This window comes from Chrysemys picta, chromosome 20 (assembly GCF_011386835.1).
Source record: "Chrysemys picta bellii isolate R12L10 chromosome 20, ASM1138683v2, whole genome shotgun sequence".
NCBI lineage: Eukaryota > Metazoa > Chordata > Testudines > Emydidae > Chrysemys > Chrysemys picta.
In genome coordinates, this window is record NC_088810.1 from 9,212,425 (window position 1) to 9,335,965 (window position 123,541).

Genomic DNA, 123,541 nt, shown 5'->3' on the forward strand with positions numbered 1-123,541 from the left:
TCTGCTCTGTGCAGTGCAGTTGGAATCAGACGTTGTAGCTCATTTCGGGGGGGACGTCACCCTGAGCTGCCTCTTCCCATCTCAGCCCGGCATGAACCTCCAGGACTTGACTCTCACCTGGCAGAAGGAGCAGGCGGGGGCAGAGGCCCTGGTGGTTCATTGTCACTATTACGGGAGGGAGCAGCTGGAGAAACAGGATGAGGCTTATAGGAACCGGACCCGGCTGGATCCAGAGGGGCTGGCCTGGGGCAATGCGTCCCTGACACTGAGGGGCGTCCGCACCCAGGACAAGGGCGTCTATCTCTGCCACGTCACCTCGGAGCCGGGCTGGACGGCTGAACGCAGGGAGCTGAGAGTGGAAGGTGAGTGCTGGGAATGCTGCATCCCGAGAAGGGTCTGGCTAACATGGTGTGGCTGACTGCTTGACTTATCTTATTTAGTACAATGTCCTGGTCTCTGCCTGATAAGTCATTTGCCTCCCTAATCCTGTCTTCCAAAGAATGAGCTGCCTCTGCTCCTGTATTAATTACTCATGTCAGGCCAGGTCTTAGCCACACTAACACCGCTGTGTTACTGCGGCTGGTTCTTTAGCTCAGCCAGCTGCAGTGCAGGGGGTTAGATCTCCCGACCGTGGGTTCAAGCACCAGAGAGAGCCTGACGTGGTCGTCATTGAATACCTTCCCCACTGGCAAGGGAGGGCTCATTGCCAACCTGTGATGTCCTGCAGCTGGGTCTATCAGGTTAATCCCATGTGCTTGGAGGGTGAATCCCAGAGCTGGGGCCCTCAGAGCCAGGCTGGAATCTCGCTGCCCTGAGGCTGCCTTGCGTGTCCCAGCTGCCAATTCCCAAAGGCACCTTCAGTGAGCCCTGCTCCAGAGCGGACTCAATCTGGATTCAGGACCCAGGTCAGGACCCAGCCCAATTCTGAGACCCCTCCCTAAATCGCCCCCATGTTCCTTCCCCCCAGCCCTGTCCAGCAATTGAAGGTGAAAAACTCCACAGACATGGGAAGTATTTTTCCTTTCAGCACCCTACAGTGAGCCTCATCTGACCCTTGACCTCTCGTTTCGGCTGGGCCACACCCTCTTGACCTTCAGCTCAGGGGGCGGGTACCCCCGGGCGAGCGTGGCGTGGAGGGACGGGAACCAACCTGACAGAGCTCAGCACTACCACAGAGTCCGTGGACGCCCGGGGCCTTTACACCCTGTTCAGCGAGCTGGCCGTGCCCGTGGGGCAGAGCACCAACCTCACCGTGCTCCTGGTGACAGCGCCCGGGTGGGAGACCCACATGCTGCACATCACAGTGGCAGCAGGACCCGGTGAGTGGGGGAAGGAGGATGGGAATTGTCCAGCCAGTGCAGGGCTCTGCCCCACAGCGGGACGTGGGGAGGGGATTAGTGGCTGAGCAGAGTTATTTAACCCATTGTCGCCCCCTAGTGGCAGAGTGGGGTATTGCTGCTCGGCAGCCCCGAGTTTGGGCTTTGCCGCGTTGGCCCAGGCGGGAGGGCGACACGCTGAGCCTGGGGAGCTCGCTCCGGCTCTCAGGCCCTGTTCACAGGAAGCTCTGGGCTCTCTCTTGTAGGGCAGAGATGGAGCCACGTCTGGCTGCTGGTGGCCTGTCTGGGCGCCGTGATCCTGTCTGTGATAGTGGCTGTGTGGATCCTTCGCCCTCCTGTCCATGGGACTTGTGGACGCTGCTCAGAGAATCGCTTTGCCAGGACAATGGATGTGGAGGATCCCTCACCCCAGAGCCCGCCGGGCCCTGGCATCTGCCCAGCCCTGGGTACACCCACCACTGTCCTCAGGGCTGATCTCCCAGCGGCTCCCTCACCTTCACGCCAAGGCTCTGTAGCTGGGAGCCAGGGGTCTCTAGAATCGATGGCCGCACTTCATAGCAAGGACAGCGCAGTTCTATGGGCAGCACAGAGCCACTGCACCAGGGCTTGCTCTTGTCCCTGACCCCTGCGATGGGAGAGCCCCTTGCGAGGCGGGGACTGACCCATGTCAATACAACGGGGCTCATACACTACGGCCCCCACAGGGGAACCTAACCCCGCTTACGCAGGGCAGCTCTTTGTCCCCCTCTAATCACTGCCCCACATCAGAGCATTTATTGAGATCCCTGTGGGGCTAGGGCCAGAGCCTCAAAGGTATTTATAGAGCCCCAGAGATGTGGGGCTGGGAGGGACCTTGGAGGGCAGCTAGTCCAGCCCCCTGAGGCAGGTCCAAGTAACCCTAGAACAGCTCTGATAGGGGTTTGTCCAGCCTGGGCTTAGACATCTCCCGTGGCAGGGATCCCACAACCTCCCTTGGACACCGAGTCCAGAGCTGAACTCCCCTGGGAGCTAGCAAGGTGTTCCTGATATCTACCCTCACTCTCCCTTGCTGCAGGTTAAGCCCATTGCTGCTTCTCCTCCCTCCTGCGGAGATGGGGAACAATTTATCACCGGGGGCAGGAGGGAGACCAAGGGGGAGCAGGGGATTGTGTGTGGGGGAGGGGTGGGAGGTGGACTGGGGAGTATAGTACTAAGGGTGGGATGGAGAGCAATAGGATAGCAGCTCCCCCACCCCAGGCTTAACAGAAGGACATGACTCCCCCACCACCTCCGAGCTGTCCCCAGAAATCCTCTCTGTGTGTTCAGTTCCAGCTGGCTGGAGCACCCCCAACCCTCATGCATGGGGCACCGGCAGCCTCCCCTGGTGGCCCAAAGGGCAGATTTGACTATTTATTTATGATGTTTTGAAATCTCATGATTTCGAAGCCCATCTCGTGATGGAGGACCTGCCTCGTGGATTTCAGAGGCCTGGGATCGGCTGGGGTGGGTGACAGGAGCTCACAGGATTTGGGGACAGTCAAGAAGTTATTGTGCATAATGTGCAGCTATTGGTGTCACTCACTTATTTCTGCTGGTAGACAGAGCGATTTTCTTCAAAAGAAACAAGACTTTCAAAAATGTGTATTTTATACTAAATCTATTGGGTATTCTTTAAAAGAAACAAAGAGAAACGTATTTGAAACCTGTGACGTTATTGACATAAACTGTAACCGTATAGATCATTGTTGCAACCACTGTTATATATTTGCAGCAAATATTGTACAAAGGCTGTTGTGTGAGGTGTCTATGAAGAGGTTATTATTTGCTGGGTATGATTATGCTAGCTGAATGTGTGTCATTTGTGTAGCTGAAGTTATGAATATTGGCTATGTACGTGTATATCAGTGTGTTTTGATTCTAAGTAGCCTCAGTGAAGCATTTGGGCAGCTTCTTGACAAGGGACTACTCTCAATAAGTGCCCGATCAAGAAACACTTAACTGACAATGGACTTTGGGAGACGCCAATCCACATCTGAGCTTTCTTGGGAACCTTCAAACGAACATGTAAACAATGGCGTTGGCCTGCAAATTGAGCCATGCATGGACATGTGACTTGCCCATGTGACTCCAAGCTCCATCTTGCTGCTGTAATTTTCCACAGTAAGAACAAAGGGGTGTCCTTCCACCTGGAAGAGACTATAAAAGGCAGCTGCCTCATCTCTATTTTGTCTTCAATCCTGCTTCATACCTCTGGAGGAACCTTGCTGCAAACTGAAGCTTTGAACAAAGGACTGAGGACCCATCCCAGCGGGGGATGTATTCCAGAGACTTGATTTGAACCTGCAGTTTATTCTATCGCTGCTGCAAGCCTGAACCAAGAACTTTGCCATTACTGTATGTAATTGATTCCATTTAACCAATTCTAACTCTCTTCTCTCTCTTTTTCCTTTTATGAATAAACCTTTAGATTTTAGATTCTAAAGGATTGGCAACAGCGTGATTTGTGAGTAAGATCTGATTTGTATATTGACCTGGGTCTGGGGCTTGGTCCTTTGGGATCAGGAGAACCTTTTTCTTTTACTGGGGTATTGGTTTTCATAACCATTTGTCCCCATAACGAGTGGCACTGGTGGTAATACTGGGAAACTGGAGTGTCTAGGAGATTGCTTGTGAGACTTGCGGTTAGCCAGTGGGGTGAGATCGAAGTCCTCTTAGTCTGGCTGGTTTGGTTTGCCTTAGAGGTGGAAAAACCCCCAGCCTTGAGCTATAACTGCCCTGTTTGAGCAATTTGTCCTGAGTTGGCTCTCTCAGTTGGGTTCCACCAGAACCGCATTGTCACACTCCCATCACTGAATGCAATTAGAAATACACAGATACCAATGTGATTGTTTAGTGTTTTTATTACTGCTTTAAAAAACAATCAGTTCTGTATTAGGTATCTAAGGGAAGCTTTCATTGGTTATCAAAAAGAACAGGAGTACTTGTGGCACCTTAGAGACTAACACATTTATTAGAGCATAAGCTTTCTTGGGCTACAACCCACTTCTTCGGATGCATATGATATAGCATTGTAGCCCACGAAAGCTTATGCTCTAATAAATGTGTTAGTCTCTAAGGTGCCACAAGTACTCCTGTTCTTTTTGCGGATACAGACTAACACGGCTGCTACCCTGAAATCTTTCATTGGTTATGTGATGTATAGACCAATGTGTTACTATCAATACTTAGCTTCAATAAATTGGTTAGGCTACTTGGGGGCTAGTTTTTCAGTGACTATTAATATAGTACAAATCTAGCAACACGCCCCTGGCTGGGCAGATGTGGGGCTGGGGAAGGGCAGATGTGGGGTTGGGGATGCAGAATTAACTGGAATTTGGGGGAGCTGAGGGAAGCGCTGGACCCCAAGTGCCCCCTGGCAGCCAGCAGGGCACCCACAGGACCAGAGTGGGGGAGGGATAGCTCAGTGGTTTGAGTATTGGCCTGCTAAACCCAGGGTTGTGAGTTCAGTCCTTGAGGGGGCCATTTAGGGATTTGGGGCACAAATCTGTCTGGGGATTGGTCCTGCTTTGAGCAGGGGGTTGGACTAGATACCTCCTGAGGTCCCTTCCAATCCTGTGATATTCTATGAGTCATCTCGCTCTGGGAGAGAGATGTGGCTGCAGCAGGCTGGGATGGGCTATAAATAGACTTCACCCACTTTCAGTTTTCTTTCTGTAAGTGGCTCCATGCTGGGGACACGTGCGATCGCGGCCAGGCTGAGAAGGTACAGTCAGTGATTCCTTCCTTCCTTCCTTCTGCTTCTGCTCTGCCCCAGGCTGTAACCGCTCCCCTGCTCCCTACCCCGGGGCCAAGTCCAGAGCCGGGACGGGTCGGGCTCTCAGGGCCGGGGTCACAGCTCCCAGGTCGGAGAGGGGCCCGGTGCCGGGCACTAGGGGCTGAGCTGTGGCTCTAAAGCAGCGCTGGGGGGTCTGGGGGGGGGGGGGTTCAAGCGCCTCTGAGAAGCAGGCGAGGGAGGTTTGGATTTTCATCAGTGAATGTCAGATTTCACCATCCCCGTGTGTGAACGGGGGACAAAATATTTCCAATTCCAGTGATAACAATCACCCTTTCCAGAGGGGCCAAGTAAGGAAAACGCTGCTGGAGTCCCCCTGTCCGGTGTATCAAACACATCGCGGGTGTTAGTCGAGCTAGAGCAAGGGGGCCTTGGTTTCGATCGCTTTAACTCTGAATCTCAGCATCTGCTGTCACGACATGATTCTTGTCGGGCCCCTCAATTTCCCACCGCTGTGAACATCTACGTCAGTGGTGTACTGGTGACCCCTTTCACATAGCAAGTCTCTGAGTGCGACCCCCCCCTTATAAATTAAAAACATCTTTTTATATATTTAACACCATTATAAATGCTGGATGCAAAGCAGGGTTTGGGGTGGAGGCTGACAGCTCGCGACCCCCCATGTAATAACCTCATGACCCCCTGAGAGGTCCCAACTGTTGTACTTAAAGTACTGCACAGGATCTTTTTAGGGGGAATAAGACAAAACGCCACATTTATTAGTAATACATGTATTCATTAACACTGTATTATATGCATATAATATATTACACTTACACACACACACAAACACACTCCGTCTTGTTGTTACCAATTAGTTGCTCCCCTTAACTTCACTGGCCAGGTGAGTTAGATGGAGGAGGGGGTGGAGCCGGGCTTCTGCTGATCCGGATCGATGCTCCCATGTTGACAAGACGAGACCCGGGGTCCTCTGCAAGACACCTCACTTTTATAGCAGCTTCCCTCTTATGCAAATCTATACCAGATTCAAACTCTGTGTCTGTCCCCATTGGTCCTTTGTGCTGCTTTCTTTTGAGTGTTGTCCCAATGCTGCAAAGAGGGTGTTTCCAAAAGAAGGTGCTTGCTTCTAACCCCCGAGGCCGTCGGTATGTCTGCTTGTTTTTAATGAGCCCACTTGACACGTTTTATTGTCCTTGGGTCTGGCTCCCAGCCCCTCTCCAACAGTTGAGGCTGTCTGGAGGTGCTGCCTTCCATGCCTTCCTCATCCACACCTCATTCATTCAACAGGGCAATTGATTAAGAGTGGGGGGTGGGGGGAGAGCTCTTGTTCTACTGCTAGCAAACAGAAATTTTTCTTCTATCTTATTCTATCCTTAGGGGCTATAATATTATACCAAGGGCAATGCAAAGTTTCTAAATGAGGCTTTGATACAAAGTCCCATGAAAACAGAGGTCACACGTGGGTAGACCCACCACAAGGTTATATGAAGAGGCACAATGTAAAGTCATATGAAAATTATCAGAGATTTATCTACACAACCCCCAGTTTGAGAACCCTGATCTACATGGATACAAATCTAAAAAAAATGCTTAAAAATACACCGCTATTACTCGTCGAAATTATAAAAACTGAATTCTGCCAAGCCTAGTGAAAAGTAAAACACAAGCAAGCCACAAGTGTGTGTGTGTGTGTGTGTGTGTGTGTGAGAGAGAGAGAGAGAGAGAGAGAGAGAGAGAGAGATATGCTACATCCACACTGGGGTGCATTTCCCTAGACAAACAATTTCTTTTTATCCTAGCATCCTTCCTCTTCCCCGTCAGAACATGCTCCTCTAGCCAGGAAAGGTCACTTCCCTTGTTGAATGAATGAACCAGTGATAAACTTCTTACCCTCTGTCACACAGCTCACCCCCACATGGCCAACCATGGTGCAACAGGCGAGTCCTGCCTCAGTTTCCCCTGCTGTTCCCAGGGCTGACTGAGTTGCCCATCCATTCTACCGTGGGTCAGACCGATGGTCCACTCTGCCCAGAAGAGGAGTGTTGTCGCATTCAAGTCTCTTCTGGGCATAATTTACTTATACAATTCCAGGCTTTGGTTGATCTCTTGAAATAAGGCAATTCACAACCCCCAAAGTAAGACAGATGAAAAGGCAGTAGTTCTCCATCCCCGCTCCAGGGACGGTCACACAGGCATTCTACAAGGGTCTTCCCACAGTGTTGCACTCCCGAGGCACCTGCGAGCCCTAACCCTGTGGAGTGTGGTGTATTGAAAACTGTGTTAAAACTGGATCTGTCACTTTAAATTCTAGGGGTGTTCCTGGCCCTACTGGCAGGCTGGGGGCTCTGTAGGGAAGAGTCTGATCAGAGTCTGCAGAGAGCCAGCCTAGAACAAGGTGGGTGAGTTTAGCCCCTGGACTGTGAGGTGCAGCCTGTTTCGTCTGTTGAGAAACAGCCAAATGAAAGAGTCCCATTCAATTACATCACATAATGGCAGACAGCTAAAAAGGGACAATTTTAAAGTGCTTATATACACATGCTAGACGTCTAAATAATAAGTTGGGTGAATTTGAGTGCCTCATATTAAGTGAGGATATTGATGTAATAGGCATTGCAGAAACTTGGTGGAATGAGAATAATCAGTGGGACAGTAATACCAGGGTACAAAATATATTGGAAGGATAGAACAGGTGGTGCTGGTGGGGGAGTGGCACTAGATGTGAAAGAAAGCGTAGAGGGAAATAAAGTAAAAATCTTAAATGAATCAAACTGCACCATAAAATCTCTATGGATAGAAATTCCATGCTTGAATGATACGACTATAGCAGTAGGGATATACTACTGACCACCTGACCAGGAGGGAGACAGTGACTGTGAAATGCTCGGAGATTAGAGAGGGTATAAAAATAAAAAAATCTGTTATAATGGGGGATTTCAACTATCCCCATATTGAGTGGGTACATGTCACCTCAGAACGGGGTGAAGAGATGAAGTTTCTTGACACCTTAAATGAAGCTTCTTGGAGCAGCTGGTCCTAGAATCCACCAGAGGAGAGGCAATTCTTGATTTAGTCCTAAGTGGAGCACAGGATCTGGTCCAAGAGGTGAATAGAGCTGAACTGCTTGTTAATAATGACAATAACATCATCAAATTTAACATTCGGGTGGGTGGGAGGGGAGGACACAAACCACAACAGCCCACCATGGTAGCATTTAATTTCAGAAAGTGGAACTACACAGAAATGAGCAAGTTAGTTAGAAATTAAAAGGCAAACTGCAAGGAAACTTTTTAAAGACATCATAATAGAGGCTCAATTTAAATGTGTACCCCAAATAAAAAAACACAGTAAGAGAATCAAACAAATGCCACCATGGCTAGACAACAAAGTAAAAGAGGGAGTTAGAGGCAAAAAGGCATCCTTTAAAAAGTGGAAGTTAAATCCTATTGAGGAAAATAGAAAGGAGCATAAACTCTGGCAAGTGAAGTGTAAAAATATCATTAGGAAGGTCAGAAAAGAATTTGAAGAACCGCTAGCCAAAGTCTTAAAAAGTAATAGTTTTTTTTTTAGTACACCGGAAGCAGGAAGCTGCTAAACAACCAGTGGAGTCACTGGATGATTGAGATGATAAGGGAGCACTCAAAGACGATAAGGCCATTGCGGAGAAACTCAGTGAATTCTTTGCATTGGTCTTCATGGCTGAGGGGATATGAGGGAAATTCCCAAACCTGAGCCATTCTTTTTAGGTGACAAATCTGAGGATGTCCCAGATTGAGGTGTCATTAGAAGAGGTTTTGGAACAAATTGATAAATTAAACAGTAATAAGTCACCAGGATCAGATGGTATTCACCCAAGAGTTCTGAAGGAACATAAATGTGAAATTGCAAAACTATTAACTGCAGTCTGTAACCTATCATTTAAATCAGCTTCTGTACAAGATGACTGGATAATGTGACACAATTTTTTTTAAAAGGCTCCAGAGGTGATCAGACACATAGATGAACACGATTTATTGGGGAAGAGTCCAAATGTTTTTTCTAAAGGGAAATCATGCCTCACCAATCTACTAGAATTCTTTGAGGGGGTCAACAAGCATGTGGACAAGGGTGATCCAGTGGATATAGTGTACTTAGATTTTCAGAAAGCCTTTGACAAGTTCCCTCACCAAAGGCTCTTACACAAAGTAAGCTGTCATGGGATATGAGGGAAGGTCCTCTCATGGATTGGTAACTGGTTAAAAGATAGGAAACAAAAGGTAGGAATAAATGGTCAGTTTTCAGAATGGAGAGAGGTAAATAGCGGGGTCCCTCAGGGATCTGTACTGGGACTTGTGCTGTTCAATATATTCAGAAATGATCTAGAAAAAGGGGTAAACAGTGAGGTGGCAACATTTGCAGATGATACAAAATTACTCAAGATAGTTAAGTCCTAAGCAGAACTACCAAGAGCTACAAAAGGGATCTCACAAAACTGGGTGACAGGGCAACAAAATGGCAGATGAAATTCAAAATGGCAGATGAAATTAAATGTTGATAAATGCAAAGTAATGCACATTGGAAAACATAATCCCAACTATACATATAAAATGATGGGGTCTAAATTAGCTGTTACTGCTCAAGGAAGAGATTTTGGCGTCACTGTGGATAGTTCTCTGAAAACGTCCACTCAATGTGCAACAGCAGCCAAAAAAGCGAACAGAACGGTGGGAATCATTAAGAAAGGGATAAATAATAAGGCAGAAAATATCATATTGCCGCTATATAAATCCATGGTACACCTACATCTTCAATACTGTGTAAAGATGTGGTTGCCCATCTCAAAAAAGATATATTGGAATTGGAAAAGGTACAGAGAAGGGCAAGAAAAATGATTAGGGGTATGGAACAACTTCTATATGACGAGATTAAAAAGACTGGGATATTTCAGCTTGGAAAAGACAACCAAGGAGGGATATGATAGAGGTCTATAAGATCATGACTGGTGTGGAGAAAGTAAATAGGGAAGTGTTATTTACTCCTTCTCATAACACAAAAACTAGGGGGCACTAAATAAAATTAGTCAGCAGGTTTATAATAAATATAGGGAAGTATTTCTTCACACAACGCACAGTCAACCTGTGGAACCCGTTGCCAGGGGATGTGGTGAAGGCCAAGACTATAACATGATTCCAAAAAGAACTAGATAAGTTCATGGAGGATAGGTCAATCAATGGCTATTAGCCAGGATGGGCAGGGATGGTGTCCCTAGCCTCTGTTTGCCAGAAACTGGGAATGGATGACAGGGGATGGATCCCTCAGTAATTGGTCTGTTCTGTTCCTTCTCTCTGGGGCACCTGGCACTGGCCACTGTCAGAAGACAGGATACTGGGCTAGATAGACCTTTGGTTTGACCCAGTCTGGCTGTTCTTATGCTCTCTCCCTGGATTTGGTTCTTGCATGTGAAAGTTCTGGAGTCTAAGAATTAAACAGTGGGATGCTGCAATCTCCCAGTGAGATCTGACCGGTCTCGGTGTATGCCAGGAATGTAACACTGAGCTCCTGGCATTTGGCCTGCCCCTGGGCTGAGCCGATTCTTCCCCTTTACCTAGGGGCCCTTGCCTGAGTCTTTCCCCAGCGGGGTTCCCTGTCTCTGGCCAGCCCCATCCCATCAACTTCGTTCTCTGCCTCTGCTCTTCTCCAAGCAGCTCCCAATTCCTGCCCTGTCTCCAGCCTCGTGTGACACCCCCAGGAATGCTCTGTTCCTGCTTCCCATTCTTTGTCCTTCCCAGCTGCTGCCTGGCTCTTGGCAGAGCCCAGGTGCCCTCTCTCAGGCCCCACTGGAGGCAGCTAATGAGTCACAGGGGATCTGGACCCATTCCCTCTTAGTGGGGCCCCCTGTGACATCCTCCCTCGTGGGAGGAGCTCCCTGTAAAAATCCGCAAGCCTACCTGTACAGGGGTCCACTCACCACAGCTGCGCTTCCTTGTGGCTGGGTCTGGGAACTGGCTTTTGGCCGGCCTCCCCTTTCCCTCGGTTGCTTGCGCAGAGGCCCCTCTCTCTCCGTGACTCAGGGTGCTCCCTCTTCATGACTCAGGCCACTTTGCCGGTGGCCAGACGGGAAACCCAGGCCCTCCCTCTACACTGCTGGAAGCCCAGGGACCCTGTACCCAGCAGCCCAGGTCGGCACAGTCACACCCCTTGCTGCTGTTTCCCTGGGCTACTTCCTACCTACCTAGCAGGCTCTCTTGGGCTTTCTTCCCCATAACGTCTCTGGGCTGACGCTTCTTTCAGGGCTAGGATCCCAGGGCTCATTCTCCCTGGGTTCCCTCTACACGACCTCTCTGCTCCCAGAGCGTGGCTGCCCTGCAGCCCTCCTGTTTTTTGATGCAGCAGCCTCATCCCACGAGGCTATGACCGCCCCTTTCTACATTCAGTTTTAGCCAGGAGCTTGGGTTTTTTTATATCCTTTCACTCAGCCTAGTAATTTCCCTGACATTCTTGCCAGTCCCTTTAAGAAAAACCTTTGGATTTCCGGTGTGACACTCTGTACCTCAAAGTAGTATCCTGGCTGGTGGGTTTGGAGGGCTCAGTGGTCACACAGTCCAGGTTGCACCCCAGGACCCCCATCACACTTGGCCGACTCAGTTTTTCACAAAGCGACTTTCTTTCCATCGACTATGGCCCCCCAATGCCATAGAATGTGATCAACTGTTTCTTTGGTTCTGGGCACGTTACTCAGCCTGTTTTTTTGTCGTTTTCATCAGTTTAGCTTCTCATTTAAGGCACAATGGCCTGTTGATGCCCTAAAAATGGCAACTTCACTTTTTCGGTCAAGACTGCGGAGTGTAGCATTATCTGCCATTTTTCTGTGCACCCATCGTAGACCCTGTGGCTCCACCCTGGCATGTAAGGGGTTAATAGAGGCCTCGGGAATCTATCTCCGCACATGCAGATTTGTGGCAAAACTTCAGTGCTCTGGTCAGATCCCAGCTGGGGTCAATTGGCCTTCGCTCCATTGGGGTCAATGGGGAGCTTCCAATCTGAAAGTCAGGAAACAGGCTCCACAGCTTTTAATCTGGCCAGACAACAAGGGGACCCTGAAGGGACACGAATCCTACTGCAGGGCTCACCCCAGGCACGGCTGAGCACCCCGACCACCGGTGAAATCGGGGGGAGATGCGGGAGCCCATCTCCCACCTGGAGACGTTGGGAGCCCTCAGAACGGTTAGGCCAGCTGGTGTCGGTGCACTGGCTGGTCTCATTCATGCCCGGGTCTAGCCCACGAGTCTGGTGTTTGTCTTGCAGATGAACGTTGGTTCGCTCCTCTTCCCAGTCCATGCTGCTTCCCCTCTTGATTCTCCACTTTGCCGTGGCAGGTGAGTGACGTCGGGGCCCCAGTAATGGGGGGAGAGTGGCGTGTTTATACAGAGAGAGATTGTGGAGCTTGGGGAATGGGACAGTCTCTCGCTGTGTCTGTGCAGTGCCTGGCAAGATGGGGCCCAGATCTCACTTAATAAATTACATCCATAATGCTACATTAGAGAACATGGTTAAGTTTGCAAAGTCGCACTCAAGGGGTATGAAATGCCAGAGTTAAGGTCACCCCGTGCAGCCATATCTCTGCCCCTTTGTGCATCTGAATCATGACACAGCCTTTAATGGCAGGATAAAGCACTGACACCGGCCCCCTGCCTCATTCCACGCACACGGTGACATGCTCACTTAATGGGCAGCTATTCAATACTTGGTTTAATCTTCCCTGGGCCAGGTGTGGCCCCAGGCCCGTTCCACTGCCGGCGACGCAAACCGTGCTCTGGAGACAGGATTGTTTACTTCCTCGTGGGCTTTTCTGTGGCGTTTCCTCACTGTAGCATCTCATTCCTTCGTTCACTGCATCTTCCCAACACCCCAGCAAGGTGCGGGGGTGGTGTCATTATCTGCATTTTACAGCTCAGGCCCTGGGAGATCAAGGTGCACCGCTTTGGGGCCCTCGTGTGAGACGCGGGGAGCTGAGCTTGCAGAGTACTTTGCATTGCCGTTTTGGCCTGAGTGGCAAAAGGCAGAACTGCAGCACTTCTCAGGCAGAATGTATGTTTTTTTGGGGGGGGGGGGGGGGAATTCTGTACGTGTGCAGTGGTGTAGAATTCCCCCAGGACTAACCATAGCAGGGTTTGATTGCTCCTTCCACTGAGCCTGAAGTAGGGAGCTTGGGGCAGCCACTGGCTTTAACCAGTGATTATCTTTGGATCAAATATTCCACTGAGAGCAGCTGTCAGCACGTTCCACATAACAATATGTTCAAAGCACAGGTCCTGTTGACTTCAATTGCAGCTGTGAGCTCTCAGCCCTTCTACAGATCAGGCCCCAGGCTCTCAAGTCAGGCATACAGAAAATCAGGAATGTGCAGTTATTTTCCAGCTGTGAAAATTTTGGTATAAGTGACATGCCCAGCATCACAGAGGAACTCGGTGGCAGAGGCAGGGATAGACTGCAGCTCTCTAGGGCAGCAACCAAACCATGAGACCCTCTTCCTGCAGTCTCCTACCCTGTTCATTAAACACCTCCCAAATTCTTCAAAAAAATGAGGCAGGGGTGCTAGAGGTGAGTCTCCTTCACTACACACCTGATTGATCCCCAGAGCAGGTCTCTCCCATGCATTGAATGAGGGGCAGCCAGCACCGCAGACCTTCCATTGCTTTGTGTTCCAGCCCCGTACTCGGAGGCCTGACTGGAGGTTAGTGTGAACAGCTGGGTGACCCTGACCTGCTCCGCCAGGGGCGGGTACCCTGAGGCCTCCATGCTCTGGCTGGGCGGAGCTGGGAACAACATGCTGGTGGAGAGCGACACCAGCCTGTGGAGAGACCCCAGGGGTCTCTGTGATGTGAGCAGACGAATCCTCCTGCCCAGGGCAGGGGGCAACAACTACACCTGGGGCTCTGGGGAAAAAACAGCATGTGATTAAAGATTATCTAATAAAAGGACAGAGTTAAGGTTACACGGGCAACCTTAATGCAGGCATTTCCTAACTTCTGAGTGCTGAACTTTGCATCCGTAACATCTTTGAATGTAGCTGTTTTGTGTGTAATAATAGTCACTGGTGAAAAAAGCACAAGGAGGTTTGGAAGGGGTCTAGCAGTTCAGCTTCACGGCATCTCACCAGCCACTCACAGATTGGGGTCAGGAAGGAAATTCCTCCTCTGAGCAAGTAATAACCGCCCACTGCAGAGTCATATGCCTCCTCTGAAGCATGGGTTTGGGATGTCGGTCTATATGGCCCTTGGGTCTGCACCAATCCAGGCTTCTCATCATGCAGCGCCCCCTGCTGCGAGAGGCCAGGATTGGAGTAACTTGTATTTGTCACACACACACACAAGGAACCCACTGACTCCTGTGCTTTTTGCTCTGCACAGAAACCTCAGCACCAGATGTTGTAGCTCAGTTTGGGGGGGACGTCACCCTGAGCTGCCTCTTCCCGTCCCCGCCTGGGATGAACCTCCAGCGCCTGACCCTCACCTGGCAGAAGGAACGGGCGGGGGCAGAGGACCTGGTAGTTCATAGTTACTATTACGGGAAGGAGCAGCTGGAGAGACAGGACGAGGCTTATAGGAACCGGACTCGGCTGGATCCAGAGGGGCTGGCCCAGGGGAATGCATCCGTGACACTGAGGGGCGTCCGCATCCAGGACGAGGGCGTCTATCTCTGCCACATCACCGCGGAGCAGGGCAAGATTTCAGAAAGGAGACAGGTTAAAGTGATGGGTAAGCAGGCCCCTCCTGGGGAGTGTGAGGCGCCATCCTGGCCCTGTTAAAATCAGTGGCCAAACTGCTGTGACTCCCCTGGGGCCGGGCAGCCAGCGCCACAGACCTTCCATTGCTTTGTGTTCCAGCCCCGTACTCGGAGGCCCGACTGGAGGTTAGCGTGAGCAGCCAGTTGACCCTGACCTGCTGTGCGGAGGGCGGGTACCCCGAGGCCTCCGTGCTGTGGCTGGACGGAGCCGGGAACAACGTGACGGCGGAGAGCGACACCAGGCTGCAGAGAGACCCCAGGGGGCTCTGTGATGTGAGCAGCCGAATCCTCCTGCCCAGGGGAGAAAGCGGCAACTACACCTGCCTCCTGGAGAGCCCCGGACAGCCCCACATCATCCGACACCTGAGCGTCTCCTGCAGCCCAGGTACCCGGGCCGGAGAGGGCCCCGGTGCACGCGCCGATGGGTTCGCTCAGACCTGCTGACTGCCTGTCATGTGTGGCTTTTTGGCCCCTCCTCCAGGGGATCCTCCCTCCCCTGTGCTCTATGGCGAAATCCCCATCTGATTGGCCGCCTTCCTCACTCCTCCCCCCCTTGGGGGGGAAGGGCAGCCAATCGGAGCTGCCTGATCCCTCCACATATTCTTAGGCCAGAAGGGATCCTGTGAGCACCTAGTGCGACCCCTGCAGTCCCCCGGCCATGGGACTGCCCTGAATTAATTCCTGTTTGAACCAGGGCAGCAGGCAGAGGTGGGGTGGGGGGCAGTGGGTGGGCCCAAAGCAGAGGTGGGGGGGAGCACAAGCCACAGATCTCCCAGCTCATCCGCATGTTCTCTTTCTACAGATAACTGTACTAACAACCCGTGCCTGCTTATCGCCCTGCCCCTGACAGTGCTGCTGGGTGTACTGGGAACTGCCTGGTGCTTCCTAAGGCGTCGGTTCTCGCGGTGTTCGGCTGCAAACATAGTGTGACCCACGTAATGTGAGCTGCTTCTCTGTGTCTCTGTCCCCTCTCTGTCCGGGTGTACGTCCTTTGAGGCAGGGCCTGTCTCTCGTAACAGGACGCTTGTGCGAGGCTGTAGAGAAACAACAGTCCTTAATAGAGACCGAGGCTCTGGTTCAGTGTGTGTTAGGTGTCATCTAGTGATAGTCCCTATAATAACCTACTACAGCTGCGGAGTGACTGCCTTATTTTCTTACATGGACTGAAGTGCTAATTGGACTGACTGCTTTAGCGCCACACACAGGAAAACAGCCTTCTACCGTTGCCAGCTAGTGGAGTGACTCCTTTAGCTCCACCTAGAATATAAGCATGCTAGCTAGACGTCAGTGAGCCCCTCTGAAATCCCGGGTGCCTTTGTCTCTTTGAAAGACGCATTTTCTTTCTGCTCAGATAAATCCAGAGCTGCTAAAATCCATCTGCGGGGAGCGCTCAGGTTTTGCTCCGTGTGTTGGGCGGCTGTATGACTTGATGAGCCTGCACACATCCCAGCAGCCACAGTTCTTTGGCAAGTGTCCTGTTCATGTCGGACGTCTTCCAGGATAGTCCTGGCTTCCTAACTCCCAGCAAGGCGGGTACGATGCCTCCCATGTAACAAGGGTCACGCACACACGCACACACACACACACACACACACGCAAGTGCGCAAAACGTTTCAGCCAAAACTTTTTTTCCAGTGAAACCCGCGGCTTCAGCAGCTGTCCGAGGTTTTGTGAACTCCGGCCGGTTTTGCTGACTTGTTTGTTTCAGGAAGAAACATAAAAAAATGGAAATGTCCCCGTCTTTTTGGTTCACAACAACTTTCCCTTTCAAACCTTCCTTGTAGAAAACCCAGGTCCAAAACCAGCCCCAAGGAAACACTTTGAGTTTGTCTGAAGGTTTTAGATGCCAACACTATTTTTTTTTTTTACTTGTTGCAGAAAATTTCAAAACTGTTCGGTTCCCCCCCAAACTTGTCGAAATCGCCAAAGAACCAAAAAACCCGTTATTTGTCCAGCTCTGCCTCTGTATGGGCCGCTTAACCCTTAGCGCACCGGGGAATATTGTACCAAGCCCTGGTGAGCTGCACTGAGGACCGGAAGCCAGCTGGCCCTGTGCTGCGCTCTCGATCTCTCTTAGCGATGGAGCAGGGCTGTCTGTTAGGAAGGAGATTGCGTGGGTCCCGTCTGCAGTTGCTCTGCAGCCATTTTATGCAAGCTGAGCTGCTGCCCGTGTCCGCTCCCCTGGGGACTACCCTGATCTGCACCAGCCGTGCACCCTCCACCGGTGTAGGGAGCAAGGGGATATGAGGGGCTTTGCATGGCAGGGCAGAGGCGGGAAGGGGTGTGACCAGGGTGATTCTGCTCCCCTGCAAAGCCTCATAGGACCTGCTGAAGTAGGGAAGGGCAACTTAGAGCAGACTTCGCGGTTGCTGTAGTCTGCAACAGGGTTACCCCTGCTCTGGGGCCCTGCAGTGGGGTGAAGCTGGTGTCCCTAGAGGCGTCAGAGTGGATGTGATGGTGGTGACGCTGGAGGTAGGATTAGAAATTCAACCCTCTCTGCTAAATGGGACTGAGCCCCCCATCTTGGCCCAAAGAGACACTTTGCCCCCCGGCTATTCCCTTCACATCACTTTAATACCTAGATCTTTTGTGGTTTCTCTTGAACAGGGTCGTTTCTGTGCCCCGGAGCTGTTTTGATCCCTGCGGGTGCCCCCAGCGACGTGGCAGCTAATGGAAACTAAAGTGCAGGGACGTTACAATAAATGGACGTGTTTTCAGTGTAAAGCGACGTCTCTTCTTCACTGTGTGCGCTGACACAAATCCACAACCCCAGGCAGGCTCGACGTTGGGCCGCTGTAAATCTGCACGGCCCACCCGGCTGCAGCGAGTGACGGCAGCTGGGGATCTGCCCCCATTGGCTCCAGGGGAACGATGGCCGATCGAGGCCCACTGGGATCTGGCTCTGTTGAGTATATAAATCACACACGCAGGAGGAGGTGGGACTAGTACTTGGTCCTTCAGCTTCATATGCTAAGGATTCTTGCCGGCAAGTTAAAGGAGTATGGGCTGGATGAATGGACTGTAAGGTGGATAGAAAGCTGGCTAGTTCGTCGGGCTCAATGGGTAGTGATCAATGGCTCCATGTCTAGTTGGCAGCCGGTTTCAAGCAGAGTGCCCCAAGGGTCGGTCCTGGGGCCGGTTTTGTTCAATATCTTCATTAATGATCTGGAGAATAGCGTGGACTGCACTCTCAGCAGGTTTGCAGATGACATTAAACTAGGAGGAGTGGTAGATATGCTGGAGGGTAGGGATAGGATACAGAGGGACCTAGACAAATTAGAGGATTGGGACAAACGAAACCTGATGCGCTTCAACAAGGACAACTGCACTGAGGACGGAAGAATCCCATGCACTGCTACAGACTAGGGACCGAATGGCTAGGGAGCAGTTTTGTAGAAAAGGACCTAGGGGTTACAGTGGATGAGAAGCTGGATATGAGTCGATAGTGTGCCCTTGTTGCCAAGAAGGCTAATGGCATTTTGGGCTGTATAAGTAGGGGCATTGCCAGCAGAGCGAGGGACGTGATCGTTCTCCTCTATTTGACATTGGTGAGGCTTCATCTGGAGTACTGTGTCCAGTTTTGGGCCCCACATTACAAGAAGGATGTGGAAAAATTGGAAAGAGTCCAGCGGAGGGCAACAAAAGTGATTAGGGGGCTGGAGCACATGACTTATGAGGAGAGGCTGAGGGAACTGGGATTGTTTAGTCTGCAGAAGAGAAGAATGAGGGGGGATTTGATAGCTGCTTTCAACTACCTGAAAGGGGGTTCCAAAGAGGATGGATCTAGACTGTTCTCAGTGGTACCAGATGACAGAACAAGGAGCAATGGTCTCAAGTTGCAATGGGGGAGGTTTAGGTTGTATATTAGGAAAAACTTGTTCACTAGGTGGGTGGTGAAGCATTGGAATGGGTTACCTAGGGAGGTGGTGGAATCTCCTTCCTTAGAGATTTTTAAGGTCAGGGTTGACAAAGCCCTGGCTGGGATGATTTAATTGGTGTTGGTCCTGCTTTGAGCAGGGGGTTGGACTAGATACCTCCTGAGGTCCCTTCCAACCCTGGTATTCTATGATTCGACCTCGGGAGCTGACAGGGAACTCCCTCAGCTGGTACTAGTAGTAGTACACTTATAGTCTCTGAGGAGCAGCCAGTGGAGGTCAGTATGGTCACTACACACAGAGCAGCTCTGACCAGAGAGCACTGGGTGTGTGTCTGTGTCACAGACACGGGGTTATGTAGGGTGGAGCCATTGGGTCTCTGAGACACCTCCCATAGGATCAGGGATTCACCTGCCCGTCTCGCAGCTGGGCCTGCTGGGGAGCTGGGTGATGCCTGATTGTCACGGTTCTGGGCAACTGCCCCCGTATCTCCCCTCACTGATCCAGCAGGGCCCCTCCCCACTCAGCTCCCAGCTCCCGCCTTTCTGCCTGGAGACCCGCGTCTCTCTCCCTTCGGAGTGGGGGAGTCCTGGGCTGTACCATTTCCCAGCACAGACAGGCTGCCTGGGGCAGGATTCTTGGGGGACTCGACCCCCAACCTTGTCATGGTCACGTAGGACAGGGACTAGGGTGTCCCCATTCCAGGGTGCTCTCTCTGCTCTGACACTTCCCTGACCCATTGATCGTTACGTACAGTTCAAAGCAAATACAATTTATGAAACAGCAACCAATTAAAAAATTAAGGAAAAAATGGGAAGGTGAAAGGAAAACCCGTCACCCTGCTCTGTGGCATGGGGACATCACAATCAGCATCTCTGGGATGTAAGGAAAGTTCCCAGGCCACGTCCCAGGCCTCCTGCCCAGGCCCTGGCTGTGCTGATGCTGTGAGCCAGACACTTGCTCTGGCAGTGGCCACACGCCCTCAAGCTCTCGGTGGTAGGACCCTTCTGTCCAGTGTCGCCCCCCCATCGGGGTTATGATCCCCCTCCAAGTCTGACCTGCCAGACCCCTTGGCTGGGGCAGCTCCCTGTGCTGGGCCCACTGCCCAGGGTCCCCCCTCGCTCTCGCCAACTGCTTACTGCACCCGGCTCTGGACTGCTCCAGCCCCAGCCCCAGCCCCACCCTGCCTCCAGCCCGGCTCGCTGGGCTGATCCTCTGTCCCTCTGGCTGCTGTTCTCCTTAGCTCAGCCCCTCTCGCCAGGCACCTCAGGCTCACAGGCTGGCCTGGAGCATTGGCCTCTCCCCATTGGCCCCGGGGACTGTCACTCTCAGGGTCCTGATTTCTCATTCCCCTTTCTTTTGGTGCTGGGAGAGGGCCAACCAATTCCCCACCCCTCCACCCCCAAGGGTCAGTGAAGAGCCAACAGCCCCCTGACACCTGTAGGATTCTTCAGGTAAAAGCCTCCCAGAGAGAACATGAAACCCAGTGACAGAACCCACCCGCCGGCTAACAAGCTCCCTGGATCACCCCCCCTGTTCACCCCCCCACAGCGGCTGCTTTGGGGCTTCGAGTTCGTCCCAGCTGCAGCTCAGAACCAGCTCCAGCCTGATGGGACCTTCGCGGGCTCCATCCTTCCCCCTCCCCAGGAGCAGGGCCCTCCCTGGGGCAGTGGCCCTGGCGGCTTCTCAGGTCAGCAGGAGGTCCCGAGCCAGGCTAAACCCAGGGCTTTTAGCCAAAAGCAGTTTCTTTGTCTTGGTCTCTGGAGATCCCAGTTGGACCCGGCACTGCCATCTCTGCTGGCTTCGAAGGGTAGATACCATAGGAGGGACATTGCCCCCCCCCCCGCTCTGCTGGAGGAGGTGCACACGCTGCCCCAACAACCCTGCACAATTGCCATTTTTAACACAATGGACCCCAAAGCAATTCCCTGAGGCAGAGCTCAATGCAGCAAAGCCTCTCGCACTTCCATAAGGTTTGTTCAAGATCCTGTCAGCCTGGGCGGGGACCCCAGCCCAGGCCCTGCGGCTCTGGTTGCCCTGTGGCCGCCCACTCAGCTCTGGCAAAGGCTGACGAATGGCTCACGTGGGGCCGGGAAACGGCTACCTGAAATAGTCCACTCCCCTTTCGTAACAAAAAATGTTTCTAGCCCCGTGTTACAGAGAAAAGCCAGAGCCCTGGCCCTGAGTGTGACCCTGACGGCTCTGAAACCAGAAAGTAAAGTTTTAAAAAAAAATCTCCGGATTCTTAAGCCAATCTTATGATTTTTTGAGCTGGACTCATGATTTCTGAGCTGCGTTGGCAGCGCTGAGCTACGTCAGCCTGTGATCTACAGGAGATCAGATTAGATAATCTAATATTCCCCTGAAACCATAAACTCTATGAAGGGGCAGAGTTAAGGGCCCACACACAAAGGGGAGGGGTTAAGGGTACTTACAGAAGGGGTGGGGTTAATAACATACACAAGAGGGGTGGAGTTAAGGATGTACACAAAAGGACAGGGTTAAGGGTGCTCTAGCTCAACCCCCAGATCTGGGCTGAGGGAGGGTCCCTGGCCTGGGCTATGCAGTGGTGGACTCGTCCTGAGCTGAAGTCACAAACAGATGTTGGGAAGGGGGGTGCCAGCCTTTAAACAGGGCAGTGGGGTCAGGGGCACAGCTGGTCAGGGGATCCCAGGAGAGGTCACCAGCCAGGCAGGTCCAGCTGCAGAGCAATCCAGTGTGGGAGATCGGAGGTGAGGGACAGGACGACCCGGAGCGGAGATGCAGCAAGTGCAGATCAGGGTCTCACTGCAGCTGGGCCCAGCCTAAAGCTCCTTGGGAAATGCGGGGACGCTGTTGCCTTTGACAACAGGTTTCAAGACCCACGTCAATAACGACCCATAAAACATTTAATTCCAGACGTTGCTTTTCTCCCATTTGCAAAGTGTCCTGGCTGGGAGGGTGATGTTCTCCCCCCCACTGCCTACATCCTTGCACTGACCTGCGGGTTCGTTTTGTCGGGGATACGCCGATGAAACAGGGCTCCCGCAGTGGCATTCGGGGCCTTGGTGTAGGGTGCCTGGGGAAATCTGGCTGCTTGCCTACATGGGGGCTGAACTCTGGGAGATCCAGCATACCACGTGCCTCAGTTTCCTCACCTGCAGGGCGGGGATAATAATCCTGTCTGATGCTTTCAGACTGTAACACTGCATGTTGGACACGGGGCCGGCTGGGTTAATTGTATGTGACTGTGTTGCTGGCTAAAGGGCAGCCGTCTTTTTGTGGTGTCTGTCCAGTGCCCGGCCCCACGGGACCTGGTCTGTGGCTGGAGCCCTTAGGTTATAGACAAGACCAATGCTAAGGAAGGAGTTCAGTCAGTCTGAGCTAAATTCGGCTGCTGGAACCCAGCCCTGGGCCGTACAGCGGTTCCGGTGCCGGCACTCGCACAAGGGGGCGTTAATTCCTTTGGACGGTGCCGCCACACCTGTGGGCTGGGGGATTGCTGGGGGTGGGGAAGGAAAGTCCCCAGCTGGGGATCCCGGCGGCTTTCAAACAAGGGCCTTGGGAGCAGTTGGAAAGTGGCGTCTCTGAGAATGGAGCGACGCTGGATGGGGGAACTGGACTGAGGGGTAGAAGGCTGCAGGGAGCAGACCGCTTTGCCTATCCAAACTAGGGTTGCCAGGTGCCCAGTTTTCAACTGGAAAGTCTGGTAGAAAAGGAGACCGGGCCATGTCCAGTCAGATATACTGACTGGACACCAAAAGTTCGGTTATCACGGGGCACGGGGAGGTGCCGGGTCATTGACCTCCACCAGCCCCTGCTCAGCCAGGGGGCTGCCTCGAGAGTGACCAGATAGCAAGTGTGAAATATTGGGATGAGGGTGGGGGGTAAAGGTGCCTATATAGAACAAAGCACCCCCTAGAACTGCATGCAGCTTATGATAGAAGCGGCATGTCTGGGGGTCTGACCTGGAGCGGCCGTTTGCCTCTTTGGTAGGCTTGACTCCGCGCCTTAAGTTTCACACGACACTGCTGCGGGTCCTTGTTATAGCCTCTGTGCTTCAGGCCCTTGGAGATTTTTTCAAATATTTTGGCATTCTGTCTTTTGGAGCGGAGTTCTGATAGCACGGATTTGTCTCCTCATGCAGCGATCAGATCCAGTACCTCCCGTTCGGTCCATGCTGGAGCCCTTTTGCGATTCTGGGACTCCATGGTCACCTCTGCTGATGAGCTCTGCATGGTCACCTGTACTGATCAGCTTGCCACGCTGGCCAAACAGGAAATGAAATTCAAAAATTCGTGGGGCTTTTCCTGTCTACCCGGCCAGTGCATCTGAGTTGAGAGTGCTGTCCAGAGTGGTCACAAGGGAGCACTCTGGGACAGCTCCCAGAGGCCAATACCGTTGAATTACGTCCACACGACCCCAAATTCGACCCGGCGATGTCGATTTCAGCACTAATCCCCTTGTTGGAGAGAAGTAGAGAAACTGATTTTAAGAGCTCTCATAGTGTAGACCAGGCCCCAGTTGACAAAATGGCTTCGTCGTGTGGACGGGTGCAGGGTTAAATCGCTCTTACGCTGATAAAATTCGATCTAAACTCGTAGTGTAGACCAGGGCTGAGTTTAAGAAAACAATGGATCTCTAATCCCCAAATAAAACTTTTCATTTGAATAAGCAGTTTACTGTTGTAGACTTAGAACTATTAGCCTATAAATATTTACATTTAATAATTGGGCCCCACCCTGTGCAGTGCATACGCCTAACTTCATCCTTTTCTCCTGTTTTGTATTTATAAAACTTGAATATTTCCTTGTGTTCTGAACCGTACTCTGAGACAGATTTTCGTTTTCTTCCCCTTTTAGTGTGTCAGATCTTTAAACCGTTATCTGATAACAGCTTGAAATGTGTACAGTACATGGTGGGCATGAGATTCATCAGTACGTTCAGATGCTCATGAACGTCAGAGCTTGTGTGTGTGACTTTTTGTATTGTGTGTATCTTCTAGAGCAGTGGCTCTCAACCTTTCCAGACAACTGTACCCTTTTCAGGAGTCTGATTTGTCTTGCCTACCCCCAAGTTTCACCTCACTTAAGAACTACTTGCTTGCAAACTCAGACATAAAAATACAAAAGTGTCACCGCCTCTTATTATTGAAAAATTGCTGACTCATTTTTACCATATAATTATAAAATAAAGCAATTGGAATATAAATATTGTACTTACAGTTTAGTATATAACATAAAGAGCCGTATAAACAAGTCATTGTCTGCATGAAATTTTAGTTTGTACTGACTTCGCCAGTGCTTTTTATGTAGCATGTTGTAAAACTAGGCAAATATGCTGTACCCCCTGGTGGAGAACCGCTGTTCTAGACTAATACATACCCTTACTTCAACAGGCAGTTTTGCATATACACACAGACTAAGGTATAATCGTAATACATATCTCATGCCGCGGATTGTATTTTCCTAATAAAACAAGTTATTTTTTATATATTTGAATGATACAAAAGTAGGGTGAAAATCAGAAAAAAAAATGAATACTTTTTGTAAAACCTGGGAATTTTTCAATTAAAAAAAAATCGGTTTAAACTGAATACAAAGGGGCTTAACTATAGTTTCAACCAATTTGCCCGATACTGAAGTTAGGCTTACTAGCCTGCAATTGCCAGGATCACCTCTGGAGCCCTTTTTTTAAAAATAGGTGTCTTATTAGCTCTCCTCCAATCATCTGGTACAGAATCAGAGGGGTAGCAGTGTTAGTCTGAATCTGTAAAAAGCAACAGAGTACTTCTGTTAGTCTTAAAGGTGCCACAGGACCCTCTGTTGCCTGGTACAGAAGTTGATTTAAATGATAGGTTACAAACCACACTTCGTAGTTCTGCAATTTCATATTTGAGTTCCTTCAGAACTTGGGGGAATACTTCCCCATCTGATCCTGGTTAAATTAACTTTTTAATTTATCAATTTGTTCCCAAACCTCCTCTAATGACACCTCAATCTGGGACATTAGGTTTGGCTCAGGTGTGGGAATCTCCCTCACATCCTCTGCAGTGAAGTCCAACGCAAAGAGTTCATTTAGTTTCTCCAAAATGGCCTTGTCTTTGAGTGCTCCTTTAGCACCTCGATTGTCTGGTGTCCAACTGATGGTTTGACAGGCTTTCTGCTTCTGAGATAATTTAAAAAAGTTTTTGCTGTTAGTTTTTGAGTTATTCGTTAATTGCTCTTCAAATTATTTTTTGCCCTGCCTAATTATGCTTTTACACTTGACTTGTCAGAGTTTATGCTCCTTTCTATTTTCCTCGGTAGGATTTAACTTCTAATTTTTAAAGGATGGCTTTTTTGCCTCTAACTGTCTCTTTTACTTTGTTGTCTAGCCACGGTGGAACTTTTTTGATCCTCTTACTATGTTTTTTAATTTGGGGTATACATTTAATTTAAGCGTCTATTATGATATTATTAAACGTTTCTATGCGGTTTGCAGCATTTCACTTTTGGCACTGTACCTTTCCGTTTAACTAAGTTCCTCATTTTTGTAGGTTTCCTTTCTGAAGTTAAATGCAACTGTGGTGGGCTTCTGTGATGTCTCCCCTGCGCCTCCATTTCCACCCCCATAGGGATGTTAAATTTTTATTATGGTTGTTATTACCAAGCAGTTCAGCTGTATTCACCTCTTGGACCAGATCCTGTGCTCCACTGAGGACTAAATCAAGAATTGCCTCCTCCTCTGTGTGTTCCAGGACTAGCTGCTCCAAGAAGCTTCATTTATGGTGTCAAGAAACTTCATCTCTGCATCCCGTCCTATTGAGTTTTTTATAGCCTCTCTAATCTCCCTGAGCATCTCACAGTCATTAGCACCAATCTGGTCAGGTGGTCGGTAGCATATCCCTACTGCTATATTCTTATTAGAACTGTCAAGCAATTAAAAAAAAATGAATCACGATTAATCACGCAATTAAAAAAAGCCCTGTTAAACAACAATAGAATACTATTTATTTTAAATATTGTTGAATGTTTACATTTTCAAATATATTAATTTCAATTACAACACAGAATACAAAGTGTACAGTGGTCACTTTATATTTATTTTTGCACTGTACAAAAATAGTATTTTTCAATTCACCTCATACAAGTACTGTAGTGCAATCTCTTTATCATGAAAGTTGAACTTACAAATGTAGAATTATGTAAAAAAAAACAAAAAAAAAAACCACACCCTAAAACCCTGCATTCAAAGTTAAAACAGTGTAAAACTTAGAGCCTACCAGTCCACTCAGTCCTACTTCTTGGTCAGCCAATCACTCAGACAAATAAGGTTGGTTACAATTTGCAGGAGATAATGCTGCCTGCTTCTTGTTAACAATGTCACCTGAAAGTGAGAACAGGTGTTCACATGGCACTGTTGTAGCTGGCGTTGCAAAATATTTACGTGCCAGATGCGCAAAAGATTCATATGTCCCTTCCTGCTTCAACCACCAATTCCAATCCCAGCTCAGAACAAGCCGGCCACAAGCAGCCAACTGGGGCCGAGTCCTTGGGGCTCAGCTGGGGCAGAGCTGGAGCCACCATGAGCAATATCTCGTGCCATCTCCTGGCGACTGACCCCCTGGAGGAGCTAGGACAAACCCGCTGGCCCGGATCTACCAACCAGCCATGCCCCTTTCCCTGGTGCCCTTAACCAAGACCTGGAAAGACTCACCTCATCCTCTAGCAGCATCACCGAGGGGTCTCTGAGCTTGTCCCCACCTCCATCATGAGAACCTGGCTCCTTTCATGGCCTGGTACATTCCCAGCGAGTGCCCGCAGAGATGTTCGATTGAAACAGCTGGGAGGCTGCCATGTCCCATGACTTTATTGCTTAGACTCCAGGACCCTGACACACAAGAACCCAGTCCAGCGAGAGACAAAGCAGGCTGCTCCCAAGGGAGTGAGATACAACTCCCCCACCTTGCTTTAAGCTGACTCAAACGGGCTTCAGAGCCCCCTATTCTGCCAGCAGGGCAGGAACACCCCCCACCCCTTCCCTAGGGTTACCATATTTTGTGCCTCCCAAAGGAGGACACTCCACGGGGCCCCGGCCCCGCCCCAACTCCGCCCCCTCCCCAAAGTCTCCGCCCACTCCCCTGCTTCCCACGAATATTTGAGTCCCGGGAAGCCTGAAGCAGGTAAGGGGGAGTGTGGGGGGAGGAGGCGCGGCCCAGGCTGGCCCCCGGGCCCAGCACCCCCGGCCCCCAGCACCGCACCGCCGGTCCACAGCCCGGCCCCCGGCACCGCCGTCCCGTCCCCCGAGCCCGCGGCCCGGCACCCCGAGTCCCCGGCCCGGCCCCGCCGGCCTGGCCCTAGGGCCCCCAGCCAGGCACCGCTCCGCCGTCCCGTCCCAGCCCCCAAGCCCCCGGCCCGGCCCCGAGCACCCGCACGGCCGGCCCGGCATGTCCCGATTTTCCCGGACATGTCCGGCTTTTTGGGCTTTCCCCCGGACGGGGATTTGGAGCCCCAAAAGCCGGACATGTCCGGGAAAATCCGGACGTATGGTAACCCTACCTTCCCAGACTGGGAATGTGCCAGGTGAGGCCCGCATTTGCCCCCCCATGTGCTTGTGCCACCTGGGACCTGGGCCTGCTGGCTCCTACTGTATCCACACTCCTACCTCTGGTGAAGAAGGGAACAGCAGCCTGGGAGCCCTGTCTCTTCAAGCACCATGGCACGTCCTGCCCACGGATGTCCTGACTGGTGGAGCTGTTGTACTTAAAGTACTGCACAGGATCTTTTCAGGGGGAAAAAGGCAAAACGCCACATTTATTAGTAATACATGTATTTATTAACACTGTATTATATGCATATAATATATTACACTTACACACACACAAACACACTCCGTCTTGTTGTTACCAATTAGTTGCTCCCCTTAACTTCACTGGCAAGGTGAGTTAGATGGGGGAGGGGGTGGAGCCGGGCTTCTGCCGATCCGGATCGATGCTCCCATGTTGACAAGACGAGACCCGGGGTCCTCTGCAAGACACCTCACTTTTATAGCAGCTTTCCTCTTATGCAAATCTATACCAGATTCAAACTCTGTGTCTGTGTCCATTGGTCCTTTGTGCTGCTTTCTTTTGAGTGTTGTCCCAATGCTGCAAAGAGGGTGTTTCCAAAAGAAGGTGCTTGCTTCTAACCCCCGAGGCCGTCGGTATGTCTGCTTGTCTTTAATGAGCCCACTTGACACGTTTTATTGTCCTTGGGTCTGGCTCCCAGCCCCTCTCCAACAGTTGAGGCTGTCTGGAGGTGCTGCCTTCCATGCCTTGTTCATCCACACCTCATTCATTCAACAGGGCAATTGATTAAGAGGGTGGGGGGGGGGAGAGCTCTTGTTCTACTGCTAGCAAAAAGAAATTTTTCTTCTATCTTATTCTATCCTTAGGGGCTATAATATTATACCAAGGGCAATGCAAAGTTTTTAAATGAGGCTTTGATACAAAGTCCCATGAAAACAGAGGTCACACGTGGGTAGACCCACCACAAGGTTATATGAAGAGGCACAATGTAAAGTCATATGAAAATTATCAGAGATTGATCTACATTGTCCCCCTTTTGACCTCTCAAGAACAATTCTTGAGTGGTCACCATATAAATCTTTTGTATTTGTTGCAAACAAACCAAACAATTATAACCAGGTGAATATAACTAAAACCATTACAATTGATTAAACACCAGATATAACATAAACACAAATGCAAACAATTATAATTATAATAATTGGAAATACAACAAAACCATTACCATTACAATAATTGGGTACATTGACAAACAAAATGAGGCCCAAGTTTGATGCTGCAATAGCCATCAAACAATAAAAGTCACTGAGGTCAGGACCTTCTTAAGCACACACAACAAATAAGATTTTGTAGGAGTACCACAGTTGTTATGCAAGGTTAAGCTGATTTGGACTTAAACTAACATTTAGTTGCCAAAATTTTGCAGAATTTCCTATTTTTAACAGTTGTTTTTAAGAGGTTTCTGTGGACCTGAAAGATGGGGCCATACAATTATGGGCCAAGGTCTTACAGGTTATGGGGGCCCAAGAACTACCCTTTAGGGCTTGGGGAAATAGAACCAGAGTGCATAGAGGAAAGTGTGGAATTAACAATAATACAAGCAAATGTAACTAACAATACAAATGTATTAATAACAAAAATTAACAACAAAATGACTATTAGAGAACCTAACAACAAATAAACCTGATGCATTGGGGACCAAAGTTTTTTGGACACAAGGGGTGATTGATAAATTGGATGGACATGGGGGAAGTAGAGAGAGGAAAAGACATTTGCCCTGTCTAGTGTAGTATCCCCTCTTTTTCTGGACCCAATGCTAACACAGGACACCACCAGAGACAGACACAGAACATGCAACACAGAACACTGAACACAGACTTTGTCATGACACTATAACCATGGTATTTTATAACTCTTCAGCTGGTACCAGCTCTCCTGATGTTCCGGTTCAGAGCCTGAAAGATAGAAGCTTGGAAACAAATTAGCACAGTGCTTTCACCCTGGCAGAACCTGCTTAGTCTCTGCCACAGTGTGTTTGGTACTTGGGGCTGCACAAATGCTAATTAAATGGTGCATTTCTTGTGAGTGTAAATCCTCCCTTTCTCTCAGGCCTGGTCTACACTACGGGTTTAGGTCGACTTTAGCGGCGTTAAACCGAATTAAGCCTGGACACGTCCACACAACGAAGCCCTTTCTTTCGACTTAAAGGGTCCTTTAAACCGGTTTCTTTACACCACCTCTGACGAGGGGATTAGCGATAAAACCGGTCTTTGCGGGTCGGAATTGGGGTAGTGTGGACGGAATTCGACGTTATTGGCCTCCGGGAGCTATCCCACAGTGCTTCATTGTGACCGCTCTGGACAGCACTCTCAACTCAGATGCACTGACCAGGTAGACAGGAAAAGACCCGCGAAGGTTTGAATTTCATTTCCTGTTTGCCCAGCGTGGAGAGCACAGGTGACCCCGCAGAGCTCATCAGCACAGGTAACCGTGATGGAGTCCTCCCAGGATCGCAAAAGAGCTCCAGCATGGACCGAACGGGAGGTACGAGATCTGCTCGCCATATGGGGAGATGAAGCAGTGATAGCTGAACTCCGTAGCAGTAAAAGAAATGGAAAAGTATTAGAAAAGATCTCCAAGGCCATGAAGGACCGAGGCCATAACAGGGACACACAGCAGTGCCGCGTGAAAATTAAGGAGCTACGGCAAGCTTACCACAAAGCCAGAGAAGCAAACGGAAGGTCCGGGGCAGAGCCGCAAACTTGCCGCTACTACGCGGAGCTGCATGCGATCCTAGGGGGTGCAGCCACCACTACCCCAACCGTGTGCTATGACTCTCTCACTGGAGAAACACACAGGGAAGACGGTTCGGGGAACGAGGAGGATGATGACGATGGAGGTACTGTAGGTAGCTCACAGCAGCAAGGAAGCGGAGAAACCGGTTTCCCCAACAGCCAGGATATGTTTGTGACCCTGGACCTGGAACCAGTAACCCCCGAACTCACCCAAGACCCTCAGGGCACACAGGAGACCTCTGGTGAGTGTAACTTTGTAACTATTTGTAAACATTACAAAAAAAAAGCAAGCGTGTTTAATGATTACTTTGCCCTGGCAATCGCGGCCAGTACATCTACTGGAAAAGTCTGTTAACGTGTATGGGGATGGAGCGGAAATCCTCCAGGGACATCTCCAGAAAGCTCTCCTGGTTGAAATGGGGTGATTTTATTAAGGGGACATTCAGAGGCGCCCGTTCCTGCTCTTCTGACCAGAAATGTTCCCCGCTGTTAACCACGCGGTGGGGGGAGGGGTGAAGTGATCATCCCAGAGAATCGTGTGTGTGTGTGGGGCGGGGGGGTTTACTTGTGTTTGTGCCGCATGTTAACCGGGAAACCGCAGCCACTCCTTTTACATTGAAACCCCATTTTAAATGGACAACCCAATTCATCCTTGATATGGGAAATGCGCTGCTGTTTGCAACCTTTCCCGCATGTTAAGAAGGTTAAAAAAGCCAAAACACTGTGGCCTACGATGGCTGCCTGCAAGCCGAAATATGCGACCTTGTAATGAAAGAGTGTACCCATTGTTCTCTAAAATGTGTCTTTTTTAACCACCTCTCCCTTCTCCTCCGCCAGCTGCAAATGTTTCTCCTTCGCAGAGGCTCGTGAACATTAGAAAGAGAAAACGTAGGACGAGGGACGAGATGTTCACGGAGCTGCAGATGTCCGCCCAGGCTGATAGAGCACAGCAGAATGCGTGGAGGCAGTCAATGACGGAGATGAGAAAAGCCCAATATGAACGAGAGGAGAGGTGGCGGGCTGAATCGCGGGAAGAACAGAGCAAGTGGCGGGCTGAAGACGATAGGTGGCGTCAGCTTGCAGACAGACGGCAAGAGGCAATGCTCCGTCTGCTGGAGCATCAAACTGATATGCTCGAGCGTATGGTTGAGTTGCAGGAAAGGCAGCAGGAGCAGAGACCGCCGCTACAGCCCCTGTGTAACCAACAGCCCTCCTCCCCAAGTTCCATAGCCTCCTCACCCAGACGCCCAAGAACACGGTGGGGGGGCCTCCGTCCACCCAGTCACTCCACCCCAGATGATCGCCCAAGCATCAGAAGGCTGGCCTTCAATAAGAGTTAAAGTTTTAAAATGCAGTGTGTCCTTTTCCATCCCTCCTCCCCCACCCATCCCAGGCTACCTTGGCAATTATCCCCCTACCTCTGTAAGGAACTAATAAAGAATGCATGAATGTTAAAAAAAAATGACTTTATTGCCTCTGCAAGCGGGAGGGGAGGGTGGGGTGGGGTGGTTGGTTTACAGGGAAGTAGAGTGAACCGGGTCGGTGGGGGGGGTTTGGAGGGTTCATCAAGGAGAAACAAACAGAAGTTTCACACAGTAGCCTGGCCAGTCACAAAACTCGTTTTCAAAGCTTCTCTGATGCGCACCGCGCCCTGCTGTGCTCCTCTAACCGCCCTGGTGTCTGGCTGCGCGTAATCAGCGGCCAGGCGAGTTGCCTCAACCTCCCACCCCGCCATAAAGGTCTCCCCCTTACTCTCACAGATATTGTGGAGCGCACAGCAAGTAGCAATAACAATGGGGATATTCTTTTCGCTGAGGTCTGAGCGAGTCAGTAAGCTGCGCCAGCGCGCTTTTAAACGTCCAAATGCACATTCCACCACCATTCGGCACTTGCTCAGCCTGTAGTTGAACAGGTCCTGACTCCTGTCCAGGCTGCCTGTGTACGGCTTCATGAGCCATGGCATTAAGGGGTAGGCTGGGTCCCCAAGGATCACGATAGGCATTTCAACATCCCCAATGGTCACTTTCTGGTCCGGGAAGAAAGTCCCTTCCTCCAGCTTTCGAAACAGAGCAGAGTTCCTGAAGACGCGAGCATCATGTACCTTTCCCGGCCATCCCACGTTGATGTTGGTGAAACGTCCCTTGTGATCCACCAGGGCTTGCAGCAGCATTGAAAAGTACCCCTTGCGGTTTATGTAGTCGGTGGCTTGGTGCTCCGGTGACAAGATAGGGATATGGGTTCCGTCTATGGCCCCGCCACAGTTTGGGAATCCCATTTCAGCAAAACCATCCACTATTGACTGCACGTTGCCCAGAGTCACTACCCTTGCTATCACCAGGTCTTTCATTGCCCTGGCAAATTGGATCACAGCAGCCCCCACTGTAGATTTGCCCACTCCAAATTGATTCCCGACTGACCGGTAGCTGTCTGGCGTTGCAAGCTTCCACAGGGCTATCGCCACTCGCTTCTCAACTGTGAGGGCTGCTCTCATCTTGGTATCCTGGCGTTTCAGGGCAGGGGACAGCAAGTCACAAAGTTCCATGAAAGTGCCCTTACGCATGCGAAAGTTTCGCAGCCACTGGGAATCGTCCCATACCTGCAGCACGATGCGGTCCCACCAGTCTGTGCTTGTTTCCCGGGCCCAGAATCGGCGTTCCACGGCATCAACCTGCCCCAGTGACACCATGATTTCCACATTGCTGGTGCCTGTGCCTTGTGAGAGGTCTATGTCCATGTCAATTTCCTCATCACTCTCGTCGCCGCGCTGCAATCGCCTCCTCGCCTGGTCCGGGTTTCGCCTTGGCATGTCCTGGCTCTGCATATACTCCAGGACAATGCGCGTGGTGTTCATAGTGCTCATAATTGCCGCGGTGATCTGAGCGGGCTCCATGATCCCAGTGCTAGCTATGGCGCCTGGTCAGAAAAAAGGCGCGAAAGTAGTATCTGATGGACCAGGAGAAGGAGGGAGGGCGGGAGGGAGGGAGGGCCGAGTGACGACATGGCGTACAGGTACAGGAACAGGGAGAAACACAAACAACTGTCACACAGAATGGTCCCCCCAAAGATTAAAATGAAAACCCTGGGCTTAGCAGGCCATTGATTTCACGGAGGAAGGGGAAGCATATGAATACAGAACAAATCTATTTTTTACATCTTAAGGTGGCAGCCGACGGTGCAGCATGAGTGACAGCCATACCAGTACGACGATGACGGATACCAATCATAAAATACCATCATCTGCCAAAAGGCAAGGGGCTGCTGCTGTGTAGCAATGCAGCCCCACGTCTGCCAGCCCCACGTCCGCCAGCACCCAGCATCGCCCTCGGCCTCTTCTGGGTGCTTAGCAGACAATACTGGGCAATTGGCAGAAAATAGTATATTACGACTGGTAGCCATCATCATCGAAACAGTAGCATGTCTGCCCAGGTGGCCATGATTGACAGCCACACCAATACGATGACGACGGATACCAGTCATAATATACCATCGCCTGGCAAGGGGCTGGTGCAATGCAGCCCTACGGCTGCCAGCCCCATGGCTATCACTCATGCTACACCGTCTACCGCCAAAAGGCAGTTAGCAGCTGCTGCTGTGTAGCAATGCAGTCCCACGTCTGCCAGCACCCAGAGGACATATGGTGACGGTGAGCTCAGCTGAGCTGAGCGGGCTCCATGCTTGCCGTGATATGTTGTCTGCACAGGTAACCCAGGTAAAAAGGCGCGAATCTATTGTCTGCGTTGCTGTGACGAGGGGGGAGGGGCCTGACGACATGTACCCAGAACCGCCCGCGACACTGTTTTGCATCATCCGGGCATTGGGATCTCAACCCAGAATTCAAAGAAAAGGCGCGAACCGCTTCTCGGCTCTCTGAGCTGTGGCGCAAACGTAGTATCTGACGGACTAGGGGAAGGAGGGAGGGGGGCCGAGTGACGACATGGCGTACAGGCACAGGGAATTAAAATCAAGAACGGTGGCTGTGCATCAGGGAGAAACACAAACAACTGTCACACAGAATGTTCCCCCCAAAGATTAAACTGAAAACCCTGGGCTTAGCAGGCCGTTGATTTGACGGAGGGAGGGGGAAGCAAATGAATACAGAGCAAATCTATTTTTTACATCTTAAGACGACGGTGCAGCGTGACTGATAGCCCTCGGCATCTTTCTGGGTGCTTGGCAGCAAATACGGGGCGGCGTATGACGATGGTCTTCAGGCCTATTGCACAATCGGCTGCTCGGGGAAGACTCTGCTAATGTGCGATGACCCGACTTGTAATAGGACGGCTAATAGTCGTAATACACCATTTACTGCCAAAAGGCAAGCCCCACGGCTGCCAGCACCCAGATCGCCGATGAAGGCTACCAGTCTACTGCACCGTCTACCGCCAAAAGGCAGTTAGCAGCTGCTGCTGTGCAGCAATGCAGTCCCACGTCTGCCGACACCCAGAGGACATATGGTGACGGTGAGCTCAGCTGAGCGGGCTCCATGTTGTCTGCACAGGTAACTCAGGTAACCCAGGTAAAGAGGCGCGAATCTATTGTCTGCCGTTGCTGTGACGGGGGAGGGAGGGGCCTGACGACATGTACCCAGAACCGCCCGCGACACTGTTTTGCATCATCCGGGCATTGGGATCTCAACCCAGAATTCAAAGGGGCGGCGGAGACTGCGGGAACTGTGGGATAGCTGTGGGATAGCTACCCATAGTGCAATGCTCTGGAAGTCGACGCTAGCCTTGTACTGTGGACGCGGTCCGCCGACTAGAGCACCTAGAGCATTTTATTGTGTGGACACACACAATCGGCTGTATACAACCGATTTCAATAAAACCGGCTTCTATAAATTCGAACTAATTTCGTAGTGTAGACGTACCCTCAGTAAAAAGGCGTTAACACTTTATTTAGAAAAAAATTTCTGTTTTAAAATCTCCAGCCATTTTGCCATGGCCTGGAGATCTGAGGCAGAAGCAGGCACTGTTGTTAACTGTTTCAATGGCATTTTGGCCCTGGGAGGAGGAATTTACCCAAATATCCCCCTTCCCAATCTCCAGAGGGGGCCCAAAGGTCTGCCCCCTTCTGGGGTGTTAAATGTTTCTTCTTCTGATGTTACTGCTGCTGTAAGATTTGAGAGTGCTGTTTTAACTCTCTGTACCCAACCTGCTTTTCAGTTTTTTTATTTATTGCTTGCCTGGGCCCGATTCTGCTTTTTTCAATAGACAGTTTCTTTTCATGGGCACAAGCCTTGTTCCACTACCAATTTAGCAAGGAGGGTGGGCTTTTTAACTAGCCCCCACCCTTCCTGGTTCCGTTTCTTAAACATTTTCTGCAAAATTGTGAAATTACCACAATATTACTTACAAAAAAAAAAAAAAAAAAAAAAAACCCATAAACCACACTACACTGCCCAAACTCCTATATCCTTCAGAGTTTGGTTTAACAGAACAAGATCTGCATCTTATGTTTTTAACCCACTCTGGGCCAGAGGGAGAGACGCTAAGCCTCCCTCTGTATTACTCGGTCTGCTACCACCGAGGGTTCATACACCAATTATACAAATCCTTCCCCGGATTAGATCCTTCCCCGGATCAGAGTGAGAAACACTAAGTTCTCCTCTTTAGCTCAGTCTTGCTACGTCTGAGGGTGTATGTACCTCTACAACACAATTTAAACCTAAACTCCTATATCCTTCAGAGTTTGGTTAATTAACTGAAAGTTTACACTTTTTTTTCCTCTAGTGCCAGGCTTGCTAAAGCTGGCGGTGTGCACACCAGTTTTATAATAACTGTGGATTCTATGCTTGCTCCCCCTTTTGCATTCTCCACCAAAATGTTGTACTTAAAGTACTGCACAGGATCTTTTCAGGGGGAATAAGACAAAACGCCACATTTATTAGTAATACATGTATTCATTAACACTGTATTATATGCATATAATATATTACACTTACACTCACACACACACAAACACACTCCCTCTTGTTGTTACCAATTAGTTGCTCCCCTTAACTTCACTGGCCAGGTGAGTTAGATGGGGGAGGGGGTGGAGCCGGGCTTCTGCCGATCCGGATCGATGCTCCCATGTTGACAAGACGAGACCCGGGGTCCTCTGCAAGACACCTCACTTTTATAGCAGCTTTCCTCTTATGCAAATCTATACCAGATTCAAACTCTGTGTCTGTGTCCATTGGTCCTTTGTGCTGCTTTTTTCTGAGTGTTGTCCCAATGCTGCAAAGAGGGTGTTTCCAAAAGAAGGTGCTTGCTTCTAACCCCTGAGGCCGTGGGTATGTCTGCTTGTCTTTAATGAGCCCACTTGACACGTTTTATTGTCCTTGGGTCTGGCTCCCAGCCCCTCTCCAACAGTTGAGGCTGTCTGGAGGTGCTGCCTTCCATGCCTTCCTCATTCACACCTCATTCATTCAACAGGGCAATTGATTAAGAGTGGGGGGAGAGAGCTCTTGTTCTACTGCTAGCAAAAAGAAATTTTTCTTCTATCTTATTCTATCCTTAGGGGCTATAATATTATACCAAGGGCAATGCAAAGTTTTTAAATGAGGCTTTGATACAAAGTCCCATGAAAACAGAGGTCACACGTGGGTAGACCCACCACAAGGTTATATGAAGAGGCACAATGTAAAGTCATATGAAAATTATCAGAGATTTATCTACAGCTCGAGCCAGCTCTGTGCTGTGTTGTTAAGAGGGACCCCTGGATACGGAACCCGGCCCTTGTTGCTGTCGAACAGAAGGGTTCAGTTATCACAGGATACACTGTGGTTTAACCTCATTTTACTGTTGAGGAGTCTGACAGCTCCATGGCGAGAAGTCAGCAGGTCCCTCAGAGGCTGCCTGTGCGTGTGGGTCAAAAGGAGTGACTGGTATTCTGAGCAGGCTTCAGGAGGCCACACTGCCTGTGCCGGTCCCCCATTTCCTGACTGCGACTCTCTCTGGGATCTCTGTGTGCTGGGCTGCTCTGGTGAGTACATCAGTGACTCGGGTTGCTTGTCTCAGACAATGTCTGCCTGTCTCCAGAGTTGGAATGGCCAGGGCCAGCCTTAGGGAAAAAAAGGTGTCCTGGGCAAACTTGTATTTTTGTGCCTTTTCTTTGAGTTTAAGTATTGTGACATTCTGAACCTCGTGGGAACACCGTACACCCCCATGTTCATCATTGTAATATGATTATATGGTATCTAAAGCAAAGTTTGTCATGTCGGGTGTCTTCAGAAGGCTCATGATGCACTGAGGATTCTTGTTATAGTAATGTTATAGGTTGTAATTTCATGTATATAGTTATGAGGCTGAAAATGCGTCCTCATGGCTCAAAGCAAGCCCAGGCAAAAACTCTCCAAGAGGAGAGGGGCAGTTCGCACCTTATCAGGGTATGTATCGGACAAACCCAGCCCAGCCTCACAGGAACAAAGGACACTGGCCTAGGCAACAACAAAGGATCTGATGGACTGTCCAGTGCGTCACCCCCCTTCCTTTGGGGAGTTTGGGACTGTGATGAGGTAATACTCACCTGACTCTGAAGGGGAGGGGGGGAAAAGTAAAGATGGAAGAAAGGACATGATAAAAGGGAGATACGTTTGCCATGCTCTTCCTCTCTTCCACCTACATCTACAGACACCACCACCAAGCGACTGAAGCGCTGATCAAAGTGGAGAGCCTGGCTGAAGAGCAACCAGCCAGACTGTGGTGAGAAGCCTCTACGTTTGTAAGGGCATTGAAAGTGTTAAGAACAGCTTAGAATGAGTTTTGCTTTTATTTCATTTGACCAAATCCGACTCATTTTGCTTTGACTTATAATCATTTAAAAAAAATCTTTTATAGTTAATAAATTTGTTTATTTTACCTGGAGCCGTGCGTTTGGTTTGCAGTGTCAGACTCTCCTTGGGAGAACAAGCCTGGTACATATCAATTTCTTTGTTAAATTGACTAACTCATATAAACTTGCAGCATCCAGAGGGCATAACTGGACACTGCAAGATGGAGGTTCCTAGGGTTGAGTCTGGGACCGGAGATATTGGCTAGTGTCATTCGGTTGCACAATCCAAGCAGCTGACATGGCAGAGGCTGTGCGTGAACAGCCCAGGAGTGGGGGTTCTCCCAGCAGAGCAGGGTAAGGTTGGCTTCCAGAGTCAAGGATTGGCATGACGTAGCAGATCACCGGTCCAGCTAATACCAGGGGAACGTCACAGTGGCACAGCGAGCAGGGTGTATGTACAGCTTGTTACTCCAAGTGGAGTTCACACTTTAAACACCGATATTTGTGATTTTAAGTGAGTCTTAAGTGCAGTGGCTAAGAACAGTCAAGAGGAGATCACAGTTTTGTTATTTTCTGTTTGCTTATTTTGGGAAAGGGAAGTAAGAACAGGAAAGCAGGAAAATGAGTGAAAGCAGTGAATCTATTGCGAAGTTGGAGCTTTTTAGGCTGCAGCAAAGGAGAGGGAGCACCAGAGATTATTGCAACTGAAAGAACTGGAGATAAAGGAGAGAGAGGAGGCTGCACACAGGAGAGAAAAAGAGAGGGAAGAAAGAGGGAGAGTGAAAACACCAACTGGACCTGCTAGAAAAGCAGAACAAGAACCCCCAGACCCCAACAACTCCCATCACTCCAAAAATCCACAAGTGGGAACACTTATGTCTTGCATAAAGTGAGGACGATGATATTGCTGAATATCTGACCACCTTTGAAAGGCTGAGTGTAATACATGAAATCCCGGATAAGAGAGTTCCTACCCTGATTGCGAAATTAACTGGTAAAGCTCGAAATGTATTCAATGGAATGCCTATTGAAGATGCTTTAGACTATTGTAAATTTAGATACTGTTTTGCGAAGTTTTCAGATTACCTCTGAAACATATAGAGGTAAATTTAGGACTCTTAAGAGGGATATTGGTAGGAGTAATGGGGAATATGTAAACAAAATGAAAGATTGGTTGGGAAAATGGGTGAGGGGTAGAGAGGTGGCAAGAGCATTTCCCAAGCATATGTAAGGCTGATGTAAAGCCGTGTCTATGGGACAAAGATGTAAAGTCTGGGGAAGAGATGGCTTTTTTAGCTGATGCCTTTGAACAGAATCAGGTGTCTATTGAGGGCAGGCCACAGAAAGAGGGGTTTAAAACTGGTGATGATCCCATTTTACCCCTGGGAAGAGAGAAGGGGGTTGGGAGCCTAAACAGTCTCTTACCCAAAAAAACATTCTTCTAACCCTCATCCCAAATCTCCTGTAAAAGCAAAAGAGCCCAAAAGGTGCTATCGGTGTAATTCCACTGATCACCTGAGGAATAAATGTCCTGTGCTAGGAGGAAGCAGGCAAACAACAACTCATGTTAGTTCTGCTGTCCTCAACACAGAAACCCCCCCAAGCAGTTGAAACCGATCATATTGGTTTTCTGAGGTTAGCCTCTGCAGAACCAGATATGGAGCATGTTAAGGCTGTCCAAATTGATGGCAGGGAATACTTGTACAGGGGCCCAGATCTCTCTGGTTAAGCAGAGTGTGGTCCCAAAGGCCACTATGTTGCCTGGCCAAATGGCAGAGATTGTGGGGGTGGGCGAAAGCAGATTCCTCGTACCACTAGCTAAAATCCATGTGGTGTGGGGAGGTTTGGAAAGCGTTTTGACTGGGGGGGTAATGGAACACCTCCTAGTCAACTTGCTTCCTGGTAATGATTTTTTCCGTGTAGCTCACGTTAAAGTATTTGCCTGCAGCAGGAGAGAGTTTTATGCTGGGACCCCCGAGGGAAGGGGTTATGTCCAGGAACTGCTGAGAGAATGAGAGAGAGTCTCCTTGATTCTTCTGCAGCCCGGGGAAGCCACATGTTTCCAGGTGGGAGGGTGGTTGAGACCAACTCCTGCACTGCAGCTGGAGGCAGCACCACATCAGGAAGGGATGGGGGTGTAATGCCTGCCAGGGAGAGAACTGCCCAGGTTGTTAGCTGCCAGCAGGTCATAGCTGAACCAAAGGCAAAACCGGCTCTAGGGAGCATAGAGAAATGTGTCCCAGAGGAGAACCCGGAGAAGGACCAGGGGATTTCAGAAACCACTGGGGTGGGTGAGGATTCCTGTGACTCACACAGGGAAGGAGGGTGCTTCCAAGTATGGGAGGGCCTGAGACTAGCACCTTTCCAGCAGAAGGCATCATGCCCCCAACGAACAGGGGCAGGAGAGGTGTTGTCAGTGATTAAGGAACCCATCCCAGTGGTTAGCTGGCAGAGATTTGCAGCTGAACAAAAGACAAAACCCTTCCTAGGGAGCACAGAGAAACGTGTCTTAGGAGGGGGCCCAGAGGAGGAAACTGGGGAAGGAATAGTGGGGGTTCAGGAATGTCTCCTCACTAGTCACTTGGGGCAGGATGCCCAGGACACTAGGAAAATGGCTGGGTCACCCTCTGTGCACCCAGGCACTTAGCCTGTGACCCAGGTTTTGAGAAGGAACTGTGTACCTGACCTCCTGGAGGGGAGCAGTCACACAGCTGGTTTCTCAGGGACAGAGAAAGGGGTGGCGGAGGGTACCCCAATCCGGGTCCCGTTTTTTCAGGATGCTATTTCTGATAAGTTTGTGGAAAGTAACTGTCTCTCTTTACATCAAGATGCAGCTCCAATGCCTGTGATGGTAGACGAGTTGAGACCAGGAAATTGCCAGGTGGTAGTTTGGGAGAACAGAAATGACCCAATTGACAGAGAAGGGGGGTGTTTTCCCCCAGGCTGGTGAGAGACAGGAACAAGTTATGGGAAAGCTACTGGGAAAAGGTGCATCTGATCAAAGGGTAAACACACCTAGCCCAGAGAGCACAGATCACAGCCCTCTAGGGCATAGACCTCGACTCCGTGGGTGCTCCAGGGCCAAACTCCTCCCCCCCCCCCGAAACGCACCACGTGCCCGCTCCTCCGCCTACCTCCCAGTGTTTCCTGCCTGGCCGCCGCCAAACAGCTCTTTGGCAGCATTAGCACGCTCTGGGAGAGAGGGGGAGGAGTAGGAACGTGAAGCGCTCAGGGAGGAGCCGGGGAAGAGGCGGGGCTGGGGCGGGGATTTGGGGAAGGAGTTGGAATAGGGGCAGGGAGGTGGCAGAGACTTTGGGGAAGGGGTTGGAATGGGGGAAGGGCAGGGGTGGAAAGAGGTGGGGCAGGAGCGGGGCCTCATGTAAGAGGTGGAGTGGTGGTGGGGCTGGGGATTGGGGGGTGGGTTGAGCACCCAAGGGAAGTCAGCATCTATGCTCTAGGGGGCAGAGAAGGACTCAGTGCTGGGAGAGGGAAAACACAGGGTAACCCCAAAAGGGGAGCTGGATTTTCTACATATGTACAGTCCTGGAGTTGGGAGACCGCTCCCCAAAGGGCCAACCAATGTGCAGGCAGGGGCGGCTCCAGGCACCAGCGCAACAAGCGCGTGCCTGGGGCAGCAAGCCGGGGGGAGCGCCCTGCCGGTCACTGTGAGGGCGGCAGTCTGGCTGCATTCGGCAGCGTGCCTGCGGGAGGTCTGCCAATCCCGCGGCTTCGGCGGCAGGGACGCTGAAGGCGTGGCACTGGCGGACCTCCCACAGGCATGCCACTGAATCTGCGTGACCAGCAGACCGTGCACAGGCACGCTGCTGAAAGCCGCGCTTGGGGCAGCAAAAAACAGAGCCACCCCTGTGTGCAGGATCCCCCTGAACCCTTATTTGCTAGACCCTGACATATCAAAATGCCAGAAACATGATTAAATTAAGAGCACACAGGGCACGCAGAGGGGAAACACTGGAGGGAAAGAAAAGCCAGGACAGTCAAAGGACATCATGAGTCATGAACAAACTAACCTCAATCTACACTATCTGAACACAGGGCGTGGTACCATAAAGATACTTCTAATCGCAAATCTGTGATAAAAATTTTGGTATTAATGTTAAGATTTGGGGATAAGAATTTTGACACAGATGTTAAACCTTATGATAATGGTACTTTTCAATTAATAGCTGTAAACAGGTTTAAAGCTGATCACAGCAGAGAAACCATAAAAAAACCTGGTTTGTGGTGTGTGATTGGAGAAACTGAGGCACGCTGCCTCATGGACTTAATGGCTGGATGCCAAGAGAACTAGAACACAAACTGCCTTCAAGCTAGTCAGTAAACTAAGGGGGGGGGTGACGTTCTGTACCTCGTGGGAACACCCTACACCCCCATGTTCATTCTTATAGTATGATTGTGTGGTATCCAGTGCAAAGTGTGTCACATCAGGTGTCTTCAGAAGGCTCATGATACACTGAGCATTGTAGTTATAGTGATGTTATAATAATTGTTGTTATAGTAAGGTTATAGGTTGTAATTTCATGTATATAGTTATGAGGCTGAAAATGTGTCCTCATGGTTTAAAGCAAGCCCAGGCAAAAACTCCCCAAGAGGAGAGGGTCAGTTCACACCTCATCAGGGCATGTATGGGACAAACCCAGCCCAGCCTCATAGGAACAAAGGACACTGGCCTAGGCAACAAAGGATCTGTTGGACTCTCAAGTGAGTCACCCCCGTTCCTTTGGTTAGTTTGGGACTGCTCACCTGACTCTGAAGGGGGGGGGCACAAAGCCAAGAGAGAAGAAAGAACATGATAAAAAGGAGAGACATTTGCCGTGCTAACAAAAACAACAAGGAGTCTGGCGGCACCTTCAAGACTAACAGATTTATGCATGCATCAGAAGAAGTGAGGTTTTTTACCCACGAAAGCTTATGCCCAAATAAATCTGTTAGTCTTGAAGGTGCCACCAGATTCCTTGTTGTTTTTGTGGATACAGACTAACACGGCTACCTCCTGATATTTGCCATGCTCTTCCTCTCTCTTCCATCTCCACCTACAGACACCACCACCAAGCGACTGAAGCGCTGATCAAAGGGGAGAGCCTGGCTGAAGAGCAACCAGCCAGCCTGTGGTGAGAAGCATCTAAGTTTGTAAGGGCACTGAAAGTGTTAAGATCAGCTTAGAATGTGTTTTGCTTTTATTTCATTTGACCAAATCCTACTTATGCTTTGACTTATAATCACTAAAAATCTATCTTTGTAGTTAATAAATCTGTTTATTCTACCTGAAGCCGTGCATTTGGTTTGAAGCTTGTCAGAGACTCCCCTTGGGAGAACAAGCCTGGTACATATCAATTCCTTTGTTAAATTGACTAACTCATATAAGCTTGCAGCATCCAGCAGGCATAACTGGACACTGCAAGACGGAGGTTCCTAGGGTTGTGTCTGGGACCGGAGATATTGGCCAGTGTCATTCGGTTGCACAATCCAAGAAGCAGCTGACATGCCAGAGGCTGTGCGTGAACAGCCCAGGAGTGGGGGTTCTCCCAGCAGAGCAGGGTAAGGCTGGCTCAAAGAGTCAAGGATTGGCGTGACGTAGCAGATCACCGGTCCAGAGAACATCAGAGGGGAAGGTCACACTGTCACCAAAGGCTCTTAAGCAAAGTAAGCCGTCATAGGATACGAGGGAAGGTTCTCTCATGGATTGGTAACTGGTTAAAAGATAGGAAACAAAGGGTAGGAATAAATGGTCAGTTTTCAGAATGGAGAGAGGTAAAAAGAGGTGTCCACCATGGGTCCATAGTGGGACCAGTGCTGTTCAACTTGGTCATAAATGACCTGGAAAAGGGGTAAACAGTGAGGTGGTAAAATTTGCAGATGTTACAAAACTACTCAGGATAGTTAAGTCCAAAACAGACTGCAAAGAGCTACAAAGGAATCTCACAAAACTGGGTGACTGGGCAACAAAGTGACAGATGAAATTCAATGTCCCCATGTGAAGCTATTTAGGAATAGCGCCTCCCACCTGTCGCAATCAGCTGTTTAGCGTTGTGCAGGAGGCACTGGGGGGGATGGGGAGGAGTGGGGGCAGGAAGAGGGAGAGGAGGTGGCGAAACGGGCCAGAAGAGGTGGGGTGGAGTCTTGGGGAAAGGGGTGGGGTGGGGCCGGGCCTGGGGCGAAGTGTGTGTGTGGGGGGTCAAGCACCCCCCAGGAAGAGAGGAAGTCAGTGCCTGTGGTACTGAGGAAAAGAAATGATTGCACTGGTCACTAGTGAGATGTATGACCGCAGCAAGAGCAATCTACTTCCCACGAAGAGCGCGAAGATGAAATGTTGCCTTTTAGAGACTAATAGTAACAAACTAATTCATCACAAACTATGGACATTGACTCCCATCACCGAATGCAACTAACAGACACCAATGTGATTTTTTTTATTAATGCTTTAAAAAATAATAATAATAATCAATTCTGTACTAGGTATCTAAGGGAAGCTTTCATTGGTTATGTGATGTATAGACCAATGTGTTAATAAAAATACTTAGCTTCAATAAATTGTTTCGGCCCCTTTTGAGCTAGTTTAAGGGACTTTGGGCTATTAATACAGTACAAATCTGGCAACCTGACCCTGGCTGGACAGATGTGTGGCTGGGGGTGCCGAATTCACTGGAATTTGGGGGGTTGGGAGAACAGCTGGCGCCCGAGTGCCCCCTGGCAGCCAGCAGGGCACCCGGAGGACCCGAGTCACCGCACTCCAATTGGGAGAGAGGCGTCACTGCAGCTGCCTGCAGGTTGGGGTGGGGGATGAGGTATAAATAGACTTCACCCAGTTTGTTTCCTTTCTGTGTCTTCCCTGCTGGGGACACGTACGAGCGGTGCCCGAGCTGAAGAGGTACAGTCAGTCAGTCCTTCCTTGCTTCTGCTCTGCCCCGACTGCCATGGGCTGTAACAGCTCCCTGTCTCCGGGGCTGCTCCCTACCCCGGGGCCAAGTCCAGAGCCGGGACTTTCACGGGCTCTAAGGGCCGGGGTCACAGCTCCCAGGTCGGAGAGGGGCCCGGTGCCGGGCACTAGGGGCTGAGCTGTGTCTCTAAAGCAGCGCTGGGGTGGGTTAGTGGGAGTTCAAGCCCCTCTGAAAAGCAGGCTTGGGAGGTTTGGATTTTCATCATAGAATCTCAGGGTTGGAAGAGACCTCAGGAGGTATCTAGTCCAACCCCCTGCTCAAAGCAGGACCAATCCCCAACTAAATCATCCCAGCCAGGGCTTTGTCAAGCCGGGCCTTAAAAACCTCTAAGGAAGGAGATTCCATTGCCTCCCTAGGGAACCCATTCCAGTGCTTCACCACCCTCCTGGTGAAATAGTTTTTCCTAATATCCAACCTAAACCTCCCCCACTGCAACTTGAGACCACTGCTCCTTGTTCTATCAGTGAATGTCTGATTTCACCATCCACGTGTGTGAACTGGGGACAAAATATTTGCAATTCCAGTGATAATAATCAACATTTACAGAAGGGCCAAGTAAAGAAACTGCTGCTTGAGAACGCGCTGCTTGAGTCCCACTGTACTGTGTATAAAACACATCATGTGGGTGTTAGCGGAGCTGGAGCAAGGGGGCATTTATTTAAATAGCTTTAACTCTGAATCTCAGCGTCTGCTGTCATTAGATGATTCTTGTTGGCCCTCCTCCCCTCAATTTCACACCGCTGTGAACGTCTACATTGATACAAATCTAAACAAATGGCAAAAATACACCACTATTACTCTCGAAATTATAAAAACTGAATTCTGCCAAGCCTAGTGAAAAGTAAAACACAAGCGCGCACGCGCGTGTGTGTGTAATGCTATATCCACACTGTGTGCGTTTCCCTAGACAAACAATTTCTTTTTATCGTAGCACCTTCCTCTTCCATTCCCCACCAGAACATGCTCCTGGCTGCAGCCGGGTCCCCTCTGTCCAGGAAATGTCACATCCCTTGTTGAATGAATGAACCAGTGATAAACCTCTTACCCTCGGTCACACAGCTCACCCGCACATGGCCAACCATTGCACAACAGGCGAGTCCTGCCTCAGTTTCCTCTGCTGTTCCCAGGGCTGACTGAGTTGCCCACCCATTCTACAGTGGTTCAGACCAATGGTCCACTCTGCCCAGAAGAGGAGTGTTGTCTCATTCAAGCCTCTTCTGGGCATAATTTGCTAATACAATTCCAGGCTTTGGTTGATTCCTTGAAATAAAGCAATTCACAACCCCCAAAGTAAGAGATGAAAAGGCAGCAGTTCTCCATCCCCGCTCCAGGGATGGTCACGTGGGCGTTCTACAAGGGTCTTCCCATAGTGTTGCACTCCCCAGGCACCTGTGAGCCCTACCCCTGTGGAGTGGAGTGTATTGAAAATTGTGTTAAAACAGATCTGTCACTTTAAATTCTAGGGGTGTTCCTGGCCCTGCTGGCAGGCTGGGGGCTCTGTACTGACCGGACCCCGAACGTCCGGTTACCACAGGATACGGGGAGGCGCCAGGTCATTAACCCGCACCAGCCCCTGCTCAGCCAGGGCTGCCTCGAGGGTGACCAGATAGCAAGTGTGAAAAAAATGGGAAGGGGAGGCGGGGGGGGGGGGGGGCGGGGGGGTAATAGGTGCCTGTACAAGACAAAGCCCAGAGTATCGGGACTGTCCCTATAAAAATCGGGACATCTGGTCACCCTACCTGCCTCCCACCTACAGACAGGCTCCTTGTCAGGCTGCAGGAGCTCCCATCCCAGCCCCAGGGCAGAGGAAGCCCAGCTGGGGGAGGGGGAGTAGGGAAAAGCAGCTAGTGTGGCGGGGAGGGGGCGAGGAGGGGGTGGGGGCAGCGTCTTGGGGGAAGAGGTGGATCAAGGGGCAGGGTCTTAGGAATCCAGTTGTTAGCAACCCTAATCCAAATGGGCACAAGGATTGGTTGGTTTTGTTCTTCTTAACCCCTTCCTCTCTGCTTGCGGTGTGGCCCCTGCTTAAACGAATCACACTCTGCCTTGAACACGCTGTGAATCTGGTGGTTTTCACCAGCTGGCTCCCCGCTCCTGGAGAGGATCCCAGAGCACGCACCGAATCCACCTGGACTTGCTGGAGATGAATATGGCAGCTAACGGGGAGTGCTGTGACTTGGCTGTGCCAAGCTCCCCCTGGGATACCACTGAGTCCCCCTGACCCACCAGCCTGGGCTCCCTCTCACACTGAACTGCTTGACCAGCTGCAAAGCCCTCCCTAGCCTGCCCTTTCACCAGCACACAGATGGCAGGGACACACCCAGCTGCAGTGACATGCCGGCTCTCAGACCAGCGTCTGTGTGGGAAGGCTTCAGCAAGGGCACCTCCCACTTCCAAAGGCACGCACCCCCTCTGGAGTATAAACCTAAAATTATACCAGCTTGTACTGCACAAGGAATTGTACAGCGTAAGCTCATAAAATTCACGCCCTCCCTCAGTGTAGAGAGGAATAGACACAGCTTTCTCCCCCTGAGTTCTGATTCTCACACACTGGTTTTAGATAAAGCAAAAACAAGTTTATTAATAACAAAAGATAGATTTTAAGTGATTATAAGTAAGGCGACGTTTTAGTCACGGGTATTTTTGGTAAGAGTCATGGACAGGTCATGGGCCGTAAACAAAAATACATGGCTTGTGACCTGTCCATGACTTCCACTGTATACCCCTGGCTAAATCTTGGGGCGGGGAGGGAGTGCCGCAGGTGCTCGGGGGAGGTGACCCAGGGGGCACCCCCAGGGCCGGCTCTAGGCACCAGTACTCGAAGCATGTGCTTGGGGCGGCACTTTCCAAGGGGCGGCACTCCAGCCCCCCGCTTTTTTTTGCTTGGGGCGCAAAAAGCCGGAGCCAGCCCTGAACCAAGATGTTCCCTGTCAGCTGAGGCTTTCAGGCTGAGCTGGAACTGACGCTGCAGTTCTGGCTTCAGTCACTAGATGGTGCTCACGGCAGCCTGAGTTGCACAGACTGGTTGCAGTCCAGGCTCCCCGGCCGCTGGAGAGCCGGAGTGTCATCCCCGGAGCTGAGCCCAGGGAGAGGGGCTCAGCTCCGGGGGATGATGCTCAGGCTCTCCAGCGGCAGGGCAGCCTGAGTTGCAGTCCAGCCTGTGTGTGAGGAGTAGGGTGACCAGATCACCCAGGTCAAATATCGGGATGGGGGGGAGGGGAGAGCGGAGCAAAAAAAAAAAAAATTTCCCCCCTCCCCCCATTTCTCCTCCCTCCACAAGTGCTGAAGGGAGGCCCGAGAGACGCAGGGGGAGCGCGGGGCCAGGGTGAGTGAGAGTCCGGCCTGGCCCCGAGCAGGCAGGACTCGGTACCTGGAGGGAGAGTAGGGGGGCAGCTGTTCTCCCCACCTGGGCAGCGGGACTCGGGAGCAGCCGCTGCTGCAGCTCCCACCGCCGCCGGGGGAGGAAGCGGCCGATGGCCAAGCACGTGGCGCTTGGCGGCTGCGGCTCTGGCGCCCGCAAACCCCCGAGCCCGGGCCTGCTGCGGGGACCCAGCAGCGCGCACGCTGTGCCCAGCCCCTGGCCAGTCGCGTCTGGACTGGCTGCCCAGCTGGTGCAATCCCGCCGGACTCACACTCACCCCGGCCCCGCGCTCCCCTGCGTCTCCTGGGCATGGCGTGCTTGGGAAGAGGCGGGGATTTGGGGAGGGAGCCAATGGGGGAAGGAGGAGGCGGAGTCAGGGCGGGGCGCGAGCCCTTCCGGGCTCCGCCTGTGCACAGGAGCCTTGCTTGTTTGTCCCGTGTCCCGACTTAACATTGGTCGGGACACGGGACAAACAAGCAAATATCGGGACAGTCCCGATAAAATTGGGACATCTGGTCACCCTAGTGAGGAACCGGGGAGGGAGGGAAGTGGGGCCCGGGATGCAGGGAGGGAGGAGGGGTCCTGCTGCTGCTCAGAGTCTCCCCAGGGCGGCGCGGCATTTCCCCGCCCGAGTGGACTGTGCAGGCTCCGCTGGGCTGGGCCGAGGGCACGGATCCCGGCTCGTGAGCTGATGGGGCGAGTGGCTGGGCAGCCCGAGCTGCCAGGGAGCTGCCGCCTCCTGCCCCCGGACCCAGCCCGCCGCACACCTCCCCCACCTCAGCCCCACGCTGCCTGGCCTGGGCAGGGAGAGGCAGAGCCCAGCTCCGAGCGGGGGATACTGCCCTGTCGGGGAACCCCCGCAGCTCGGGCACCTGGGGGGTCAGTGTCTGTCCTCTCGGCTCTGCCTGCATGGGGCAGGGGAAGCTGCTGTCAGCGCCTGCCCCTCTCAGCCCTTGCACCCCCATCCTGCTCGCTGCCCCTCCACTTGTACCTCCCCCCCTCGCTCCTTCACCCGCACCTCTCCCCTTGTACTCTCCCTTCACCCGCACCTCTCCCCTTGTACTCTTCCCCAGCCCTCTCCTCCCGCACCTCCCCCTTCCCCGGCACCTCTTCTCCCCCAACCCTCCTGATACCCCCTCTTCTCCTCCAACCTTCTCCGTGAGTACATCACACCCCGCTTCTCTGCCAGTGTAGAGCCCCCAAGCACCCCCACACCCGCTCCGCCGCCTGAACCCTCTTTACTAGATCCCCACCCCTTTCCGGGAACAAGGTATGAGGGTTAGTCTCTATGCCTTCCATGTGCATTTGGAGCACTAAAGATGGGGTTGCGGGGGACGGGGGTGTGTGAGATTTATACTAAAGTGAAATAAAAATAGGAGAAATGGTTTGATCCCAACTGCAAATGTAAACGGGGATTGCTGTGGTGAACGAGGTGATCACGTTTGGGGGGGGGAGCCAAGGCTGGGGCGGCAGGGGGGTGCGGATGGGGGGGTGGAAGCGAGAGCCCAGGGCTGGGGCGGCAGGGGGTGGGGGAGGGCACTGTGGTGGTGGGGGGATAGCCCAGGTCTGGGGTGGGGGGCTGCCAACATTTTTTTTGCTTGGGGCGGCAAAAAACCTAGAGCCGGCCCTGGGCACCACGGGTGCTGGAGGGGAGCAGCCCAGGAGTACCGCAGGTGCTGAGGGGGAGGTTGGCGGGGCTGGCAGGCCCCCTACCTGCCTCCATGCCAATCGGATGTGGTGACATTCCCCTCGGTCAGCTCCTAGGCGAGGCGTGGCCAGGCAGCTCTGCGCACTGCTTCCACCCTGATCGCCCGCTCCACAACTCTCATTGGCCAGGAACCACAGCCAATGGGAGCTGCGGGGGCGTGCCTACAGGCGGAGACAGCACACAGAGCTGCTTGGCCATGTTTACACCTAGGAGCTGAGCGAGGAGGATGTTGCTGCTTCCAGGGAGCCCCCTGAAGGAAGCGCCGCCCAGAGCCCATCTCATTCCATCCCATGCCCCAACCCCCTGTCCCCTCCCACACCCAAATTCCTGCTGCTGCCCCCCAGTCGCCTCTTTTCCAAGCTGAAAATTCCCAATTTTTTAAATCTTTCCTCATACAGAAGCTGTTCAATATCCCTAACCAGTTTTGTTGCCCTTCTCCATACCTTTTCCGATTCTAATATAACTTTTTTGAGATGGAGGCAACCAGGTCTGCACACAGTATTCGAGGTGTGGGCGTACCAGGGATTTATAGAGTAGTGTTGCAGGGGACCGGGTCACATTTGGGGTGAAGACGGGAAAAAGAAATAGCAGTTGGTCAGGTCCTCTGTCCATACCCCTGACTACAAACGTGGTAGTACAGCCCAGTGGCACACTTGGGGGGGAAGGGAGGGGGTGGCGCTCAGGGGAGGGGGACTCAGGCCCTCCCTGCTCCTCCGAGCCCCAGCCCAGGGCCCTGGCAGTGGTGGGGGTGTTCACCACCAAGTCAGCAGGGATCCTCCTGAAACACAGTGACCGGTTCCCCCTGTCACTCACCAGAGAAGATTCTAAGTCACCTGGGCTGCTTCCTCTCCTTTCTCCCTCAGTGAAGCTCCACGTTTCCCCTGGGTCTTTGGGGTCCTCCAATTGCCTAGCTCCGCCGGCACAGTCTCTTCCCAGGGCTCATCAGGCATCTGGAGTCAGTCTGGCCCTCTACGCGCTTTGCTCCTGTGGTCGGGGCCGCAGCCTGTGTCTTCTCCAGGCCCAGAGTGAGCTGGGTTGCTTCCTTTTATACTCCACCTCCAGGCTGAGCATGCCAAACAGAGTCTGAGGGGCGGGACTTCCTCAGCCGGCAAAGCACAGTTAACCCTTTCGGGGCTGGTGCGGGATAGGTACTCCCCGTCACAAGTAGCATTATGATACAGTATCTCCTCACTTAAAGTCGTCCTGGTTAACGTTGTTTCACTTGTGATCAATTAAAGAAGATGCTCGTTTAAAGTTGCGCAATGCTCCCTTATAACTTTGTTTGGTAGCCGCCTGCTTTGTCCACTGCTTGCAGGAAGAGCAGCCCGTTGCAGCTGGCTGGTGGGGGCTTGGAACCAGGGTGGACCAGCAGCCCCCTATCAGCTCCCCTGAGTTCCTTGTGCCGCAGCCGCCCAGCAGGCTATCAATTGCCGGGCAGTTCAGCTGTCCCTCCCCCCACTGCCGTGTGCTGCTCCTGCCCTCTGCCTTGGAGCTGCTCCTGGGAGCCTCCTGCTCGCTGTGCAGATGGGGGGGGAAGAGGGGGTGCTAATGTCAGCATGTCCCTCACCCCCCACTCCTGTCCCCAGTCCCGTACCCAGGGCCGGCTCTAACTTTTTTGCTGCCCCAAGCAGCAAAAAAAAGCGCCGCCCCGCCGAGCCCCCCCCCCCACCGCCGAGCGCCACGCCGCTGAACCCCCCCCTGAGCGCCGCGCCCCGCGCCGCCCCTCCGCCGAGCGCCGCGCCGCTGGAACCCCCCCCCGAGCACCGCGCCCCGCGCCGCCCCCCCCGCCGAGCGCCGCGCCGCCGGAGCCCGCCCCCCCCCCCCGCCGAGCCGCTGGAACCCCCCCTGAGCGCCACACCACGCCCCGCGCCGCCCCCCCGCCGAGCGCCACGCCACCGGAGCCCGCTCCCCCCCTTCTCTTAAAGTAGCATTTTTCAGGAACAGAACTACAGCGTTAAGCAAGAAGTTACTGTATTTTCTGTCTTATTTTCTATCCCTTTCTTAATGGTTCCTAACATTCTGTTAGCTTTTTTGACTGCCATTGGATGTTTTTCAGAGACCTATCCACAATGACTCCAAGATCTCTTTCTTGAGTGGTAACAGCTAATTTAGACCTGATCACTTTGTATATATAGTTGGGATTATGTTTTCCAATGTGCATTACTTTGCATTTATCCAGGGCTGGCTCCAGCTTTTTTGCCGCCCCAAGTGGCGAAGAAAAAAAAGAAAAAAAGAAAAAAGAAAAACCCGATTGAGCTGCCACCAAAGTGCTGCCGAAGAGGAAGAGAGGGAGGGAAGGACCCGCCGGCGAAATGCCGCTGAAGACCCGGATGTGCCATCCCAATAACGGACGGAGTGCCACCCAGGGCCGGTGCAAGGAAGTTTCACCTTGCGCCCCCTCCCAAGCCTTGCGGCAGCTCCCCACCCCCTTCCGCCCTGAGGAGTCCCCCCGGCAACAGCTCCCTCCACCCCCAGCCCGGGGAGCCGTGCGGCAGCTCCCCACCCCATCTCACCTCTGCTCTGCCTCCTTCCCGAGCACGCTGCCCTCGCTCTAATTCTCCTCCCTTCCCAGGCTTGCAGCGCCAAACAGCTGATTGGCGCCGCAAGCCTGGGAGGTGGGAGAAGTGGAGCATCGATGGCATGCTCAGAGAGGGGGTGTAGCAGAGGTGAGCTGGGGTGGGGAGTCCTGCGGCAGCTCCTCCCCAGCCCTGTGGCACCCCCCCCGCAGCAGCTCCCCACCCCCCCGGCCCGAGGAGCCGTGCAGCAGCTCCCCACCCCAGCTCACCTCTGCTACGCCCCCTCCCCGAGCACGCCGTTGCTGCTCCACTTCTCCCGCCTCCCAGGCTTGCAACGCCAATCAGCTGTTTGGCTCCTTTAGCACCTGGATTGTCCGGTGCCCAATGGTGGCCGAAGCATGAAGGGGCATACAAATGTTTAGCATATCTGGCATGTAAATACCTTGCAACACCAGCTACAAAAGTGCCATGCGAACACCTGTTCTCACTTTCGGGTGACATTGTAAATAAGAAGCAGGCAGCAATATCTCCCATCAATGTAAACAAACTTGTTTGTCTTAGCAATTGGCAGAATAAGAAGTAGGACTGAGTGGACTTGTAGGCTCTAAAGTTTTACACTGTTTTGCTTTTGAGTGCAGTTATGTAACCAAAAAAAGAAAAAAAGCTGCATTTGCAAGTTACACTTTCAGGATAAAGAGATTGCACTTCTGTACTTGTAAGAGGTGAATTGAAAAATACTATTTCTTTTGTTTGCCATTTTTACAGTGCATATATTTGTAATAAAAATAATAATATAAAGTGGGCACTGTGCACTTTGTATTCTGTGTTGTAATTGAAATCAATATTGAAAATATAGAAAAACACCCAAAATATTTAATAAATTTCCATTGGTATTCTATTGTTATAAGTGCAATTAATCGTGATTAAGTTTTGGAATCGAGATTAATTTTTTTTAGTGAATTATGTGAGTTAACTGCAATTAATTGACAGCCCTAATTCTTATCATTCAAGCATTGGATTACTATCCATAGAGATTCTATGGTACAGTGTAGTTCATTTAAGATTTTTATTATATTTGTCTCTGTGCTTTCTTTCACACATAGTGCCACTCCCCTACCAGCACGACCTACTTGGTCATTCCTATGTATCTTGTACCCTGTTATTACCATTTTGATTATCATCATTCCACCAAGTGTCTGTGATACCTATTGTATCAATATCCTCATGTAATACCAGGCACTCACGTTCACCCATTTTAGTATTTAGACGTCTAGCATTTGTATTTAAGCACTTATAAAATTTGTCCCTTTTTAGCTGTCTGCCATTATGTGATGTAATTGAATGGGACTCTATCATTTCACTGTTTCTCATCAGATCCTACCTGTACATTAGCATCTTCCATCCTCTCCTCCTTACTAGGATATAGCGAATCCCCATGAATAGATCCTCCCTTAAGGGATGTCTCTGTCCAAACCGTGTGGTCCTCAGCCCCTGTCGGCTTTCCCCAGCTCTGAGGCTATGTCTACACGGCACACCTTAAAACTCCTCTGAAACCTCTTTTTCACAGGTGGTTAAGGTGGAGCCCTTCCTTCCTGTCTAGAACCCATAAACAACCAGACTGGGTGCTTTTCTAACCCATCTGTTCTGGGAAATAGTTCAGGGCAGGTCTGTAGCCTGTGTGATGCAGGGGGTCAGACTGGAGGAGCACAATGGTCCCTGCTGGCCTTGGAATCTCTTAAAATAACATCTGGAGCAGAACAGAGAGCCAGGGTGGGGCTGGGGGGAGGGGCTGGGTCCTAGCAGATCTCGGCTTGGACAAAGCAGCTCCACCCCAGCCCAGGCATCCTTTGTAACCTCACACCCCGGCTCGGCTCGGCTCGCTGTCCGGGGGAGAGTCTCTGGCGCGGGGAATCGCCCCAGGAGCAGGTAGGGGAATTAACCCCTTGGTGTCGGGTTGGGCCTCCCCCTCCGCTCCCCCAGCCCGGCCCCTCCTGGGGGGGTGGGAAGTTTATTCCCGTCCCTGGGGAGAGAAGGAAGGAGACAAAGAGATGGAGGCGGAGGGGGAGGATACCAGGGCCGGGGGGCTCCGGAGCTGGAAAAGTCCAGGGGAAAATCAGCCCAGGGCTGGGTAACAATGTAGCCCCCCCACCCTCCCGCTACCCTCTGCTGTTCATCAGCTGTCGGCTAATTAGAAACCCCCGCCCCCAGACCGCCCTCTCCGCTCAGCCCCACCCGGAGTGACTGCGCGCTGCCGGGCAGCCCCCCAGCCGGTGTCAATCGGCCCTTGTGCCATTGCGGTGGGTGGGTACCAGGCTGGGTGGGCCCCGGGTCTGATCCAGGGGGAATGGGGGAGGGGTAGAGGGCTGGTCCCCGGCCAGGTGGGCCCTGGGGTCTGATCTGATCTGGCTTACAGTTAGGGAGTTTTTCCTGTGGTTTAATCTAAATCTGCTCTGCTGTAGTTTGACCCCGTTGCCTCTTGTCCTGCCCTCTGTGGCGAGAGAGAACAACTTCCATGTGAGCACCCCTGGGTCTGGGCAGTAAAACACTCCCCAGAGCCCCCGGGAAAAGGGCTGGAAATAACCGGTCCCCAGGATCCAAAGAACACCTTGGGGTAAAGCCAGCGTGGCCCCTGGAACTCCAGGGGACAGCCGGGCCCGCAGGCTGGGGAGGCGATTGTGGTTTGTCAGTGCCGGGCTAGCGATAACGGGCATGAACCCTTTGGGCACAGGGCCCTCGTGGGCAGGGCTGGGTGCATTGGATCCAGGAGGGGGCAGCACACAGGTGGGGTGATTCTCTCCAGTGTGGGGCAGCAGGGGCAGAAGGCTGGATGGACGGGGACACACACAAAGGGAAGGATTATTTCTCTCTAGCAGGAGGCAGCACTAACAGACATTCTCTATCTCCCTCGCTTGCATGTTCTGGAAAATACAAGTCACAATCTCCCTTCTGTTCTCGCCCGTTCCCATGTTTTACCAGCAGTTCAGAAGAAAGAGCTAATTCCCACGCTCTCTCCCAGCCCTGTTCCCAGCTGCCTGGCTGAGCCCTGCACCACAATCAACTCTGCTTCCCACCCAGGCCCTGTGCCGGAGAATCGGCAGCTCCCGGACCAGCCCCAGTAGGAAGCCTCCGGTGTATTTCTGCAGGTGAGCAGCTTGCCCAGCTGCGTTGGTAGCATTCAGGGTGTGGAACGAATTACCCCCTGGGATAGATTGGTCGGGACTGGGAAGGTTTTTCCCCCTTCCTCTGTGGCGTGGTTCACCTGGGTGTGGCAAAGCAGCACGTTCCCGCCTGGCGTCTGCACGTGTCCACCTCTTTTTGTGACCCAGCCCCCAGTCAGGTCACAATTTCGTCCCACCCCCTTTTAGTCCCCGTGGCCTTAGGAAAAGATCTTCAGCCCTGAGTCTAGGCCCCAGGGTCCTGGCCCTTCTCCGGTTTCACACCACCTCCCCCGTGGCTGGCAGGGGAACCCATTGTCTGCACTGGACTCCAGTCCGGGGACCCTAAAGCCGGCTACCAGAGTTAGGCCACCAGACCTTTTGCTGCTACCTCCCTGGACTTCCTTCCACCCAGCCACCCTCAGCCCTTCTCCCCACAACCTCGCGAGTCTCCCCCTCCTTTCCAGGCCAGGAATCCCCCAGTAAATCTCCACCAACATGTAACACTCAAACCAGAGCCAACGCCCTCCCTGCGCTCTAATCCCGGCCAGCAACCTCAGAGCCCCTTTGCCATCCCACCTTCCGCGGATTATAATCCTCTCCCCAGCTGGGGTCCATCACCGCGGGGCCCATCCTCCAGGTGTGCCCCTCTGGGCACTGGTCTGTGAAGGGTTGGGTGTTTTAACCCTTCAGGCACTGAGCTTCACGTAATTCTTTGTCTGGGAATTTCCTAGGGTTTTTTTTTTTTTTCTTTTCATTATTTAAAAATCCCACCAAGCCTGAGGTTGCTCCCGGGCGACATGTCGACTGATCTGAAGGTCGGCAGGATTAACTTCAAACTGTTTTTTAAAATTAAACATTTCAAGGGCTGTTCCCCGGTGCCCCGGCATAGCAGAAAACCACTAGAGCCCCCCGCCAGATACAGCTGGGCTGATAGCTGCTTTGCGTCTCTAGCTGCCGAATCTGGCCCTCAATGTGCAATTGACTCCCTGGTTTAGGGGGATGTGTTGCAGAGCGGAGCTCTGTAGAGTGGATGTAGGGAGCTGTCCCTGAGTCACCCCATCACTTTGTTTTTAAGGGGGGCTCCTGCCTCAGTTTCCCCAGCAGGGCTGCCTCACCGCACAGGGGAGCCTGGATTTCTGAGAGCAGCGACAGATGGGCCAATATTGGCGTTGGCGCTCAGCCTGAAGAAGCCAGCTGGTGCCCAGGTAACCATGGTTACGATTATGCAGAGACACGTCAGACTTACACTGTTGCTATAGCTGCTTTCTAGTGGCTTCCACATCATTGAGCGTGAGAGGGGACTGAGGTGCAGCCGAGAGCTGGTAACCAAGGGGACGTCGGCAGGGGAGAGGACTCAGCCCCTGGGAAGGGAGTGTCGCAGTTCAAGGTAACTGCACTGTCTCCCCCATCCATGGGCCACGTCTCTCTCCCTCCCGGCTACACAGTCCCCTGGCTACCGGTGCTAAGCCCAGACGGCCTCCCCGGCCCAGCGCCCGCGCTCTGCTTCCTCTCCGGAGGCTGCAGCTGGAGGAATTGCCACAGCCCAAAGTGCCCAGCCAGCTGCTTCTGAACAAGCCCTGTGCGGAGGTAACCTGACAACCCATAAAGGACCCCACGGACCCACATGCCTGGGGAAAGCTCCCTGGAGCGCAGCCCCACTCCAGCCTGGGGGGGGGGGATTGAAATTAGGGGGGTGTTTGAATATTCGGGGGGGAGGGAATGAGGGCCGACGAGGGTTGAGACTGTGAGACAAAACTGAAAAATGTTTCACGACCATTTTATTAGATTTAACTCATCTTTTTAAATCATCACACAAATTAAAGTTGGCTACTGAGGCCTACTATGAAGCACGACATCTACATCCTTCTTGGTTTCTTGGTGTAATTTTGCACTCTTTGGTGTCTTCTTGTGTGTCTGTTACTTCCAGGGACGGTTCCAGGGTTTTGGCCGCCCCAAGCAGCCAAAACAAAAACAAAACAAAACAAAACAAAACAAAAAGCCGCGATCACGATCTGCGGCGGCAATTCGGCAGAAGGTCCTTCGCTCCCAGGCGGAGTGAGGGACCGTCTGCCGAATTGCCGCCGAATACCTGGACGTGCCGCCCCTCTCCGGAGCGGCCGCCCCCAGCACCTGCTTGACAAGCTGGTGCCTGGAGCCGGCCCTGGTTACTTCCAGTCCTTCATGATATGCTCGTGATCAGGCAGAAGGCGACGTCTTTCAGAACACAAAATTCTGTTCAATGAGGAAAAAGAACGCTCCACTGTAGCTATGACTGGGAGCAGCAAGAGATGAATTCCTACTTCTTTCATCTCAGGAAACAGAGCACAAAGATTGGGTCGAACCACTAGTGATGATAAAGAAGAAGTTGAAGTTAAGTCTTCATTTGTTTGTCATATGCTAGTCCACTCTGTGTTCAAATTCTCTATTCTGTCCGGAGCACATGGCAGCCCCATTGCTGGTAGTGCCTCACTCCACTCAACTGTCGGTGTTTTATAAACAGGCATCTGTTAAAGCTATGTAGAGGTTGAGTAGAATCTAGAAGTCGCTGTTGTAGATTTTTAAGAACCAAGTCTGTACTTTTTCAGCTGGCTTAACAAACACTTCTTGTCCTCTTCACTTAAGAAGTCAATATAAGTACCTTCATTAGTCAACTTCTGGATGAAGTCTTTGCTTCTCCCAGTACTTTTTCAATGGATCGCTCTCGGATTGATCCAAGGGTAGACAAAGATCTAACTTAGAGAATTTTTTCACTTCAGGGTCCCAGAAGCAAAGGCAAGGTTTTCATCTCGAGGCCAAAAGACCAAAAACATCAAGACAATTGATCACGGCCTTGGATAGACCAAGAGATTACTGACACTTGATCTTAGCTCATAGAGAGCCGTACTACTGTTGTAGCAGATGCCTGGATGACATTGTTTAATGACCCAAGTGGTTTCAACAGTAGACATGCAGAAGAGAGAACGGTGATAGTCTTCTCTGAACTTAGTAACAAAAGTAGTCCACCAGCCTCACTACTTAGATCTGTCCTATCTTGGTGGATACTTTCCAAAGCCAGTAATAACTGTTGCTGTAATTTTAAGACAACAGCCAAGAATCGCTCACGAGAAAGCCGGCAGGTTCTCCCAGGTTGGACTAATTTGAACTTCAATCCCAGTGTATCTTCTATTTGTTTCCAAGATGTTCAGTCCTTTTGGACTCTTGCTGAAAAAAAGAGTATAAAAAAGCCATTAAATTCATGGCTTTTTAATGTCTTTTGAAGATTCTGCAGCTCGTACTAGCGCTAGTTGGAGTAGATGGCCTGAGCAGTGTGTATAGGAGAGATTAGGGTTACACTTTTCTCTGAGCAAAGCTTTGACTCCACTATGTCTTCCAGAGACGTTTGTAGCTCCATCAAATGCAAAAGCAGCCGTCTGTTTGGGGTCCAATTGACAAGCATTTAACTCTTCTAAGATGTCACAGATGCAGCTGATGTGTCTTCTAATACCTGAACATCTAGAATGCATCTACCGGCCTACCATGGACAACAAGATAACATATGCAATGACTTAATACTTGATGCCTATTTGCATTGGTGCATTCATCAGCCATGTGTGTGTTATGCTTATAAATCTTACTACTACATATGCACATATTTTGAATATGGTGAGAGAGTTCTTCACTTTTTCAACTGCTGAGTCTTTCACTGTTGCACCGCATGCGTTTAGAGAGTCAGCGGAGTTTTTTCAGAAAGATAGCGAGCATTTGCCAGTCTTGTTCGAAACCAGTGTCAAACTTCAGGATTAACAAATGACAATGCACTTAACATTGGCCTCCAGTTTGTAGTGTGTGGCATCTCTTGCTTAAAGAGAAAGTATGATGCAACAGCCATGTTGGTTCACATAAACTGAGTTACCTTTAAGACTAACAGAAGTATTGGGAGCATAAGCTTTCGTGGGTAAGAACCTCACTTCTTCAGATGCAAGTCACTTGAAGAAGTGAGGTTCTTACCCACGAAAGCTTATGCTCCCAATACTTCTGTTAGTCTTAAAGGTGCCACAGGACCCTCTGTTGCTTTTTACAGATTCAGACTAACACGGCTACCCCCTGATACATAAATTGAGTTGTGTCTCCAGCATTCTTAACAGCCTCATTAAATTCATCTAAAATTGCCTTTGACGTGACTGGCTTATAAGGCTGTCTGCATGTTGATGCAGTCCAGAGGCATGGTGTTTTGCAGCTGTTTCATATAGGTTGTCAGTATTGGCTTAGCTCAGGGGTTCTCAAAGTGGGGTTCAGGACCCCTCAGGGGGTCACAAGGTTATTACATGGGGGGGTCGCGAGCTGTCAACTTCCACCCCAAACCCCGCTTTGCATCCAGCATTTATTATGGTTTTAAATATATAAAAAAGTGTTTTTAATTTATAAGGGGGGGTCACACTCAGAGGCTGGCTGTGTGAAAGGGGTCACCAGTACAAAAGTTTGAGAGCCACTGGCTTGGCTAATCAGTCTGGCAAACCAAGGCCCTCCACTTTTACTATATAAAGCCATGATATGTCCACATCTTGAATACTGCGTGCAGTTCTGGTCACCCCAGCTCAAAAAAGTTATATTGGAATTGGAAAAAGATACAGAGAAGGGAAACAAAAATGATTAGGGGTGTGGAACAGATTTCATATGAGAAGAGATTAAAAAGAATGGGACTTTTCAGCTTGGAAAAGAGAATACTAAGAGGGGATATGATAGAGGCTTATAAAATCTTGACTGATGTGGAGAAAGTGAATAAGGAAGTGTTATTTACCCCTTCACACAACACAAGAACCAGAGGTCACTTAATGAAATTAATAGGCAGCAGGTTTAAAACAAACAAAAGGAAGTATTTCTTCACACAACACACAGTCACCCTGTGGAACTTTTTGCCAGGGATGTTGTGAAGGCCAAAATTATAACAGGGTTCAAAAAAGAACTAGATAAGTTCATGGAGGTTGGGTCCATCAGTGGCTATTAGCCAGGATGGGCAGGGATGCAACCGTATGCTCTGAGGGTCCCTAGCCTCTGTTCGCCAGAAGCCGGGAGTGGACGACAGGGGCTGGATCACTCAATGATTCTCTGTTCTATTCATTCCCTCTGAAGCACCTGGAAAGTCACTGTCGGAAGACAGGATACTGGGATAGATGGACCCTTGGTCTGACCCCATGTGGCCGTTCTTACATAAAAAATAATTATAATAATAAAACAATTTAGTACAGAAACTCCCAAAGATAATGACCGCTTGAGGTAGCGATGATGTGAGATAATGACCTTGGCAAATAATGCATTTTAAAAATCTTGGCCTACTGGTCCAATGCTCTGGCCGTTGTTTGTCATGCCACCGTTCACTCTACCGCTCTGTCCCCAGTTCCCTGCACTGTCACCTGCTGCCACCTGCCACTATGACCTCTGCGAGTCGGTCTCTCGAGGTTCCACCCAGCTCTCAGTGATTTCAGTGGGAGAACCTCACAGCGAGTGCAGGCCGGGTTGTCTCTTCCACAGAAACACTGTCCCACAGCAGGTCTAAGCACTTAGACCTGATTATCCGTGATTTCAGCTGCAGTGGTCACTAGAAACCAAAGGATTCTCTATACTATGAAGTCTAATCTGTTCTCTCTCTAAACAGGAGAGGGGGCAGGTCAAATAGTGCCTGTGACTTAGGCAGAGCCCACACCACCAAGCAAAACACCTGTGCCCCCCCCGCCCCCCCCGCACTAGGATCTGGCATCCAAACCTCCTGCGTAGGGAGTGCGGTTCAGTTGCGGGTGACCAGTGCTTAATTTGTAATGAAAGAGGTGCCGGGGCTCAAGCAAGTTTGTTACTTTCATAACTGATGTGACAAGCCCAGAGGTCCCAGGGCTATGAACTGCCGAGCCTAGAGGTGCCGGGCTAAGCCCTGGCACAAATTAAGCACGGAGGGAGATCTCCTCATTCAGTCAGGCTAAGTACAGTTCTGCTGCCCTTCACTCAGACAATGAGGAGAACAACATTTCATGCCCCCCACATTTAAATTTTATTAGAGAATATTTAAAAAATAAACGAGACAGAAAATTTGAAGCGTTAGTTATTGGTCATTGGGGGTAGCATACAGAGTATAGGGGTATGTTGGTGTTTTGGGGCTGGGCAGCACACATAGTATATACACACTGCAATGTCCCCAATGAGGGGTGGGTAACCGGTGGGCGGGATCAGGAAACAGTCGATAAGCGGTGAGGGTCTATCACCCATACAGGAAGTAGAGACAGTCATGGGTATAAGTAAGTGGGCTGGGTAATGGGGATGGGGTGACCCTCACGTGGTGGGATTCAGTTAGGTTTGGTGGGTTCAGGGCTCAGGGGATAGAGTCCAGCGGTGGGGGGGGGTGCACGAGGTCTCCCCGGCTCACTCTCGGTATTGGTGGTGGCCGGTGATGTGCTCGATGTAGATGTCCCGGGACCAACGGATAGTGTCCGAGACCATTAGGCATCTCATGAGCCGCGCGTAATGACGGCCCACCCCACAGGTCCTCAGCACGCGTTCGTTACACGGGTCCCAGGCGCCCAGGGCCCCAACGAGCTTTTGTAACCCAACACCAGGCAAAATTGATCACTTGGGCAGCATGGCTCTGGCTGCTGGATACCTGGGCAGAGTAGGTGTGTGCATGTCAATACAGTCTGGTCCTGAAGCCTTTCCCCCCACCCCTGGCTCAGCACTAGCTGTCCGGGGAGAGCTCAGTCAAACCATGCTTACAAATCGTCATTTGAAATTATTAGATAGGCCAATGTAGCCGAAACGAACGTGCCGACATTGTCATAAATAACAGTTGTGTGAGGAAGCGAGTCTTTAGTCAGACTTTCCAAACCATTCTGCTTTCTCGGGCACAAGTATTTTCTCATATACTGTGTATGCTTTTAAAGTGTGTATTAATATTTCATTTTCAATTCAGATTTCCAACCAATGACTAAATTGGCAGCACTGCATGTAACTGGGGGGGGTGTTGGGGAAATTCATGGGGGGGGTGTACAGTTCCCCCGGGGGGGAGGTATAGGACAATCCCTGGTCCTTCCAACCCTACAGCCGGGTTTTCCCCGTGGCTCCTGGCTCAGAACAAGAACCCAGGCTGGGCCTGTGCTCGCCCGTCTCCGGCGCAGGGTCAGCAGCCACCCGTACCCCCTCCACAGGGCACAGCTCCCCAAGGCTGCAGAGCCAGAGGTGGGGAATTTCCATCTGTTCTCCTTGGTGAATTCACTGCACATGCATTGTTCCCAAAGGCCAGCCTTGATGTCACGCTGCCCTCTGACCCCGCTGGCCTGAGACTGCTGTGACACATGCGGGCTCTCACAGAGCGACTGGGAGCAGTGGTGGGTCTCAGGCGAGCACGGCCTTTTGGGGCCACCGTGTCCCCTGCTCTCACCTCAGGCTTGAGCGTTGGCTTCCCCGGGCCGAGCTCTGGAGATGCTGGATTCCAGCCGAGAAATAATCGCTGCGGAGGTTTGAAGCGGCTGCCCTGATTCCTGGCAGAACCTCCCCGTTCACATCGCTCCCTGACGGCTCTCCAGACATCCGGTCTAAGGGGTCTCGCTCGAGGAGCTCACAGCAGGAAACAGGGGGGTGTCTGGGGGCCGAAGACCTAGTCCTGGAGGCACTGAGTCAGTGGGGCGAGGGGGCGGGGAACACGAGAGGGGGAATCTCTGGGGCTGGCACAGTAATGGGGATACTGGTTAAAGGGACTGTTTGAAGGCCCAGGCCTGAGTCCACGACCCCTTGTAAATTCCCTAATCAGTTTTCTGAGTTGAAATGACTTTACAAACGGAGCCCTTTAAGAAATTTTGTCCCTGGTGTGAAACGATCTGACAGGAACAACGCTGGGAACGTTCACGCTGGGGGGGATGAATTGAAATCTCGTGCACTGGGTGGGCCGGCAGGAATCTGGCGATGACGGAGACACAGGATGGCTTGGTGTTCCCCTGTTACAGATGGGGAAATTGAGGCACAGAGGCGGACAGGCTGCATCCGAGGTGCACAGAGGGTGTGTGGCAGAACAAGGATTCGAATCCAGGACTCCAGAGTCCCAGTCATTAATCACTAGGCACCGTTCCCTGCCGTCCAGGGCAGCCACGAAGACTTTCCTCATCCATTGGCTGCACTTTCCCATTCTGTTCATAGGGAAAGGTAACTGGGAATGGCACTCATGGCACCGTACTGGGATAATGGCAAATCCTTGCGCATCACAGCCGGAGTGAGTTTTTTCCCCGGCCGGCATTCCCGTCCCCTCCCCACAGCGCCCTACGCAGGGCCAGGCTGGGGCTGGAGGAGCTGGGAGCTCCCGTGAGGCTGACAGTCCCACCCACTCCCCACAGCGCCCCCTGCTGGGAGAGGCTAGGATTTCACACTCTAAATCTCACTAACCCCTGTGTTTTTTCCTCCCTACAGTGCAGTCGGCACCAGACGTGGTAGCTCATTTCGGGGGGGACGTCACCCTGAGCTGCCTTTTCCCGTCCCGTCCCGGGATGAACCTCCAGCGTCTGACCCTCACCTGGCAGAAGGAGCGGGCCGGGGCAGAGGCCCTGGTGGTTCATAGTTATTATTATGGGAGGGACCAGCTGGAGAAACAGGATGAGGCTTATAGGAACCGGACCCGGCTGGATCCAAAGGGACTGGCCTGGGGGAATGCGTCCCTGACACTGAGGGACGTCCGCATGCAGGACGAGGGCGTCTATCTCTGCCACGTCACCTCGGAGCTGGGCAGGACGTCTGAACCCAGGGAGCTGAGAGTCGGAGGTGAGTGCTGGGGATGCTGCATCCCAAATGGTTTGGCTTCGGCTTTTAATCTTGGTGGATTCCTAGTTGGCTCTGGCTTGGATCCAGCTCTAACCACTAGGTCAGACAGCCCATGTCCTGCCCCTGACACCGGGTGTTACTCTCCAGGCCCAGACCCGGACCTGGCCGAGCGGCTCCAGGCAGCGCGGTAAGGGGGCAGGGAGCAGGTTTTGGAAGAGGGCAGGGGAGTTCGGAGGGTTGTGGGGGGGTGGATAGGGGTCGGGGCAGTCAGAGGGCAGGGAACAGGGGCAGCGGTCCCGGGGGGGGGCAGTCAGGAAGGAGCAGGGGTTGGATGGGGCAGTGGGGGGCAGTCAGGGGCAGGGGTTCCAGGGGCAGTTGGGGACAGAGAGAAGGGGTGGTTGGATGGGGCAGGTCCCAGTCGGCCATCAGGAATGAGAGGAAGGGTTGGATGGGGCGGCTGGGGGCAGACAGTGGATAGGGAAGGGGGGTGGATGGGGCAGGAGTCCCGGGGGGGGGGGCGTCAAGAACTTTAGGTAGGTTTAGTATGCATCCGCATACATTATGCAATGTAATATATAATTTTATTATTTATATAGTTATGGAAAGTAAATAATACATGGAAGAAATGAAAGGTGTTTTTTTACATGTTTTTTTTATTTCTGAGTCATCCCTGTCAGGGCCCCACCGAAAATGTTCGAATTGGGCCCCGCACTTCCTAAAGCCGGCCCCGGCTGCGGTGTCGGGTTAATCCCACGTGCTGGGCGGGTGAATCCTGGAGCTGGAGCCCTCAGAGCCTGGCTGGAATCTCTCTGCGCTGAGGCTGCCCTGTATGTCCCACCTGCTAATTGCTGAGGGCTCCTTCAGTGACCCCAGTGTGAGCCCTGCTCCAGAGCGGACTCAATCCGGATTCACAACTCAGGGCAGGACCCAGCCCAGGGGGCACAATTCTGAGCCCCCTCCCTAAATCCGCCCCCATGTTTCTTCCCTCCAGCCACGTTCAGCGAGCCCCAGCTGACCTTCAACCTCTCCAGTGCCGGGGTCACGCTGACCGTCCACACAGGGGGCGGGTACCCCGCGGCCACGGTGCGGTGGCTGGACGAGGCGGGCAGGGACGTCACAGCAGAGGGCGCCACGGAGCAGCAGGTGGATGAACAGGGGCTCTACCACGTCACCAGCTGGGTCACGGTGCCGCCTGCGACCCACAGCACCAGGCTGACCTTCGTGTTAACCCCTCATGTGCTGGGGGCACCAATCACCCGGCCACTGAGCCTGCAGCTGAGCCCAGGTGAGTCCGGGAGGGGAGATCTGCTGGGAACCCTGAAGGAGAGTGGGGGCAGGAAGCCAATGGGGATGGGGGAGCCCCATCTATTTCCCCCAGTCAATTCCCCCCAATGGTAAATCCGCTCTGCCAATGCGATTGGGCCCCCGCCCCTTTCTCTGAGCATTCGCCCCAGCTGTCGTCAGGGCGCGACCCCTGCACTGCATCGCAGCCCCATCCTCTCTCTGTGTTGCAGGACTCCTGGATCCCCCGGCCTCCTGCCTTGGGGTCCGCCTGGCTGTCATCTGTGCCGCCTGCCTCTTCATCATCCTGCTGGCTGTTGCGTTTCTCCACCATCTCCACCAGGGCCCGGCCGGATCCCGCCCCTGGAGGAAGGTTGAGGAGGAGGAGGAGCAGAAAGAGATCTCTTGCCCAATCCCAGCCGGCCCCAGCTCAGAACAAGCCGGGGCTGTGTCCTAGGGGATCGGCTGGGGCAGAGCTAGATCTAGCACCACCCGGGCACTGCCATCTCCTGGCAACTGAGCCCCAGAGGACCTAGGATAACCCCTGCTGCCCCGGCTCTACCATCCGGCCATGCCCCTCCACCTGCTGCCCTTGACCTTGGCCAAGAGCTGGGGGACCCACATCCTCTAGCAGCATCACCGCAGGGTCTCCAGCCTTCACCCTCTGCCCTAAGAATCACACTCCATCCACGGCCCCCAACGTGATGCGCCCTCCCCCGGCAACACCCCTTCTGGGAACGGAGAGGCAGCTGCAGCCCCTGCCCCAGGCATGAGATGAGTGAATGAGCCCAGCAGGGCCGCAGCAGAACCGCCGCACTAGCCAGCCCGCGGGTTGGCGCACAGGGGCCAGGGTTCTGCGTGTCAGCCCAGCGGCAGGTCCCTGGCTGCCCAGTGCTTAGGCCTGCAGCTGTGCTCGCTCCTCTGCCTGCCTTGGTCCTGTCCGGCTCCCGCCCTGCTCTCGTGCCCGGCTTCTGACCCCTGGCTCCGGTTATTGGCTCGGCTTCAGCTTTTAATCTTGGCAGATTCCCAGTTGCAGCTTTGGCCTACGGCTGTGGCTTGGACCTGGCTCTAACCACTAGGTCAGACGGCCCATGTCCCGCCCCTGACACCGGGTGTTACTCTCCAGACTAACCGCAGCCGGCACCGGTGTAATCTCTTCTCTAGCTGTCCCTCGTTGGCTCCCTCCCCCGCACATACTGCGCCTTCTTCGTCAGCCGTCCCCGTCTGTGCTGCATTCTCCTCCTGGGACGGGCTCACCCGCTGTCCTCTTGTCTTGCATCGTGTGCAGGTTCCTATACCGCCCTCATCACCGCATAGCTGAGCGCCTGCTAGGTCGGGCACTAAGCACCGCGATTACGCCTCTGTCACGTGCTCTTTGTTCTCTCAGCCTCTCCCCAGACGGAGAAATGAGTGCACTGGAGGCTCTTGTTTTGGGCTAGTGGATAGGCTGGGCCTAGGCCATGAAGCACTGTGAAGATAACGACCGGTCACTATCCTGCGGGAAGCCAGCGTGGAGAGCGGAGCAGAGGTGGGATGTGCTCGCGGCAGCTTGCCCGGCTGAGGAGACGCGCTACAGCGTTTGGTACTCGTCGGAGTCCCTGCGTGCCGGAGGCTTCCCGCCTGGGCCCATCGTGCTGCTGTTGTCTAGCCGGGAGGTGCCAAAAGCGCGAAGCTCAGGTCGTCACCCGCCAGGATGGACGGAGTCTCCTAGCCAGCCGGAGATGGCAGAAAGCGCCACGTGCGACCCAGCGTCAACGAGGAATCCCGGGGCACTCCTGGCCTATGGGCCGGACTGGCCGGTGTGGGACGTGAACCTTCAATCAAAGGCGGTTGCTCCCGGCTGGGAATGTCCCCGAGTGCTCTCCTCTGCCCGCCTTGCTCGGAGCCCGTCTTAAAGGTGATCTCGCCCGGTACGGGGCCATCAGGGGGGTGAGGCTGTGGGCGGGTGTGGTGAAGGACAGGTCGAGCTGGGAGTCACCTGCTGGTTGCTGGCGCTTGCGTCTGTGGTGTCTGACCAGATCCCCCAGTAGCTGCATGGTGTCGAAACGGACCAGAGAGAGAACTGATCCTGGTGGAACCGCTCTAGCCAGCGGTCTGGGGCAGAGGAGCCGTTCCCCATCGCTACTCACTGGGCGTGTCCGCTGAGCAATGGTGCAAACAGAAATAATTTCTTGCTGATACGCTGCACTCATGGGAGGGACACAAGGGGGGGCCACGTGACCTCTGCACGTGACTCCTCCCTGCCCTGCCCCCAGCCTGGGGCCCTGGCGCTCTCCCTGTCCCTTCCCCATGATCCACGTTACCTGGGGGGCGGAGGGTGCCTCTGTTCTCCTCCTGCAGCGCCGGAGACTTCTGCTGTACAGACCCCAGGCTGGAGGACTCAGGAGACACAGCTGTGTGGAAGGGCTGAGGGCGGTATAGCCGCGCCAGAGAAGCTGCTGGCGTGGGGCTGCCCTGCTCCTTTCACCACTGCGGGTCCCGGGAGAGCCTTGAACTGTAGGGCTCTCCTGGGAACCGCAGCGGTGAAAGGAGCAGAACGTGGGGCTGGCAGACTGCATAGGCGCCGACTCCGTGGGTGCTCCGGGGCTGGAGCACCCATGGGGAAAAATTGGTGCACCCACCAGCAGCTCCCCACCCCACTTCCCCACCCCAGCTCACCTCCGCCTCTGCCTTCTCCCCTGAGCACCCCTTCCCCGCTTCTCCCCCTAGCTCCCAGTGCTGGGAGGGAGGAGGAGGGGGAACGCGGTGCGCTTGGGGAAGAGGCAGGGCCAGGGCAGAGATTTGGGGAAGGAGTCCAATAGGGGCAGGGAGGGGGCGGAGTTGGGGTGGGGACTTTGGGGAAGGGGTTGGAATGGGGGCGGGGCAGGGGCGGAAGGAGGTGGGGCAGGGGTGGAGTCGGGGCAGGGCCAGGGGAGAGTGTGGGGGGGGTCAAGCATCCACCGTCACCGGGAAAAGTTGGCGCCTATGCCGGGCTGTACCGCCCCCAGCCCTGCTCAGCCCTGTCCTCTGGCAGGGCTGCTGTACAGACCCCAGGCAGGACTCAGGAGACGCAGCTGAGGGGAAGGGCTGGGGGCGAGCTCCTCCTGTGTCTTTGTGGTACGCTGTACTGGCTGTAAATATCTTACAGCGGACTGGACCGGAGCGCCCTCCTTGCCGTTGAGGAAGGAATCCAACCATGGGCTCCCGGCACCTCTCTCAGCTGCGTCCCACACTCGACAGGGTCGAACGCTGCAGAGAGCACCAGGGGATGGGGATGGGTATCTGCCCTCTCTCCTCAACAGGAGGAGACCATCCATCACTGCCACGAAACAATTTCAGCTCCGTGTCCTGGCCTGAATCCAGCATGGGTCGAGTCCCGCACGTTGGCTTGAGTCAGACGAGCCAGTGGGGGGCTTTGGAGCAAAGGAGTGAGGGGTCTGAGACCAGGCGGCTGTTGGCTACAACCGTCGGCTGCAGGGCAGGTTTCTGCAGCGCTCTCCTATGTGGGGAGGCGGACAGGCCGGTCCCTTCTCTCAATGGCTGTTTCAGCCAGGAGTGGCACCAGGGGTTCACGACTCTCTCACAAGCCAGGAAGAGCCTCGGTCGGGTTCCCATGTCCTGGACCAGGACTGTTTTGGGATGTCCTTCATGTCTTGCCCAGTGACTGTCCCGAATGCTGGGGGCGGGTGTGGGCGGAGGGGGCCAGGCTGTATGAGGAGGTGTCCCAAACGGATGGATCTTTCCAGCCAAGCAGGAGGCTGGCTCTTCGCTTGTGTGGGGCGTGGCTCTGCTGCAGCACCCAGGCACTCCAGATCGATGGAGAGGTTTTCCACCCGGGACAGCCCCTTGAGGTGGGATTTGGCCACCTCTGGGGGCCGGTGGGAAAGGTCTCTCAGAGTGGTGTTTGGGGTGTTTCATCCTCTCTGAATCAGCCTCTGGTTTCCGCTGTTGCCACTTGAGTTTCTGCCCCTCGCACTTCACCCAGCCCAGGGCATCAGAAAACCCAGGTGTGGGCATGTGTGTGTGATGGGGAACACGGGGCCATTTGAGGGCCAGCCCGCCCATGGTTGAGGCTTGTGTAGAAAGGTCCTTGACCCCTTGTCCTGCAGGTGGGCACTGTTGGCCTGTAGCCAGCTTTGGAATTTGTTGGAGTGCAAGAGTCTCCGTGGTTGAATCAGACTCGTTGGTCTTTCTTCTGCCTGTGCCTCAGTTTCCCATCTATAAAATGGGGATAACACTACTGCTATTCTTTGTAACATGCCATGAGAGCTGTTGCTGTTTCAAGCGAGGTGTTTAATTTATTATTTGTATTGTTTGTTAATTATTATTTGTATTGTTTGTTGTTTGTTATTTGTATTGTATTCTTAAATCTGTCCATCTTTGGCCTTAAAATCCATGAACATGTGTCATACAGGGACTTAAGGAGATTGCCCTTTTTAGCGCAGCGAAGAGGCGACTTGATTCTGGTCTATCAGTATCGCCCTGGGAAGGAGATTTCTGAGAGCGGAAACACACTGGTCTGACCTAGAGCACGGTAGGGGCTGTGCCAGGAGACCCGGCTGGCTGGGCCCATGGGTCTGATCCAATGCAGCAGGGAGGGGCTTGGGGGCGGAATGAAAATAACCCAGAATTCCCCGTACGACAGAGCGGGCTCAGCTCCACAACCCCCTCCCCAGCTGCTGAGGGCGCAGAAGAGAGTAGGACCCGAGTACCTGCCGTGATGCCCAGAATGGGCCTGAGGTGCCGTTAGGAACCGGAGTGAGCAAGTGGGGAGCACCTTCCTGTCCCATCCCTTCTGCCCTGTCCCATCCCCCTCCTGCCTCGACACCCCAACTTCCTCCTGTCTCTCCCCACTCCCCGTGGGATGGACAGTGCGCTACAATCTCATGGTCTATACAGGAAGAAACAATCACCCCCCACAAAACCCAAACAATGAACTGGAACCCCCAGAAAAAAAAAAAACAGCCGAAATCCTGACTGGTTTCTCACCTTCTCTGTGGCTGTGAGCGGGGGGGAAACTATAATTGTGAACGCAGATTAAGATATTTACCACAACCGGCTACAGAACACATACACGACGGCCTGGGTTGGCTAATATACATTTATATGCTAGCCAGCCCGTATCGTATTAATAGTGGGCCTTAGCCGCACCGTTTCTATATGCTAGTAAGCATTAAGCACCACTAGCATGAAGCTCAAATACTGTAACCGTGCTGTAGGCTAGGCTGGCCTGGACCAGAACCCTGTTCCCTTATGCCAAGTATCCCAGAACTCCGTGCGTTTGCTGAAATAGGGATTTGGCAGAAGCCAATAGGAAACGTATCAAAGGCAAGATAGGGTCGTTCCATGGCCTAGTACAGGCTGGGAAGGAGCTTCACGGCACAGGCCCTGGAAGGCTGGTCCCAACCCGGAGTTAAGGGAGGAACAGAACAGGTTAGAGAACTGGGACAAACCGAGGGGCTGGGTTCCAGTGACGTGGGAAGAAATTTGGAACTTGTAAAATCGTATCACCAGACCCGCTGAAACGTGTAACTAGGGGAGCAAATCTTCTGCATAGGGCGCCTGTAACGTGATTGCACAGGACGGCTTTTCGGCGACTGGTATAGTTTAGAACCTCTCTCCTGTAGCATATTAATAAACCCGACTGACACTGGTTATTTGGTCTCTTGGGCATATTTCATAACGAAATAACGAACCAAAGATTGGTCAAGCAACTGACTACACCTGTGGTTTTCAACCTGTGGTCCATGGACCCCTGGGGAGCCACAGACTATGTCTAAGATTTCCAAAGGGCTCCCCTCCTCCATTTGAAATTTTTAGGGGTCTGCCAATGAAAAACTGTTGAAAACCACCAGGCTCTACGATTTCATCTGCTGCTCTTGCAGGGGATAAAGTGCACATTACACACAGTTTGCAAAGTAGTGTTAGATTGTGTCACGCTGCAATTCATAGAGTCTAAGGCAGAAGGGACCATTGCAAGTGGCAACTCCACGCCTTCTCAAACTATGGGGCAGGCCTCTCAACAGAGGTGCACAAATGTGTCAAGGGAGATGTGAGCTAGGTGCTTTTTTTCTTTTTAAGAGCTCTGCGGTGGCTGGGGTTCATGCAGAAGGGCCGTGCACACCCCAGAGATGGAGATAAAGGGGACAGCCAGAGCCCCATGATTCCCACAGTACAACATGGAACTGATAGGGGGGCACAGCGGTCTAACTCTCCAGCCTGTGCTGTCTCTCACGCCATCAGCATGAATGATCCCTGAGCCACTCATGAAGCTTACGGAGAGAGACACCAGACAACCCTCCCAGCCTTGCACCCCTGCACTATACCATCTTACACGGCCCAAACGTCTCTTGGACAGCACAAACTCGTTAAGTAGTTCACCACTTTAACAAAGGAAAGTGGACATGCCCCAACCTTTGTAAACTGAGCTGAGATTCCTCGAGCTCTTCAACCAAGACAGATTTATTAACAGAGAGAGATGTTAAGAGATTATAAGTAGCAGGCACGGAGATCAGAGATAGTTATGTAGAAAAAAAAATTAACAGTCTAAATTCTACAGATTAAGCACGATTTGAAACAAGCAGCCTGTCTGTCTCTCATAGATGTTACAGGCAGCTCACACTTCTCAATCCACAGGCTGGATTCTTTTCCCAGCTTGGGACCAATCTCCCTCATTCAAAGTCTTTGACTTCCAGAGGGTCTTCCAGGAGTTGTGATGGGGGAGGAGAGAGGCCAAGTGATGATGTCACTGTCTCTCTTTTATACTTTCTTCCTGGGGCTAGAAAGATCCTTGTTGTGACGTGGGGTCAGGCAGTGCCCACTGTGTAGGGGCCCCCTCTGAGGAGTCTGTGGGAGAGTGGATTCTTCTTGATAGGCCATCAACGCCTGTCTGGCCAACGAGGGTTGCCCCTTTGTGGTTACTGAAAGGCCAGCTGTTGGCATCTTCCAACCTCAACATATTTCAGTCACACACACAGCAAAACTTCATAACTTCACATACAATACTAGCACATACAATTCAACTGGATATTAATGCTCAACGGATCAAGACTTTTAAAATGATACCTCATATGAAATACTTTGTACAAAACACATCATAACCATATCAGAGTGGTGAATACGGAGGCTAATTTTGCACCACGACAATAAATGTAATGCTAAGTGGTGTTTGTAGCTGCTCTGTACAAAGAAAATCTTCATTGCCTGGGAAGTCCGACAAGCAGCCCCGGGCCCGTCGCCAGGAGGCGTCGCCAGGAGGCTGGGCCCGTCATGTCCAGCATGGATGTGTAGCATTTATAGTCTGCGCCCACAGGAGTGTCACAGTGCAGCACTTGGTACCAGGATCTGGCTTCATGCACAGCAGTTTCTTTGGCGGGACCAGTGCCCAGGTGTCTGCAGAGGGCGTTTCAGTGATGTCATCAGAGAACAGGTACGATCAGCACCAGGCAGAGACTCAGCAAAGGGACCCAGCAGACGCCCAGTCCTGCAGCAAGAAGGGAAAGCCGGCAGGAGCCTGGGAATGAATTTCAGCAGGGGAAGTCAATTATTTTTGTCAACGTCCAAATTTCTTGGTGAAGGTACAGTCAAGGTCCTGACTCCAGAGAAATATTTTTTCACACAACTATAATAATGATGAGTAAATAAAAAGATTTTGCTGTCCATTTAACAGCGTCTGGTGGTCTGGATTTGTCCCGCAATCCGCCTATTGACTACCCCTGAATTACAGAGACACTGCCCTCAGGCTGGTTGGTATCAGGGTACGATAGAGCAGTTCACACCTCTGCCACCAGGTGGCAGCAAACGTGCATCCATACTGGGCCTTATCTACATAGACTGTCTAGGGCCAGCCTAGGCTAGATCATATGAGAATCCCAGCACCTAGTGACCCAGGGCAGCTGGTGGTGGGGCTCAGTGAAGAAGAAAGTGACTGACTGTCCCAGCCTGGAGCTGTCCCCATGGCTCTGCCAGCACCCCCCAATCCTGATCTGTAGCCCCCTCTATCCCAACCCTGGGCTCCCCACCCTACCCCCACTGGTACACCATAATACTCACCTGCAGCATTTCCTGCAATCCCGGTCTGCTTGGCCAGGATGTGGCTGGTCTGAGTCACTGTAAGTTGTCTAGTCTCCAAATTCCCACCCAGCTCAGAATGAACATGGCAGTGATAGATGCCCTCATCCTGCATGCGGACGCCCCTCAGCATCAGGGACGCGTTCCCCTGGGCCAGTCCCTCTGGATCTAGGTGGGTCCAGTTCCTATAAGTCTCATCCTGTCTTGCCAGTTGGTCCTTCCCATAATAGTGACTATGAACCACCAGGGCCTCTGCCCCCACCTGCTCCTTCTGCCCGGTGAGGGTCAGGTGCTGGAGGTTCATCCCGGGCTGGGATGGGAAGAGGCAGCTCAGGGTGACGTCCCCCCCAAACTGAGCAGTGACAGGTGACTTGGCTGCAATGAGCCCTGAAAGGGAAACAGAGTCAGGGGTACCGATGTCAGGCAGAACCTACCCCCCCGCCCCACCCTCATGACCCCACAAATCTCAGCTGCAGTTATACACAAGCATCACAATTTAGTTTACAGATGGAAGAATGGAGGCACAAAGGCAGCGAACTGACTGACTCAAAAGTCACCCAGACAATCAGTGGCAAAGGCAGGAAGAGAACCCAGGAGTCCTGGGTCCCACCCCCCTCTCTAACTACTAGACCCCATCCCCCTCCAGGGATACAACCCAGGAGTCCTGACCCCCAGACTCCCCTGCTTCCACCCAGTGGCTCCCAGCCTTGTCTCTGCCCAGGCCCTGCTCGGCTCCAGGGGCCGTGTCTGTGGGGCAGAGGCGGTGACTCAGCTCACACAGGAGGGGAGCGGGGAGAGAGGGAGATTGCGCTCTGATTGGCTGCTCCGCCCCTGATATAGGCGGGGCAGTGAGGCAGATGGCCAATCAGAAGGCAGCTTTCCCCAGCCTGTGTTTTTTCAAACATATGGCCGCGCACATGTTGTTGTTGTTGTGCGGGGGAGGGGCGGGGCTGCCGGGGCTCCTCCTGCTCCCCCCCCCCGCGCGTCTCCCCGGCCGGGCCGCGGCTCCAGGCGGGATTTACCCCCCGCCCCGGGGGGAGCTCGGTGCGGCTCCCGCTCCCCGGCCCCTCCCGCCCCGGCTCGGCGCACCCGGGTGGGAACCCCACAGGGGGCGGGGCAGGGACCCCCGCGGGGGCGGTACTCACCCCACAGCGCCCCCCACGCGGCCAGCAGGGGGCGGGGCTGGGACCCCCGCGGGGGCGGTTCTCACCCCACAGCGCCCCCCACGCGGCCAGCAGGGGGCGGGGCTGGGACCCCCGCAGGGGCGGTTCTCACCGCACAGCGCCCCCACGCGGCCAGCAGGGGGCGGGGCAGGGACCCCCGCGGGGGCGGTTCTCACCCCACAGCGCCCCCACGCGGCCAGCAGGGGGCGGGGCAGGGACCCCCGCGGGGGCGGTTCTCACCCCACAGCGCCCCCACGCGGCCAGCAGGGGCAGGGGGCGGCCGGAGCCCGGGACCATCGCGCTGCAGCGGGGCGAGAGCAGGTGGAAGAGACGGGGGGGGGCGTTAGCAGGGGCCGGGCCCAGCGGCTGCCACCGGGGGGCTGGGCTCTGCCACTGCCCCATCGTATCCCCCCCCCCATTGCCGGTCCCCTGCCCGCGCCCCACACGCACCTGCCGGTCTCCGAGAGAGTGTCGGTGCCGGAGCCTGGGATCGGGGGGGTTGAATCTGCCGCGTAAAAGCCTATTGCACAATCTCCTCCCCGAGCCCCGCCCCTGCCTCCCTTTTTCCTGGTAATTTGGTTGGGGCCCCACCCCTCATGCTCGCCCCATCCCCACAGCCGGCCCCTGCAGCACTGATGGGAGCCGCTTGGGGCCCAGGACCGGCTCTACCGTTTTTGCTGCCCCTTAGCATGTGCCGCCCCAGGCACGTGCTTCCTCCGCTGGTGCCTGGAGCCGGCCCTGGTCCCCCTTGTCCACATGTCTGTTGATCCCCTCCAAGAATTGCAATGGATTGGTGAGGCATGATTTCCCTTTAGAAAAGACATCTCGACTCTTCCCCAACAAATGGTTTTCATCTTTGTGTCTGATAATTCTGTTCTTTACTATAGTTTCAACCAATGAGGTGACATGTACCCAGTCACTATGGGGATAGTTGTACTAACAGTACTTCTGTTAGTCTCAAAGGTGCCACAGGACCCTCTGTTGCTTTTTACATTATTATGATGTTTTTTATTTTTATAGCCTCTCTAATCTCCCTGAACATTTCACAGTCACTATCACCATCTTTCCCATATAGTGCCACTCCTCCACCAGCATGACCTGCTCTGTCATTTCTATAGATCTTGTACCCTAGTATTACCGTTTCCTATTGATTATCATCATTCCAACAAGTTTATCTGATGTCTATTATATCAATATCCTCATTGAATACCAGGCACTCAAATTCACCCATCTTAGTACTTAGACCTCTAGCATTTGTATTTAAGCACTTATAAAATTTGTCCCTTTTTAGCTGTCTGCTATTACGTGATATAATTGAAGGAGACTCTTTTTCATTTCACTGTTTCTCATCAGGTCCTGCCTGTACATTATCATCTTCCATCCTCTCCTCCTTACTAGGACATAGAGAATCCCTGTTAATAGTGCCTCTCCTAACGGATGTATCTGTCCGAACCCTGTGCTCCTCAGCCCCTGTTGGCTTCCCCCAGCTCTGAGGCTGTGTCTACACTGTGCACCTTATACCGACGCAGCTGTGCCACTCTAACCATGCCATTGTAAGGTGCGCTGCGTGGCCACTCTTATCGCTGGGAGAGAGCTCCCCCGGCAACAAAAAAAACCCAGCTCCAACGAGGGGCAGTAGCTTTGTCACCGGCAGCGCGGCTCCTGCCAACAAAGCGCTGTCCACACCGCCGTTTTCATGACGCAAACTTTTGTCGTTCAGGGAGTGTTTTTTCTCACCCCGAGCGACAAAATTGTTAGCGACAAAAGTGCCAGTGTAGACACAGCCTACGTTTAAAAACTCCTCCGCAGCCTATTTCATTTTACATGCCAGCAATCTGGTTCTGGTTTGGTTTCTTCCTTCCTTCCTGTATAGAATCCCAAACCAATCAAGATTAGCTCTTTTTCAAGCAGATCTGCTCTGGGAAATAGTTCAGGGCAGGTCTCTGGCCTATGTGACAGGGGAGGTCAGACTGGATGAGCACAATGGTCCCTTCTGGACTTGGAATCTATTATAATAACATCTGGAGCAGAGCAGAGACACATTCAGGTGTGAAATGCAGCGGCGGGGTGGGGGTGGGGGGGGGAGCTGGGTCCTACCTGATCTCGGTTTGGACAAAGGAGCTCCGCCCTCAGACCAGGCATCCTGTGTGACATCACACCCCGGCTCGCTGTCTGGGGGAGAGTCTCTGGAGCAGGGAATCGGCCCAGGAGTAGGTACAAGAAAACCCAGCAGCTCTGAGGAGGGGTTGCAAAGTTTATGCTCCTTCCCTGAGACTGGGAGAGAAGGAAGGAAATAGGGAGATGGCAGGGGAGCGGGGAGGATACCAGGGCTGGGGGGCTCTGGAGCTGGAAAAGTCAAGGGGAAAATTGGCTCAGGAATGGGTAATAATGTAGCCCCCCGCACCCCCCTTCCCCCGTGGCAGCTCCTCCCCTGCTACGCTCTGTCCTTTATCAGATGTCCGCTAATTCAAAACCCCCTCCCCCAATATTGATCTGGCAGAGGAAATGTTCCTGTTTCTCTCTGATGACTCCTCCAACTTTTCATTCACTGCCTGGATTTACTGAGCCAGATCCCAGCTGCTCCCCAGGAGCCCTGGGGCCTGGGCCGAAGAGGGGTCTCAGCACTGCCGACGTTCCCCAGTCAATCGCCAGGCGCGGGATGCTGGAGGGCGATTTGTAGTTTTCCTGGAATGTCTCTAGTCCCGGCCTCAGTCACGGGATTTTCCCCTCACTCCATGGCTACTGCATCCGGCGCCCTCAGTGGGGCTGAGGCAAGGCTGGCCTCAGGGGAAACAGCTGCCAAGCTAGGGTTAGGGGGCTTGACAGGAGGCAGGGAGGAGCTGGAGGTGGGGGGACCTGAGAGCAGGAGAGAGCTGGAGAGGGACAGGGACAAGATTGAAGGGGAATGGGGGTGCAGGGGATTGTGGGGGGCAGGAGGCAGACTGTGGTGGGCAGGGGATTTTGGGGTACAGGAGGCAGACAGAGGGGTGCAGGGGACTGTGGGGGGCAGGAGGGAGACTGGGGTAGGCAGGGGATTGTGGGGGGACAGGAGGCAGACAGAGGAGTGTAGGGAGGCTGGGGGTATTAAGTAATAAGGGGGAGTGGAGAGCGATAGGACAGCAGCTCCCCCCACCCCAGGCTTAACCGAAGGACGTGACGTCCCCCCAAGCTGCTCCCAGAAATCCCGCATGTCTGTGTGCTCGGTTCCAGCTGGCTGCAGCATCCCCGACATTCATACATGGGGTGCCGGCAACCTCCCCCCGTGGATCCAAGGGCAGATTTCATCATCATTCATTTATTATGCTTTATAATGGCGAGATTCCCGGGACCTGCCTCCTGGGTTTCAGAGGCGCAGGATCGGCTGCGGAGGGTGACAGGAGTTCGCAGGATTTGGGCGAGAACCAGGAACTTATTGTGCATAATGTGCAGATATTGATGCTGCTGATTTCTTTCTGCTGGGGTGGAGTCAGACCAATTTTCTTTAAAAGAAATGTAGTTTTAAGTCTTTTGTATTTTTATACTAAATCTATTCTGTGTTCTTTAAAAGAAACAAAGAGAAATGTATTTAGTAAAGCCAGGGTGGTCTTGCTTCTTTAGGCACAGTTCAATGTGACCTGTTTGGGTTAAGCTAAACAGGGTCAAGACACTCTTATTCTAGGCTTGTCTACACTGAGAAGTTAATTCGGATTAAGGTAGGGTGTGAATTTAAAGCGCAGCAGCTATTCCTGATTAACTCCCTAGGTGGACGCCCTTATTCCGGTATGAGGGTCCCCATGCGAAGCTGTCTAGGAATAGTTCCAGGCATAGACAAGCCATAATTGTGAAATCTCCAGGGGAAGGAATGTGTTTCTCATTGTGTGTTTGTCAGCACCCAGTGCAGAGCCCTGGTCTATGAGCAGCTTGGCAGAATTCAACTTTTCTTTTTTGATAATTTCAACAGCGAATATCAACGTTTGTTTTTAAGCATTTTTTTCCAATTTCTAGCTATTGAAATTTTCTCCATTGTGGGAAGCTATCGGGGGAGGTCAGACCATAGTTAATGACAGTAGATGTTGAGATTCAAAAAGTTTATAACCCTTAAAACACAAATGGTCAACATCACATGTCACAAGGTACAAAGAAAACATCCTTAGATCAAACTAAGAAGTTGTCAGGCAGCATTTTGCTTACTTTGCCAAGCTGTAAACTTCGAATATCAGGGATGGACATTTTTTTTCTTGTGATTTGCGAGTGTAGGTAAAATCGACGTTTAATGAAAAAAATCGAACCCTTCCCAGCCCAGCGAGGACCAGGGCCCCAGGAGCTACCCCAACACAAATAAAGGAATGTCACAGTGGAGAGAGGTGTTTTGCATTTAATGACATTTCCACGACCAAAAAAGCATCCTACCCACGTATAGCTCCCTAAAAGTCAACGAAGGAGAGCAGACGGAGACCCCCTGAGGTTATTAGTGACCGCACTATGTTGATCTATGAACCTGGGGGCAAAGGTACCTTGGGTGGGAATATAGTAACCCTGGGAGTTGGGGGGAGGGACAACACACACTCGCTCCCCAGTGATCGGTACCAACACTGTCCCCTAACGAGACAGGCAGATGGACACACAGCAGCGATGGCAGGGTGTTGATGGAGAAGGGGGGGGGAGTGCAGTCACAGGGAGCCCAAGTTAGGACTGTGGCCAGCACGTGCCCAGGGCATCTCTGGTTTTAACCTCCAAGCTGCGAGCAACCTACATTCCCGCATCACATTTCTGGGCCAATGAACTGCAGTGGCTCCCAGCATCGCCCCCACGCTGCTCATGCCTAAGGCTAAGATTTTGTCAGGGATATTTTTAGTAAAAGTCACAGACAGGTCACAGGCAATAAAGAAAAATTCAAGGAAGCCCGTGACCTGTTCCTGACTTTTACTAAAAATATCCCTGACAAAATGCGGAGCCCCACTGTGGGGTCCCCACATTGCCTGCAGAAGTTGGGCAGTTGCTGGGGCATGTGGGGGCTCAGAGTTCCAGGGTCCCTCCTCAGAGTTAAAATTTAACAGCCGCTCCCTAGGCGCCAGGGTGACCACCTTTGTTGGCTGGAACTAAGGGAAAACCACACGAAGAATAAGGGAGAATGCTTTATTTTAAGGGACATTTAAGGAAAACCATTTTTGTTTGCAGATATTTTTTTTCCAGTGTGCGTTTCCACGGCTCTCACCTATACAGTGCAATGCCAGCAGCTGGGAATGGGCAACAGGGGATGGATCACTTGATGGTTACTCTGTTCTGTTCATTCCCTCTGAAGCACCTGGCACTGGCCACTGTCGGAAGACAGGATACTGGGCTAGAACATTTGATCTGACCCAGTATGGCCGTTCTTATGTTCTTATGAGCTTCAATGTAATGTTAAAATAATTAAGGGATGGCCCTTAAAATAAGGGACGGGTGGTCACCCTAAGAGCGGCACCATCCCACTGACAACCCCCCTTTGCACAGCCCCATTAGTGCCCCCTTGAACAAGCTGCCCTGGGCCACCACCTAGCCGCCCCACGGCTCACACCTAAAGCTGGCCTGGTGCAGCTGCAAGGAGCTCGGGGCCGGCTGCTTCTGACTGGCAAAGGCCCTGGGTATTTGATGCATGTTAAGGAGCCTGGCAACTGGCCTGGTTCTTCTACAGAGCCACTTGGGGCAACGTTTCAGGTTGAGCTGGTGACTGCAACACTCCCCAGCAGCCTCTCTCACTGCACGCGGGGTGGGATCAGCTGGGAGCTGAGCAGCGGGAGCTGAATCTAGAGTGGCTTCTCCATGGGCCCGATTATTATGAGTATTATGGTAACCGTGTCTCTTTGGCGTGCCCGTTTATTCTGTGTATTGTGGTAAGTGTCTGCACGGTGTGCCCGTGTATTATGTGTATTATGGTAACAGCGGGAGGTCGCAGCGCCGATGGGACCACCCCTGTCGATGCTCCCCGCCCTCTTCCGGTGCCGCTCTAGCCCTCCCCTCTCGATGTTCTCACGGCGACGCTCTAGCCGCGCCCTGCCCCGCTCTCTTAGCCTCGGCGTCGCGTCCCCTCCATGATAAACCGTCACTTCCGGCGCCTCTCTAGCCCCATCCGTCTCTGTGGTTCCGCTCTCAGACTGTCGGTCTCAGGGTGAAAGTCACTTTCAGGAAGAGGCGCCGCGCGGGTGAGGCCGGGACCGCGGGGGGGATGAAGCCGGGAGTGGGGATCCCCCTCCGCCCTGGCACCGGCTGTCCCTGGGGACCCCCCGCCCCGAGGACTCGAACCCGGGCCCCTCGCGCGGCCAACCCCCCTCCCGGGACTCGGCTCAGCCCTGCCCGGGATCCGCGGCCTTGCGCCGGCGCCGCGGGGGGAACCCGCCGGAGTGCGGGGGGGGGGGCGGTTCGCGCCGGGGTTTAACCCCTCCCCCCCCCGAAACCGGCGTGGGCGGGGCGGGGGGGGTTCATCCCCAAGGGGCGGATGGGGTGAGATCGGGGCTCTGGCTCTTGCGGAATGTGACCAGGGCGGTGGGAAGCCCCAGAGCTCACCCCGGTTTCCCCTCAGTGGGGGAAGGCTGCAAAGGTTTTCTTTCCTTGGAGCTGGCCCTGTGAGTCTGGATTCATTGACGTGGGGGTGTTGCAAACCGGTCGCATTGGTAGCTCGAAGGGGGCTTCACTTGCTACATTCCTGTCCGTGGGAGGCAGCTGCAAGTCTAAATATGGGGGACCAGATCCCAGAGCAAAGGGGTGTGAAGCCCGTGCTCAGAGCGCTGTGACGGTTCATGGGGAGCCCCCACTGCTCAAAGCGCAGAGGCCTTGCTGGGATTAAATTGTTAGCTCCTTGAGGTAGAGGCTGACTCTGTGTCTATGCAGCGCCTGGCATGACAAGACCCCGATCTCAGCCGGGAGAGGGTCTGGCTCTCGCTCTGTGTCTGTGCAGTGACCAGCACAATAGAGCCCTGTTTGGGATCTTTAGCCGCTGCCACAATACAAATGACATGATTATTTCCCCCCTCCATAGAACAAGAAAAATGGCTGACAGCATCCAGGCCAAGCTAGACAACTACAAAACCGCCCCCTTCGACAGCAGGTTCCCGAATCAGAACCAGACTCGCAACTGCTGGCAGAACTACCTCGGTGAGATGGGCTGTTAGCAACCAAAGGATCTGAACTCTGATGCAGCTCGTTCACTTTGGCTGGTGACACAGGCCTAGGCAATTTCGCTTCTTGTCTATTGTTTAGATTGCCCACAGTCCATAAATTGATAGTTAAAAATATCCAGGTAATGATGAAACACATTTGCTTTCCCCTCCTGTAACTAACTCTTAAATTTATGCACCGCTAAGGGTAGCATCTAACGGCCTCGATCCATGGGGGTCCCAGTGTGCTGGGTGCTCGGTACACATGCCATGAAAAGACAGTCCTTGTCTTGAAGAGTTTATAACCTGAAGCCCTGATCCGCAAAGACTTAAGGACCTGCATAACTTTGCACATGATTAGAGCCTTGCACGGATACAAAATATGTATCCGCATCTAATCCACAAACATGGTCCGTGGATATAAAGTGGATATCCACAGATTTGCAAGATGCTACACATGGTGTGTAGACCCTTTGAAGTCCCCTGGGTGAGATGAACAGATTTAAAGGCCAGAAGGCCCATTAAATCATCTAGTCTGACCTCCGTATAATCCAGGCCAGAGAATTTGACCTAAACACCCCTGTTTTGAGCCCACTACCAATTTGCTTCGCTTTCCATTAAGTGCATGTCAACGGCCTCCAGATATAGTTAATGCAGAGATTAAGGCAGCTGGTGCTGCCTCATGCCCTCCAGAATTTAGGGAGGGGCTAAACTTAACCCTCTGAAAACCAGGAAATAGAAAGCTTTGGTACATCCCAAGCTTGAGGTACCAGTGAGACGATCGATTTGTTAGATGTTGTACAGCGCACAGTACAGAAGTCCTGCCACAAAGATCAATCTAAAGGCGATGGGGGAAGTTTGTTTATTAATCTAATGTAACAAGCCCTCGCTAGATGCTATGATGGAGTTGCCTGAACTCGAGGACGGTGCCTTCTAGTCCTAAGCAATCCGTCCTGAATTGCTGCTTCATAATGGCCAATTCAGTTGGCCCAAACAGGCTTCCCTGAATCCTGAACCTCATTTTTCCCAGGCTTTTGAGTTACTCTGTGTCTCAGCCTGTTACTCCTGCGAGTAGCTCAACACGATGCGTCTGAGTAAAACTGCAGCAGCTTTCGTTCAAACATCATCTGTAAAAGATGGAGAACTGGAATTATGCTGCTGTATGAAGGACAGAGAGAATCTTCAAAGATTCCCCCCCTGCTTATGGTGTCTGTGTTTGTTTAACCATATCCCTGATGTGTCTGGCTTCCAGCACTGCAAGGAGAGATCTAGCTCTGGGTTTTTTTAGCTTTCATTTAATAAGGCCTAAACAATATTCAGCTTAAAAATATCTCCTCTTCAAGGCTTTGGTAGCATATTGTCTCTTGGTAACGAGAGAGAGAGAGGATGGCCAAGTGATTAGGGCACTGCTAGCCTGGAACTGCAGAGACCTGGGATTAAATTCCCTGCTTTGCTCCATGTGTGATGTCAGATAAACTGTTTAGCCTTACTGTACCTCACTTTCCCCATCTGTACAATGGAGTAATAGCACTGCCCTGCTTCACAGGAGTGTGGTGAGGCTAAATCCATTAAAGCAGAGCCGGTTTTCCATCCAGTGGGAAATTCTGAACATTTTGGTACCAAATCAGAACAAAAAGCTGAACTTTCAAAATTCTCCGTGGAACGAAAATTCCCTCAGAACTTGGTCCAGAACCATCACAGTGTTTTGTTTTGTCTTTTCATATCCTATAAAAAGTTAACATAATGTACAAATTTAAATGATAGTCTCAAAAAACATTTTGACCTTGATGAAAAGACTCATTTTGACTCTCCCCTTGAAAATTCTTGAAATCAACATGTTCCTGCAAAATCTGCGATTCTGGTGAAACTGCATTTTCCAATGGAAAACTGATCTATGGAAAATTTTTCCATATGCTCAGATATGACAGTAATGGGGGCCAGATTAGCACCAAGCTCTTAATCTAAGGTGCGTTAGAGCTGGGGAGATGCAAGCTGTGTCCTTGAGCACGTACAGAATAAGGGCTAGCAGTTGGCTGTCAATTTCCACTGATTTCCAGTGTTCAGCACCTTGAGGAAGCTACACCGATGCTATCAGCCACGGGTGTCTTAATCCCTCAGCCTTTCATTTGGGGAACTCTCTCCTGGGAAGCGTTGACTCAGCAACAGATCTGGGGTCGTGGTGTGCAATTGGCCCAATGTGGGCTCCCAGTGCGACACTGCAGCCAAAAAGGCTAATGCGATCCTGGGATGCGTAAACAGGGGAATCTTGAGTAGGAGCAGGGAGGTTGTTTTTCCCTTTGAATCGGGACTGGTGCGACCACGGCTGGAGTCCTGTGTCCACAGTTCAGGAAGGATGCTGATAAATTGGCAAGATTCAGAGAAGAGCCAAGAGAAAGATTAAAGGGTTAGAAAAGCTGCCTTATAGCGAGAGACTCCAGGAGCTCCATCTGTTTAGCGTCAGGAGAAGGTTAAGGGGTGGTTTGATCCCAGTCTGTAAGTACCTGTGTGGGAGTTGGAGTTGTTATACAGGGTATTCCCATGACACTAATTTAACCATAAATTCCTCTATTAAATCCAAAGGCCAAATGGTATTGATTCAATGACTCTAAACATGCCTAGATAATAAGCAGTTTACTACAGTAACAAAACCTTGATAAGCATTTGACCAAGATACTTACAAACATGCTAAACTCTGCAGGTCTACGCTTAAAATGCTGCAGCTGCAGCGTTTAAGTGAAGACACTCCGCTACTGATGACAGAGAGCTCTCCCATGGGTGTAATTAATCCACCTCCTCGAGCTGTGTCGATGGCCAGTGGGAGAAGCCTTCCCTTTGACATAGCACTGTCTACACGCAGGGGAGTTAAGGTCGGTATAACTCAGTCGCTCAAGGGCGTGGATTTTTCACACCCCGGAGCTATGGAGTTATGCCAAGATAGGTCTGCAGTGTAGACCTGGCCCCGTATTGGTCGCCCCCAACTTGGTCAGGCGAGTATTAGCCGAGAACCCCTTAATACCCTTTAACAAACCTGTGAGGTCATTGCCAATCATCAGACCTTAGCTATGGCTGGATGAAGCAGTTTGTTAAATAGCCAATTATTTATGCCCCTGGTATCCAATTAACCTTGTTTTATTTGTTACTTCAGCTCAAACCTTAAGTAAGATTAAGCCGATATCATGATGGGTCACTGTGCGTCACACAACTACTCCTCTTAGTCCTGATCTCGTTCTTTTTGGTCACGTGCTTTGGGCTGGTTGCTCGTGCTAATATCCAAACTCAATTTAAAACCACAGTTCACCCACATGTAACGTGGGCCTATATTCCTGCAGTGGGGAGTTAATCTTTAATAATGGGCTCTTCAGTCTCGAAGATGAAGGTCTAACACCAGCCAGGGGTTGGAAGTTGAGGCTAAACAATTTCAGATTGGAAATGAGGTGTACATTTTTTGACAGAGTAATAACCACTGGAACAGTTCCCCAACGGTTGTGGTGGATTCGCCATCACTGGCCATTTTAAATCAAGATTGGATGTTTCCTAAAAGATCTGCTCTGGGGAGGAATTCAGGGAAGTTCTATGGCCTGTTTTGTACAGGAGGTCAGATAGATGGTCGCAGTGGTCCCGTCTGGCCTCAGAATCTATGAAACTGCTCCCCCAGAAGCATCAGCTTGGGGGAGTTTTTCTAGCCTTGAAACTTCTCTCTCTCTTGTAGACTTCCATCGCTGCGAGAAAGCCATGACAGCCAAGGGAGCCGACACCACGTGCTGCCAGTGGTACCGCCGTGTGTACACGTCCCTCTGTCCCATCTCTTGGGTAGGTCACTGGGGCTGAAAGGTTCCTGGCTAGAAAGTGGGGTTATCAGGCGTGTGGGGGAGGGCAGAGGGTGCTCAGCACCTGACGGGATTGGGCCTGCATCTGCGTTAATTCCGGCTAGAGATGGATGCAGGAGCCAATTGGTGTAACTGGGAAGCTGCAACGTGAGGGTCTCTCTGATCTAGAGCCCCAGGAGCTGTGTGGGTCCCTGTCATCTTCAGTCACACCAGCCCCTCCACCTGAAAAATTGCCCAGTGACCCAGATCCCATAATCCTTTGCAGGTCCAAAGGCTTGTGGGATACAGGGAGTTCCCTTTGGAGAATCCCCAGCCTGTAGCCCCTTGGCTGGAGCAAAAAGTGCTGCCTTGTTCTCATCTAGGCAATCAATCTACATGTCCTAGCTCTGGCAGATCCCTGTTGGGTGATTCTGATGGAAAATCAGATTCACAACAGAACAATTTTTCATGACGTGTGTCTGCTTCTTGCAGGAAAAATCACAAATTGTCATCAAATCCGAATGCCAGAAAACCAAAATATTTCCATTTGGTTCCTCTGCTGCAATGTTTCATGGGCATTGTAGTTTGTATCTTCCTGGCCCCCTGCTCTCTAGGAACTAGGTTCCCTGGCTGCACTACATTTCCCATGATGCACTGTGGTAAGGGGTGAGGAGACTCTCGTGCAATGCACGTTGGAGTTGTAGTCCAACTAGGATGCTTGACTGATAGAGAATGGGGGCGTGAGGCCCCTGAAGTACAGCTTCCGTGAGGCACTAATCAAAATTCTGGCTTTTCAGCCAAAAAAGGTGCAGAAAAGTCCAGTTTTCTGCCAGCGGGAAGTCAAGAAGCCATTGTCCAGCTAGCCTTAGTCCTGGCCGTCCCCTCCCGCCCCAAGCCGGAGCTCCTTTCTTCTGGTCACGCCGGAATGGGTGATCAGTGGAACTTGTTGTCTCTTTCAGGTCAATGCCTGGGATGAGCGCCTGGCAGAAGGGACCTTTCCCGGCAAGATCTGATTGGCTGGTGTTGGTGCGTCAGCCACTTGTGCCCCCTCGCCCTGGGGCACAGTGGCTCTGCTCAGCCCCTCGGTTCGACGTCTCCGGCCGATCCTTTGATTGTCTTTATCTTCAGTCCTGTCCGCTCGAGAGTTCGGTGTCCTGTGATGGGGCAGAGTCTGGGCCTTGCAAACTCTGATGATAAAAGTAAAGGGATAAAACCTACATCATCTGTCTCTCTCTTTCGTTGGGACCATAATGGGATAGTCTAAGGAGCCCCCTGGCTCTGACCACTAGACCCCACTCCCCTCCCCCAGCTTGGGAGAGAACCCAGGAGTCCTGACTGTGCAATTAGAGGGTGACACTGGCCCATCCTCTGTCACCCTTCTAAACCTGCGTTCCGCGCCGAGCAAACAGCTCCGTTCTCTCTCCTGTCCCCGTGAGGATGAAAGGAAGAGACGTCCTGGCAGGAGGCTGTTTGGCACTTGGGCTGCTTGGGCCTCAGCTTGGCAAGCTTCTTGCAGCGCTTCCTGGTGGCAGCTTGCTGCGGTAGAGAGGCAATGAATGGCAACAGGTGGCACAGCACCGTTAGCCCCCACCCTGAACCAGAGACAGCTGGGCTACTTCTCCACCCTCAACTCGTTCAGACACCGTGATGATCCCGGCCTAGGTCGCTCCACTGGCAAATGCTGATGGCTGGGCGCTAGCCTGTCTGTTCTGCCCCAACCCCTCAAATGTGAATTCCCATCTCCTGCTGTGTTTAACCCCTGCTCTACGCGCTGCTCTCTGCTTGTTTGGCCAAGGGCGCTTTCCCCATTTACAGCAGCGTTCTGGGTTTGTACAGCACCGAGCACAGCCGGGTCTTGTTCTGTGTCCTCAAGGCACTAGGGTGACGCAGCTCTCCCCCCCCCCCCCCCCCCCCCCCCCGAGGAGGCCAATGTAGCTTTCACTAGATTGGTGCTGTCAAAGTGGCACAATAGCTGTGCCCTAGGCCCTCTCTTCTTTCTCCCCTCCACCCCCGGAAAGGACCCCTCAATCCAAGGGGAGGAGCCATTGGACTGAGGTTCTGGGGTCAACTAATGAAAAACCAGGGATGAGAGGGAAGGTTAAAATTCAGGGATCCAGAGAGGGGAACAACGAGCTGCTCATCAAAGGAGTCAGTGGACACCAGTGGGAGGTGTGATTGTTGGTGGGGGGTGTCCAGTTTCCATTGGTCCAGCTGTACGGCCGTTGTGGCCAGCACTGGGAGCAGGTTGCCAAGGAGGTCCTGTGACTTTGTGTGGCCAGGGATGGGGTGTGCATGGATTGGGAGGGAGGGGCAAATGCAGCCAGAATCTAGGCAGAAGGTGCTGGAGGGGCTGCAGGCTGACAGGCCCTTCGCAGATGTGTGCCAGGGTCTCCCTTGCTGCAGAAGGAGCTGGTGTCGGAGGAGTTGGTGCACCACGCCAGGTACAGGCCTGTGCTCAGGGCTCTGTGGAGGAGCTGGCAGTTCTTACCCCTGGTGGGCTGTGGAACCGGAGTGGGGTGCAGGCTGCCCCTGGGGTTCTCTGCCCTCTGCAGGTCACAGGAGGTCCTACCCTTTGGTGTGGGGCAGGACATGAGAGCAAGGGAAGCATGGTGTGAAGCACAAGGGTGTACAGCTGTTTCCTAGGCATGGTGGGGAGGCAGACCTGCTGGGTGTCACTCAGCCTGCTTGGGGGGGCTTGTGGGGCAGGGACCTGCTGCTGAGCTCCAGAGGGCAGGGGGTGATGGGTAGGTGGGGAGCTCACAGACACCTGCTTTCAGCCCACATCTGAGGGTAGAGCTAGCACCCCATCTCCATGGAACCACTCCAAGGGCTGCAGGATCCCTCCTGTCCCTGGGGCAGTTGTTCCAAGGGTCAATTCCCTTCCTTGCCCCCTGTTTGCAGTCGGGATTGGTCCGGCTGTGGCTGTCGGATCTCCCTCAGCCTGGTCCGTTGGGTTAAGGAGCCCTCTGCTCCCCGGGGAGCGCTGACAGGCCGGGATCAAGTCCCTGGACACTGCCCCCACCTGCGATGCGCAGATTTAAAAGAAAACACCCCGGGAGTCGGGACCGCGCTCCAGGCAAGGAGCCCGGCTGTGGGACGGGGCGGGGAGAGCTTGGGGGGGCCCAACCCAACCAACCGTGGTTAGGGAGGCAGGGGCGGGGCTGCTGGCTGGAGATTTCCCAATAGGATTTTACGCGGTAGATTCAAACTCCCGATCCCAGGCTCTGGCACCGCCACTTCATCGGAGGCCGGCAGGTAGGGTGACCAGATGTCCCGATTTTATAGGGACAGTCCCGATTTTGGGATCTTTTTCTTATATACACTCCTATTACCCCCCACCCCCGTCCCGATTTTTCACAGTTGCTGTCTGGTCACCCTACCGGCAGGTGCGTGTGGGGAGGGGGCCGGTGACCGGCAATGGGGGGGATACGGTGGGGCAGGCGCGGGGGTGGGCAGTGGCAGAGCCCAGCCCCCTGGTGGCAGCCGCTGCGCCCGGTCCCTGCTAACGCCCCCCCCCCCGTCTCTTCCAGCTGCTCTCGCCCCGCTGCAGCGCGATGATCCCGGGTTCCGGCCGCACCCTGCCCCTGCTGGCCGTGTGGGGGGCGCTGTGGGGTGAGTACCGCCCCCGCGGGGGTCCCTGCCCCGCCCCCTGCTGGCCGCGTGGGGGGCGCTGTGGGGTGAGTACCGCCCCCGCGGGGGTCCCTGCCCCGCCCCCTGCTGGCCGCGTGGGGGGCGCTGTGGGGCGAGTACCGCCCCCGCGGGGTCCGGGGTCCCTGCCCCGCCCCCTGCTGGCCGCGTGGGGGCGCTGTGGGGTGAGTACCGCCCCCGCGGGGGTCCCAGCCCCGCCCCCTGCTGGCCGCGTGGGGGCGCTGTGGGGTGAGTACCGCCCCCGCGGGGTCCGAGGTCCCTGCCCCGCCCCCTGCTGGCCGCGTGGGGGCGCTGTGGGGTGAGTACCGCCCCCGCGGGGATCCCTGCCCCGCCCCCTGCTGGCCGCGTGGGGGCGCTGTGGGGTGAGTACCGCCCCCGCGGGGTCCGGGGTCCCTGCCCCGCCCCCTGCTGGCCGCGTGGGGGCGCTGTGGGGTGAATACCGCCCCCGCGGGGATCCCTGCCCCGCCCCCTGCTGGCCGCGTGGGGGCGCTGTGGGGTGAGTACCGCCCCCGCGGGGATCCCTGCCCCGCCCCCTGCTGGCCGCGTGGGGGGCGCTGTGGGGTGAGTACCGCCTCTGCGGGGTCCGGGGTCCCTGCGCCGCCCCCTGTGGGGTTCCCACCCGGGTGCGCCGAGCCTTGGCGGGAGGGGCCGGGCCGGGGAGCGGGAGCCGCACCGAGCTCTCCCCGGGCCGGGGGACGGCAGGTGCCGCTGGTCTCTCCCCAGCGCGGGGCCTAAATCCCGCCTGGAGCCGCAGGCCAATTATCTGAAAAAGTACCGGGGGGGGGGAGCTGCCTTCTGATTGGCCGTCTGCCTCACTGCCCCGCCTATACCAGAAGTTGATCAACCAATCAGAGCTCAGTCTCCCCCTCTCCCCTCCTGTGTGAGCTGGGTCATTGCCTCTGCCCCTCCCCTTCCCTGCTGCACTCCGGGGGCGGGGGGACCCCTGGAGCTCCCGCCGAGCTGGGCCTGGGCAGAGACAAGCCTGGGAGCCACTGGGTGGAAGCAGGGGAGTCTGGGGGTCAGGACTCCTGGGTTGTATCCCTGGCTCTGGTAGGGGAGTGGTGTCTAGTGGTTGGGGGGGAGTCAGGACTCCTGGGTTCTCTTCCTGCCTTTGCCACTGATTGTCTGGGTGACTTTTGAGTTAGTCTGTTCACTGCCTTTGTGCCTCCATTCTTCCATCTGTAAACTAAATTGTGATGCTTGTGTATAACTGCAGCTGAGATTTGTGGAGTCCCTCGGGGAAGGGGGCTGCATCTGGGGTCGCTGGGCAGTGGGGGGTTGGAGGGTGGGTCAGGGCTGCAGCCGCATCTCTACGCCTGACTCTGTTTCCCTTTCAGGGCTCATCACAGCCGAGTTGCCCATCACCGCTCGGTTCGGGGGGGACGTCACCCTGAGCTGCCTCTTCCCGTCCCAGCCTGGGATGAACCTCCAGCGCCTGACCCTCACCTGGCAGAAGGAACAGGTGGGGACAGAGGCCCTGGTGGTTCATAGTTATTATTATGGGAAGGACCAGCTGGCGAGACAGGACGAGGCTTATAGGAACCGGACCTGGCTGGATCCAGAGGGGCTGGCTCGAGGGAACGCGTCCCTGACACTGAGGGGCGTCCGCATGCAGGATGAGGGCATCTATCGCTGCCACATCACCTCGGAGTTGGGCATCACTTCGGACACGAGACAAGTTACAGTGACTCATACCGGCCGCTTCCTGGCCAAGCAGACCGGGATTGCAGGAAATGCTGCCTGTGAGTATTATGGTGTACCAGTGGGGTTAGGGTGGGGAGCCCAGAGTTGGGATAGAGGGGGCTACAGATCGGGATTGAGGGGTGCTGGCAGAGCCATGGGGGACAGCCCCAGGCTGGGACAATCACTTTCTCCTTCACTGAGCCCCATCACCAGCTGCCCTGGGTCTAGTTGCGGTCGGTCTGGGATTCTCATATGATCCAGTCTAGGCTGATCCTAGACATTCTATGTAGATCAGGCCCAGTTTGGATACACATTTGCTGCCATCTGGTGGCAGAGCTGTGAACTGCTCTATCATACCCTGATGCCGGCCACTCTGTAACTCAGGGGTGGTCAATATGCAGACTATGGGCCAAACCCGGACCACCAGACGCTGTTGAATGGACAGCCAAAAAATATATATGTATTTATCATTATTGTTATTGAGATGTGAAAAATGTTTCTCTGGACCTTGACCAAGAAATTTGGACCTTGACAAAAAATAGACTACCCCTGCTGTAACTCATTGCCAGTTCCCCCTGGCTTTTCTCTCTTGCTGCAGGGCTGGGCGGCAGCTGGGTCCCTTTGCTGGGTCTGTGCCTGGTGCTGATCGTACCGGTTCTCAGATGATATCACTGAAACGCCCCCTGCAGACAAATCCTGGCTGCCAGCAACACCCGGGCACTGGCCCCGCCAAAGAATGAGCTGCACTGAGACACCCCTGTGCGCGCAGACTATAAATGCTACATGTGTGCGCTGGACACGATGGGTTCAGCCTCCTGGCGACATCTTCCAGGGGACGGGCTCGGGGCTGCTTGTCAGGATTCCCGGGCAATGACGTTTTTCTTTGTACAAAGCAGCTTAATTTAACAGTACGTTTATTGTCCCTGGGTAAAATTAGCCTCCATATTAACCACTGTGATATTCTTATGATTAAGAATAACCTCTGTTTTAGTCACAGGTATTTTTAGTAAAGGTCATGGACAGGTCATGGGCAATAGACAAAAAGTCACGGCCCCATGACCTGTCCATGACTTTAATTAAAAATACCTGTGTGACGGGTTGGATCACAGAAACCCCCTTGGGAGCTGCCACCAGATGTACCAAGACTACCCCTGTTCCTGTTTTCCCTGCCAGCTCAGGACTCCAGCACCCTGTCTTGCTGAGCCAGACACTTCCGTCTGGCTCCAGACACAGACCCCGGGTCTGAATCACTTGTCCCAAAGCTGCAAGTTTACCTGAAAACAGCTCACAGTAGTGTGCTTGTCTCTAGCACTCAGATGCCCAACTCCCAATGGGGTCTAAACCCAAATAAATCCGTTTTACCCTGCATAAAGCTTATGCAGGGCAAACCCAGAAATTGTTCGCCCTCTATAACACTGATAGAGAGATATGCACAGTTGTTTGCTCCCCCAGGTATTAACACATACTCTGAGTAAATTACTAAATACAAAGTGATTTTATTAAATACAGACAGTAGGATTTAAGTAAGTTCCAACTAATAACAGACAGAACAAAGTAAGTCACCAAACAAAATAAAATAAAATGCGCAAATCTATGTCTAATCAAACTAAATACAGATAATCTCACCCTCAGAGATGCTTCAGTAAGTTTTTTCTCAGACTGGACACCTTCCAGGCCTGGACACAATTCTTTCCCCTGGTACAGCTCTTGTTGCAGCTCAGGTGGTAGCTAGGGGATTCTTCATGATGGCTCCTCTCCTCCCTTGTTCTCTTCCACCCCTTTATATATCTTTTGCATAAGGCGGGAACCCTTTGTCCCTCTGGGTTTCCACCCCTCCTCACTGGAAAAGCATCAGGTTAAAGATGGATTCCAGTTCAGGTGACATGATCACATGTCACTGCAAGACTTCATTACTCACTTGCCAGCACACACATATACAGGAAGACTCACAGGTAAATACAGCCATCTGCAGACAATGGGAGTCATCAAGATTTCAAACCATCCTTAATGGCCCACACTTTACATAATTACAATAGGCCCTCAGAGTTATGTTTTATATTTCTAGTTTTGGATACAAGAGTGGTACATTTCTACGGATAGGATGATCACACTCAGTAGATTATGAGCTTTGTAATGATACCTTACAAGAGACCTTTTGCATGAAGCATATCCCAGTTACATTACATTCACTTATATTTTTATAAAACCATATAGCCTGCACAACGTCACAACCTGTGACTAAATCTTACCTGCTGGGGTAGGGAAGGAAAGCGTTCCGGTGCCCCCTGCCGTTTTTTTTTTTAACACCCTTGAACGACAAAAAATTTACCGACAGTGCCAGTGTAGACAAATCCAAAGACTTTGAACGACGGAGATTGGTCCCAAGCTGGGAAAAGAATCCAGCTTATGTATTGAGAAGTGTGATCTGCCTGTAACATCTATGAGAGACAGACTGCTCGATTCAAATTGTGCTTTGTCTGTAGAATTTAGACTGCAAATCTTTTATTTCTATGAATCGTAGACTATCAGGGTTGGATGGGACCGCAGGAGGTCATCTAGGCTCAAAGCAGGACCAATCCCCAACTAAACCAGGGCTTTGTCAAGCCTGACCTTAAAAACCTCTAAGGAAGGAGATTCCACCACCTCCCTAGGTAACCCATTCCAGTGCTTCACCACCCTCTTAGTGAAAAAGCTTTTCCTAATATCCAACCTAAACCATTGAGCACATGGGTTCTGAAGCCCAATGGGTGGAGAGATGTAGTTAGTGTTATTGAGGAGGGTTTGACATGATTCATGCTTGTCTCTTTTCAGGGTATAAATAAAAGAACTGAGGGATTGGTTTTTTTGTTCCTGCTTTGTGTTTATGAGCCGCAGTTGTGGTGTTTTCCCCAATTAATGCTGAGTTAGTTCCTTCTTTTTATTAAAAGTTTTTGCTATATTCAGACTTTGTGCTTGTGAGAGAAGTTTTGCCTCCTAGGGGCACCTAGGAGTGGTATGTAATTGTCACTGGGTGGGGGCTCAAACCGGTTTTGTGTTGTATTGTTGAAAAGAAACCTCTAGCTACTGAACCTGGCCCTTGTTGCTGCTGGCTCCACCTGGCAGAAAGGTTACAAATACATTTCTCTTTGTTTCTTTTAAGGAACACCCAATAGATTTAGTATAAAAATACACATTTTTGAAAGTCTTTCTTTTGAAGAAAAATCAGTCTGTCTGCCCAGCAGAAATAAATCAGACACACCAACAGCTGCACATTATGTGCAATAACTTCCTGACTGTCCCCAAATCCCGTGAGGTCCTGCCATCAACCCCAGCCAATTCTGCGCCTCTGAAATCCAGGAGGCAGGTCCTGGAAATCATGAGATGGGCTTTGAAATCATGAGATTTTAAAACATAAATTAATAGTCAAATCTGCCCTCTGGGCCACTGGGGGAGGCTGCCGGCGCCCCATGCATGAGGGTTGGGGGTGCTCCAGCCAACTGGAAGCGAACACACACAGAAAATTTCTGGGGCCAGCTCCGAGGTGGAGGAGGAGTCATGTCCTGTTAAGCCTGGGGTGGGAGAGCTGCCATCCTAGTGCTCTCCATCCCACCCTTAGTACTTTATACTCCCCAATTCAACCCCCGCGCACAATCCCCTACACCCTGTGGTCTCCCTCCTGCCCCCGGTGATAAATTGTTCTCCATCTCCACAGGAGGCAGGAGAAGCAGCAATGGGCTTAACCTGCAGCCGGGGAGAGTGAGGGTAGATATCCGGAAACACTTGCTAGCTCCCAGGGGAGTTCAGTCTGGACTCGGTGTCCAAGGGTACGTCTACACTACGGAATTAGGTCAATTTTATAGAAGTTGATTTTTAGAAATTGATTTTATACAGTCGATTGCATATGTCCACACTAAGCGCATTAAGGGGGGGAGGGATAGCTCAGTGGTTTGAGCATTGGCCTGCTAAACCCAGGGTTGTGAGTTCAATCCTTGAGGGGGCCACTTGGGGATCTGGGGCAAAATCAGTACTTGGTCCTGCTAGTGAAGGCAGGGGGCTGGACTCGATGACCTTTCAAGGTCCCTTCCAGTTCTAGGAGATGGGATATCTCCATTATTATAAAATTATTATAAATTATTATAAAGTCGGCGGAGTGCGTCCTCACTACCGTGGCTAGCATCAACTTACGAAGCGGTGCACTGTGGGTAGCTATCCCACAGTTCCTGCCGCCCACTTTCCTGGAACTCTGTGAGTTGCTCTCCCCCACCCTGAAGCACAGGAATACCAAGATGAGAGCTGCCCTGACAGTTGTGAACCAAGTGGCGATAGCCCTGTGGGAACTTGCAACACCTGACTGCTACCGGTCAGTTGGGAATCAATTTGGAGTGGGCAAATCTACTGGGATCCAAGTAGCCAATGCAATCATTGACGTTCTGTTATCGGGGTAGTGACTCTGGGAAATGTGCAGGACATACTGGATGGCTTTGCTGCAATGGGGTTCCCTAACTGTGGTGGGGTGATAGACAGAACGCATATCCCTATATTGGGACCGGACCACCGTGCCAACCAGTACATGAAGCGCAAGGGGTACTTCTCAATGGTGCTGCAAGCACTGGTGGATCACAAGGGACGTTTCACTGACATCAACAGCAGGAACTCCGGACAGTGGTGGGATAGTGGTAGGCTCCCCGCCCCAGAATGGCATGCACTGTTCATAGAAGTGGCATGTATGGGGCTCTGATCCGGAGCGACCGTTTGCCTTATTTGTCTTTTGGTCGGCTTGCCTGAACTCCTTAACTTTCACGCGCCACTGCTGTGTGTCCCTGCTGTAGCCTCTGTCCAACATGTCCTGGGAGATTTGGGCAAATATATTTGCATTTCTTCTTTTGGATCAGAGTTCGGCCTGCAGAGATGCTTCTCCCCATACAGCGATCAGATCCAGTGTCTCCCTTTCGGTCCATGCTGGAGCTCGTTTGTGATTCTGGGGGGACTGCATGGTCACCTGTGCTGCTGAGTTCACCACGCTGACCAAACAGGAAATGAAATTCAAAAGTTCCCAGGGCTTTTCTTGTGTACCTGGCTAGTGCATCGGAGTTCAAAGTGCTGTCCAGAGCGGTCACAGTGGAGCACTCTGGGATAGCTCCCGGAGGCCAATACCATCGATTTGTGTCCGCACAATTCCAAATTTGACCCAGCAAGGTTGAATTTAGCGCTACTCCCCTCACCAGGGAGGAGTACAGAAGTCGATTTTAAGAGCCCTTTAGGTCGACGGAACGGGCTTGGTTGTGGACGCAGTCATTTTTAAATCCACCTAACGCGGCTAAATTCGACCTAACCCTGTAGTGTAGACCAGGCCTAAGGAGGTTGTGGGATCCCTGCCACTGGAGGTTTCTAAGCCCAGGCTGGACAAACCTCTGTCAAGGCTGCTCTAGGGTTACTTGGTCCCACCTCAGCGCGGGGGACTGGACTGGCTGCCCTCCCAGCCCCACATCTCTGGGGCTCTATAAATACCTTTGAGGCTCTGGCCCTAGCACCACAGGGGTCTCACTAATCGCTCTGATGTGGGGCAGTGATTAGAGGGAGACAAAGAGCTGCCCTGCGTGAGCGGGGTTAGGTTCCCCCCGATGGGGGCTGTAGTGTATGAGCCCCGTTGTATTGACATGGGTCAGTCCCCGCCTCGCAGGGGGCTCTCCCGTCGCAGGGGTCAGGGACAAGAGCAAGCCCTGGAGCAGTGGCTCTGTGCTGCCCATAGATCTGCGCTGTCCTTGCTATGAAGTGCGGCCATCGATTCTAGAGACCCCTGGCTCCCAGCTACAGAACCTTGGCGTGAAGGCGAGGGAGCCGCCGGGAGATCAGCCCCGAGGCCGGGGGTGGGTGTACCCAGGGCTGGGCAGGTCCCAGGGTCCGGCTGGCTCTGGGGTGAAGGATCCTCCACATCCCTCGTCCCGGTGAAGCGACTCTCTGAGCAGCATCCTCAAGTCCCATGGCCGGGAGAGTGAAGGATCCACACAGCCACTATCACAGACAGGGTCACAGCGCCCAGACAGGCCACCAGCAGCCAGACGTGGCTGCGTCTCTGCCCTGCAAGAGAGAGCCCAGAGCTTCCAGTGAACAGGGCCTGAGAGCCGATGTGAGCTCCCCAGGCTCAACGTGTCGCCCTCCCGCCTGGGTCAACGCAGCAAAGCCCAAACTTGGGGCTGCCGCGCAGCAATACCCCACTCTGCCACTGGAGGGAGACAATGGGTTAAATAACTCTGCTCAGCCGCTAATCCCCTCCCCACGTCCTGTTGTGGGGCAGAGCCCTGCACCAGCTGGACAATTCCCATCCTCCTTCCCTCACTCACCGGGTCCTGCTGCCACTGTGATGTGCAGCATGTGGGTCTCCCGCCCGGGTGCTGTCACCAGGAGCACGGTGAGGTTGGTGCTCTGCCCCATGGGTAAGGCCAGCTCGCTGCACAGTGTGTAAAGGCCCCGGGCGTCCACGGACTCTGTGGTAGTACTGAGCTCTGTCAGGTTGGTTCCCGTCCCGTCCCTCCACTCCACACTCGCCCGGGGGTACCCGCCCCCCGAGCTGAAGGTCAAGAGGGTGTGGCCCAGCCGAAACGAGAGGTCAAGGGTCAGATGAGGCTCACTGTAGGGTGCTGAAAGGAAAAACACTTCCCATGTCTCTGGCGTTTTTCACCTCCAGTTGCTTGACAGGCTCCAAACACAGGAATTGCTCCCCCAGTGCAGAGATGCAGCTGCCTCTGGGGTGGAACAGCCAAGTAACAGCTGTCCAGCAACACAGCACAAGAGGTTAAGCTGCAGTTTGAGGTGGTTTGAGCAGCTTTGAGGAGGGACATCGTCTGCCATTTGTCTGAGATCAGACAGAGTGTCCACCCTGCACGAACCCTCTCCCCACCCTGCTCTTAGCAGCCACAGCCAGTTACCGTTTACAGGGAGACTGGTTTCCTTCTGCAGAAGGTGTTTTGGGATCAGATCCCAGCTGGTGTCAATCAGCAATGGTGCCATTGGAATCAATGGGGCTATGCTGGATAACTCAACTGAGAATCTTGTCCTGGGGTTTTCAGTCCTGTTTCCAACATTAGCTTCATTTTCCTACCACTGATATTTAAGAACATAAGAACGGCCAGACTGGGTCAGACCAAAGGTCCATCTAGCCCCGTATCCTGTCCTCCGACAGTGGCCAGTGCCAGGTGCCCCAGAGGGAATGAACAGAACAGGGAATTGTCAAATGATCCATCCCCTGTCGCCCATTCCCAGCTTCTGGCAAACAGAGGCTAAGGACACCATCCCTGCCCAGCCTGACTAACAGCCATTGATTGACCGATCCTCCATGAACTTATCTAGTTCTTTTTTGAACCCTGTTATTGTCTTGGCCTTCACCATATCCCCTGGCAACGGGTTCCAGAGGTTGACTGTGTGTTGTGTGAGGAAATACTTCCTTTTAAACCTGCTGCCTATTAATTTCATTGGGTGACCCCTAGTTCTTGTGTTATGGGAAGGAGTAAATAACACTTTCTTATTGACTTTCTCCACATCCATCATGAGTTTATAGACCTCTATCATATCACCCCTTGGTTGTCTATTTTCCAAGCGGATTGAGTCCTCTCTGGAGCAGGGCTCACACTGGGGTCACTGAAGGAGGCTTCAGCAATTAGCAGGTGGGACATACAGGGCAGCCTCAGCGCAGAGAGATTCCAGCCAGGCTCTGAGGGCTCCAGCTCCAGGATTCACCCTCCCAGCATGTGGGATTAACCCAACAGAGCCAGCTGCAGGAGATACCAGGTTAGCAACGAGCCCTCGCTCGCCAGCGGGGAAGGCATTTTAACAACCATGTCAGGTTCTCTCTGGGGCTTGAACCCATGGCCTGTGGGCCTAACCCCCGAGCTGCAGCTGGCTGAGCTAAAGAAAGAACTGCAGTAACCCACCAGTGCCACTATCGCTGAGACCTGGCCCCACATGAGGCCTCATTCTTTGGAAGATAGGATTAGGGGGCAAATGACTCATGAGGCTGGAAACAGACATTTGTGCTCAATAAGATAAGCCAAGCGGTCAATAGGCTGAAAAGACAGAATGTCTGAGCCAGCTAAGATAAGAGGGAGAACTCTTTACTGTGAACCAGCGAACAAGGGACAGGATACGTTAGGAATGGAGAGATGAGGTGAAGAGGAAGTCGAAACGTGGAAAGAGCATGCAGCTAAGGGACTGGTTCCTGCTAAGTAACCAGCCAATCGTAAAATGTCAGATGCAATGTAGAGTAAATGGGATGTGATCTGTAAATGTGTATAACGAGAATGAGTTTCTGTGGGACTCTAGAGCTGTGATGGACCCACGTCCACCCCCCTGCGTTTGAAACAGATCAGCTCAGTGTAGCGTTGCTGTGAGCCAGATAAAAACACCTGAGGGACGAAGTGTGGTGTGGAGCTGAGTTCTCGGGAAGCCGGGTGGAAAGAGGTCGTGGAGGGAATTCTGACAGCGAGGAGACTAATAAAGTGCCAAGCAGGCTGGAGCCGCTAGAGGGGGACACAGAGCCACATTAGCCAGACCCATCCCAGGATGCAGCATCCCCAGCACTCACCTTCCACTCTCAGCTCCCTGCGTTCAGACGTCCAGCCCAGCTCCGAGGTGACGTGGCAGAGATAGACGCCCTCGTCCTGGGTGCGGATGCCCCTCAGTGTCAGGGACGCATTGCCCCAGGCCAGTCCCTCTGGATCCAGCCAGGTCCGGTTCCTATAAACCTCGTCCTGTCTCACCAGCTGGTCCCTCCTGTAATTGTGATTATGAACCACCAGAGCCTCTGTCCCCGCCCGCTCCTTCTGCCAGGTGACGGTTACATCCTGGAGGTTCATCCCAGGCTGAGACAGGAAGAAGCAGCTCAGGGTCACGTCCCCCCCGAACCAAGCTACAACATCTGGTGGAGACTGTACTGCGAGGAGCAGAAAGCACAGGGGTTAGTGAGCTCTGGACTGTGTGTGTGAAATACCAGCCTCACCCAGCAGGGGGCGATGTGGGGAGCAGGGCAAGACTCTGGCTGTGGGGGAGCTTCCGGCTACTCCAGCCCTGGCCTGGCCCAGCAGGAGTCACTGTGGGGAGCAGGATGGATCATTCGATAATTGTCCTGTTCTGTTCATTCCCTCTGGGGCTCCTGGCACTGGCCACTGTCAGTAGACAGGACACTGGGCAGGATGGACCTTTGGTCTGACCCACTATGGCCGTTCTTATGTGGGGCAGGAGAGCTGGCTGTGGGGGGGGGGGGAGGGGGGGTCCCAGCTATTCCAGTCCTGGCCTGGCCCAGGAGGGGGCGCTGTGGGAGTAGGGGGAGAGCACTGGCTGTGGAGGGAGCTCCCAGCCATTCCAACTCCAGCAGGGGGCGCTGTGGGAGTAGGGGGCGAGCACTGGCTGTGGAGGGAGCTCCCAGCCATTCCAACTCCAGCAGGGGGCGCTGTGGGAAGTGCGTCACGGGTACTGGCTGTGGGGTTTCTGTAAGGGAAATATTACAAGGAAATTTTTGTTACCTGTTCTTGTGGCCAGCAAGGGGAGCCAGAAGCAGCAGCGGAGGAAGGAAATCATGGCCCTGGCTCCAGCGTCACTGCGAGCTGCCCGTCTGCTAGACAATATTCAGGTGCTCCGTTGGTTAGCGGCAGGGAAAGGTGCCTGGGTAGCCTGCACACCTGCACACACAGGTTTTGGGTGGGAGGAGCAGGGGGGTCATTGGAGAGAGTTGCTCTGAGCGGCCCCCCCACAGCACCTCAGCCACCAATACACCACCACAACGTGTAACATCCCCGGAGCTGTGGGAAAAGACACCGGAGGTGGGGGGATTTTCCAGGCTGCCGGGCAAGTGGAACGTGAGCAGGGGAGAGAGACGCACAGTGAACATCAGCGCTGCCTCCTGCTGGAGAGAATGATCAGACCTGCCCCACGCAGTGTCTCCCCTCGGAGCTGGAGGAGTGAGTCCCAGCGTGAGGAGACATCCCAGCCCCTAGGTACATGCTCAGGGCGGCCCTGCCCCCTGCTCGCCCCACGGCAATGACACGCTACTAGTGTCAGCGCCATCCGAGCCAGCCTGGGTTTGTCTCCTTGAGGTGGAAATCAAACCTCCAGCTTGCACTGTGCCTATGAATGTGATTGAGAGACACGCAGACACTACTGCCCCCTACTGCATTGTATGCACTATTGCACCTGTGTTCACCTGTGTGCCTCCAAAGTATTCGTGTCAATTAACGCCAGCCCAGTGCTGACAACCAGTGACCTGCTTTTCAGCTGGAATTCCCACCAGCTGGGATCTGGCCCATAGGCGCTGACTTTTATTTTTCCCGGTGGGTGCTCCATCCTGGCTCCACCCTGAGGCCCTGCCCCCTACTCTGCTCCTTCCACTGAGGCCCCACCCTCGCTCCACCTCTTCCCACCCCCACTCCACCCCCAGACTCCCCTGCCCACCCTTCATTCACTTCTCTCAGGCCCCTCCCTCAAGTTCCTCCCCTCCCACTCAGCACCTCCCGCCAGCCACCAAACAGCTGATCGGGGGCCAGCCCTGGTGAGCACCCCCTATTTTTTTCCATGGGTGCTTGAGCCCTGGAGCACCCACAGAATTGGTGCCTCTGATCTGGCCCCACTGACCCCAATGGAGCGATGGCCAATTGACCCCAGCTGGGATCTGACCAGTGCACTGAATTTTGCCACAAATTTGCATTTGCAGAGATACGATTCAGGCTGTTGGGGCTCATTGTCTGAGGCGGAGCAGCAGCAACGTGTCCATGAGAGCAGGGTGTATATTAAATATTCATTATCATTATTTATTAGGTGTATTACGGTCAGGCCTAGGAGCCCCAGTCAGGGATCAGGACCCCACTGTGCTAGGCACTGTACATCTATTAGGTGTATTACGGTAGTGCTCAGGCGCCCCAGTCATGGACCAGGACCTCACTGAACAAAACGACTGTCCTGACTCTGAGCTGACAACCTACGTCTCAGACAGGAGACAGCAGCTGGCCACAGGCAGGCAGACGGGGCAGGACAAGCCGACAAGACACTATTAGGCAGCGGGCTCAGTGCTCCAGCAGCCCAGCTGCAGTCAGGGGGTTTTGCAGGGATCAGGGCAAAGGGTGGGTGGGTGGGTGGGTGGTGGTGGTGAGGAAGGCTCTGCAGGAAGAGGAGGAGGTGGAGTGTGTGTGTGTGTGTGGGGGGGAGGCAGGGTCTGCACCAAGGTGGGACTACCACACACTTCACTTGCCAGAGTTTATGCTCCTTTCTATTTTCCTCAATAGGATTTAACTTCCACTTTTTAAAGGATGCCTTTTTGCCTCTAACTCCCTCTTTTACTTTGTTGTCTAGCCATGGTGGCATTTGTTTGGTCCTCTTACTGTGTTTTTTATTTGGGGTACACATTTAAATTGAGCCTCTATTATGATGTCTTTAAAAAGTTTCCTCGCAGTTTGCCTTTTAATTTCTAACTAACTTGCTCATTTCTGAGTAGTTCCACTTTCTGAAATTAAATGCTACCATGGTGGGCTGTTGTGGTTTGTGTCCTCCCCTCCCACCCACCCGAATGTTAAATTTTATTATGTTATTGTCATTATTAACAAGCAGTTCAGCTCTGTTCACCTCTTGGACCAGATCCTGTGCTCCACTTAGGACTAAATCAAGAATTGCCTCTCCTCTGGTGGATTCTAGGACCAGCTGCTCCAAGAAGCTTCATTTAAGGTGTCAAGAAACTTCATCTCTTCACCCCGTTCTGAGGTGACATGTACCCAGTCACTATGGGGATAGTTGAAATCCCCCATTATAACAGATTTTTTTTATTTTTATAGCCTCTCTAATCTCCGAGCATTTCACAGTCACTGTCTCCCTCCTGGTCAGGTGGTCAGTAGTATATCCCTACTGCTATAGTCGTATCATTCAAGCATGGAATTTCTATCCATAGAGATTCTATGGTGCAGTTTGGTTCATTTAAGATTTTTACTTTATTTGACTCTATGGTTTCTTTCACATCTAGTGCCACTCCCCTACCAGCACCACCTGTTCTGTCCTTCCAATATATTTTGTACCCTGGTATTACTGTCCCACTGATTATTCTCATTCCACTAAGTTTCTGCAATGCCTATTACATCAATATCCTCATTTAATATGAGGCACTCAAATTCACCCAACTTATTATTTAGACGTCTAGCATTTGTATATAAGCACTTTAAAATTGTCCCTTTTTAGCTGTCTGCCATTACATGATGTAATTGAATGGGACTCTTTCATTTGACTGTTTCTCAACAGACAAAACAGGCTGCACCCCACAGCCCAGGGGCTAAACTCACCCACCTTGTTCTAGGCTGGCTCTCTGCAGACTCTGATCAGACCCTTCCCTACAGGGCCCCCAGCCTGCCAGTAGGACCAGGAACACCCCATAGAATTTAAAGTGACAGATCCCAGTTTTAACACAGTTTTCAATACACCACACTCCACAGGGTTAGGGCTCGCAGGTGCCTGGGGAGCGCAACGCTGTGGGAAGATCCTTGTAGAATGCCTGTGTGACCGTCCCTGGAGCGGGGATGGAGAATTGCTGCCTTTTCATCGGTCTTACTTTGGGGGTTGTGAATTGCCTTATTTCAAGAGATCAACCAAAGCCTGGAATTGTATAAGTAAATTATGCCCAGAAGAGGCTTGAATGAGACAACACTCCTCTTCTGGGCAGGGTGGACCATCGGTCTGACCCACGGTAGAATGGATGGGCAACTCATCAGCCCTGGGAACAGCAGGGGAAACTGAGGCAGGAGTCACCTGTTGCGCAATGGTTGGCCATGTGCGGGTGAGCTGTGTGACCGAGGGTAAGAGGTTTATCACTGGTTCATTCATTCAACAAGGGAAGTGACCTTTCCTGGCTAGAGGGGACCCGGCTGCAGCCAGGAGCATGTTCTGGTGGGGAATGGAAGAGGAAGGTGCTACGATAAAAAGAAATTGTTTGTCTAGGGAAACGCACACAGTGTGGATATAGCATTACACACACAGACACGCTTGTGTTTTACTTTTCACTAGGCTTGGCAGGATTCAGTTTTTATAATTTCCACGAGTAATGGCGGGGTATTTTTAAGCAGTTTGTTATATTTGTAACCATGGAGATGTTCACAGCGGTGTGAAATTGAGGGGAGGGGCCCGACAAGAATCATGTCGTGACAGCAGACGCTGAGATTCAGAGTTAAAGCGATCGAAACCAAGGCCCCCTTGCTCTAGCTCGGCTAACACCCGCGATGTGTTTGATACACCGGACAGGGGGACTCCAGCAGCGTTTTCCTTACTTGGCCCCTCTGGAAAGGGTGATTGTTATCACTGGAATTGGAAATATTTTGTCCCCCGTTCACACACGGGGATGGTGAAATCGGACATTCACTGATGAAAATCCAAACCTCCCCCGCCTGCTTCTCAGAGGGGCTTGAAACCCCCCCCCCCCCAGCACTGCTTTAGAGCCACAGCTCAGCCCCTAGTGCCCGGCACCAGGCCCCTCTCCGACCTGGGAGCTGTGACCCTGGCCCTGAGAGCCCGACCCGTCCCGGCTCTGGACTTGGCCCCGGGGTAGGGAGCAGGGGAGTTACAGCCTGGGGCAGAGCAAAAGCAAGGAATCACTGACTGTACCTTCTCAGCCTGGCTGCGATCGCAGGTGTCCCCAGCATGGAGCCACTTACAGAATGAAAACTGAAAGTGGGTGAAGTCTATTTGTAGCCCATCCCAGCCTGCTGCAGCCACATCTCTCCCCCTCATAGAATATTACAGGATTGGAAGGGACCTCAAGAGTTCATCTAGTCCAACCCCCTGCTCAAAGCAGGACCAATCCCCAGACAGATTTGTGCCCCAAATCCTTAAAGGGCCCCCTCAAGGATTGAGCTCACAACCCTGGGTTTAGCAGGCCAATGCTCAAACCACTGAGCTATCCCTCCCCCCCTCTGGTCCTATGGGTGCCCTGCTGGCTGCCAGGGGGCGCGCGGGGTCCAGCTCATCCCTCAGTTCCCCCAAATTTCAGTGAATTCTGCACCCTGAGCCCCACATCTGTCCTTCCCCAGCCCCACATCTGTCTCCGCCCAGCCAAGGGAGGGTTGCCAGATTTGTACTGTATTAATAGTCACTTAAAAACTATTGAAGCTAAGTATTGATATTAACACATTGGTCTATACATCACCTAACCAATGAAAGCTTCCCTTAGATACCTAGTACGGAACTGATGGGTTTTTTTTAAAGCGGTAATAAAAACACTGAAAAATCACATTGGGATCTGTGTATTTCTAACTGCATTCAGTGATGGGAGTCAATGTCCATAGTGTGTGATGAATTAGTTCATTGGAAGGCGAATGCTCCTGTGGCTGCCCAGACATCTCAGCAGTGACCGGTGCAGGCAATTCTTTGTACAAACTAGTCACAACACATTTTGTGTCGTTACAGCTACGCCCTGGCCCTGCTTTATAACCGTTCCTCTTGCATCTCGTTGCGCAGTTTGGTTTTTATCAACAGAGGGTCCTGTGGCACCTTTAAGACTAACCGATGTTTTGGAGCATAAGCTTTCGTGGGTGAATACCCACTTCGTCAGACGCATGTATTCACCCACGAAAGCTTATGCTCCAATACTTCTGTTAGTCTTAAAGGTGCCACAGGACCCTCTGTTGCTTTTTACAGATCCAGACTAACACGGCTACCCCTCTGATCTTTGGTTTTTATCGTTATCTGAGAAAACAATCTTTCAACTGCAGGGTTGCTAAAAGGTATCGACAGCAACGAATGAGCAAATGTGCCAAGTTCACTACAGTCTTTGTCCCCAGAGGCAGCCGGGTGTTCGAGAACTTAAGCCCCAGGGCCGGCTCCAGGCACCAGCTGAGCAAGCTGGTGCTTGGGGCGGCAGATTGTTCGAGGCGGCATTCTGCCCAATCCCAGGGCGGCACGGCCGCTTTTTTTTTTTTGTTCTGCTCCAGTCGCCCTGTAGGAGGCGGCAGCGCGGAGAACCAGAGCGCCCTGCAGGGCAGTCCTCTTCCTTCCCTCCCCGCCAACCGGAGCGGAGCCCTCGCGGCAGGCGGCAGGAGGCGGCGCAGCAGGAGGGGCCGCGTGGCAGCGCCCCTGCTGTAGCCCTGCCTGCCCCCTTCTCTCTCTCTCCTGCCCGCTCCCTCCCCCTCCCCCTCAGCCGGTCCCCCTGCACCTGCGCTCCGGCCACGCTGCAGGTTTGGTTTTTTTTTTTGCTTTGCCGTTCTGGCCGCTCTGTTTTTTGTTTTTTGTTTTTGCTTGGGGGGGCCAAAAAGCCAGAGCCGGGCCTGTTCAGCCCAAAACTGCTCACTTGGTTGTCCTGAGTATGATGCTGGTGAGCCACAGGCAAAACTCTCCCCTGCTGCTCCAACTGTCCGAGGTGTCCACAAAAGAACGGCTGACATCTCATTTTTGCCAGTCTAGGTGTGCAGGGCTGTAGAAGGACTTAGTGCTGCAAGTGACTCACTCACCTGGACAGTTGAGGGAAATCTCTGTCCCATCTGTTTCACAGACTCCAACATGAAATCTCGGCACCTACTTCTGATGTCTTTGACAACGGGAACAGTGAGTGAGTCTTTTGAAAGTTCCAGCTGCAAAGCGACTGCGCAAAGCGGTAAGTAATTTGACTCCCAGGTGACATTGTAGGTTATCAAAGCAGTCCCATTCTAAAAAACACACGGTTATGGTTCCACACCTCTCACCAGCTTCCTGCAGCTTTCCTGTATTAGCACTTTCTAGCTGAAACATTTGGTTTATCCTCCAGGCTTCCTGAGGGGCTGGATGTAGGAAAATCTGGTAAATGTTGTTCACTGGATCACTGTACATAAACTAAAGAAGTTCAGCATTGTATTTCTTTCTTTGTCTTTGACTATCTGAAACTGATCAAGAACCCTGTTCACACAGGGACTAATGGAAAGCCACCTTGTGTCAGAAAGGTGCAGTATCTTCAGTGGCACTTTGCTGACATTAATAGCAGGGTAGAGTACACGGTACCAAAAATCAGGACTGTCCCTATAAAATCAGGACATCTGGTCACCCTAGTCTCATTTGAACAGTGGTGGTTCTTGTTTTGGATAATTTAAGGCCATTTTAAAAGGTCTTTCCCACAGGGGAGGAAGAAGGTGCTGCATTCTTGAAGGGACCTTTCAGATCCCACTCAACTCTGCACTGTTTAGAACTCTCCCTCATATAAGAGACAGCCCTGGAGATACTTGGATCCACAAGAAAAAAAAAATCATGTCTCTTTTCCCTAAATAAAAGTTTTCAGCTACTCCAGCCTTGTCAAGTGTGAGTATCTTCCTCCCCAGCTAAGAGGTCGCTCCCTCCCTTGCATTCTGCATCCCTGATTGCTGCTTTTCTGCTCCAGGTACATCCCCCTCCTCCTACTGGTTTAGTGTCACTTTCCTCCTCTTGACACTGGAATATTGTGAATGGGCAGGAAAATGGTCCCTTCTCCCCAGCCAGGTTGTGTGTGCGCCTCTTCCTCCTCCCAGCCCGCTGCTGCTGATCCCTGCTGGGAAGGGAGGAGAGGAAAAGGTGACGGTTCAAAGGGGATCCTGGCGTCCAAGGCCGGCTCTAGGCACCAGCAAAGCAAGCAGTTGCTTGGGCGGCATATTTGCAGGAGCGCAAGAATCCAGCATGGGAGCTGAGAACCAACAGGGGGCCCTGGGAGCTGTAGTTCCTTGGTTAGCTCCCTGCCTATAGAGCCAGCCCTGGAGAAGGGAAAGAACCACATTTCCCAGCATTCCCTTGGCCACTACCAACAGGAAAGGGAGGGGGAAGGAGTATGGAACTGAAACCTGCAGCTTGTTGTGAATGGTAGGGACAGACCCAGCTCTAGGTTTTTTGCTGCCTCCCACCCCAGCCCTGGGCTCTCCCCGCACCCCTGTGTTGCCCCAGCCCTGGACTCTCCCCCACCCGCACCTGCACCTCCTGCCACCCCAGCTCTGGCCCCCACCTGCACTCCCCTGCTGCCCCAGCCCTGGGCTCTCCCCCCACCCGCACCTCCTGCTGCCCCAGCCCTGGACTCTCCCCCCGCCCACACCCCCTGCCACCCCAGCTCTGGCCCCCACCTGCACTCCCCTGCTGCCCCAGCCCTGGGCTCTCCCCCACCTGCACCTCCTGCTGCCCCAGCCCTGGGCTCTCCCCCAAAGAAAGAATTGGGTGGACTAAAGGGACAGTGCACCTCTCTATCTGAAGCCTAGCAAGGGAGGTACGTGGATCCCACTAGAATTTAATCTGAAAAGTAAGGGAGGGGAGGCTCTACTAGACTGGGCAGCTTTACATATAGTACCAGGCACGTAGGAGGATTTCCACTTCTGAGCCATGGAAGCAGAAATTGACTTTTCCTTTCCAGATTTAGCTAATATTCAGAAAGGGAATCTAGCACCTGCCTTCCAGATTTGAACACCCTCAAAATTCAGGAGTGCTCAAGCTCCATTTGGGCAGCTGTTACTTCATTTCCCCCAAATCAAATATACTGATCCACTGTAACTTGCTGTAGAAAAAGTAGAATAAATTGAGCAAGAAATGCTTCCCGGTGGTTATTAGGACTGGAATTGCTAGTTTCAACAGCCATTGTTGTTGTTGTTGTTGTTTTTTGGTTTTGGTTTTATTTGTTTAAAAGGAAGACCGTGATAGTGCATTCCCTATAGAAACAAAGAATGGAACAAAAGAATAATAAAGGCACCTCAACTTTTCCTCATTTATGTAGGACAGTCTTATAATATGCATCCAGACATCCTCCAATCACACAAGCTGAGAATTGTTCCACTTTACTGCAGTTCTGTAACCATATGGGAACCAATCCTGTCTGTGTTCTGTGCACATCCAAAATTCCTGCTGAATGACCCGCCCTGGGAGCGAGTTACGAGTGACCCAGGGCTGGGGCGGCAGGAGGGTGCAGGTGGGGCGGGGGAGAGCCCAGGGCTGGGGGGTAGCAAAAAACCTAGAGCCGGCCCTGCTGGCGTCTGGGCTTAAACTTCAGAGAGGAGGGAGGCGAAGTGAAAAGGAGACTAGGAGAGAGATTGCAGGGAGTTGCTGGCAGGGCAGGGCACATGGGCAGAAGCAGGGAGAGGTGCAGGTACGGTGTGGGGCTGCTCGGAATAGCTGCTCTCCCCCAGGGTCAGCAGTCTGCTCCCCAGGAGGCCCTAGGGCATTCGCTGCTCGCTCACTGAACCAGACAAAGTCACCCCCTCCTCTTTTCCCTTCCCAGCCAGGCTCCCCTCAGCCATCCCCAGCCTGGTTCCTCCTCCGCCCGCTGCTCCCCGAAGTCCCATGCCCAGCTCTACCCTGGAGCTCGGCTCCCCCGTCTCTTCCCAGCCTCCAGGTATCCCCCCAGCTCTGTTCCCAGCCTTGCCTGGCCCCCCACTGTCTGGCCCAGCTCCCCCTGCTCACTCACATGCAAACTCTCGCTCCTGGCTCCATGACGCCCTGTCTGAGTCTTTCAGCGACCTCTATGAATTCAGCCCTGTTGATCGGGACTCCGTGGCCGCGGGTGCCGGGTGCCCCCTGCAGTTGGGGCCCCCTGGAGCTCCTGGCTTCCACGCGGGGCGGGGGACCCGGGAGCTTTGAGCCCTCTGGGCGGTGGGGCCCCTGGAGTTCAGAGCCACCCCGGGCGCTGGGGGTCCTTCAAAGCTCCTGGCCACCATGGGTGGCGGGGTGCCCTGAAGATCTCACAGGTGGTGGGGGGCCCCCAGAGCTTGGAGCGGTGCCCACAGCTGCCCAACCTCTGCAGGCAGCGTGGGGACCCCGCAGCGGGGCTCCGCATTTTGTCAGGGATATTTTTAGTAAAATTCAGGGACAGGTCACAGGCTTCCGTGAATTTTTCTTTATTGCCCGTGACCTGTCCGTGACTTTTACTAAAAATATCCCTGACAAAATCTTAGCCTTAGGCATGAGCAGTGTGGGAGCGATGCTGGGAGCCACTGCAGTTCATTGGCCCAGAATGTAGGTTGCTCGCAGCTTGGAGGTTAAAACCAGAGATGCCCTGGGCATGTGCTGGCCACAGCCCTGACTTGGGCTCTCTGTGACGGCACTCCTCCCGTCCCCCGCATCAACACCCTGCCATCTCTGCTGTGTGTCCATCTGCCTCTCTTGGTTAGGGGACAGTGTTGGTACCGATCACTGGGGAGCGAGTGTGTGTTGTCCCTCCCGCACCCCCCGGGTTACTATATTCCCACCCAAGGTACCTTTGCCCCCAGGTTAATAGATCAACATAGTGAGGTCCCTAATAGACGTCAGGGGGTCCCAGTCTGCTCTCCCTCATTGGCTTTTAGGGAGCTGTACATGGGTAGGATGCTTTTTCGGTGGTGGAAATGTCATTAAATTGTGGTGGAAATGTCATTAAATGCAAACCCCTCTCTCCACTGTGACAGTCCCTTATTTGTGTTGGGGTAGCTCCTGGGGCCCTGGTCATTACTGGGCTGGGAAGGATTCGTTTTTTTCCGTTAAACGTCGATTTCACCTACACTCGCAAATCGCAGAAAAAAAATGTCCGTCCCTGATGATGGAAGTTTACAGCTCGGCAAAGTAAGCAAAATGCTGCCTGACAACTTCTTAGTTTGATCTAAGGATGTTTGCTTTGTACCTTGTGACATGTGATGTTGACCATTTGTGTTTTAAGGGTTATAAACTTTTTGAATCTCAACATCTACTGTCATTAACTATGGTATGACCTCCCCCGATAGCTTCCCGCAATGGAGAAAATTTCAATAGCTAGAAATTGAAAAAAATGCTTAAAAACAAACATTGATATTCGCTGTTGAAATTATCAAAAAAGAAAAGTTGAATTCTGCCAAGCTGCTCATAGACCAGGGCTCCGCACTGGGTGCTGACAAACAAACACATTCCTTCCCCTGGAGATTTCACAATTATGACTTGTCTATGCCTGGAGCTATTCCTAGATAGCTTCACATGGGGACACTCACACCGGAATAAGGGCGTCCACCTAGGGAGTTAATCAGGAATAGCTACTGTACTTTAAATTCACACCCTACCTTAATCCGAATTAACTTCTCAGTGTAGACAAGCCTAGACAGCATCCCGCGCCTGGCGATTGACTGGGGAAAGTCGGCAGTGCCGAGACCCCTCTTTGGCCCAGGCCCCAGGGTTCCTGCAGATGGGGGCGGGGAGATGGCCAACTGCTAAAATCCTGCTTACACTTTGCAGGGCTGCAAATTGGCTCCAACCCAGGGAGAGCAAGTTAACGAGAAAAGACCATTCGTATACCAGAACAAGGGTGTCGGCTTGGGGATGTTATACCAGCACATACTAACTAACCCAGAACACCTCTAACTCGCCCAGTATAACCATACTGGTTTAACTGCAGAACTACTAACTGTGGTATGTTACCTATCACTTAAATCAGGCTCTGTACCAGATGAAAAAAAAGATGACTAAGGTGGGGATATGACAGAGGTCTATAAAATCATAAAGGCTCCAGAGGTGATCTGGACAATTACAGGCCAGTGAGTCTAACTTCAGTATCAGACAAACTGATAGAAACTATACTAAAAAACAGAATTATGAGAGACATAGATGAACATGATATGTTGGGAAAGAGTCAACACGGCTTTAGTAATGGAAAATCATATCTCACCAACCTATTAAAATTATTTCCGGTGGACAATAAACTTGTGGACTAGGATAATGCAGTGGATATAGTATACTTGGACTTTCAGAAAGCCTTTGACCAGGTGTCTTATCAAAGGCCTTTAAGCAAAGTAGGCAGTCATGGGATAAGAGGAAAGGTCCTCTCTTGGATCAGTAACTGGTTAAAAAAGATAGGAAACAAAGGGTAGGAATAAATGGTTAGTTTTCACAATGGAGAGAGGTAGATACCAGGGCTACGAAGGATCTGCACTGGGATCAGTGCTGTTCAATTTATTCATAAATTATTTGGAAAAAGGAGTAAACAGTGAGGCAGCAAAGTTTGCAGATGATATAAAACTACTCAAGACAGTTAAGTCCAAAGCAGACTGTGAAGAGTTACAAAGTGTCAAAGTTAGAATTAGGACTCACAATTTGTCAAACCACTCTGTTTATTAGCACAGCGCTCTGCTAATACATCCAGATAATGTGAGCACCATGCAAGACTCACACTACCTTCTTTTATACAGATAAAAAGGGCGCGAACTTAACAAGAGGACAAAGAAAGCAGAACTGACAAATTTACCTGAGGCTAGACATACATATCTTTTTACTTTCTTACTAACTCTTACTGATCTCCGGTTAATGTTCCAAGCATTAGCTTAAGTGGACTCATTGTTTATGCCTTAATGTTTCTCTTCCTGGTACCTGTATTTCAACATTCCTTATTCCTGCTTAAAGGTAAATACAGCATTTCTTTAATCCATCCTACTTTTATAATCTAATTCATTTTACTTTCACAAAAGGGATCTCAGAAAACTGGATGATTGGGCAACAAAATGGCAGATGAAATTCAATTTTGATTAATACAAAGTAATGAACACTGGAAAAAATAACCCCAATTATACATATAAAACGATGGGGTCTAAATTAGTTACCACTCCAAAAAAGAGATCTTGGAGTTACTGTGGATAGTTTTCTGAAAACATCTGCTGAATGTGCAGCAGAAATAAAAAAAGCTACCAATGTTAGGAACTATTGGGAAAGGGATAGATAATAAAACAGAAAATATCATAATGCCTCTATATAAATCCATGGTACGTCCACACACTGAATGCTGCATGCAGTTCTGGTCGCCCTAGCTCAAAAAGGATAGAACGGAACTGGAAAAGGTACAGAGAAGGGAAACAAAAATGATTAGGGTATGGGACAGCTTCCATATGAGAAGAGAATAGAAAGAGTAGACCATCTCTGACAGGTGTTTGACTAACCTGCTCTTAAAAATCTCCAATGATGGAGATTTCACAACCTCCCTAGGCAATTTATTCCAGTGCTTAACCACCCAGACAATTAGGAAGTTTTTCTTAATATCCAGCCTACACCTCCCTTGCTGAAATTTAAGCCCATTGCTTCTTGTCCTGTCCTCAGAGGTTAAGAAGAACAATTTTTCTCCCTCCTCCTTGTAACAACCTTTTATGTATGTAACCCTTCTGCCTGTCTGAGATGGCAGCAACAAGAGCCGGGTTCAGTATCTAGGGGTTCTGTTTCAATAACGCAATGCAAAACCAACTCGAGCCCCCACCCAGTGACCTGGGACAATTACATACCACCCCCCAGGCGCCTCTAAGAGGCAATACTTCCCCTCTCGCAAGCACGGAGTCTGGGTGTAGCAAAATCCTTTTAATAAAGGCTTGGTCTACACTACCCCCCTAATTCGAACTAAGGTACGCAACTTCAGCTACGTGAATAACGTAGCTGAAGTCGACGTACCTTAGTTCGAACTTACCTTGGTCCACACCCGGCAGGCAGGCTCCCCCGTCGACTCCGCGGTACTCCTCTCGGCGAGCTGGAGTACCGCAGTCGACGGCGAGCACTTCCGGGTTCGACTTATCGCGTCCAGACTAGACGCGATAAGTCGAACCCAGAAGTTCGATTGTCAGCCGCTGAACTACCGAGTAAGTGTAGCCAAGGCCAAAGGAGGGAAACAATGCGGCATTATGTGGGGAAACACCACAAACAGGATTCACAACACAAACCATGAGCAAAAGACCCACGCCCGAGTAAGTTTGGCAGTGTCCTTTTCCCCTCAGGGTCTTAAGTCCAGCAACCCCCCCCCCCAAAAAATCACCCAAAGTCCCAAAAGTCCAACACCCCAAAAGTCTCTGTCCCTGGTCAGTGCAGCCCCCGAGTTCAAAAGTTTATCTGCAAAGTTTTACCTCCCAGCCTGGGTGGCAATGGGGGGACACACGGGGGTGTTTAGGGGTACCTTACATAGTCCAAGGCCAAGTGCCCCACCTCTCCGTGGGGTTCTGCTGCAGCCTTCACCGCGAGCTGTTCTGCTCCAACAGCCGTCCCATGAGCCGCTTCAGCCACTCCGCAAACTGCTCTGCTTGAACAGCCGCTCCACTCCACCCACCGTCCCATGAGCCACTCTAGCCATCCCCCAAACTGCTCTGCTCCCCTCCCCCCCAAGCACTCAGTGAGTTCAGCTCTTAATAATTTTAGCTCTTTAGTGATTTCAGCTTGTAGTAAGGGGGGTCCCCCTCAGTGTTGGTGCATCATTGGCCCAAAGTGAATTCAGCTCAGCAGCCTGTAACTAAACTCCTAATAGAATCAAAATTAGCTCTAATATTCTACAGTAGAGAGAGAAAAGAAGATACAATTGGTGCCAGGCCCTGATAGAAAGCCCATACTATCTAGTACAAATACCCATCCCTAGCCTCTCTCTATTCACTAGGTTTTGGAACCCATGTCCCTTGTCTAGTGAGTGCTACTTAGTTGATGGTGAGTCCCTCTGTCATACAACAGTTCCACTGTCCTTGATTCACATAATCAGGGTAACAACACTTTATTCCTCCTGCCCCAATAACAGAGAAACTGGGGATTCCACAGCAGCCAAAGTGACCATTTGGGCTGCTGTGGGCTCATGCTAGGCGGGGTGGGTGTGCCTATGCAAACGAGATCAGCCCCTGAAGTTCTTTTCCACACTCGCCATAATTCCCCACCAGATGCCAGGATAGAGCTCATCCTGACTCTGCTTACATGTACTTGAAAACTGTTATCATGTCCCCTCTCAGTTTTGTCTTTTCCAGACTAAACGAACCCATTTTTTTCAATCTTCCTTCAATCTTCTAGACCTTTAATCATTTTTGTTGCTCTTCTCTGGACTCTCTCCAATTTGTTCACATCTTTCCTGAAGTGTAGTCTCTATGCCATTATGTAAATCATGGATGAAGATATTGAACAGAACTGGACCCAGAACCAATCCCTGCAGATCCCACTTGTTATGCCCTTCCAGCATGACTATGAACCACTGATAACTACTCTCTGGGAACAGTTTTCCAACCAGTTATGCATCACCTTATAGTAACTCCATCTAGGCTGTATTTCCCTAATTTGTTTATGAGAAGGTCATGCAAGATATACCACATCTACCGCTTCCCCCCATCCACAAGGCTTGTTACCCTGTCAAAGAAAGCTATCAGGTTAGTTTGACATGATTTGTTCTTGACAAATCCATGCTGACTGTTATTTATCACCTTATTATCTTCTAGGTGTTTGCAAATTGATTGTTTAATTATTTGCTCCATTATCTTTCCAGGTACAGAAGTTAAGCTGACTGATCTGTAATTCCTTGGGTTGTCCTTATTTCCCTTTTTATAGATTGGCACGATATTTTTCCCTTTCCAGTCTTCTGGTATCTCTTCCGTCTTCCATGACTTTTTCAAGATAATCGCTAATGGCTCAGATATCTCCTCAGTCAGCTCCTGGTGACTTGAAGACATCTAACTTGACTAATTCATTTTTAACTTGTTCTTTCCCTATTTTAGCCTCTGATCCTACCTCATTTTCACTGACACTCACTATGTTAGACGTCCAATCACCACCACCCATCTTGGTGAAAACCGAAACAAAGAAGTCATTAAGCACCTCTGCCATTTCCACCTTTTCTGTTATTGTTTCTCCCCCCCCACTTCCCCTATTGAGTAACGGGCCTACCCTGTTCTTGGTCTTCCTCTTGCTTCCAATGTATTTGTAGAATGTTTTCTTGTTACCCTTTCTGTCTCTAGTTAGTCAGTCAATGGGGAATTTGGCCCCATTGACTCCAGTGGGGCTAAAGCCCATTGACACCAGCTGGGATCTGGCTCAGTAAATCCAGGCAGTGAATGAAAAGTTGGAGGAGTCATCATAGAGAAACAGGAACATTTCCTCTGCCAGATCAATATTGGGGGAGGGGGTTTTGAATTAGCAGACATCTGATACAGGGCAGAGCGTAGCAGGGGAGGAGCTGCCACGGGGGAAGGGGGGCGGGGGGCTACATTATTACCCATTCCTGTGCCAATTTTCCCCTTGACTTTTCCAGCTCCAGAGCTCCCCCAGCCCTGGTATCCTCCCTCCTCCCCCACCGCCTCATCTCCCTATTTCCTTCCTTCTCTCTCAGTCTCAGGGAAGAGGAATAAACTTTGCACCCCCTTCTCAGAGCTGCTGCGTTGGGAGAGCGGAGGGGGAGGTCCCAGCTCGTCTAGCCAAGGGGTTAATTCTCGTACCTAAACAGGAAGGAAGGAAGGACTCCACACAACCCAAACCAGAGCCTGATTGCTGTCATATAAAATGAAATAGGTTGCAGAGGAGTTTTTAAACTTAGGCTTTGTCTACACTGGCACTTTTGTCGCTAACAATTTTGTCGCTCGGGAGTGAGAAAAAACACCCCCTGAACGCCAAAATTTGAGCCATGAAAAGCTCCGGTGTGGACAGCGCTTCGTTGGCTGGAGCTGCACTGCCGGTGATAAAGGTACTGCCCCTCCTTGGAGGTGGTTTTGTTTTGTTGCCGGGGGAGCTCTCTCCCAGCGATAAGAGTGGCCACGCAGTGCACCTTACAACGGCACGGTTAGAGTGGCACAGCTGCGTCGTTGTAAGATGCACAGTGTAGACACAGCCTCAGAGCTGGGGGAAGCCGATAGGGGCTGAGGAGCACAGGGTTCGGACAGAGACATCCGTTAGGAGAGGCACTATTAACAGGGATTCTCTATGTCCTAGTAAGGAGGAGAGGATGGAAGATGATAATGTACGGGCAGGACCTGATGAGAAACAGTGAAATGAAAAAGAGTCTCCTTCAATTACATCACGTAATAGCAGACAGCTAAAAAGGGACAAATTTTATAAGTGCTTAAATACAAATGCTAGAGGTCTAAGTACTAAGATGGGTGAATTTGAGTGCCTGGTATTCAATGAGGATATTGATATAATAGACATCAGATAAACTTGGTGGAATGATGATAATCAATGGGATACGGTAATAGCAGGGTAGAAGATCTATAGAAATGACAGAGCAGGTCGTGCTGGTGGAGGAGTGGCACTATATGGAAAAGATGGTGACTGTGACTGTGAAATGCTCAGGGAGATTAGAGAGGCTATAAAAATAAAAAAAACCTGAATAATAATGGGGGATTCCAATTATCCCCATACCGTCTGGGTACATGTCAGCTCAGGATGGGATGCAGCGCTGAAATTTCTTGACACCTTAAATGACTGCTTCTTGGAGCAGCTAGTCCTGGAACCCACAAAGAGGGAGGCAATTCTTGATTTAGTGCTAAGTGGAGCACAGGATCCGGTCCAAGAGGTGAATACAGCTGAACCACTTGGTAAGAGCGACCGTAATACACCTCTACCCTGATATAACGTGACCCGATATAACACAAATTTGGATATAACGCGGTAAAGCAGCACTCCGGGGGGGGGGGGGGGGGGGCGGGGCTGTGTGCTCTGGAGGATCAAAGCAAGTTCAATATAATGTGGTTTCACCTATAACGCAGTAAGATTTTTTGGCTCCCGAGGACAGCGTTATATTGGGATAGAGGTGTATAATTAAATTTTACTTCCCTGTGGCAGGGAAAACAGCATAGCAGCCCACTACTGTAGCATTTAACTTCAGAAAGGGGACCTACACAAAAATGAGGAAGTTAGTTAACAGAAAGATACAGTGCCAAAAGTGAAATCCCTGCAAGCTGCATAGAAACTTGTAAAAAACACCATAATAGAGGCTTAAATTAAATGTATACCTCAACTTAAAAAACATAGTAAGAGGATCAAAAAAGTTACAGCATGGCTAGACAACACAGTAAAAGAGACAGTTAGAGACAAAAAGGCATCCTTTCAAAATTAGAAGTTCAATCCTACTGAAGAAAATAGAAAGGAGCATAAATTCTGGCAAGTCAAGTATAATTAGGCAGCCCAAAAAAGAATGTGAAAAGCAGCTAGCCAAAGACTCAAAAACTAATGGCATTTTTTTTCTAAAGTACATCAGAAGCAGGAAGCCTGCTAAACAACCAGTGGGGCCCCTGACGATCGAGATGCTAAAGGAGCACTCAAGGACAATAAGGCCATTGAGAAGAAACTAAATGAATTCTTTGCATTGGTCTTCATGGCTGAGGATGTGAGGGAGACTCCCAGACTTGAGCCATTCTTTTTAGGTGTCCCAGATTGAGGTGTCATTAGAGGAGGTTTTAGAACAAATTGATAATTTAAACAGTAATAAGTCACCAGGACCAGATGCTATTCACCCAAGAGTTCTGCAGGAACTCAAATATGAAATTGCAGAACTACTAACTAATACGTAACCTATCATTTAAATCAGCTTCTGTACCAGATGACTGGAGAATAGCTAATGTGACGCCTATTTTTAAAAAAGATTTTGGAAGTGATCCTGGCAATTACAGGCCAGTGAGATTCAGTACCCGACAGATTGGTTGAAACTATAAAGAACAGAATTATTAGACACATAGATGAAAACGATTTGTTGGGGAAGAGTCAACATGTCTTTTCTAAAGGGAAATCATGCCTCACCAATCTATTGCGATTCTTGGAGGCAGTCAACAGACATGTGGACAAGGGGGATGCAGTGGATATACTGTACTTGGGCTTTCAGAAAGCCTTTGACAAAGTCCACCAACAAAGGCTCTTAGGCAGAGTAAGCTGTCATGGGATAAGAGACAAGATCCTCTCATGGATCAGTAACTGGTTAAAAAACTGGAAACAAAGGGTAGGAATAAATGGTGAATTTTCAGAATGGGGAGAGGTAAATAGCGGGGTCCCCCAGGGATCTGTACTGGGACTTGTGCTGTTCAATATCTTCAGAAATGATCTAGAAAAAGGGGTAAACAGTGAGGTGGCAAAATTTGCAGGTGATACAAAATTACTCAAGATAGTTAAACCCCAAGCAAACTGTGAAGAGCTACAAAGGGATCTCACAAAACTGGGTGACTGGGCAACAAAGTGACAGATTAAATTCAATTTGTTGATAAATGCAAAGTAAATGCACATTGGAAAACATAATCCCAACTATACATATAAAATGATGGGGTCTAAATTAGCTGTTACCACTCAAGAAAGTATCAGGGGGTAGCCGTGTTAGTCTGTTTTTTGTGTTAGTCTGGATCTGTGGCACCTTATAGACTAACAGACGTATTGGAGCATAAGCTTTTGTGGGTGAATACCCACTTCGTCAGACGCACTCAAGAAAGAGATCTTGGAGTCACTGCGGATAGTTCTCTGAAAACATCCGCTCAATGTGCGGCGGCAGTCAAAAAAGCGAACAGAATGTTAGGAACTATTGGAAAAGGGATAGATAATAAGACAGAAAATACCTTAATGTCGCACATGTTGAATACTGTGTGTACATCTAGCCACCCCATCTTAAAAAAAGCTATATTAGAATCAGAAAAGTTACAGACAAGGGCAACAAAAATTATTAGGAGTATGGAACAGTTTCCATGCGAGGAGAGATTAAAAAGACGGGGACTGTTCAGTTTGGAAAAGAGACGACTAAGGTGGGGATATGATAGAGGTCTATAAAATCTTGACTGGTGTAGAGAAAGTAAATAAGGAAGTGTTATTTACTCCTTCAGATAACACAAGAACTAGGGGTCACCCACGGAAATTAATAGGCAGCAGGTTTAAAACAAACACAAGGAAATACTTCACACAACACACAGTCAGCCTGTGGAACTCTTTGCCAGGAGATGTTGTGAAAGCCAAAAGTATAACAGGGTTCAAAAAAGAACTGGATCAGTTCCTGGAGGATAGGTCCATCAATGGCTATTAGTCAGGATGAGCAGGGATGCAACCTAGTGTCCCTAGGCTCTGTTTGCCAGAAGCTGGGAATGGGTGACAGGGGATGGATCACTTGATGATTACCTGTTCTGATCATTCCCTCTGGGGCAGCTGGCTGGGGTCAATTCGCTGTAATTCCATTGGAGTCAATGGGGCCAGACCCCAGCTGGGGTCAATCAGCCATAGCTCCATTGGAGCAGGGCCGGTGCAAGGAAGTTTCGCGCCCTAGGTGAAACTTCCACCTTGCGCTCCTCCCGAGCCCCGCGGCAGCTCCCCGCCCCCCCTCCACCCTGAGCCCCCCCCCATGGCAGCTTCCCCCCCCTGCCTTAAGGTGTCCCCCCCATGGCAGCTCCCCACCCCAGCTCACCTCTGCTCCACCTCCTCCCCGAGCACGCCGCCCCCGCTCTAATTCTCCTCCCCTCCCAGGCTTGCGGCGCCAAACAGCTGATTGGCGCTGCAAGCCTGGGAGGTGGGAGAAGTGGAGCGGTGACCGCGTGCTTGGGGAGGGGGCGTAGGGACAATGTAAAAAAAAATTGGGGGCACCGCTTTTTGGCGCCCCCAAGCAACTGCCTAGTTTGCCTAAATGGTAGCACTGGCCCTGCATTGGAGTCAATGGGGCGTGATCCCAGGTGGGGTCAATAGTTAGGGTGACCAGACAGCAAGTGTGAAAAATCAGGACAGGTGGTGTGTGTGTGTGTGTGTGTGGGGTAATAGAAACCTATATAAGAAAAAGACCCAAAAATTGGGACTGTCCCTATAAAATCGGGACATCTGGTCACCCTATCAATAGTTTAAGCCGTGCAGCTTTGCAGCAGCCCAGAATCTAGCTTGTGTGGGGTTGTGTCAGCGCACACAAAGGAAGAGACTTTGCTTTACAGTGAAAACACGTCCGTTCATTGTGGTGTCCCTGTCCTCAGTCTCCATTAGCCGCCACGCCACTGGGGGCACCTACAAGGATTGAAATGCCCCCAGGGGCGGCAGGAGGGGGTGGAAGGGGGGAAGACACAGAAACAACTCTTTTCCAGAGAAACCCCAGAAGATTCAGATACAGTAACTCCTCCCTTAACTAGGGTTACCATCTGTCCATATTTCCCCGGACATGTCCGGCTTTTGCGTTTCTAAATAGCCATCTGGGAGGAATTGGTAAGAAGGTTAAAATGCTGGGGGGGGGGGGGGAAGCGGGTTCTCCCTCGCCTCCCTCCCTCCCTTCCATGCAGAGTGCGGCTGCTGATTGGGTGGCTGAGCTGATTGAGCCGCTCCCATTGGCCTCCAGCAGCCAGAGCCCTCCCCTGCTCCCCCCTCCCTCTGTCTGCAGCCCGGTGTAACCACACAAACCGACCCACTGGCAGTGTGTTTTGCCTACATGTGGAGCCAGAATGGTAAGGGGAGTGCGGGGGGGCAGTCAGGGAGTGGAGGAGTGTTGGATGGGTCCTCGGCCTCCACCTGCCACCCCCCCTCCATGCGTCCCCCCCTCCCGTGGGCCCCTAGGGCCCCCTCCTCCCTGCCTGCCTCTCCCTTGCCTGCTTGTATTGCCAGAGCCAGCAGCAACTGCTGTCTGCTGCCCCCTGGTCCTAGCATCCCCCATCCACTAATGGGAAGACAGGCTGCCCTTCCCCTGCCCTTCCACCCGTGCCCTGAGCCTCTCCAATGCCCCAAACCCCTCAGCCCCAGCCCTCATCGCCCCACACCCTAATCCTCTGCCCCAGCCCTGAGCCTCCTCCTGCATCATGAACCCCTCATCCACAGCCAGAGCCCACATCCCCCCACACCCTAATCTTCTGCTCCATCCCTGAGCCCCCTTCTGCATCATGAACCCCTCATCCTCAGACCCACAGCCCTCATCCCTGCATCCCCTCCTATCCCCAAACTCCCTCCCAAACCCTCTCCCCCCTTCCCACACACCCCCTACTGCCCTCAAACTCCCTCCCAAAGGCTGCACCCCCTCCCTTTGCACTGCCTCCCACCCCCAAACTCCATCCTAGAGCCTGCACCCCTCACCCCCTCCTGCACACCCACCCCCTGCCCAGCCCAGAGCCTGCACCCAGCACCCAAACTCTATCCCAGAGCCTGCACCCCTCCTGCACCCTAATCCCCAGCCCAGGACCTGCACCCCAGAGCTCCTCCCCCCACCCACCCCCCCTCCCAGAACCTTAGGCAGGTGGGAGGGGGTGGATTCTGGGCCCACCAAAATTTCTACAACCCTGCCACCCATGCGAGTGGATAAGGGTCGGGGCAGTCAGGGGACAGGTAGGGTCCTAGAGGGGGCAGTTAGAGTGAGGGGTTCTCAGCAGGGGGCAGTCAGGGGACAAGAAGTAGGGGGGGTTGGGGTTCTGAGGGGGGCAGTCAGGGGGTGGGAAGTGGGAGGGAGTGGATGGGGGTGGGGCAAAGGCAGGGCTAGGGTGGGGCTTCCCCCCAGTGTCTTCTTTTTTGATTGTGGAAATATGGTAACCCTAGCTTAACATTGTAGTTATGTTCCTGAAAAATGCGACTTTAAGCAGAACAATGTTAAGTGAATCCAATTTCCCCATAAGAATTAATGTTAATAGGGGGGTTAGGTTCCAGGGAAATTATATATATATATACACACACATATACATACACACACACACACACACACACACACACACACAAAGTTTTAAACAAACAATTTAATACTGTACAGAGCAATGATGATTGTGAAGCTTGGTTGAGGTGGTGAAGTTAGAGGGTGGGATATTTCCCAGGGAGCCTTACTGCTAAATGATGAACTAGCATTCGGCTAAGCCCTCAAGCGTTAACACATTGTTGTTAATGTAGCCTCACATTCTACAAGGCAGCAGGAATGGAGGGAGGGGAGACAGCATGGCAGAGAGAGACAGAGACACACACCCTGTGTGTGTGAGAGAGAGAGATGCACATTGCTCCTTTAAGGATGATGACCCCGCTCTAAATACATTGCCTTTAAAAAAATCAGGAAGTTGAGACAGCAGCTGTGATCTCTCTGTCCTGAGCCCTGAGCCCTGTCCTGTCCCAACCCTGCTCTAGATGGAGAAAGGGTTAGCAGGGGGCAGGAGTAGGGGGACATCCTGACATTAGCCCCCCTCCTCTGCACAGCAAGCAGGAGGCTCCCAGGAGCAGCTCCAAGGCAGAGGGCAGGAGCAGCTCCAAGGCAGTGGGGGGAGGGACAGCTGAACTGCCGGCAATTGGTAGCCTCTGGGCGGCTGCTACACAGGGAACTTAGGGGAACGGGGAGCTGATAGGGGGGCTGCCGGTCCACGCTGGTTCTAAGCCCCCATCAGAGGGTTACCATATTTCAATACTTCAAAAAGAGGACAATCCACGGGGCCCCGGCCCCGCCCCAACTCCACCCCTTCCCCAAAGTCCCTGCCCCTCCCCTGAGCACCCCGCATTCCCCCTCCTCCCTCCCGCCCCCCGGCTGCTGCTGCGCTGGGGAAGTTGCTTCGGCCCCCGCCACGGGGAGGAGGTGGCAGCGCGCTCGGATGCCGCCTGCTGCCTCTGTGCCCCTGCAGATCGAAGGAGTTGTTAGTTTTGCTGCAGCCACTCCACTCGCACTCGGGCTCCCCCGAGCGTCTTTTGCCCGAGTGCGAGTGGCTGCAGCAAAACTAACAACTCCCCCGATCTGCGGGGGCACAGAAGCGGCGGGCGGCATCCGAGCACGCAGCCGCCTCCTCCCTGGGCTCCGGCTGGTGCTGAGCTGGGGAAGTTGCTTCGGCCCCGGCGTGCGATGGACAGCGGCGGGAGCCAGGAAAGTTGGAGCACGGGGAGGAGGTGGTCCCCTTACCATGCCTCCCTATTTTCCCCGGACATGTCCAGCTTTTTGGAAATTCCTCCCGGACAGGGATTTGA

General features: G+C 52.2%; 7 protein-coding genes across 24 annotated transcripts in view; 5 read left to right on the forward strand and 2 right to left on the reverse strand.

The window, feature by feature from the left end:
• The window catches only part of LOC122172600 (CD276 antigen-like), a 5,940-nt gene extending 3,471 nt beyond the window's left edge, over positions 1-2,469 (forward strand). The window contains exons 3-5 of the mRNA XM_065574555.1: positions 15-362; positions 1,028-1,319; positions 1,583-2,469. Of these exons, the coding sequence (XP_065430627.1) occupies positions 15-362; positions 1,028-1,319; positions 1,583-1,811 (869 nt within the window). The 3' untranslated portion in view covers positions 1,812-2,469. The remainder of the gene's footprint in view (positions 1-14; positions 363-1,027; positions 1,320-1,582) is intronic.
• Positions 2,470-4,922: 2,453 nt separating this feature from the next.
• On the forward strand, positions 4,923-17,589 carry LOC101953648 (CD276 antigen-like). 5 transcript variants are annotated; one of them, XR_010593991.1, is made up of 7 exons: positions 4,924-5,079; positions 12,391-12,461; positions 14,496-14,843; positions 14,972-15,256; positions 15,674-15,811; positions 16,223-16,404; positions 17,479-17,589. XR_010593991.1 is itself a non-coding variant. In XM_042844452.2 (7 exons), exons 3-6 carry the CDS (start codon positions 12,422-12,424, stop codon positions 15,799-15,801), a joined length of 801 nt encoding a protein of 266 aa, XP_042700386.2. In that variant the 5' UTR covers positions 4,966-5,079; positions 7,421-7,504; positions 12,391-12,421; the 3' UTR covers positions 15,802-15,811; positions 17,479-17,589. The 5 variants fall into 5 exon arrangements, 3 of the variants coding, with proteins under 3 accessions (XP_023957056.2, XP_005281397.2, XP_042700386.2); XM_042844452.2 differs by lacking the exon at positions 16,223-16,404 and adding an exon at positions 7,421-7,504 and having other exon boundaries at positions 4,966-5,079; XR_006173048.2 differs by lacking the exon at positions 15,674-15,811 and having other exon boundaries at positions 4,923-5,079.
• Positions 17,590-35,414: 17,825 nt separating this feature from the next.
• LOC101953361 (CD276 antigen-like) lies at positions 35,415-69,958 on the forward strand. 10 transcript variants are annotated; one of them, XM_065574556.1, is made up of 7 exons: positions 35,415-37,034; positions 55,341-55,504; positions 56,595-56,724; positions 63,481-63,676; positions 63,938-64,285; positions 65,277-65,570; positions 65,800-69,958. In XM_065574556.1, exons 4-7 carry the CDS (start codon positions 63,481-63,483, stop codon positions 66,021-66,023), a joined length of 1,062 nt encoding a protein of 353 aa, XP_065430628.1. In that variant the 5' UTR covers positions 35,415-37,034; positions 55,341-55,504; positions 56,595-56,724; the 3' UTR covers positions 66,024-69,958. The 10 variants fall into 10 exon arrangements, 8 of the variants coding, with proteins under 8 accessions (XP_065430628.1, XP_042700393.2, XP_042700388.2 ...); XM_042844459.2 differs by lacking the exon at positions 35,415-37,034 and adding an exon at positions 53,644-54,287 and having other exon boundaries at positions 55,338-55,504; positions 66,954-69,958; XM_042844454.2 differs by lacking the exon at positions 35,415-37,034 and adding an exon at positions 53,645-54,287 and having other exon boundaries at positions 55,338-55,504.
• A 756-nt stretch (positions 69,959-70,714) lies between these two features.
• Positions 70,715-75,365, reverse strand: LOC122172604 (CD276 antigen-like). 5 transcript variants are annotated; one of them, XM_065574561.1, is made up of 5 exons: positions 75,229-75,341; positions 75,028-75,099; positions 74,826-74,835; positions 73,598-74,002; positions 70,715-73,058 (listed from the first exon to the last, which is right to left on the reverse strand). In XM_065574561.1, exons 2-5 carry the CDS (start codon positions 75,073-75,075, stop codon positions 72,964-72,966), a joined length of 558 nt encoding a protein of 185 aa, XP_065430633.1. In that variant the 5' UTR covers positions 75,076-75,099; positions 75,229-75,341; the 3' UTR covers positions 70,715-72,963. The 5 variants fall into 5 exon arrangements, 3 of the variants coding, with proteins under 3 accessions (XP_065430633.1, XP_065430632.1, XP_065430631.1); XM_065574560.1 differs by lacking the exon at positions 74,826-74,835 and having other exon boundaries at positions 70,715-73,028; positions 74,955-75,099; positions 75,229-75,347; XM_065574559.1 differs by lacking the exon at positions 74,826-74,835 and having other exon boundaries at positions 74,955-75,099; positions 75,229-75,343.
• Positions 75,366-80,784: 5,419 nt separating this feature from the next.
• LOC101953079 (cytochrome c oxidase subunit 6B1) lies at positions 80,785-86,913 on the forward strand. Its single transcript, XM_005281338.4, has 4 exons — positions 80,785-80,939; positions 81,773-81,888; positions 85,600-85,700; positions 86,656-86,913. Exons 2-4 carry the CDS (start codon positions 81,783-81,785, stop codon positions 86,707-86,709), a joined length of 261 nt encoding a protein of 86 aa, XP_005281395.1. The 5' UTR covers positions 80,785-80,939; positions 81,773-81,782; the 3' UTR covers positions 86,710-86,913.
• A 1,918-nt stretch (positions 86,914-88,831) lies between these two features.
• On the forward strand, positions 88,832-93,971 carry LOC101952794 (CD276 antigen-like). Its single transcript, XM_065574563.1, has 4 exons — positions 88,832-88,951; positions 89,227-89,308; positions 90,682-91,086; positions 91,626-93,971. Exons 2-4 carry the CDS (start codon positions 89,251-89,253, stop codon positions 91,691-91,693), a joined length of 531 nt encoding a protein of 176 aa, XP_065430635.1. The 5' UTR covers positions 88,832-88,951; positions 89,227-89,250; the 3' UTR covers positions 91,694-93,971.
• LOC135976866 (CD276 antigen-like) lies at positions 92,832-104,711 on the reverse strand. The gene is made up of 5 exons (XM_065574562.1): positions 104,627-104,711; positions 100,522-100,677; positions 99,585-99,932; positions 97,348-97,644; positions 92,832-97,084 (listed from the first exon to the last, which is right to left on the reverse strand). Exons 2-5 carry the CDS (start codon positions 100,574-100,576, stop codon positions 96,978-96,980), a joined length of 807 nt encoding a protein of 268 aa, XP_065430634.1. The 5' UTR covers positions 100,577-100,677; positions 104,627-104,711; the 3' UTR covers positions 92,832-96,977.
• Between the last annotated feature and the right edge of the window lie 18,830 nt (positions 104,712-123,541).

What these genes read in the sequence shown, in the direction of transcription:
- LOC101953361 (XM_065574556.1), top strand. Translation starts at nt 63,481, where the DNA reads ATGGGGAAATTGAGGCACAGAGGCGGACAGGCTGCATCCGAGGTGCAC. An exon ending in CAGGGAGCTGAGAGTCGGAG is followed by an intron (nt 64,286 to 65,276) that starts GTGAGTGCTGGG and finishes TCTTCCCTCCAG; the next exon opens with CCACGTTCAGCGAGCCCCAG. An exon ending in GAGCCTGCAGCTGAGCCCAG is followed by an intron (nt 65,571 to 65,799) that starts GTGAGTCCGGGA and finishes TCTGTGTTGCAG; the next exon opens with GACTCCTGGATCCCCCGGCC.
- LOC101953079 (XM_005281338.4), top strand. Translation starts at nt 81,783, where the DNA reads ATGGCTGACAGCATCCAGGCCAAGCTAGACAACTACAAAACCGCCCCC. An exon ending in CTGCTGGCAGAACTACCTCG is followed by an intron (nt 81,889 to 85,599) that starts GTGAGATGGGCT and finishes TCTCTCTTGTAG; the next exon opens with ACTTCCATCGCTGCGAGAAA. An exon ending in CCCTCTGTCCCATCTCTTGG is followed by an intron (nt 85,701 to 86,655) that starts GTAGGTCACTGG and finishes TGTCTCTTTCAG; the next exon opens with GTCAATGCCTGGGATGAGCG.
- LOC122172604 (XM_065574559.1), bottom strand. Translation starts at nt 75,075, where the DNA reads ATGGTCCCGGGCTCCGGCCGCCCCCTGCCCCTGCTGGCCGCGTGGGGG. An exon ending in CCGCGTGGGGGCGCTGTGGG is followed by an intron (nt 74,003 to 74,954) that starts GTGAGAACCGCC and finishes TTTCCCTTTCAG; the next exon opens with GGCTCATTGCAGCCAAGTCA. An exon ending in GATTGCAGGAAATGCTGCAG is followed by an intron (nt 73,059 to 73,597) that starts GTGAGTATTATG and finishes ATTCATTCCCAG; the next exon opens with GCTCCTGCCGGCTTTCCCTT.
- LOC101953648 (XM_005281340.4), top strand. Translation starts at nt 12,422, where the DNA reads ATGCTGCTTCCCCTCTTGATTCTCCACTTTGCCGTGGCAG. An exon ending in TCTCCACTTTGCCGTGGCAG is followed by an intron (nt 12,462 to 14,495) that starts GTGAGTGACGTC and finishes TGCTCTGCACAG; the next exon opens with AAACCTCAGCACCAGATGTT. An exon ending in GAGACAGGTTAAAGTGATGG is followed by an intron (nt 14,844 to 14,971) that starts GTAAGCAGGCCC and finishes TTTGTGTTCCAG; the next exon opens with CCCCGTACTCGGAGGCCCGA.
- LOC101952794 (XM_065574563.1), top strand. Translation starts at nt 89,251, where the DNA reads ATGATCCCGGGTTCCGGCCGCACCCTGCCCCTGCTGGCCGTGTGGGGG. An exon ending in CGTGTGGGGGGCGCTGTGGG is followed by an intron (nt 89,309 to 90,681) that starts GTGAGTACCGCC and finishes TTTCCCTTTCAG; the next exon opens with GGCTCATCACAGCCGAGTTG. An exon ending in GATTGCAGGAAATGCTGCCT is followed by an intron (nt 91,087 to 91,625) that starts GTGAGTATTATG and finishes CTCTTGCTGCAG; the next exon opens with GGCTGGGCGGCAGCTGGGTC.
- LOC135976866 (XM_065574562.1), bottom strand. Translation starts at nt 100,576, where the DNA reads ATGATTTCCTTCCTCCGCTGCTGCTTCTGGCTCCCCTTGCTGGCCACA. An exon ending in CTTGCTGGCCACAAGAACAG is followed by an intron (nt 99,933 to 100,521) that starts GTAACAAAAATT and finishes TGCTCCTCGCAG; the next exon opens with TACAGTCTCCACCAGATGTT. An exon ending in CAGGGAGCTGAGAGTGGAAG is followed by an intron (nt 97,645 to 99,584) that starts GTGAGTGCTGGG and finishes TTTTCCTTTCAG; the next exon opens with CACCCTACAGTGAGCCTCAT.